The sequence below is a fragment of the Heteronotia binoei genome, chromosome 5, assembly GCF_032191835.1.
Source record: "Heteronotia binoei isolate CCM8104 ecotype False Entrance Well chromosome 5, APGP_CSIRO_Hbin_v1, whole genome shotgun sequence".
NCBI classification, from domain to species: domain Eukaryota; kingdom Metazoa; phylum Chordata; class Lepidosauria; order Squamata; family Gekkonidae; genus Heteronotia; species Heteronotia binoei.
The window spans coordinates 145,713,584-145,834,702 of NC_083227.1; the positions used below are offsets into that span (position 1 = coordinate 145,713,584).

At 43.0% G+C, this 121,119-nt stretch overlaps 2 protein-coding genes across 2 annotated transcripts; both read left to right on the plus strand.

The window, feature by feature from the left end:
* Nucleotides 1-203: 203 nt before the first annotated feature.
* LOC132572062 (uncharacterized) lies at nucleotides 204-73,711 on the plus strand. Its single transcript, XM_060238850.1, has 16 exons — nucleotides 204-364; nucleotides 6,029-6,141; nucleotides 9,463-9,581; nucleotides 10,769-10,987; nucleotides 27,835-27,978; nucleotides 29,444-29,607; nucleotides 33,826-33,941; nucleotides 35,701-35,816; nucleotides 36,000-36,209; nucleotides 40,159-40,302; nucleotides 42,981-43,144; nucleotides 50,003-50,115; nucleotides 51,112-51,224; nucleotides 57,159-57,365; nucleotides 72,615-72,758; nucleotides 73,695-73,711. The coding sequence occupies exons 1-16, from the start codon at nucleotides 293-295 to the stop codon at nucleotides 73,709-73,711; spliced, it is 2,175 nt and encodes a 724-aa protein (XP_060094833.1). The 5' UTR covers nucleotides 204-292.
* Nucleotides 73,712-89,266: 15,555 nt separating this feature from the next.
* LOC132572064 (uncharacterized) lies at nucleotides 89,267-117,035 on the plus strand. The gene is made up of 8 exons (XM_060238851.1): nucleotides 89,267-89,388; nucleotides 94,183-94,398; nucleotides 98,500-98,643; nucleotides 105,785-105,948; nucleotides 106,557-106,663; nucleotides 108,549-108,664; nucleotides 109,406-109,624; nucleotides 116,860-117,035. Exons 1-8 carry the CDS (start codon nucleotides 89,310-89,312, stop codon nucleotides 117,033-117,035), a joined length of 1,221 nt encoding a protein of 406 aa, XP_060094834.1. The 5' UTR covers nucleotides 89,267-89,309.
* The last annotated feature ends 4,084 nt before the right edge of the window (nucleotides 117,036-121,119 follow it).

Below are 121,119 nucleotides of genomic sequence, written 5' to 3' on the forward strand. Positions count from 1 at the left end.
AGCCAGAACCCTATAGGTACAGAAGTAACTATACAAATAATAATTTGAGTCACTTCTTGTTTATTACATTTTGTCCAGGTAAACAAAACCTGGAATATGGAGTGAAATAGCCAAGGCTTGTGCATTCAAGCTGAATAAAAAATGAAAAAATTTGCCTGTCACGTTTTAATAATGTGGGTTTGTTTTTTCCCCCCCTTAAGTCATGTTCAGACTAAATTGTCCTGAAGCCCCTTGCTGGAGATACTGGAATGGAAATTGTTATTGCATAAAGACTAGTCAGAAGAGAACTTGGATGGAAGCACTTAAGTTTTGCAAACAGTTCAGAGATACAGAATTGCTAACATTAACTAGTATTCTGGAAAAGGTAAGTTACGTAGGTCTTTTTATATATGTTACTTCCACCTGAACAGGTATTGCTTTTATATAATTCATTTTGGTAGAACAGTGGGAGCCAGTGTTGTGTAGTGGTAAGAATGTCCAGTGGCGTAAGGAGGGGGGGGGGGCGGGGAGGGCGGGTCGCCCCAGGTCTGGTGGGTCTGGGGGGCCCCTTGGCAATGCCAAGGGGCCCCTCAGAAGCCGGCTGCACTCGCTGCCTTCCCCGCCCGTGCGCGGGGCCCGGCGGCGGTGGCAGAGGCCGGAGAAGCGGCGGCGAGGCGGCGAGGCCGCTGGAGGGCCTCCAGCGACCAGTGCCGGCCTCTCCGACGCTTCCCCGGCTCCGCGACCGCTGCAGGGCCCCGCGCGCGGGCCTCCAGTGCAGGCGGAGGCCGGGGAGGGCGTCGGAGAAGCCGGCGCTGGTCGCTGGAGGCCCTCCAGCGGCCTCGCCGCCGGCCTCGCCGCCGCCGGACTCTCCGCCGCCCTGGAAGCAGGTAAGGAGGGCAGGGAGGGAGGGGGCCGAAAGCGGGGGGGGGGCGGCTGGCGGGAGGGGGCGGCCTTCCTTCCTTCCCTCCCTCCTTCCTTCCTTTCTTCCTTCCCTCCTTCCCTCCTCCCTTCCTTCCTTCCTCCCTCCCTCCCTCCTTCCTTCCTTTCTTCCTTCCTTCCCTGGTGCTCACATAATGAACCCTTGGTTTACCTAATTGAATGCTGGATTCTTAAATGGCCAGTGCTCCTCCCCCACCTTCTGAAAGTTTTCCTGGAGCTTTAGAACTGAAGCAGGTAGTTTACAAAGCCTCTGAAAGGTAGCTTAATATAAGTGCAGGAACCCTTTAAAATTGACTATAAAATATTGTGTGCTTTTTTCTCTGGTGCATTAACTACATGAAACTAAAAAGCTATGTGCAGAAAAAAAAAGCTTATACTGAGAAAGTGGTAAATGGTAAACATGAAATAGGGTTTTTTTATTATAATTTCCAGTTAATGAGTTTCTTAATGTTCCTTGTGTTGTTCTGGTTGTAAAATCAGGAAGTCTTCAAGAACTATTTCTGTGTCACATTCCAGATTTCATGCTGGATCTTCATGCCTTGACCCAGTGCTGGTTAACTGTAAAAGTCTTTTCACAGAGCAGAAGCAAGGTTAAAGTCCTTATGCTTGACTGCACATGATAGATATATGTCTTTTTGTTTGATGCCTAAATGTACATTTTTCAGTTAGTAGGCTATCACATTTTTTCATCATGAATATAATCTACCTTTGGAACAAAGTTTGAGTCCAGTGGCACCTTTAAGATCAGCAAAGTTTAATTCTGGGTGTAAGTTTTCATATGCATGTACACATGAAAACTTATACCAAGAATTAAACTTTGTTTGTCTTAAAGGTGCCACTGGACTCAAACTTCATTCTGTTGTTTCCCACCAACACAGCTGTCAAAGTGAATCGATAATCTATTTTTGTAAGATACCAAAAATTATGTATCCGAAGATAGAGGATTCACTTACACAGTCTGGAAAACCAGTGGTGGTTATTCCAAAACAGCAAGTTTACCGCAGGTTTATTTACATGTTGGGTGAATGCAAGTGGCCTTCCAGCTGTAGTATTTTGCAGGCCTCTTTGGGTCACTGCTAGTGCTTGGTATGAATAGCTTGATCAAACTCCACCCATCTAAGACTGCCATGGCAATGTTTACATAGTCTCATATCCTGATGTGGCCATTCCCTAGTTCATTTAACCTTGAAGTTGTATGAGTGATTGATGCTGGTCTATGGTTGAAAGGCACTTGTGTGGCAAATCAGAATTTTTGAGCTTTTAAAACGATCATTGTGGAATATGTAAACATCACCATATTTCAGTAAAAAGTATTTGAACTAAATAGTACCATTTAAAAAGTAGCATATTTAACAAATTTCTACTTTGGACATAAATATCTTGATCCTGCAAACAAATGTAATAAAAGTAAGTTAAGGCACTGTTATTTCATGATCAGAAAGAAGTCCATGATAGTTTGTGTGTGTATGTATGTATGTGTTAAACGTCTTAAAGGAGTAATTGTGAAAGGAACTACAGCAAAAATATGTAAAGGATGTTCCTATTCAAAATTGTCTATTTTGGCTATGTACAATATTGTTGAATTGTAAGACATATATTTAGGGTGTTCGTAGCACTCCTTTCTTTAAAACTAGATGCAAGACAGTTAATTTAAACAGATCAACTATTCTCAGTTATCCCTTAGAAAGTGAAAATTGTTAAATGAGATTGTTTTCATTTTGTCTTAAAACTTGTAACCTATTTGCTTACCCTGAGCATTTTAAAGAGGGAGAAAAGCAATTTTTAAATATAAAAGTTAAAAATCCATCTTCTGGACTATGCAGGGGCAGCTGCACAGATCCTATTACATTCTTCACAGAGTCAAGTTACAGGCCTATTTCTTTGACTAGTGATAGTGATATACTTATATCTCTGTGTCTCTATGGTAAACACTATGTAAATATGACATTGGCAGTCACAGTGGTAGTGAAATCCGTTTAATACTGAAAAGGGCAATGAGTATAACTCCTTGGTGCCCTCAGAATGAGATTTATCTGGGCCTAGTTACTCACTAGGAAATAATTTTATTATATTTATTTATTTATAACCCACTTTTCTTGCTGACAGTCTAGAATGGCAAAATATAAAAATGCAATCTGACAGCATTCAGTAAATAATGCAATAGGACTATGATTACAAAATTAGAGAGCAGTGCCCGCTGAAGCAGCCTGTCGGTCACTTCCGGGTTCCTGTCCTGCATCTTGACCTGTGTTATTAGTGACAGGCAGCTTCGGTGGGTCGCTGCGCCGCCCCCCTGGGTCCCACAACGATGGGACCGATGCCACAGGGACGGGCTCGAAACACTCTATAACCCCTCAAAAGAACAGCAGTCTAACTCGCTTCCCCCGAGCCCTGCCGCCATAAGCCTCAAGGGGGCTCATTTGATGTCACTTCCTGCTTCCGGCAGGTGGCGCGGGGGAAATGATGTCACAGGAAGTGATGTCACTTCCTGTTTCCGGCGGTGGCATGACGTCACTTCCTGTTTCCGGCGGCATGCACACACGTAGGGGGGCCCACATAAATCTTGGGCCCTGGGCCCCGAAAGCCCTAGCTACGCCCCTGAGAATGTCAGAGCAGAATCTGGGAGACCCAGGATTGAATTCCCACTCTGCCATGGAAGCTCACTGGGTAACCTTGGTCCAGTTACACACTCTCAGCCTAACCTGCCTTACAGGGTTGTTGTGAGGAGAAAATGGAGGTGGGGAGAATAATATAAGTTGCTTTTGGTCTCCACTGGGAAAAAAGGTAGGGTATAAATGAAATCAAATACTTTGGCCACCAAATGAGAAGGGAGCACTCCCTGGAGAAGATCCTGATGCTGGGAAAGACAGAAGGCAAAAGAAGAAGGGGACGGCAAAAGATAAGATGGCTGGACAGTGTTACTGATGTAACAAACATGAATTTAAGCAGACTTTGGAGGATGGTGGTGTGACTTTGTCCATGGGTTGCAGAGAGTCTGACTCGACTGTGCGACTGAACAACAACAAATAAATGAAGTAAAAAAAATTAAAACAAATAAGTTTGACCAGTTAAGATGTAAGTTTTTCAGTATTCCAGTGTCACTTGTCATTGTGCACTTCTTGTGCTATTTCACAGTATTGTGCAAGATTGCACAAATGTGCAATTATAAATTATAAGGCAGGGGATGAGGGCTGGATTTGACATAGGAGGTGGCGGCAGCTATAAGCATAGCCCGCTTTAAGAGGGGGTTAGATAAAAATGTGGAGCAGAGGTCCATCAGTGGCTATTAGCATATATTTGGCCACTGTGTGACACAGAGTGTTGGATTGGATGGGCCATTGGCCTGAGCCAAAATGGCTTCTCTTATGTTCAACATTACAAATGTGGATAGATAAAATCTTGGATTACTTCATACTTACAAAAATGGCTTTCTTGACGTCAAATTGCTCTCCTGAAACATATGGGGGGGAAAGTTATAGGACCATGGTTTACAGTAGTAAGTTATTTGTTACAAAATGAATATATACCAAACAATTCTTTATATGAAAAACTGATTTATTTTTAATGAAACTATGATATGTGTAGGGCTTTCAAAGTTCTACTCTACATTTCAAATAGTATGTATTGTTTATTTAGGTTTTGTTATGTATATGTGAAAAATTTAATAAAAATTTAAATTGAAAAAATGAGTAGACTTGAGTAGATTGCTTTCTCAGGGCCAAACTAGATGTGACGGCATCCTCAGAGCAGCCACGAGGATCCTGCTGCCATTTTAAAGACATTTAAAAATGCCATGTTGATAGGATAGTGGGCTGTGGCATTCATTTTCCCATCAATGCCTGGTCAAGTGCTGAAACAGCCATTGGGTTTGGGGGTGCAGCCATTTCAGCACTTGATAATGAAGGGGGTGGCGGCTAGATCTATATATTTGTCGTTCAGTCACACAGTTGAGTCCGACTCTTTGCAACCCCACCACCATCCTCCGAAGTCTGCTCAAATTTGTGTTAGTTACATCAGTAATGCTGTCCAGCCATCTCATCTTTTGCTGTCCCCTTCTTCTTTTGCCTTCTGTCTTTCCCAGCATCAGGATCTTCTCCAGTGAGCGCTCCCTTCTCATTTGGTGGCCAAAGTATTTGAGCTTCAGCATCTGACCTTCCAGGGAACAGTCAGGGTTGATTTCCCTTAGGACTGACTGGTTTGATCTTGCAGTCCAAGGGACTCTCAAGATTCTTCTCCAGCACTACAGCTCGAAAGCGTCTATTCTTTTGTGCTCGGCTTTCCTCATGGTCCAGCTCTCACAGGCGTACATTACTACTGGGAATACCATCACTTTCACTATATGGACTTTTGTTGGCAGGGTGATGTCTCTACTTTTTATTATACTGCCCAGGTTGTAGGATCTTTAATGTGAACTTGCTGGCATGTGAAATGAGTGCAATTGTGCGATAGTTTGAACATTCCTTGTCATTACCCTTCTTTGGGATTGTAATATAAACTGACCTTTCCCAATCCCGTGGCCATTGTAGCGTTTTCCAAATTTACTGGAAAGGAAGATGACTTAAAAAAGAAGAAACTGTATATAAAAGCAGATGAGCTGAATTTAAGATGACTCCTCCGTAAAAAGCCAGCTAGTCAACATGAGGTGTCCTCATCCCACCAACCTCTATTTTTCCTTCCTCTCTCCACTTCATGTTGGCACAGGGATCTTTGTTATTTGGACCAGAGAGCACTAATCACAATGACCCAGCTAATATGAGAGGCTCCCCCCCTTTTGTGTTTTCTGCCTGAGCCAGAAAACACAGAGGAAGAGTATGCACCCAGCAGCACTTCCAGCCTGTAAGGCCAAGCTGATGGAATCATGCTTTTCTGCCTTGTTCCCAGTTTTCTTGTTTTCTGCTTTGTTTCCAGTCAGCAGACACAGCCAGTAGTAGCATGTACATTGAAGCCCCTTCCCCATAACACCCCCCCCAGTAAAATATCATCTTGTTTTAAATTTAGTAGAGTATATGCAAGAGTAGAAAATATAGTTATATTTTAAAAGCTTTATAGACAGCAGGTCTGGATGATTGTGTGTGTGTAGACACACATAAATTTTTGCTTTCTACTTCAGAGCTGGATCTTAGGTTTAACAGTGGATAATTTTTGGATTGGATTGAATAATTTGGAAAATACAGACACTTTTTCATGGTCAGAAGGCACACCGGCAGATATGAGGTCCTCTTGGTGAGTGAATGTGAAAAACACATGTATTGTTTACTTCAGTATGTTGCTGCTAATGTCTGGCTTAGATGATTGTTAATGGTTGGTCAGCTAAATTACAGATAGAGTGGATTCATATGAAAGTATGTGTTGATGAATAATCTTTGTCTGATAAGTTTTCCTCATAGTTATACCTCAAAAAATTCCCACAAAAAGTTGGAGCTGAAGGGGGATTGTATGGGACCATTCTCAAAGTGTGTTTTTAGCCTCTTATTGTTATAAAGCCTGGCAGCTATGTTAGTCATAAAATCCAGAAGGTTTATCCCAGGAATATGATATGAAAAATCTGATCGGTACATGTCCACAATGGATAGGCAATCCCTAGCCCAAGTGCCAAACGGCAACATGCCACTAATTTGCTTGACACACGAGGTCAGTTCTCTACTCAAGCAATCAAGGTAAGGCTCTGAAGCTCTCACAGTGTCACTGAGGTCAATGGCATGGGAGAAAGTGAAGGTTTAATATAAGAAGATAAGAAGATATTGGATTTATATCCCGCTCTCCACTCTGAATCTCAGAGTCTCAGAGCGGCTCACAACCTCCTTTATCTTCCTCCCCCACAACAGATACCCTGTGAGGTGGGTGGGGCTGAGAGAGCTCTCACTGCAGCTGCCCTTTCAAGGACAACCTCTATGAGAGTTGTGGCTGACCCAAGGCTATTCCAGCAGGTGCAAGGAGGAGTTGGGAATCAAACCCGGTTTTCCCAGATAAGAGTCCACGCACTTAACCACTACACCAAACTGGCTATAGTGGTTAGAATGTTAGCCTGGGATTTGGAAAACCTTGATCCAAATCCCTGCTCTGTCATGAAATGTGAATGAGTCTGTCATATGGTCCAGAGTAAGCTATCTCTCAAGATTCTTGTGACAATAAGAAGGGGAACAGAGAACTGTACACACGGCCATGTATATACTACATTTTGCTTCTTGGAAGAAGGATGAAAATGTGCTAAATAGATGTGGGTATTGCTTATGCCCTCATCATCTCTTGGAGCAATGGAATTGCCAGATAGGCCCAAGGGTAGCCTCTAGGAGCACTTCTGAGGTTCAGCTTACTTCCAGTGTGTATCACCAAGCAAAAAATTGCCTAGCCTAAGACACATACTGTTGAAAGTTCAGAAAAATCAGAGTTTTAGAGGCTTAAAGTATTCATTCAATGTAACTTACTCCTTATATTGCACTCATTGTTTTCCCCATCCAAAGCACAATTACTCTTTTTGTTGGTATAGATTCAGTTAGAAGAATGAAAAATATTTTAAAGAACATGTGTTTTGTGATAATCCTTTATGTTTTCATAAAGATGAAGTTTCATTTAATCAATGAAAACTGGAGTACAGTTAAACCAGAAGGAAGATCCTTTCTAGATCTGGTCACAGTTCCATCTCATCTGTTTTCTACAGTAGCTACCACTGCAATGTTCCCTCTAAGCTGCAGAGTCTTGTGAGCAAAAATTCTACGTTGTGAGTTACTGGCATTAAAGTTGTGAGTTACTGGCATCAGAGTTGTGAGCTACTGCATAAATTAGTGTGCTCTGGGGTCATCCTTCCTGAGCTAAGAAAAAAATGTGTGAGCTGAAGGCTAAAAATCTGTGAGCTAGCTCACATTGACTCAGCTTACAGGGAGCACTGGCCACCAGATATATTTGGGAAACACTCTGGCATTTCATTAAGGCAATTACCTTCCTATGCTCCCCGCTCCCACAGTACCTCTGAACATGAAGGTTTCATTTGGCTTTCAGGCTAAAAGCCTCTGATTGAAAGTAGATAGAAAAGTGTTTTCTCCTGTACCAATACGGTCACCCCATGAGCTGGTGAGTAAATTTAGGCAAGAGAAAAGGAAGCACTACTTAGCCTAGGATAGAATTAAAATACAGAGGATAGTTACGGGCACTAGATTTCATGGGTTTTTTTTTAAAAAAAGACAGATTCATGGATAGGTCAGTCGAGCAGTTCGTAGCCATAATCGGCAAACGAAGCTTTTGTGTTCAGAGGCTCTGTACTTCTAACAGTTAACTTGGCACAACAGCATGGGAACACTGTGGCCTTCATTCTGGAACACTATTCCATGAGGGCAACTTGCTTGCCAAAAATTATGTATGTTTCTTTGTTCACAAAATCATTATTCTTCTTATTTACAGGAAATTGTTAGCTGACTATAGTAAAAATCCTTAGGTCATAATTCGGGGTGTGCAACCCCTCCCTTTTCTCAGTTTGGGTCTATTAGACCCCCCTAAAATGTTGGGATTTCTGAAAAATCCTGGATTCCAATACTGGCAAAGAATTTGGATCTGAGATTTTTTTAAAAAAATCCTGAATTCGGGGGGGGGGGGGTCTAATAGACCTGAGATGGAAAAAATGGTGGTGGTGGTGGGGGACAAAACAAACCCAGGAGTTGCAAAGCTGCAAAACCCAGTTGAGCAGTGGCTCCTACCTCTCAGTTGTTTCTCAATTATTTTTGCAGTCCCTTTAAACCATCCTGGTTTAAAGGGACTACAGAAGAATGGGAGGAACAGCTGATAGGTAGTGAGTAGTCTCCCTGCCTCTCAGCTTTTTTCCTGATCTTCCTTGTTCCCAAAAATATCCAGGATTTTTTTTTTTGGTGGGGGGGGGTCTCCAGTTTTCCTGAAAAATCACAGATACTGTTAGGATGCTAAAATATACCTGAAAAATACCAGTAGTGTTTTTCAGGTATATATTCAGCTAAGGAAGATTGGAATGCACACACCTGGTCATAATGCCACTGTAGTTTTCTACTTTTCCCTTATCCTCTGTCAGTTATGTGTCCTAAGATTCTGTATTCGTGATGCCACTGGTGTAATATGTGTAGGTCCAAAATGATGCTGGTGCTGCTCTAAGATGAAGTAGAACTCTTAATTCTGGCACTTCCAGATAGAACTAAACATTGGAATTGGAAGTACTATTTTCATGCTTCCTTGCTTTGGGATTCTGGACCATGTGGCTGGTTAAATGTCCAGTATAGTATACTTGGATAGCTTTCTGGATTGGACACAAAGTTGTTCTTTGGAACCTATCTAGGAACCTGGGTAGCTTCCATGTGGACATACCCTTACTTACTGGAAGGAAGGGGAACAAAATGGAATCTGAGGATAATACAAGTGTAACAAATTAACTCTGAAATCAGCATTTGAAAGGCTGATGATGTCTCAGTTATATGTTTACCTTACTATCGTAATACTGTCTCCAGAGTTTTCTCTTTCTGTGTTAAAATCAGTATTAAATTAAATTAAATTCTGCATTAAAATTAGTATTAAAATCTAATTTGAAAGGCTTAGGCTGTTGCATCCAGTTCAGCCAAACACTCCATATTGTGTGAAGATTTCCAAACGCAGCTTGATTGCATTATATTGTAATACAGAGGCCCACTGGATCTGCAAACGAGGGGCATGTGAGTATTTATGCTTTGCTTTTAATTTCTTGATGCCTGGTATAGCAGAAATAACATTTTCAAATGCAGTTTACCAACATTGCATGGAAATGGGATATATCTATGGGCTACAGAGTACCTTATTTTGGCATGGCATAGATTTCATTTTCTTAGATAGCATGCAGGACAATATATAGTGTGTTTGATCTGGACAAGAACAACCCGGGGTTTAAATGTCCATTATTCTACAATGCTAAATTGCCATGGCTTGGGTAAACCACTTCCCTTCTGAGCATAAAAGAGGAATAATTCCATGTATACCTATCCTGTGATAGGTAGATATCGGAATGAATAATCCCAGCAATTTTTAAAAGGCATATGTTTTTCTGTAGAATTGCACAAGAGAGAAACTTCTAATATTATTAAACTTCTAACATTATAAAATAATGCTAATGGTCTAATATGCCAAAATTAAAATTAATACAATATTAAAGAAATGTCAAAATGAAAATGAGATTTTTTTTTTGGCTATATGTGATGGTTCCATTGCGATAATATTAGGAAAGCGTAATAAATGAGAAAACCATTTGTTTCTATGTAAATCTGGTACCTTTTTCTAATAATATGAAATATATAGAAGTTAAAGTGTGGAGTTAGTGTCGTGCATGATAACCGCAGGTTGAATTTTTGCGTACAAAGGATTGATGACAGTATTAAAAAAAGGTTATTTAGGAAAAGTTTGGATTTATGTAGAAATGTCAACGTTGATTTATTTTTTGTTAGATACGATGGATGAGTGATCTACAACTTGTGGGTGAGGACCCTCAGGTGGGCAATGGAGCCCCACCTGCTGGACCATCAATTCTTATAGAGCAACCTTTTTGTTGCTTTTTAGCAGTGCATGAACATGGAGATTAAAGGCTATCCCTTGCTTATGGCTTACTTCTTGAACTTTTAATTCTTTTGATAGGTTTGTTTGGTTGAGAACAGTCAGGGAGCTTCATATGTATAGGGCCTTCTTTTTTAATGGAATAAGTAGTTATATGACAAACCCTAGTTGATATTTGCTTGTCGCTAGAAAAATAGATACCTGGAGAAGATAGCTCTGTGCTTTATTTATTCACTGGGAATTAGTACCGGTACAATTGTGGCAGCCTGGGTAGAGCTTTATTTTTCAGCAAGAAACTGGATTATTTTTCCCTTTTCAGTTGTTGACCGATACCAGGAACATAAAGGAAAGGTGCTTCTCTCACCACCAAACTCTATATCACAAGTACATGTAGATCTGATTTCTGCTAAGTCAGCATGCTTAGAACTTAGGGAGCAGTGTACCGGGATCACTACATGGAATAATTCATATGCACTTGCCAGAGGAACTGTATTAATAAAAACTGAACAAAGCCAATCTGTGGCTTTTGTAAAATCAGGTAAGTTGATTCTGTATGTCCCATATCAAACATATAATGTCAGTATGTTAATATGAAACAATGTCATCAAGGCTAATATTTGCTATACTTTTGGCTGTGAACATTCAAAATGTAATTAAATCTATAAGTGATTTGTATCTTGAATAAAAAGTCAAATTCTCTGTAAAAGAGTCATAAATCCAAAACAAAGTCTCTGTGGAATTTGAAACTTTTCTTTAAATATTCTGGTTGTCTGAAGGAAAAAGATTGGGTGTAGTGGAGAGAAAGTGAGGCCAGTAATTTGAGATACAAAGGTTAGGTAGCAGAGGAGGAACAGAAAGCAGCTTCCCTAACTATAGGAATCTTGCTGAGTCCTGACATGGTTTAAATACATATGTGTTCTCTACTGTGGATAGGCAGAGCAAGTCAAGTTTTTTTTTTTTTTTAAAGTTGGAACCTTTGTATGGTGGAGTAACTATCTTATTTAAATCTTTCCTCTTAGTGAGTAGGATCAGGTTTGGAATAGCCCTTTTATTTAGTAGGATAAAATAGCTTATCTGGCATATTTCATTCTCAAGGGAGGAAGCACATAATTTGTTTAACTCTTCAAGGACTGGCCATTATCCCACAGATAACAGAACTCACAGCTATGCATCATTAGTGACTTACAACCTCTAATGGATAATGAAAGTTCTCTTTCACAAGTACTGGGGGCGGGGGGGAGCAAATGTTTTCTTACAATCCGACAACCCCCCAGTCTCAAGCTCACCCACAGTAATACAACATCTAATTTGAACATGGACACTGGTACCACAGCTTGTAATAAACTCAGATGCCAATTTTGCTGCCGCATACACCCAGACAATACCATCACTGGATCTAACAACAATAACTACACCATCTCTGGCTCATTCACTTGTTTCTCTTCTAACATTATATATGCCATTAAATGCCAACAATACCCTTCAGTTCTCTACATAGGGCAAACAGATCAAACCCTACCAGGGGTGTTGAACTCATTTGTTACGAGGGCCAGAAATGACATTAATGTCACTTTGTTGGGCTGGGCCATGTTGTCATCTCTGGGATTATCCTCAATTAAAGAAGGCTTCCAGTGTATTCAGAAAGCTGGCTTTATTATGCACAGTGCATCCCGCCCCCTCCTCCATTTTTAAGATATCCAACATACAGAAATAGAAAAATGGCAAGGCCCCTTGACACATGTGTGCTATAAAATGTAACATGAGGTACCAGAGATAAAATGTTATAACGATGATGTGAGATGCCAAATGGCAGAGAGCACTGAGATCTAGCTCCCAAAATCTCTTAAAAATCCCTGGACCAAAGGAGGCCAAATTGAAAACAACCCAAGAGCAGGCCTTCTCAGTGATGGCTCCCCATTGGTGGAATCAACTACCAGCCGAGGTTCGAGCCCTGCGGGACTATAATCAGTTCTGCAGGGCATGTAAAACTATTCTTTTCCAAATGGCCTACAAGACTGAATCCTGAAATGACATCCAGCCATCTGATATACATCGTTTTGTATTATAGCACCTTATCTGTTGTGGTTTTAATTAATCTATTTATTTAATGTATTTTATTGTATTTTATTGTATAATATATTTACTGTACATCATTGCACTTTCCATGTTTGTGAGCCGCCCTGAGCCTGCCTTGGCGGGGAGGGCGGGATATAAATAAAAATTATTATTATTATTAATAGTAGGTTTGATTAGATTAGGTGTGATACGCAGAGGACTAGTAGTCATGGAGATGGCAGCATTGGTAATGAGACAGGAAACCTAGGTCTCAGTTTGATACAGGAGGATTCAGTCCAGGAGGATACAAAGGATAAAGGGTGGGAAAGGGCAGAACAGAAATCAACTAGCAAATAAATAAATAATGGAAATAAGTCTAAAGAAGCGAGGAGTGACTCGTGAAGAACATACCCTATTACAAATTTTCTTAGTCTTTAAGGTTATTAAATACTGAGTTTGATGCACGAGGAGACTCGTAGTAGGGTGACCACAGCTCTTTATTAGTGATTACAGCATAGTAACTGGAAACTAAGACTGGAGAACTGGGCTAACAGGGCCAACTATATACAGTTCAAGTTCCTGCACTAAAACATCACTGGACCATTTGAACCAGCAGGGAGCTTGCTATTGGTCAGGAGAAGCGAAGGGAACGTCGTTTATGTGTCCCCAAGCTCAGTCCTTAAAGCTCCAATGAGCCAGGCAGGAACTAGCAACCCAGCATCTATGCATTGTATCACATACCTAAAAAGGTGCTCCTAGACACTTGCTCTTTTTACTGCTCTTAGAAACCACAACATTAAAAAACAACAACAGCGGGGGGACATTTTAACCTTCCAGGACATTCAGTTGGTGACCTGAGAGTAGCAGTGCTCTTACAAAGGAATTTCAAAGGGAGATTTGAAAGAGAGACTTCTGAATTGCAATTGAAAATGAAGCTCATGGCAATGCATCCTCCTGAACTGAACTGAAACCTAGGTTTTGTTAGTCATTAAGGTGCTGCTGGACTGAAAATGAAAACAGGGAAAGATCATGCTGAAAGTGTATAAAATTTGGGATGGTGTCAAGATTGAATAGAAAATCTTTGTTTTCTTATGCTAATGCTCAAGATCACCCAGGAGGTATTTTATTCTGACTGTTTTCCTGCCACTCGCAAAATCAAGTCCGCATTGTTTCATATGAGTTTCTTTGTGCTATCTGATATCCATTTCCTGGATAGTCATGACCAGTTTAGATCTGATCTTTATTTATTTATTCTGTGAGGGACGGTTAGGGTCAGCGTGGGGGAAAGGGACCTCTAAGAATTTTTGTCACCCTTACCCAGTACCTCAGAGAACTAAAATAAAATCTTGTCAGAAAATAACGAAGCACCAAACCATTTAAAAGTTCAAAACCAAAATATTAAGTTTATTAATTTACAGAAGGCAAGGAAGGGAGTAATTAATACTTATTGGATGGTTATTTTAATTTTGTTGGCAGGCAGAAGTTCAAATAAAAGATCTCTTAACACTAGAGATGTTGGCAGGCTGAAGTAATCTAAGCAACAGGCAGGCTGTGTTTCCTTAACACTAGAAAACACTCTTATCAGAGAAAGGTTATTAAGTTGTTTCAGGCTTTTCAAAATATAAAATCCACACACTCTTTGTCTGTCACGCTAAATTTGTGACAGAAATGTCCCCACATAGGCACTCTCCACTAGCACACAGGTACACTCCAGATGTTGAGTAATACCTAGGAACTAACACCCTTGAGTGTTATCACACAAGCACCTCAATTCCCTGTGTTAAGTCTCACACAGCTAGTATCCCAGTCTGACTTTTGGGATTTCTTCACATCCACAAGAACCTCAGCCTCTCTCCCAGTGTGTTTGTGTTTTGTATTTGAACCAGGAGACTGCCTTGTAGCACTGACAGAACTCCTCAGCAGAGCCTTCAAGTTTTCCTCTGCTCAAGTGACACAGTGTGCCACAACTCAGAGAGTTTTCCCTCAGAAAGAGCCTGATTTTGCCCTTTCTCACAACAGTACTCACTGTTTTATTTTATTTTATTGGATTTCTATCCCGCCCTCCCTGCTGTGAAAAAGTGATATATTACTATATATCACTATATTTCCCTATATATTACTATAGGGAAAGTGATATATTACTATCAGTTAAAAACAAATTGAAACAAAGCTGTCTTACAAGCCTTGAGGAACTGAATGAGGTCCTGCAAGGCTCTTACTTCTTCTGGAAGTTGGTTCCACCAACAGGGGGCCGCTATAGAGAAGGCTTTTTCACGGGTGGTCTTCAATCTTGCCTCCCTCGGCCCAGGAATTGATAGCAGATTCTGTGTCCCAGGCTGCATGTGCTCCCACGAGGGGAGTTCCAATAACAGCCTAGCTGCAGTATTCTGCACCAGCTGTACTCTGGATTTGAGACAAGGGCAGCCCCATGTAAAGGGTGTTACAGTAGTCCAATCTCAAGGTGACCGTAGCATGGATCACAGTTGCCAGGTTGCTACAGTTAAGGAAAGGGACCAACTGCCTTGCCCGCCTAAGATGGAAAAAGGCGGATTTGGCAGTGGCTGCTATCTGGGCCTCCATTGTCAGTGAAGGTTCCAGTAGCACCCCCAAGCTTCTGACCTTGGGCGCTGCTGCAAGTGGCGCACCATCAAAAGTTGGTAGGGGGTCCGGTTTGTGGCGTGGTGAGGCAGAACGCACTCTTTGAGCCCGTTCTGTTCAGCTAACTTTTGGAGGGGTCCTGATACTGAGGACACCCCCTAAAGAAGTACCAGGGGGTACTTCGTAGACTGGGGAGCTGGCTGGTGTGTCTGGAGAAGAGGCGGCGGCTTCTTTTGCTGGCACCCGGCTTTTTCCTTGTCTGGAGCTAGGTGACACTCTTGCGTTTAAACCAGGTCGCCGGAGAAGAGCTGAGGGGGGGAGAAGCTAACCTCAAAACTGAGTGCCGGTTTGGTGGTAAACGTTTCTTATTACGTACCTGGATGCGGTGGCAGAAGGAGAGAGAGAGACCAAATGAAATAAAAGAAGAAATTAAGTAGAAACAGCGTCCCAAGCAAGACGAGCTGTGCTGGAGAGAATGGCGGCGGGGGTGGTGAGCACTTTCGGTTTGAGGAGCGGGTCTACACGCTGAAGCCGATTTAAAGGTAGCAGCTGAAAGTTTTGACTTTTTGGATAAAAAGAACTTAAGCAGAATTTGTGTCTACCAACATTCCTGCAGGGACGTTGTATTTTCTGAAATGGTGGTCGGGGCAGGAAGAGGCAAGTTAGAAATGGCGCCGGCGGTGAAGAGACAGTGAGTGGGAAAGGCGAGCAAGTCGGAGCAAGTCGGAGCAAGTTGAGGAAGGTCAGAAAAAGTTGGTGAAGAGAGGCTCAACCTAAACAGAAGGAGTAAAGAGGGCGATAAGACTGTTACTGTGCTACAGTGCTTTGGTGTTATTGAAGAGCGCTACTGGAGAGTAGGTAAAGAGCCGAAGAAGCAGTGATGGTGAATGGAAGTAGCGACCAGTGTTCGGAAGAGGAGGAGATTTTTTGAGAAGGTGAAGAAACAGCTTGGAAGGGGAAAGGCGGAAAGAAGACAGAAGGTGCAAGACTTTAAAGCGCTTAAGTGTTTAAAGAAGGAGGGGGTGGTTTTTAGCAGCACTTCTTGTGCTGCGGCTACTCCTTCCTTGAAGATTGGCTGAGACTCCCTCTAGTGGATAATTAAAATAGTGCTGGATAAACTAAGTATTGCCGACCAGGTTGTAGTATTGCTGGACCAAATTGGATTGGCGATTGGAGTCTTAATCAAAGGAAGAAGAAAGAAGGCAAGACAAGGGAAGAAGAGGAGCTGAAGCAAGAAGCAGGAAACAGAAGCAAGAAGAAAGAAGGAAAGGGGACTGAGTTGGTCAAGAGAACAGTATAGGCAAAGACTAAACTTTTGCAAATTAAGAAGCTATTGACAATAATTTTTAGCACATGATGAATTGATGAACCAATGAATTGATTGATTGATTGATTGATTAATAAATTGTTAGATTAATTGATAAATAGATAAATTGGTGAACTGATAGTTGATAAATCCTTGAAGAAGCCATTGACAATAACTGTGGTATATGATTAACTGTTTAACTGCGGTATATGATTAATTGTTGAGCTGATGAACTGACTGACTGATTAATTGATAAACTGAAAAAACTGATTACCTAGTTTAATCTACTGGGGAACCAACCTTAATTAATTGGGGAACTAATTTTGGAAATTAATTTTGGGGTATTAATAATTGAATGAAGATATAAAATAACTGATTAATTGTATTATTTGGTTAAATGAATTAATTGATAAATTGACAAGTGTTGTCAAAATAATAGGGAAATTGTAAGTTTAAGAGGTTTAAGAGGTTCCATTAGGAATTCTTGGATATAGAGCTTTGGTTGATAACAATAATTTGGGCGATCGCCAAGTTCATTTAGGATGGAGACCAAAGGGAAGAAATATGGTCAGTCCACCCCACCAGGGGGAGGTAAACCTGCTGCCCCACCAGTTAGTCAGGAAGCTATTGACAAGCTACAAAGTATCATGTTGACAGGCTTCCAACAGAATAGAGAGACCTTAGAAGAAGTCAAGTGCGATTTAATGGGAGAAATTAAGAAAACTAACCAGCAATTAAGTGAGTTCCAAAGACAACTGTTAGCCAATACTCAGCAAGTTCACGAGCTCTCAGCAAGAGTCGGGAAGTTGGAGGACCAAGAAGAAGCAACGTCTACCATTGCAAAGGAGAATAAAGTAAATGTGGCTGAGATGGAGGATAGAGTTGCCAGACTTGAGATGGAAAAGGTGGCTTACATCTTAAGGTTCCAAAACATCCCAGAGGACAGGGGAGAGAATACAGAGAACAAGATATTGAAGCTGCTGAGGCCCGGAGAGGATGATGCTTTAATAGAGAGCAGATGTGAAATTGAGTGGGTTAAGAGAGTGTCGTCCACCCATACCAGAAAGTTTAATCTCCCTAGGGAGATACATGTTAGATTCACCCGAACCTCAACGTGTGAAAAAATACTGAAATTGGCAAGAGAAGAAGGTTTAACATCTGACGGCAATAATGTCAAAGTTCTGAAAGACATTCCTTGGTCAATACGTCAGAGACGTTTCGGCTACAAAAAAATTACAACATGGTTGACCAAGAATGCAATACAGTTTAGATGGCTGGGTCCAGAAGGGGTCTTCTTTTCATACAAATCTAGGAGATTCAACCTTACCACCCCAGATAAAGTTGAAGAATTTTGGACAAACTTTGTAAAAACGGAAAATCAAGACTTTGAGTCGGGAGAGGAGCAGGAAGAGAGGCCAGAACAGACAGCCCCAGGCTCAAGCGATCCGCAGAAAAAGAAGGATGGAAGGATTAAAACCAGACTGCAAACACAAAAAGAACAGAGTCTTGATAATAATCCAAAAACCCAATGATGGCTACATCGGGGCTACAGATTATCTCTGTCAATGTAAACGGCCTCAATGAACCCAAAAAAAGGAGAAAGATTTTCCTACAATTACAAAAGACCAAATCACAAATAGTATGTCTACAGGAAACCCACATCAAAGAAGGGGACTTAAAATTTTTGCAAAACAAGAAACTTGGTCAACTTTATTACTCCTGTGCCTCCGAAAAAAAAGGGGAGTTGCCATTTATGTACAAAAAAATGTGAAATCCAAGATACTATATAGTGATGAGTCAGGCAGAATTGTACTCATAGAATTAGAAATAAAAGGGGAAAAAATAACCTTTGGCAATATCTATGCACCAAACAACGCTCAGGAAGAATTCTACTCAAAACTGCATTCAAAACTGCTTGAACATGACTCCGGAAAATTTTGCATTGTAGGGGATTACAATGCGGTCTTAGATGCAACCAAAGATAAAAAATATGACAGCACCAAAGTGAAGAAATCTCGAAATTTGTTACCCGCGTCTTTCCTAAAAATTGTGGATGAACTTAACTTAATCGATATCTGGAGAACGAAAAACCCACAAACTAGAGACTTTACTTATTTCTCTCACGTCCATAAATGCTGGTCGCGGATAGACACGTGCTGGATGTCCGCTTCCTTAGGCTTGTCGGTCACCCAAGCACACATATTACCTAAAACCTACGCAGACCACAACCCTGTGCAAATAACTTGAGATGACTTTCGTCCCAAAACTCGGTGGACACTGAATCTTCAAATCTTAAAAGAGGAACCCTTTATAGAAAAAGCAAAGAAAGAAATTAAGATGTTTTTTTGAATATAACCGGAAGCAGGATACGCCGATGCCAACTATCTGGGATGCCTTTAAGGCCTTTTTCAGAGGGATCGCAATTGGCTACCTGGCAAAAAGGAAGAGAGAAAGAATGAAGGCCTATAACAATCTAATATTAGAACTAAGCAAACAAGAAAAACAACAAAAAACAAGGAGCTCAGAAGAAACGAAACTAAGAGTGTATGCCATACAACATGAAATTAACCTGCTACTCACTGATGAATTGGAAAAAAAACTGAAATGGGCGAAACAAAATTACTTCGAGAATGCAAACAAACCTGGTAGATGGTTGGCATACAGGCTGAGAAAGGAAAGAGAAAAGAACCTTATCAGATCACTCAAGAACGAGGCGAATGAGGAGGTCTCTAAAATGTCGCAAATGCAAGTAATCATTCAAAACTTTTACCAGAATCTTTATGATAAACGCGAGACTTCCGAAAAACTCCAGTTGGAATATATTGAAGAAGTTCAAATCCAACAATTAACCAAAGCACAGAAGGAAACATTAGAGGAACCGATCTCCATTCATGAAATTTGCGAAGCAATTAAAAAACAGAAAAGTAACAAAATGCCGGGCCCAGATGGCCTACCAATTGAATTTTTTAAAGTATTTGAAGAATCCTTACTAATTCCATATAAAAAGGTGATTGAGGAAATTCAAGATTCGGCTGTAATCCCAGCATCCTGGAGAGAAGCGGTAATCTCTCTGATACATAAGGAAGGAACAGATCAGCAAGAGATAAAGAATTATCGACCTATTTCTTTATTGAATGCAGACTATAAAATATACGCCACAATCCTGACAAATAGACTCAAAAAAGCTATCTCATCTGTAATACATGATGACCAAACAGGCTTCGTCCCTGGGAGAAAGATGAGCCAGAATATAAGATACCTTCTAAATATACTAGAGTACTACTGTGAACATCCGGATAAACAATTTGCTGGCATTATGTTGGATGCTGAAAAAGCATTCGACAATGTCAATTGGAGTTTTATATTAAAATCCCTAGAAGCCATTGGGTGCGGAAGAAAATTTTGCAAATTAGTTGAAGTGATATATACCAGACAAAACGCAAAAGTAAACCTTAATGGCCAGCTTTCAGATATGATTGAAATCAAGCAGGGTACGAGGCAAGGCTGCCCATTATCCCCTCTATTATTCATTATAACGTTGGAATTTCTCCTTAAAAGCATAAGAGAAGACCATCGAATTAAAGGAACTGGAATTAAAGATGAAAAATATAAAATTCAAGCCTTTGCAGATGATGTTTTATTTATAGTAGAAGATCCTATGAACTCAATTGACCATATTAAGGAGAGACTGGAACAATTCGGGGCAGTATCGGGTTTTAAAGTAAATAGGACTAAAACCCAATTCCTAACACAGAACTTAACAAAGGAACAAATCACATCCTTGGAAAATAAATCAGGTTTCAGATGGGAGAAGAAAGTGAAATGTCTGGGTGACAAGTGATCTGAGAACATTGCAAAAAGATAACTACGATAAAATCCTAAAGGAAATCCAGGCTGATTTGAACAGATGGAAAAATTTGCAAATCTCTTTGCTGGGAAGAATAGCCTCTATCAAAATGAATATATTGCCTAGAATACTCTTTCTATTCCAGATGATTCCTATTTCGCTCCCCCAGGCCTTTTTTCAACAGCTGGACAAGATGATATCGGCCTTCATATGGCAAAACAAAAGGCCAAGAATAAAACTTAAAATCTCGCAAGACAGTAAACTTAGAGGTGGTTTAGCCCTGCTAGAGTGGAGAACTTATTACAAAGCTTGTTGCCTTACTTGGGCGAAGGAATGGTTACTCTTGGAAAATAAAAGACTGCTGGTGCTAGAGGGGGCAGATTTAGTTAGAGGCTGGCATTCATACATATGGTATCAGACCCCCCTGGAGAATAATAACTTCTTTCGCCATGTTATCAGAAAGCTGATCTTTAAGGTATGGAGCGAAATAAGGAAAATGTTTTATACACAAGTCCCTCTTTGGCTCTCCCCTGTGGAGGCATCTCAGTATCCAAATGTTTATTCCTGGGATACCAACTATAATTACAATGTTTTGTTAGACTCCACCCATAATTTGATCCTAGATGATAATATTAAATTGGATTGGTGGACAAAAACACAAATCAACTCCAGATTCCAGGCAGATAAAAAAAATGGGTTTTTATAAAAAACCAAATGATTTGGACACGATAATATATGATGGGCAGAAACTAATATCCAAAATATATAATTGGTTATTAATGAACAAAATGCAAGATGAATTGGTCAAAGAGAGTTGGATTAGATGGCTGAGTGACTTTGGATATAATATTGAATTGAAAGAATGGGAAAATATCTGGAAACATAACCTTCAACTAACTCTAGCTAATGAATTTAAGGAAAACCTGTATAAAATGGCCTATAGATGGTACTTAACCCCAGAGAGATTGGCCAAGATCTACCCAAGCTACTCCAACAAATGTTGGAAATGTGGAAAGGTGAAAGGAACCTTATTTCATATTTGGTGGCAGTGTGCTCACGCCAAAAAATATTGGGCCCAAGTCAATATTTGGTGCCAAAAAAATTTCAAAATAAGAAGAAGAAGAAGAAGATATTGGATTTATATCCCGCCCTCCACTCCGAAGAGTCTCAGAGCGGCTCACAAATCTCCTTTACCTTCCTCCCCCTGTGAGGTGGGTGGGGCTGGAGAGGGCTCTCACAGCAGCTGCCCTTTCAAGGACAACCTCTGCCAGAGCTATGGCTGACCCAAGTCCATGCTAGCAGGTGCAAGTGGAGGAGTGGGGAATCAAACCTGGTTCTCCCAGATAAGAGTCCGCACACTTAACCACTACACCAAACTTGCTCTCCCACATACACCAGAATTTTACCTGTTAAGCATAGTAAAGGAAAATCTCCCCAAATTAGAAAAAAAACGTCTGTTATATATTGTCACTGTGGCTAGAATCCTATATGCCAGGTACTGGAAAGTTGCAGAAATCCCAGAAAGGGATGAGTTTGTGCAAAAGCTATTAGAGGCTGTAGAACTAGATATCTTAACAATGAAATTGAGAGGACAGTCTTACTCGGCTTGTAAAGAGATTTGGAACCCACTGTATCTATGGATAAAAAGTGTAGGAATTGAAATGAGGAATTTGAATTTATGTTTTGGTAACTCCCCTTAAGCTCTTGGTGATGGGGTGGGAATGGTGGTGGGGGTGTTTTGAATGTACCAAATGTACTATATAGCTGAACCAATTTACTTCTACAAGTATTTTGTATTGTAAACAAGTCTCAATAAACTGTTTTATTTGGGGGGGGGGGGAAACCACCAAAGAAGGAGGGCCCACCACCTCCTGAGGAAGCCTATTCCACTGAGGAACTGCTCTAATTATCAATAAATTCTTCATAATGTTTAGCTGGAAAAAAAAAAGTTGGTAGGGGGATTACCCTTCCCGGGCCGCCATGGCTCAGACAAAGGAACTCTGTTTTTGTTGGATTCAGCTTCAGTCGACTCAGCTTAAGCCACCCTGTCACAGCCTTCAACGGCAGATCCAGATTTTCTGGGGTACAGGCAGACCGACCACCCATCAGTAGATAGAACTGGGTGTCATCAGTGTACTGATGGCAACCCAACTCATACCTCCTGGCAGTCTGGGCAAGGAGGCGCATATGTAATGTAATGTAATGTAAAATTTTATTTATACCCCGCCCTCCCCCGCCAGAGCAGGCTCAGGGCGGCTTACAACATTTAAAATGAACAATACAATAATAAAACATTAAGAACACATTAAAACCAATCAGTGATTAAAACATTCCTAGACTAACAGTGGCAGTAAGCATTATTAATTTAGCAGTAAACATTGGTACCATCATTAATGAACGCCTGTTTGAAGAGGGCGGTCTTGCAGGCCCTGCGGAACTGATCTAAGTTCCGCAGGGCCCGCACCTCCTCTGGGAGCTGGTTCCAGAGTTGTGGGGCTGCGGCGGAAAAGGCCCGAGTGCGGGTGCTTTGCAGTTTTACTTCTTTCGGCCCAGGGATATTCAGTTTATTTTTGCCTACTGACCTCAGTGCTCTCTGGGGCTCATATGGGGAGAGACGGTCCCTCAGGTAGGTCGGTCCTTGGCCATATAGGGCTTTAAAGGTTATGACCAGCACTTTGTACTGGATCCGGTATACAATCGGCAGCCAGTGCAGTCCGCGCAGCCCAGGCCGTATATGCCTCCATCTTGGAAGACCAAGTAGTAGCCTGGCTGCTGCATTCTGCACTAGCTGCAGTTCCCGGGTCCGGTATAGAGGCAGCCCCATGTAGAGAGCGTTACAGTAGTCCAGTCTTGAGGTGACCGTCGCATGGATCACCATCGCTAGGTCCTGCCGCTCTAGGAAAGGGGCCAACTGCCTCGCCCGCCTCAGATGAAAGAATGCTGACTTGGCAGTGGCTGTTATCTGGGCCTCCATTGATAATGAAGGCTCCAGTAAAACACCCAGGCTCTTCACCCGTTGCGCCGTCTTCAGTGGCGCCCCGTCAAAGGCCGGGAGAGATATTTCCTTCCCCAGAGTGCCACGACCCACCTGGAGAACCTCTGTCTTCGCTGGGTTCAACTTCAGCCCGCTCAGTCTGAGCCACGTTGCAACAGCCTGCAAAGCCCGGTCCAGGTTCCCCGGGGCGGAGGCGGGCCGGCCGTCCATTAGTAGATAGAGCTGGGTGTCGTCTGCATATTGATGGCAACCCAGCCCAAATCTCCGGGCAATCTGGGCGAGGGGGCGCATATAGATGTTGAATAACATCGGGGAGAGAACTGCTCCCTGGGGCACCCCACAATCTAGTGTGCGCCTCTGGGATCGCTCGCCCCCAATTGCCACCCTCTGTCCCCGACCCATGAGGAAGGAGGAAAGCCATTGTAAGGCCAGCCCCTCTACCCCTATGTCGGCGAGGCGGTGAATCAGCAGCTGATGGTCGACTGTATCAAATGCAGCCGACAGGTCTAGTAACATCAGTATTGCCACACCGCCTCGATCCAGTTGCCGCTGGAGGTCATCCACCAAGGCGACCAGGACCGTCTCCGTCCCATGGCCCGGCCGGAAGCCAGACTGGCACGGGTCTAAGACAGAAGCGTCATCTAGAAATCTCTGTAGCTGCAACGCCACTGCCCTCTCTATGATTTTACCTAAAAATGGTAAATTAGACACCGGTCGGTAGTTTGCCAATTCGGCCGGGTCTGCTGTAGATTTTTTCAAGAGGGGGCGGACCAAGGCCTCTTTCAGAGGCGTTGGAAAATGCCCCTCTAGGAGGGATCTATTTATGATGTCCCGTAAAGGACATCTAAGCTCCCTCTGGCAAGATTTAATCAGCCAAGAGGGGCACGGGTCCAGATCACATGTTGTCGGGCGAGCAGCAGAGAGAATTCCATCAACTTCTTCCAGGCTGAGCGGGTCGAAGTGATCCAGTGTCAAATCTGAAGACAGGCGCGGAGCCTCAGATTCACTTACTGTATCTAATGTGATAGGCAGGTCCTGGCGGAGCGACGAGATTTTATCTGCAAAATATTTCGCAAATGCCTCACAGCCTATCTCTAATTCTCTAATATTTGGTTTGCCTTGTGGCAATGCTATAAGATCTCCAATTGCCCTAAATAATTGTGCCGGGCGCGATTTTGCAGATGCAATCTTGGCTGCAAAGTATTCTTTCTTTGCAGCCTTGACTGCCATCTCATAAGACCTCATAAGCGTTCTATAGGATGTTCTCGTCGCTTCGTCCCGAGTATGCCTCCACCGTCTCTCTAGTCGTCTGAGCCCTTGTTTCAGCTGGCGTAACTCCATGGTATACCATGGAGCCAGCCTCTTACGAGGGCGCAGAGGGCGCCGAGGTGCAATTTCATCGATGGCCCTGGATAGCTGGCCCTGCCAGACCTCCACCAGGTCATCGAGGGAATTGCCAGTGGGCCAGGGATCCCTCAGGGCTGTTTGGAACCGTTCCGGGTCCATCAAGCCCCGGGGGCGAGCCAAAATAGGCTCTCCGCCCATACAGGGTTGGGGCAACGTCTCCATACGGGCCTTAAGGGCTAGGTGATCCGACCATGGAACCGCTTCAGCCGCGATATCGTTCACCAAAATCCCAGATGCAAAGATCAGGTCTAATGTGTGCCCGGCCTGATGCGTGGGAGTTGTGACAAATTGAGAGAGTCCCAGTGTCGCCATGGAAGACACTAGGTCCATCGCCTGAGTGGAGGCCGTGTCATCGGCATGGACATTGAAGTCACCCAGGACCATAAGCCCCGGGAACTCCAATGCCCAGCCCGCCACTGCCTCCAATAGTGATGGTAAGGCGCCGGCCGGTGCGTTGGGTGGACGGTACACCAGCCAGATCGCCAACCCCTCTCCAACATCCCACATCAGGCCGGCACATTCAATGCCATCGATCTTTGGTGCCGGGAGAGCCCGAAAGGTGTAACCCTCCCGTATGAACAACGCTACCCCTCCCCCCCGCCCGTTATTCCGTGACTGGTGAAAGACCGAGTAACCTGGGGGGGTCATCTGGGAGAGAGCTACTGTCTCTCCGTCCCGCACCCAGGTCTCGGTCACGCAAGCCAGGTCCGCATCCTGTTGGAGTAAGAACTCCTTAAGGGTCGAGGTCTTGTTGTTGATGGACCTGGCGTTGCATAACACCAGTGACGGAGACGAGCATTTCCTCTTAGTCCCACTACCTACCACCGTTGGGATGGGAAGTAGACTGGAAGGTGGTCGAGCACCATTTTGTCTCTGTCTCCTTCTCTTATATATCTGTCTATTCCCACCGTCATATCTTCCCCTCCCCAGGAGCACTGGAATCCCTTGGGCAGACATCCGCACTTGTCTGGATAGCTCTCAGTATAACCTCTCACAGTTGATCTCCCAGTTTGTCCCCACCTGTCGTTTAGTTTATCCCCCCCCCTTACCAACCCTTCCTGTTCTTATTCTGTTCTCAGCTGCCAACTCACTAATTATATCTTAGTTTAATTAATTCAATACTCAACTCAGTCTCCCCTCTAATCAATTAATAAAAGGTTTTTATAAATTTAATTGGTTCAGCACAATAAATAAATAAATACATACTCCCTCCCACTGTTCCTAATTAATGTGCTAAAATTTATAAATATAGTTATATATAAATCAACATATAAATATGAATATATATATAAATATATTATACATAATCATTAATTAATTGACCAAAAATTCAAATAAATTAATTAATTAATAACAATTATAATGGGATTAATTAGCGGTTAGCAGACAGTTAGTTCCTAGATTATAAATTCAAGTATTCTATAGTGGGTGGCAGTATATATTGTCTATGGGGTATAGATGTTAAAGTCATAGGTTGATCTTAGGTGCTGATAAAGTGCAAGTGCCAGTGCAGTTGATATGTAAGCACCTTCTTCTTTCTTCTTTTCCAGTCTCTTGTGGCTTGACTCACTCCTGGGCTCCCCTGAGCCCCGTATAGGGCTTCTCTGTCGGGGAGTATCCAGGCCGTTGAGTCAGCCCCTCTAGATAGTGTCCGTAGATGGAGAAAGTGGTGGGAAGTGAAGTGAAGTAAAGTGCAGGTGAAAGTAATGAGAGCCGGGGGCAGGGAGCACGGTACACGACGGAGGAGGGAGGAAGGAGATGGGAAGGAGGTGGAGGGGGCGGCGGAAGGGGGGGCGAGGAGGCAGGGGGTGAGGGGCGGGGTCCAAGACACCCCTAAGATGGTCTATTGCCCGCTCACTATTCGCGCTGCTCCTCTCCACAACGCCGCAGACGCTTCTCATTCTCTACTCGCCGCAACTCCCTGGCCGCCACCCACGACTCGTCCTCGGCGTTCTCGCCGAGTTGTCTGGCTCCTGCCTCCGCACCTTAGCAGCTCTGCGCTTTCCGCAGTCCTCTGCCTCTGCGTCTTCGTAGCTCGTAACTCCACTCCCTCCGTTGTTACTCTCGGCTCACCCCCCGATGTTGAACAACATCGGGGAAAGCACCAGTTCTCAGGTCCAGTTCACTAGGCACCAGTTCTCAGGTCCATTCAGCAGAGACAAGTTGGCTCAAAGCATCAACGCTTTATTTGCAAGGAGACAATTCCAGCAAGCAACAGTTTCAACAGGCCATACAAACACTGGAAAGTGAAACTACTTGAACACCACTTTATTGAAATATATTATAGTAGACAAAGTTGCAAGGAAAATGTGGAATGGATTTTCCATTAAGGTCTCTGGCCCCAGATAAGACTACTCTGGGATGACAACCCCCAGCATGGAATGACAATGTTCTGGGACTGGAGTGTGGGCCCCAAGAGTGAAATTTCATTCCCAGAGTGCTGCTGATACTCACAGGGGCTGTCGTTCTAATCTGCACCTTATCATTCCTGTCCCAGAACACAGATTGCTAGGGACTGTTATTGTATTCTGGGGGCTGTCATTACGGTCTCAGAGCACTGTTTCTACTGCTAGAAACAGTCCCAGAGTAGTCTATCAGGGTGCAGAGACTGAATGAAAAATCCATTATGCATTTTCTTTGCAAGCCCAGAAGAGCTTCCTGTTGAAGCAAGCAAAGACAAGTTGGAAGGAGCTGGGAACTTTGGCAGCCTTGGAGCTTCTAAAGGGTGAGGACAGGAGGGTGAGGAGGGGGAAGAAAAGAGCTGCAGGACTGATTAAAGCGCTGGGTGGACCAGTTCCGGCCCACAGGCTGTAAGTTTGACACCCCGATGTAGTACTAAGGTGGTGTGGCAAATGGAGAGATAGAAAGAAAGGGCAGGCCTCAGTTTCCAACTAATAGAATATTTGCAGAGTAGCTCTGAACAGAGCCACGCTTCTTTCCTTCTGCACTGCTGTACTGTTGGTTGCTACAACAGAGATCTGGCCCTGGGTGCCAAGCAGAATGGTGTGATGTGCCATTGTTGGCCCATGTACTGGGAATCACTGAATTCTTTCAGCCTGCATTTCGCTTTGTGTAAAATGGGATTTAGAGGATAATCATTAAATGATTAAAGTATTGTATAGAAATAGCTAATAATAAAAGTTAATTGTGTTATACTGCTTTTATCCGTTTTCATAGATTGTTCCATGGGTTACTTTGGAAGTGAATGTTCTTTTGTTTGCAGTCAGTGCCTTGATGATGAGCTGTGCAATCCTTACACAGGAGTGTGTGATAATTTCCATTCATGTACTGCACAGCATTCACCGTCTCACTGTGAAAGAGGTACCTGACGAGGACACAGTTGGTTAGATTAGGGAGTGGGGTTGTGAGGGATGGAAAACAGCTATCTAATGCAAAATTAAATATAACCATTGGCATTACTTTCAAACGTAGTAATATAAGTAACTTGATGGAATTATAGAGGTTTGCCAAAGACCGCTCATTGAAAGCCAAACTATACAGTATGTTTTTTAACTAATTGGATCTGAGTTCCTTGGACCCAGCTCGCTTTCTTACGGTCCCACAACAGCTGCAGGGAATGTTGATTTAAAATGGCACAGAAATCCATTTGTATTTCTTCATTTGGCTCAGGATAGTGGCACGGGGGGGGGGGGGGGAGGCAAGGGTCTTCCCTCCCCCAACTCTTTTCTGAGCATAAATGGCTATGGGAGGGGGAGTTATTTGCATAACTTTGGAGCTGCACATGAAGAGGGGAAGGCATGGAGGGAAGCTTTAAAACCAGCGTTCCCTACACTGCTGTGTGTGACTGTGGAGGAGTGAGCTGGGTCCAGGCAATCCAAGCTCAGCTCATTAAAAAGTATCGTGTCGTTTGGCCCTGAGTTCATGAATGAGCTGAAAGCTATGTGCTTGTGAACCAGTGCTATGCTCATGATTGCTTCCCCCACCATCAGTTTCTGTCCTTTAGCTTAGTGTTTCCTATTTGAATTAGTATTGTTGTGGGTATGCCACTGCGCTTAACAGCAAACAAGTATGTTGGGTAACATGCATTTGTTAACAGCTGTGTACACATGACAGCCATCATATAAAGAATGAATTGAATGCCATGACAGTATATGTTAAGTTGTTTTTAGGGGAACTTGCTTGTTTAAAATACCCACCGCAGATATGTTTGTGGTAGCAAAGAGGAGGTATCCTCCGTTCTGTTTGTTCCTGCTCAATATTTTTGCTCCTGTATTCTACTTTGCCCGCCTTCTAGTTTAACTTGGAGAATTTCTTTTTTAAAAAAAATTGGAACTGGCTCATGCCCAGAGTTTCCCACTTGTGACTTTAGTTCTTTCAGGTTATTGGTGCACATCATTGGACAGGCGTGTTGAGACAGGCATGTTGATTACATCCCTGGACAAAAAATAAAAATTGATGTAGTTGTTTCATCACATCAATGTTCATTTTTGTACAGTGTGCATATGTTAACCTGTGAATGGAAAACTGTAGCAAAATCTATAAACAAAAAAAATGGAAGAACGGTGGGATTTCTGTGCCATTTTACTGACAAAATTGTGTAACCTGCATTAATAAAATCTGTGGAGAAATTTGGATATAGAGCATATTGTAGCATTCCCAAATTTTTAATGAACCAGAACCATGTGTTTCTGTATGCCAAAATACAGTCCTTATTGAGTCTGGGTTTAAACTTGCTCACTGAAATACAAAAGTCTCATTAACTGATCTTCTGGTTTGTGTACTGGATTATTTTAAGAAAGTTTTTGCTTGCTTGTGTTTTGGTTAGCTCTGACAAGTAAATGGTGCCCTCGTTTTCCTGGCTGGAAATATTGGGAAGGCAGCTGCTACTACTTCAGTGAAGAGGCCAAGGCCAATTGGTCTGAAGCTCGGAAACAGTGTAGAAGATTTAGAAGTACAGACCTATTGTGGATTGAGAACAAACGAGAAATGGTATTGAATCCACTGCTGTAAGGAAAAAGCAAGCTTTTGTTTTTTTTTTTAGACTGGTGGCAGATATCCAGGGTGCATTCAAATGTCATGCTACACTGACATTTACTACAGTGAACACAAATGAAAATAGCATCTCGTGCTCACCTTCTCCTTCTGTGGAGTATGATTTAAGGATTCTTAGTCTGAAACATACCAGTTCCCTGTGATGTACGAATGCGGGAACCCAGCTTATTCTACACAGGCTTGAATTCTGCAGTTCTAGTTTGTATAAAATAGACCAACTCTGATTTGACTGGATGCATGCATTTGAATGTCAAGGAAACTAAAACTCATTCGAACCAGGAGTCATTAATTAAGCTCTGCGCAGGAAGGAGGGCAAGAGGAGAGAACGGAGCACCAGAGCATGGGAACAATCCCTATTTATGTTCATGCAGGCAAATTGTAGCTCGATATGATGCCTGCATGAACAGCCTCACTGTTTCGTGACAGTTTAATTCCAATGATGCAAAGGAGGCTGAGATGTCATTTAAACCCATTATCTGTTTAAAGATCCTGACCTGCTTGGCCCAGGCAAGCCCAATTGCAGGAGCTAAGCAAGGTTGGCTGTGGTTACTATATAGATGGGAGACCCCAAGGAAGTCCAGGGTTTCTACACAGAGGCATGCAATGGCAACCCACCCTCTCTTGCTTTGAAAACCCCATGAGGGGGTCACCATACGTTGGCTACAAATTGGCACTTTTCAGCACCACTCGCTTACAGACAGGTCAGTGCATCAACTATTTAATTCTTCCCATAGAAACTATATTGCCGCAAGTCTAGAACAGATACACCGCAGAAATGTTTCCAAATAGGTACGATATCATAAAAAAGTCTGCCAAGTTGCAAGCTTCAAGTAAAGTATGCTCCTGGAACTCTGCCAGTTTGGACCTGGGGTTAAATCTCGTTTTGATCCCAAATGTGATCCCCGTCTCTACCTGTCTTACCCTTGTCATTTGGTCTTCGCCATCAAGTCACGACTGACTTATGTGACGCCTTACAGTTTTCTAGGCAAGAGACAATCAGAGGTGGTTTGCCATTGCCTGGGTATTACAACCCAAGGAATTCCATCCAGAACCAACCCTGCTTAACGTTTGAGATGTAATGAGACTGGGCTAGTCTGGGGTGTCCAGGTCAGGGTATCCTTCAAATAGCCTGGTCCTAAACTTCAGGACAGTCACCTGCTTAACTGTGTAGTCATTCATTTGATGGCACTGTAATATGTTAATCTGTTATTGTACGAACCCTTGCATTTTGAAATTTAAAGAGAATACGTATGAGCCGTGGCAGCCATTTTGTGACTGACTTTGCCTCTCGCAGCAGCCGTTTTGTAGCCGTGCCCACCATACTATGTCAGAATTCCAAAGCTCAGAAATCTTGTAGAACCCTCTAAGCAGTTGCCGCTAAACATTTGAAGAATAATGCCCACAGCTTGATTATCAGATTGATCTTTATCATGAACTCTGTGCAGTTCACGTACTTGGGTTTCACGCCAACGCTGAACCCAACATTGGAGTTCCAGACCTTTTTCAAACTTTTGGCCGCTTTTGCACTCACCTGAGCCTGCTTCGGCAGGGAGGCGGGATATAAATGCGAAAATAAATAAAATAAAAAATAAATAAAGCTTCCACCAGACTATGCAAAAAAATGATAAGCTTATGGAATTGGTGTCTATAGCATGACATGCATATCACTGCTGTCCATGTTTCAGGAGTGGAAAACACCCAAGCTGACTCCTTCAGCAGACTGAGCGTCATAGAACACAAACGGAACATTCATGACAAATACCTGCGACTTATATTCCAATGGTTTGGCACTCCTCACATTGACGCTTTTGCCACAGTACATAATGCCAAGTGCCCTGTCTTTTTCACCAGAGCGTGATTGATAACCAACTCGCCAGGGGGTGCCTTTTTCAAACACTGGAAAGACCACCTATACTACATTTCCACTGTACCCACTCATCTCCCAGGTACTCCAAAAAAATAATTCGAGACCAGACATCCTGCATTCTAGCGACTCTATGGGGGCCACAGCAGCCTGGTTCCCATTGCTATTAGAACTATTCAAACTCAATTACTTACCTCTTCCGCCCAGAAAAGATCTCTTGTCACAACAGAATGGCAAAGTATTATACCACAGCCCATCCTTTTACCACCTTATGGCATGGAAGATTACTCTTTAGAATTTTCTGCTGAGGTATAACTTGTACTCCTGAACGCCCATAAACATGGCATAATTATGCTGCAGAATGGAAACACTTTTCAATCTATGCTGCCTCTCACAACTCTGACCCAAAGACAGCATCACTGCCATTCATCTGCTCATACTTGCTGCACCTTCAGCAATCGGGTCTCAGCATCTCCTCTCTTAAGGTCCATCTGGCTTCACTTTCTGCCTAACAGATGGCCAAATCTCTCTTCTCCCATTCCAATTGATGTTTGTAGAGCCTTGGCATTTTACCTTGATAGGACAAAGTCTTTTTGACAAGACCAAAAACTGTTTGTATCTTATGCAGGCCACACTAAAAGGATGTAGGTTTTCCCACACTCAGTGGGTCACTTCTACCATCTCATTGTGCTACCAGTTAACAAAGGTCCCCTTACCTTCCAAACCTCATGGACACTCCACAAGGGCTGTATTGACATCCAAGGGGAGCTGCCACTAGAAGACATCTGCCTTGCAGCCACTTGGTCAACTCTATCTACTTTTGTGGCTCTTTATGAGCTCGACATTAGAGCACAGAAAGATGGCTTCTTTGGTAAGATGGTGCCAAAGGACATCTTCCAGTAATCTTTGCCCTGTGGTTCTTCCCAGATAAGAAAGGGGATGGTTTTGCAACAGGTTAATGGTGTTACTAACATGTCTTTTCTTTTGCCAGCTCCCACCATTCTACTGGATTTCAGCTCACTAAACACCCAAGTGTGTGGTCTGCATAGAGACCACAACAAAGATAAACAGGTTGTTTACATGTAATGATCTTCAAGTGGTCATCTGTGCAGCCACATCCACCCACCCAATCTTCCCCACTGCTGACATCTCTTGATCACTTACCTTTTGTTGATGGGACTTACTGGCAGCAGGCAAAAAGAGCCCAGGGCTGTGAGAAAGCCCACCCAAACACCATTTGAGAAAGCTCCGATGTCGGGCTCGGCTCTAGCTCAAAACCCAAGTGTATGGACTGCACAGATGACCACTCATAGATCGTTAGTTACTGGTATGCTGTTAGTTTTTATAAATTCTAATGGGGTAGGAGCAGGGGCTAGCCATTCCTGTTACCTTTACGTAGGAAGGAAACAGATCTGAAGTACCTAATGAAACTGGAGCCTACAAGGGTCTTTGCTAGAGCTGGTGCTCCAGAAAGCTAGAGTGGTGTTGTGGTTAAGAGTGTTAGATTAGCATCTGGGTGCCCCAGATTTGACTCCTAACTTGTGCCATAGAAACTCAACATGAGACCTTGGGCCAGTCACACTCTCTCAGTCTATCCTATCTCACAGGGTTGTTGTAAAATAAAATTATGGAGAGGAGAATATAAGCCACCTTGGGTCTCTATTAGGGAGAAAGGGAAAGTACAAATGAGGTAAATACATGGCAAATAATACTTTGTAAGGAACTTTACAAAATAATGATTTTACAAGGTAATGCTCCCTATTTATTTCATTTTTATAGTAATAACAATAATGCAGCGCTATAAAGTCTTAGCCTTCGTGAGATTTTCAAAGCAAGGGTTAAACAGAGGTGGTTTGCCATTCCCTTCCTCTGCATAGCAGTCCTGGTCTTTCTTGATGGTCCGATGTCCAAGTACAGATCATGGTCTTCCCTGATAAGTTTATGAGCTCTAATAATCATTCCCTGTAATCCAGTGTAAATAGAAGAAGAGGTGACCCCATCCATGGGGCATCCCAAGTGAGAGACAAAGGTGGTTTGCCATCTCCTTCCTCTGTACAGGAACCCTCATCTTCCTTAGTAGTCTCTCATCAAAGTTCTAATCATGTTCTTCTCTGCTGAGCATCCAAGTCCTGACAAGCTCAGGTTAAGCTGGGCTGTGCAGGTTACTTGCAATAAGTTTGATATCTAGCCCCAGACACTGAGCTTTTAAAATTCCATACAACTACCACTATACCCATCAGTACAGAATGTAGTGCTGCATCTAAAATTATATTACTCTTGTGTTTTGACAGAATTGGCTGATCTTTGCAAGTTCTCTAGAAATATTGTGGACTGGATTGAATAGCCGAAAGCAAAGAAACATATGGGTTTGGTCAAATATGCAATCGGCAGCTAAAGAAATCCGCTGGTAATGTTAATGTTGATGTCAGTATTAGTCATGGAGGAACTATTGAAACTGGCCCGAGCAGGGCCGATGCCAGTCTTGCTGATGCCCTGGGTTGGGAGGGTGGGGGCTGCCCCCTCCCTCCTGGGTGATTTAAATCGCGTGGGAGCATTCCCAGGAGCAGCTGCTGCCCTTCCCACGCCCAGGAAAGGTCCCACTGTCTCCCAATCACGTGGAAGCACCAGTAGAAGCAGCCAGGCTCCCCCTCCATTTAAAGAGCGTCTCTGCAACTTGAAGGCTGCCCCCACCAGTGATTCAAATTGCATGGGAAGAGCAGCAGGACCAGCTGCTGCCCTTCCCATGCAATTTAAAGACCTCACCAACCAGCTGCTCATCAGGCTCTTTAAACGAAGGGGAAGGCCACCTGGCTGCTTCTGCCAACACTACCCATGATTGGGAGAGTGTCCAGGAACAGACCCTGGCCTCTAGGGTGATTTAAAGCCTCTGCTGATCAGCTGATTGGTAGGACTTTTTCCAGGCACAAAAAGGGCAGCGGTCACTCCTAGGCACTCTCCCACGTGATTTAAATCATACAGGAGGGAGGGGGTAGCCCCCACCCTCCCAGGGGGTGCCAAATTTGGCACCCAGGGCTGCACCTAGGTGACCGCCTAAGGTTGCCTAGTGGGCATACTGGCTCTGGGCCCAGGATAATGTTTTTCTAGGAACAGTGGAGATTCTTGGCATTTTCTGTGTATTTCAATTATGCTATTCGTAATCACACTCTTATTTGGAATAATGCTATTTTATTTTCCCTGTTCTGTCACACAATATTTCCCTGTTCCCTACCCTTTATAAGTACCTTTTCCATGGCACTTACGGTGAACAAGATTTGCAGAAATGCAAGCTATACAGTTGAAGTTCTTTGATAGTTCATTCTGTCATGTTTCTCCCGGAGCACTGGTTTTTTTCAAATATTTCCAGAGCAGTTCCTGGTTTCTTCCTCCTTTGGAGATAGAAATAATGAAGCTGGGACCAGGGCTACTTAATCTATTTTCTGGCATCTGAATGACAATACAAAGTGTACAGTAGACTCACCATTCATGACTTGTGATTTCATTTATTAGCAGTTTATGGCCATTAAGTGGTTGGGCAACAAACTGAAGATTTAGGGTGGTTAGACCATGCTGAGTGAGGGAGAGCAAGCACAAGTGAGCTTAGCTTTCACACAATTGCTGTCTTATCAGAATTGTTTCTAATAGGTGGAGGAAGTGTTCAAGTGCACTGGGTGGAATTGCATGGTGGCCATCTCAGTGATTCAGGTGGCAGTGCCCCCCTCATCTACCCAGCCAGGCAACTCATACAGCAGTACCACCTCATCTCTGCAAGGTGACATGTAGCAGCAGTGTTGCATTTTGACCATAGCCCATAGTAAATGGAACTCAACTAAACTGTGGCATTCTCCATGAGGCGCTTGGGCCGTTTCCAAGGCCTTTGGCCTCCCAGTCTGCTCCTGGAGGAAACTGACTTTCTGCTTCCTATTCCTATTGTTCACATACTTCATCATCTACAGTGATCCCGGGTACTGAACACCACTGATTGGTGAGGATCTGCTGTATTTCTAGATACGTCCTTTTCATGTGCTTCTGTGATGCATGATGCTTTATAATTAGGTGTTGAGTGTTTTGCATGAAAATGGCTTCAGTAATACTGTTGATACTAAAGACTTAGAACTGTCAGTCATATATACTTTTCCAGGTTTGCAATTTGTTTTGTTTAAATCTAGGTTACCAGTGGCAGGGATCTCATTAGGAAGATGTGTAGGTCTTCTTTCAGCTAATCAAAGTGCATTCAGATTGAACTGTGATGAAAAGTATAGATGGATTTGTAAGAAGAAGGAAAGTAAGTTACATACTGGGATTTTGTGGTTTTTCTTGTTTTTTATAGGCCGTAATAAATGAATCTGGGCCAATGCAAAATGGTTAGCTCACTGACAGTTGTATCATTTAAAATGTATATGAAAATCATCTGAGGCATACCTATATAAAAGTATATAATACAGTTTAATATTTTTAACTCCTTCAGTGGAAGAAGTTTTTGACATCTATATGGATCGATTTTTGTCGGGACCATTAGAACCAGTTTATTACTCCTCCATTTTCTCTGCTATGGTAGACTGCTTAAGTAATTCCAGCTGTACAGGGATAGTGAAAGATTACCAGTATTTCAGGAGAACAAGAGGCATTGATGAAATTAATACATATGAAGAAACTGCAACTTCATTTGTAAAACGAGGTATGTATGCAGTTCTCTAGATGATGAAAAGCATCAGGCAGTTTTTGTTACTATTATAAAATGAAGGCTTTCAGTTTTTTATAATATGTCTGGAAGCTTAGCAGATACATTCATTTTAACATCATCTAAATATATTCATTCATTTTAAATAATTTTAACCTGCATACTCAATTTAGGACATTACAACTACGTAGTAAAAACGCAAATAATAAAATTCAGACCTTTGCTGTCAACAAAATCATTTCCAGTTAGGGCAATAGGATTCTACAGTGTGTAAAAATCAGAACAGTGCAGCAGTCTTCAACAATTTGGAAGTAACACAACAAGCACAAAAAGCAGGTGCCTGTCAGTGGTTCATGTGCAGAGTGCAAAACAGAGAACTGCCACCAGGTTGACGCTAGGAAAGAAATGGAGCCTCACACCAGCACCTAGTATAAAAGTAGTGTATTTACAACTATATACAAAACAACTTGGTGCGGTGAATAACATATATTAAACTGAGTGACAAAGTGCTACGCCAGGAACCCACTCTCATCAGAGAGGAATACTGTCTGGCACTGTAGTCCATATATACACAGCTCAGCCAATCACGGCAGTCCACACAATTGCTGACTCCAGCAGGTGCTTTCCTCTGGAAACAGTCCAGCCTGAACCGGCTCTCTTCCAAGGTTGATCTGACCTGACCTGTCAGATGCTGTCACTGTAGATCCACCTGCTGCTTCATGCTGCATTCATGCTTTGGACGAAGGACTCATACACTGACATGTTCCATCTTCCAAAGTAATTCAGTATTTTAATTGCTGGGTGTCTACTCTTGATTAGTATTATTGGCTGCTATTTTAATTGATTGTTTTTGTATTGTTCTTACTATATTTCAGGCCTTTGTACCTACTTTTGATTGTGAATCGTTATTGCTCTTATGCCAATAAAGGTTTGAACTGAACTGAACAGTAATTCAAAAAGATTTGTATTGTGAAAATTATTTCAGCTTTGTCTTTTCCCCCCAGTATTGTGTCTTGACCAAAGGCCTAAACTTATAGGTCAGAAGTCCCAAGTAGAAAGTATTGCCTAGCATGCATGACAGTGAGGGAAGGCATTTGCCAGTGTTTCTTTCTTTTTGTAGTCTTTTGTATCACGTTGAGTTGCTGTGGAGAGTCCGCCCTCACCAAGGCTACTGGAGGGAGAGCTGGAAAAACATCAGTGTCTGCATGTGTAATGCTGCATGCTGAACTCTGGATCCCGACCATAAAGTTTGTTTTTTCCTAGGTTTGTTCTGCCTTGATTTATGTGCAGCAATACTGTTGTCACAAGCATCCACATCCGATCATCCTCTATTTGTTTTGTTTCTGTTTACCAACTTTGCTTTGATCTTTCACATTTTGGCCAGCACTTCACATGTTTCATATTTATAATATACTAGCTGAGGCAAAAATGGGTGCTAAGCTTTACAATTTCTCCTTGTAGGAGAGATGTTTTAGGAGGTAAGCATTGCTACAGTTGGACCTTTCACAAACTGTACAGAGAGAAAAGCAATTCATTCTGACTTTGGTGGATCGTGACACGTGTTGTGTTGTTAACCATTTAGTCGTGTTCGACTCTTGGTGGTTCTGTGGCCAGGTTTTTCCATGTTTTCTGATCTTGTACTTTTCTTTGAGTTCTTCCATGCTTAGGCTGATGTTGACTTTTATGGTATCTAGCTACCATGTTCTTTGGCAGCCTGTTTCCTTTTGCCACTAACCAATCCAAGCATAATTGCTTTTTCTAGTGAGTTCTTCTGCATGGCATGGCCAAAATAAGTCAGCTGCAGTTCTGTGATTTTTCTGTCCAATGGCATGTCTGGTTTTATGCTCTCCAATACTTGCTTGTTTGTCACCTTTGCTGTCCAAGGAATGTGCAAGGGCCTTCTTCAGCACCACAGCTCAAATGAGTTGATTTTCTTCCCGTCTCGCTTCTTCATGGTCCAACTTTCACAGCCGTAGGTTGCTATGGGGAACGCAATAGCACAGACTAATCTGCATTTGGTTGCTATGCTGGTGTACTTGCTCTTCCATATTCGATTCATGCTTATCATTGCTGTGTGACCTAGCATGATTCAGTGTTTTATTTCTGGACTGCATGGGCCACTTTGGTTGATCAGTGATCCTAAGAAAGTGAATTCTTCTACACATTCAATTTCTTCATCATCAACTGTTATTTTGATTTTTCTATTCTTCTTGGTTGTCATAATCTTGGTCTTTGTGATGTTTAGGAAGAGGCCAAACTTCTCACTTTCTTATTTGATTTTCTTGATGATATTCGAGACCTCCTTTAGTTTCTGAGAGGAGAGGATTGTCTTGTCAGCATATCGAAGATTGTTGATATTCCTTCCACCAATCTTTACTCCGATTTTTGACTATTTCAGCTCTAACTTCCTCAAGAGTTTTTTTGAGTGTTGAATACAAAAGGAGAAAGAATGCAACCTTGTTGTGCTCTATCTTGAACCAATCAGTATGTCCATATGGAGATGGAGGTGTTTGCACAGTGGCTTCCTGGTTTGTATACAATGATTGTATCAACTTGACCAGATGTTTTGGCACCCTCAGATCTTTTAGGGCTTTCCACAGCTTGTCACAATCGACACAGTTAAAGGCTTTCTTGTAATTAATGAAGCATAAGTAGATGATCTTTTTATATTCATGAGATTTCTCCATGATCCAGTGCAGATTTGCTACAGTATATGGTCACGAGTGCCATGTACCTTCAGAAGCCGGATGAGCATATGCTAGTTCCTTTTAAATGGTTGGTGCCAGGCGTTGTATAATTTTGAGGAGAAGTTTGCTAATGTGAGAAATGAGAATGATGGTGTGATAATTGGAGCAGTCTCTGGAGTCTCCCTTTTTTTGATAGTAGAATGAACACTGAGCATTTCCAGTCCCTTGGCCATGTGTTGGTTTTCCAGTTTTAGCAAGATATCCAGAGGCTATATCGTTAGCTTCAACTGAAGCACTGATAGGATCAGAGGCTTTATTTAAGGTTTTCTGACAGTTACTTTTTCCTAAAGTGATTGTAACAGTGTGTGTAATTTCTTGTCTGAATTGATGGAAGTGCTGTGTTCTCTGGAAGTGTTGTAGAATAAAGTATCTTAAAACAACCACTTACCGCTCCCAGTCAAATTGCTTGATAGAAAAGTTCAATAGAATGTTGGGCCCCAGCAGAAGCCCTAGGCTGCAACAGCTGCCCCACCGTAGTGTATGTTGACACTGGCCTTGACTTTCTCCATACTTATTCAGAATCTTCTCCTCCTTACTACTGGCAATCAGATTTTCATCTAGGTAGTTAGTTACCTCTGGCAGTTTGGATTAAATAAGAACCATTTACATTAGTCTTCAGCTTTCATAGTGTTGTATAATGCCTCAGCTTGCACAGTTCGTACGACTCCTTTGCATACTGTCATATGAAACCACTGGATTGTTATTAAGTTGGCCACGTGGTTGTCAGTAACTGTGTAGCTTAGAAGTTACTGCGGCTTAGATCATCTACTGTCAAAGTGATGAGGTCATGTGACTGTGATCACAGGACAGAATGATGCAATGCCCGGTAATTGCCTGTAGTCACAGTGAGTCAGCATATTTGCTGATTGGTGGGCTGAGCTATAAAAGTGCTAACTAGCAAGGTTACTTTCTCTGAATTGATGATTGTCTGGCGTAGCACTTTGGAGCTCGGGATTGTAATTATACTGCACTTATCTGTAAATATATGTAAATATACTGATAGTTTTAGTAGAACCAGTGTGAAATCTCTTCTTATCTGCGTTACCATTCTTATCAGCCTAATAGCACGCCACTCTGCTACCACGCACTGTCCGTCAGTGGTGATACTGTCATTTAGTTATTTCACTTATTTGCTGTCTCAGATGTAAAGTTTTGTTTATATCTTAATCATGTTAGTTTGTTTGCAATTCTTCACACAGAATGTTCATATGGTTATTATGGTGAGAACTGTGCCTTTGCTTGTAGAAAATGCTATGGAGGATTCCGATGTAACTCTGTAACTGGCCGCTGCCCAGAAAGGACAGAGTGTATTGGTCGATTCAAAGGCGAACTGTGTGAATTAGGTACATATTTATTATGAACAACTTCACTTTTTTCTTCTGCTCTTTCTTTTATATGCAAAGCATCTAGAATATTAATTTTGCAAAGGAATGTGTTCAATTTAAAGCCAGAATAAATCCTCTGGAAATAGCAGCAGATTTTTGCTGACTTCTGTGTATCAAAAAATGTACAATGCATTGCAGGATCAAAGACTACCTGTTTCAATGGTTATTTTTATTTCTCTAAGCATAATCATTTTTTTTCTTGTAATATATCCACCCAAGGTTTTTTTTTTCTCGTAATAACCACCCAAGGTTCAAACCTGTCATAGTCTCTTTATTCTCAAACATACTTCATTCTTTTGCATTATTTCTTGTTTTAAAAGGGAAAGGCTTTTTTTTTTTTTGCTTCTTTAGATTTTTCAGAAATCATGCAGCCTATAGTTTTGCTTGATGAACTTTATTAGTTTGTGTTTTGGAAAATTCAAAAGGTGCATGTGTAGAAGTTGGCACAATATGGTGATATGGATTCAAAATACTTATTTTTTTTTAGAAAGTTATCAAGATGTAGGTAGAACAGGAAGTGTTGAATAATGATTTAAATAAAAACAAAGTAGGAATCTATAGATGCAGATTTGGGCCCAGAAAACTGGGGGCGGGAGGGGGGATCAAATAGAGAGAGGATGGATTCCTAATAGAAGATCATTGGTTAGAGAATGCAACCAGATACAAGTATTTTATTTAGTTTTTCACTCATGTTGCTCTTTTAAAAAGTAAAAATGGGCTCACAAAGCTCATATAACAAATAAAAGAAATAAAAGCTTAAAGGAAAGCAATTTTAATGAGAACTGTGTCAAGGCATGATTTATTTATTTGCAAAATTTATATCTCATCTTTCTGCCCTTACCATTAAAATAACCCCCCTCCCAAATATATCTCATTATAAAACAACTTTTAAAAGTAAAAAACCAGAGCTGAAACACATCTAAAACAGTTAAACAACACACAAAGCATAAAGCATTGGCTAGGAAGGAAGTATAATTGAGGGAATTCTAACAATTCTTCCTGGGGAAAGAGTACCCGAATTTCAGTGCTGTACTAAGACTGAGAAGATCCTCTATTGGGTTGCCACCTACCTAATCGCAGAAGGTGGGGATACCTAAGGTAGGACCTCTGAAGGTGACAGGTGTCATAGATACATCTTGGATGGCTGCTGTTTTTCCTGTGACTGACCTAGCATTTAGCAGCAGAATTTTATATTCTGGTGTGTTGCTGATATAGTTACCATCATCACTTCATCTGGAAGAGGAGCCTGAAGGAGCACCAGCGTGCAGTTTCCTGTTGTCTCTTCCTTAAAATAAAAATAAATTCACACTCACGCTGAATATACAGACCTCTCGCTTGAGTTTTGGAAACATAAAACAAACAAGTGCAACACCCTTGCTTTTCTTTCTCCCCATACAAAAGGCCAAAGAATCCAGTGTTCTCTGATGGAAAATATTGGGCTGCCGCCTCTTCTTTCTCTGGCCTCAGGAATTCCCACTAGCTGTTTTTTATCCAGAGAGTTCTCAACATATATTGAGAAGAGGAAACATATAGAAGCATGCAAGCAGAAAGATGGCTAGGGAATTTCAGCTGGAAAGCTGCATTAGAGGAAGAGTTAGTCATTCCCTCTCTGAAAGTTCTTCACAGTGGCATAACTTTTCAGATATTCCCTATAGGTAGATACATATTCAAATATTCCTTGTTGCATACATTTACATGTGATAGATTTTAACTGATGATTTTTATCTGCCGTTAAAGGATATGGTATCCTATGTAAGACAGCTTTTTTTTTTTAAAAAAAGTTCAGTGTTGCAGATTCTACTGGTAGCTGTTTTATTGTTGTTGGGCTTTATGAGATGTTAATGATTTGATTTGTAGCATTTGTGTATGTATTTTATTCCTGCACCGCACCTTGATATACCAATGAGGGGTTGTACACGGGGTTTTTTTTTTTAGAGCAGGAACGCACAAGGACACAATTCCTGCTGGCTTGGCATCAGGGAGTATGGCCTAATGTTCAAATGTGTTCAGGCTCGGCTTTTTCTACAAAATGAGCTCTGGTTGTACACATGATTTAGAGGTCATAGGGCTTGTTAGCCTTTGCTTGTATATTGAGCCAGTTTGGTGTAGTGGTTAAGTGTGCGGACTCTTATCTGGGAGGACCGGGTTTGATTCCCCACTCCTCTACTTGCACCTGCTAGCATGGCCTTGGGTCAGCCATAGCCCTGGCAGAGGTTGTCCTTGAAAGGGCAGCTGCTGTGAGAGCCCTCTCCAGCCCCACCCACCTCACAGGGTGTCTGTTGTGGGGGAGGAAGGTAAAGGAGATTGTGAGCCGCTCTGAGACTCTTTGGAGTGGAGGGCGGGATAGAAATCCAATATCTTCATCTACCTCACAGAGTGTCTGTTGTGGGGGAGGAAGGGAAAGGAGATTGTGAGCCGCTCTGAGACTCTTCGGAGTGGAGGGCGGGATATAAATCCAATATCTTCATCTACCTCACAGGGTGTCTGTTGTGGGGGAGGAAGGTAAAGGAGATTGTGAGCCGCTCTGAGACTCTTCGGAGTGGAGGGCGGGATATAAATCCAATATCTTCTTCTTCTTCTTCTTCTTCTTCTTCTTGTAGATGATACTCATAAAAGATTTTTTGTTTTGTTTTCAGGCATCAAGAATCCAAAATGTCCTCAAAATACTCCATGGTGGTATTATAATGGCTATTGCTATTATTTTGAAAAAGAACTGAAAGTGCAGCACGCTAGGGCAACTATACGGTGTTCCTACTATAAAGATGGTAACCTTGTCAAGATTGACAGCGAGAAAAAAAAGGTATTATTGAACTGTAAGATATCATGTTTGTTCTGTAACGTTTTTGCTTCAGTTTAAGTTATTTCTTTTTCTGTTTTCATGAGAAGGAGTTGGAAGTATTTCAAAATGAAAAAAAAAAATTGAGAGGGTAGACATATTGGTCTGCAGTACAACAGCTAGATATGTGTCCAGAAGCATCTTAGAAACTAGCAAGATATTTTGGTTATAAGCTTTTGAGAGTCAAAGCTCCCTTTGTCAGATACCATTTGGAATGGAGATTTCTGTGTCCTTATATCTCCAGTCCCTCCTTTTGCATGCACTTACTGTGGTAAGGGGGTTTATGTGTGTCCGTGAAGCTGAAAGCAATACTGTAACATGTCTTAACTCCTAGCAGAGTCGCTCAAGGCAGAATGGTCACACCTGAGACACCAGACTAAGATGCCTTCAACCCCTTTGGGAATCAACAGCCACACCAGCAGAAGAGAACAGACCGTTCAAGTAATGATTGGGGGGTGAAGGAATCCTTGAAGGGTAGCTACTGGGCAGCAGCAGTAGTAGAAGTTGACATTGGCAGAGGATATTTCATAGACAACAGCAGTGGACACTGCATCTAACCCTGGTTAGTATTGTGCAGAAGAAGACAATGGTAGACCATTTCTGAACAACTCTTACCGTGAAAACCCTACGATGAGACAATCCAAAATGAATAAAAGATACAGTGCTATAGATGTAGATGGAATTTCCCGATTGGATAGTACTCGATCAAAGAGCTGAGGACAACTACTGGGGAAGAGCTGAGGAATAGCACTATTCTTAGTGACGCAACTAAACTGAAGCCAAAAGTATGTTCAGTTGTTTACGTGAATGGATACAAAAGAAAAACCCAAAGCTGTTTGACACATAGGAATAGGAATAATAATCACATGGAATGTGAGAAGTATGAATCAATGTAGGCTCAAAATTGTAAAATGAGAAATGGAACATTTAAACCAGGGCTATCCCCCTGGAGGAATGTGGTAGAACAGAGTTCCAGAACCTCTTTGTGATTTCTCAGAGGACTGGTGCAGCTGCAGTGTGGAGTATGGAGTTACCTGAGCCGCAAGTGTGGAGTGTCGGCAGGGACAGCGATGCGCGCTTGCTGTTGGTGCGGGGCACTCTCGCCCTCGGAGAGGGAACTACTGCACAACCCTGGTCCCAGCTGCAAATGCCGTTTTGGTGGTTATCTGGTTTGCTACCCAGTCTGCTGCTATTGCAAATCCTCTACCCGTCCTGGACCTGCCAAGCTTACCTGGTGGAACAGATATCGGTGACCTCTTCTGGGCAGTAGTATATGTGAAAAGGATCCTAGGAGTCTTAGGGGACTATACAATGAACACGTGTCAGCGATGTGGTAGCTAAAAAGGTCGATGCAATTGTGGGCTGTATGAAAAGAGGTATAGTGTCCATATCATGTGAAGTGACGGTTTTGCTTTACTCTGCTCTGATTAGACCTCATCTAGAATATTGTGTTCAGTTTTGGGCACCACAATTTAAGAAGGATTTAGACAAGCTGGAATTTATTCAGAGGAGGGCAACAAAGATACTGAGGAGACAAAGTCCTGTGAGGAAAAGTTGAAGGAGCTGGGTAAATTTAACCTGGAGAGGAAATGACTGAGAGGTGATATGATAACCATCTTCAAGTTGGACCCTAGGGTACTAGCTACCTACCGTCCAGTTTCAAATTTGTCATTCCTGGGTAAGGTAGTTGAAAAAGTGGTAGCGGAGCAACTGCAGGTCTTCCTGGATGTAACATCTGCTCTGGACCCATTGCAGTCCAGCTTCCACCCGGGCCATGGGACGGAGACAGTACTAGTCGCCATCACAGATGACCTAAGAAGGCATCTGGACCAAGGTGGGTCAGCGCTGTTGATTCTTCTGGCTCTATCAGCAGCATTTGACACGGTCAACTATGACCTATTGATCCACCACCTAGCCATTGCTAGGGTGCGGGGGATAGCGTTACAATGGCTTTCTTTCTTCTTCCGGAGATGGGGACAAAGGGTGATGCTTGGCGACCAGACCTCCTGGTGGCATCCACTTATATGTGGAATGCCACAGGGAGCTATTATTTTGCCTATTTTATTCAACATCTATATGCGTCCCCTTGCCTAGATTGCCAGAGGTTTGGGACTGGGTTGCCACCAGTATGCTGATGACACCCAGCTCTGTTGATGGACAGCAGACCGTCCTCCGCCCCTGAACAGCTTTCCGAGGCATTTGGAACGGTGGCTGGATGGCTACAGCAGAGTCGACTAAAGTTAAATCCAACCAAGACGGAGGTCCTGTACCTGAGTTGAGGAGGAGGGGTAGGTTTGTGCATCCAGCTCCCAACCCTGGATGGTGCCACTTTGGTACCGGCCCAGCAGGTGAAGAGCTTGGGAGTGATCCTGGATGCCTCCCTTTCCATGGAGGCCCTAGTCACAGCGGCTGCTAGGTCTGCCTTTTTCCATTTACGGCAGATCAGGCAGTTAGCACCATACCTGTCCCCCCAAGACCTGGCTACAGTGACCCATGCAATGGTTACTTCCAGACTGGACTACTGTAACTTGCTGTATGCTGGCTTGCCCCTGAAGCTGATCCGGAAACTGCAGCGGGTGCAGAATGTGGCAGCTCGCCTGCTAACTGCATCACCTGTACGGGCGAGCATACGGCCGGCGCTCTGCGACCTGCACTGGCTGCCTATAGAGTACTGGATCTGTTTCAGGTTGTTAGTTCTAACCTTCAAAGCCTTGCACAGCCTGGGACCTACATTCCTACGGGACCGTCTCCTCCCATATATGCCCCAGAGGTCGCTTGACCTCCCAGGATTTTCTGATAGTCCTCGGCCTCAGAGATGCCCGTCTTGCCTCTACCAGGGCCAGGACCTTTTCAGTCCTGGCTCCAACCTGGTGGAATCAGCTCCCTAGGGAGATCCGGGCCCTTCCTGGCTTGTTGGCCTTTCATAGGACCTGCAAAATGGAGCTGTTCTGCCAGGTTTTCGGATGAGGCAGCAGGCATCTATCTACTAGATCAATCGTCCTCCCCTTACTGCCTTACTTCACTACTGTGTTGTGATACCATCTTGTACTAAATCATCTGCTGTCATATTATCTTGTTGTGTCATCTTGTTGCATCTTACTGAATGCTGAGATTGATTTCACTATGGTTTTATTATGATTTTATCTTAAACTGATGTACTCTGCTCTGAGTCCCAATGAGGGAATGGGCGGAATATAAATAAACAAATAATAATAATAATAATAATAAAAAGTACTGATTGACTGTTATGTAGGGGATAGTCCTGAGTTGTTTTCTGTGGCTCCAGAAAGTCAAACTAGAACCAACAGATTGAATTTAAATCAGAAGAGTTTTTGACTAAACATTAGGAAGAACTTTCTGACAGATCAATTCCTCAGTTGGACAGGCTTTTTCAGGAGGTGGTGGGCTCTGCTTCTCTGGAGGTTTTTAAACAGAGGCTAGATGGCCATCTGACAGCAATGCTAATCCTGTGAATTTAGGGGCAGGTATTTGTGAATTTCCTGCATTGTGCAGGGGGTTGGATTGTAAGCCGCTCTGAGACTCTGCAACACTTCCCCCCCCCCTCCCCAATCTTCTGATTGGGATACAAGAACACAGAAAGCTTCATGCCAACTTGTATCTGATGAAAGGGGATTTGACTTTCAAAAGGTTATGCCTTGGTCTCTGAGGTGCTACTGGATTGGGTGAACTTGATCTCATCAGATTTCAGAATCTAAGCAATGTTGGCCCTGGTTAGTGTTTGGCTTGGAGACCATCAAGGAAGTCACTACACAAAGGCAGGCAGTGGTAAATGATCTCTGAATGTCTGTTGCCTTGAAAACCCTGTGGGGTTGCCATAAGCTAGCTGCAATTTGATGGCACTTTCAACCACCATCACTAGACTCAAAATGACAAAGCTCACAATCCACCAGCGATCTGAAGGAGCTTAATCTTGTTGGAAACAATAGGCTTAATCACATTTAATCTCACTGGATTGTTGACAAGATACTGTGGCATTAATTTTAACGTGACAGACATTTTCATGGTAAGCAACCAGTTGTGAGAAATTTGAATTATCATGCATACACTAGATTTTTCATGTGGAGCATTCAAAAAGCAACAAGATTTTCAGGGTATAAACTTTCAAAAATCAGAGCTCCCTGTGTCAGATAATCTGACTTTCACTAAATTGTGCTTCTTGGGATGGTTCTTTTTGTAGGTAGTCTGGTCTTTGTATGCCTTGTTTGCACCATTATTAGGAGTGGTTTTACATTTCTCCAGAAAACATTGAGCTTCCAGAGTATCTGTTTTCTTAGGCCGTTTTCCCACTTAGCGTTTGCTCCCCTTATTCCCCGGCGCAATTATCTCCGGATCATTTTTCTCATTTTCCCACTAGTGACTCTTTGCGGAGTCGCCTTCCCTGAAGCCCCGGCTCAAATCGTTTTCCCACTGGCATCGACTTGAGTTCGATGCCCTGTCAATCATTTTTTTTTTTAAGCGCAAGTCTGGTTGCGTAATGACGTACTAACGTAACATCGAGCTGCTCCCTCCCCTTCATTTCGTGGACAAACCGCATCACGTGTGCTGCTGCTGCTCATGGATTGGCTGCAGCTGTAGAATCCTCCACAGTCCTTTATGTATTAACAGAAGCATTCCTAGCACTATATTCCCCCCCCCAATTCTGAAGTTGCGAAATATCGCAATAACGAAGAGAGAGAAATCGAGGGGTTTGTGTGTGTGTGTGTGTGTGTGTGGCAGCTTCTTCCCTTCGCTCCCTCCCGGGTGGCGAAGCTGGGATTTCCTCCGCTCTCTTTCCCCTCTCCGGCTGGCGCTTGCAACGGGGGACCTGACTGATTCCTGCTGCCAGAGCTCCCCCCCCGCCCCATTCTCTCCTTCCCCTTCTGTGGCGGGTATGAAGAGCGAGCTCCGTCTATTTTCTAACCGAGCGGAATGTAGCCAGGGAGAAGAATGCAGGACTCCAACTTCCCATTTTATACATGGCGATTTTGTGCAGGTCCAGAAATCCTGGTGGCACAGCTGAGGGAGGCATTCCGTTTTTAACACACACACATGAACGCTTTGGCCCGCACCGGCACTAGATTCCCCCCCCCCAACAATGGAGAAGCGCCGCCGCCGCCAAATGTCTCTGGGCGGCTGGGCTCCCTTTGCCAAGGCGGCGGCGGCAGCGGGAAGCCGGCGGGGTCAAGCGAGGCGCAAATGGAAGTGAAGTGGGGGGGGTTGAGCTGGGGAGAGTCGAAGCTGCCGGGGCCCCTCCTCCGGCCCGCTGAAACCGCCTCCTTCCCGCTCGCCCTCCCCAAACTAGACCCGAAACGAACTGGCTGGAAAAGGCCTGCTGGGGGGGCTGCCGCGGTCCCCCCACCGGGGCCCCTAAAGGGAGAAGAGGCCGGGGATAACGCAACAGCGAAATAACGCAACTATTCCAGGAGGGGTTTTTTTTTCCCTTTGTTAATTTCGAAATATCGCTATTACGCAAAACTGTGAAGTTTAAAAAAAAAAATGGCCGCGCCGGCACTTCGGGGAAGCGCCGCGAAAGGCTGATGATTGGCCAAGGGGGTGGATGGGGTGGGAGGACGGAAAGGGAGAGGGTGCCGCCCACAAAGCAGTCGATCCGGCGTGGATGGATTTCCCACAACAAACTCCGCTGAGTGGATCCGGAGTGGATCCGGAGGTTTTCGGAAACTCCGGCAACATGCTGAAAAACATACTCCGGCGTAAAATCCCTGTAGCGCCGGAGCAAACCGCAGCGCCGGAGCAACATGTGCGAAATCCAAGAGAAGATCCGGAGGTAAATGGGGCGCTACGACGGAGCAAACGCTAGTGCGAAAACGGCCTTAGTGAAATGGTATTGCTGTATTAGCAACTTGCTGTTTTAACATTCAGATTTGGTTCAGGTTGCTCTACACACTAGTTTTGAAACTGCACAATTACGAAGAAGAGACTGGATTTATACCCCGCCCTTTACTACCCGAAGGAGTCTCAGAGCACCTTACAATCTCTTTTCCCTTCCTCTCCACACAACAGACACTCTCTGAGGTAATTAACTTCAAAATTGCGGATTACTGCCAATTCATGTGACAGATAATTCTTGCTCCAATTTTTGAAGAAGGCACGTAACCTATTTAGTCCTGAACATGGCACACATCTTCTCTAGTCTCCATCAGAATATCCTCCATATATGAGAAGAAGAAGAAGAAGAAGAAGAAGATATTGGATTTATATCCCGCCCTCCACTCCGAAGAGTCTCAGAGCGGCTCACAATCTCCTTTACCTTCCTCCCCCACAACAGACACCCTGTGAGGTGGGTGGGGCTGGAGAGGGCTCTCCCAGCAGCTGCCCTTTCAAGGACAACCTCTGCCAGAGCTATGGCTGACCCAAGGCCATGCTAGCAGGTGTAAGTGGAGGAGTGGGGAATCAAACTCGGTTCTCCCAGATAAGAGTCCGCACACTTAACCACTACACCAAACTGGCTTTGAGTTGTGATACTTCGTGAATTCCAGTACAATTGGATATCTGTCGGTAGTGTGCCACCAAAGGTTTAAGAAAGATCTTGATTGCCGATGATAATCCAAGAAGCAACTCCAAATATTATACAGTAGTGTTTGTTATAGCAGAAGCAATATGTCCCATGGGCCAATACATTGGAAAAAGAGAGATGCATCCTGTCTTAATAGTTTCCCATCCCTGAAGATAAACATAACGCAAGTCTATGAAATCCTAATATTTGTGTCTTGTAATATTTGTGTCCTTATACAGTCAATAATGTGCGATACAGATAAATTAGAAATATTATTAAGATGGTGCTTTCCCCCCTCCCCCCTCCAGACTTGGCTTGGTGATATGTTGGAAACAGATAGCTGGACTGGATTGCTGTATGGAGGGACTACTTGGAAATGGAGTGGTGGCCGGGAAAATGTTAATATATCACAATTCAGCTGGTAAACGTTCAGCTTCGTTTGGTTATAAATAAATGTATCTTGATGAACACAAGCAGACTTATCCCTCTTCATGAATGATCTGGGTAACACTGGTACTTAACTGCAGTTCATTGATAACAGAACGGTTGCTTTTATTTCCCGTATTTTCCCTTCCAAGCCTTTACACTCAAGAGCATTACAGAGCGTACAGGCCACTTTTGAATAGTAACGGATTAATATACTAATAACATAGCAAAATTATTATTTAATTATACTTGATAAAATTACAACGCAAATTGTTGCACGTGAGTATGACATATTTTAATCCCGCACGGAAATATAGATAATACCTGTTCATTTTCATAACTGGAGATGAATGGTTATCCACAATTATAAATATCTGTGGTGCTTTACATGGTATTTTCCCATGTGGACTTTTTTCTGCATGGGATTTTTTCTTTTCTCATGTGAGCTTATTTCCATGTGAGCATTTTTCCATGTGGGCTTTTTTCCTGCAAGCATTTATGACTGGGTTTTTTTCCTGTGTGCTTTTTTCATGGAAACATTATTATAGTTCTGGGAGTTACATGGCTTCTGTACTGCTCTGGAAGATTGAGGGAGAAGCCTCTCCCACTAGGAGTTGGCAAAAAATAATGACCCTGACTGCCTCCAGGGAGGACTTTCTTACTATTGGCAAAATGACTGCCCTTTCATAGGACCACTGCGAAAGGAACTTCATGATAAGTGAACAAACTTTGCCTCTATATCCATTCTAGGAGGTTTTTTGCTTTATATGGAAAATCTGTACTATTCTGGAGATGTACTGTGTTGCCTTCTCCCTCTGATATGAAAATTAGCCTCCGAATTCTCATTCACTAAGATGAACCCACCTAACTCCAGTTTGCTGTTCTGAATAGAAATGCCAACATACTTTTTCTTTCTTAAATTTATAAAGCAGTCTTTGTAAATAGAGTGGCTAACTATAGTGTAAATCAGTGTACTTTATGTTTTGAACAGGTTGAGGGACATTCCTGTGTCAGCAACTGGATGTATTCAGATAATAAGAGGAGGAAGACTTCAGTCATTATCTTGCACTGAAGATCATTCTTATATCTGTGAAAAGCCAATAGGTACTGATCTGAGAATTTGATTCTTACAGCTCCTGTTATGCCTGTCACATGTCTGTTTATCCTCTTGTACAGTCTGGTCTTTCAGTATACCTTCATTTGTCTCAGCATTGTTTTAGCTTCTCCTGGCTGTTTGCCCATGGTGCAGCAGACGACCTTGAAGTGGCGATGGTCTCGCAGGAGTAATGGCAAACATCAGATGTGGACACTTTTTTTCCCCTTTTTGCTGTAGATGGGAACAGGACATAGTATATTTTTGCTCCCATTGTTTAAAGTTCGCCAAACAAACGAAGCCTAATTGATCCACGAGACTTTATGCTTTCCTGTGGGAACACTCTAAGGAGAAAGGCTACAAAATAGTAATAAGAATAAGAATTACAAACAAGATTAAATGGAGGTGACATGGTAAGGGCAATTAACATGTATGGAGTTCCAGTTCTAAGATACACAGCTGGAATTATTGGTCACAAGCAGAATTAGGAAGTGATAGGTCATGGAACTCTCAAGATAACTCTCTGTGATTGGGAACAGAGGGTGGCACTTGGTGAGAGTCTCCTTGCGGTTTCCACAGTGATTCTCTCCGCTGTGTTATTCAACATCTACATGCAACTCCTTGCCCAGCTGGTCCGGGGGCTTGGGCTGGGTTGACATCAGTATACAAATGACACCCAGCTCTACCTACCTACCTACCTTGAGTGCTGTAAATCACTGTATGCAGACTTGCCCTTGCAACTGATTCAGAAACAACTTTACATCTACATGCAACTCCTTGCCCAGCTGGTCCGGGGGCTTGGGCTGGGTTGACATCAGTATACAGATGACACCCAGCTCTACCTATTGATGGGTGACTGCCCGGTCTCTGCCCTAGAGTCTTTGGCTAGGGCTTTAGAGGCCATGGCTTGATGGTTGCAGCAAAGCCAGGTGAAGCTCAATCCAACTAAGATGGAGATCCTATACCTGAGTTGGGGCGGGGGGGGGGGAGTTGGATCAGAAATCAAATTACCCACCCTGGATAGCGCAGTGCTTGTGCCTACCCAGAAGTTGAGAAGCTTGGGGGTGGTCCTGGATGCCTCACTTTCTACGGAGGCCCAGATCGCTGCGGTGGCCAAATCTGCCTTTTATCTTCAACAGGTTAAACAACTGGCACTTCTTCCCTCAGGACATGGCTACAGTGACCCACACAATGGTCACTTCCAGACTTGAGTGCTGTAAATCACTGTATGCAGGCTTGCCCTTGCAACTGATTCAGAAACTCCAGCTGGTGCAGAACGCAGTGTCGCGCCTGTTGATGGTGTTGCCTATGCAACATTTGGCTGGCACTGTGGCTACCAATTGAGTACTGGATCCGTTTCATGGTTTTGGTATTAGGTTTAGGTTTATTCAATTTATATCCCCACCAAAACAAGTTCAGGGTGGCTTTAACCTTTAAAGCTTTGTGCAGCCTGGGACCGGCATACCTGAGAGACTGCCTCTTCCCATATGTGCCCAGGAGGTCCTAATGCCCCCCCCCCAATAGATAAATAATAGGAAGCAGCGAAAGGTAAAATTATGTGGGGGACTAGGAGAAAATACTGTGTGAAGGGAAATGCAAGAGAAAGTGAGGTGGGCCCATAGCTACGGTGGGCCCCATGGGACCCAGCCCCTTTACTCTTAGACTTGTGCAGAGGACCTGGCCTTACCACTTACAACCCTTCCACAACATTCTCTGCTTCCTCTTGTGTGCACTGCTTGCAACCGCCCATTTTATTTTTCTAGCTCTTTCTGCCACCGGCCGCTCCCTGAAGCTCCCAGTCCTGTGACCCTGGCCCGATCCAATCACAGCTATGCTACGCAGGCATGTTGGTGCTGTCTTCCAATCAGATGCCACTGCTCTCTCTCACCTGCTTGTGCCTGCCACTTTTATCTTGCAAGCTGTTTATCCCCAAGCCGGCAAGGCAAATGCCCTCACCTTCAAGTTCCCAGACACCAGGTGGGACTGGTAAGAACATTATAAAGTGGCTTGGCATTTGTGTGCTTTAGATTCCTCCCTCCCTCCCAGGTATTCTCCAGCAGAGTCAGTCTTGCTGTCTAGAGACACTGCTGCCTTCCAAGTGCAGCCATGCCCACCACCACTCTGGACTGCTGGAGAGCAGTGCTGCTTCCAAGCTGGGCATGGGGGGGGGCGGGGTCTCTGGCGTGTATGGCCACAGCTCTCCCCCCTTCCCACCGCCACTCCCCAGATGGCAAGAAGCCCCCCACTTGGGACAAGGCGGATGGTGGGTTGGCAACAGAAAGGCCCACAGAGACTCAGACAGCCCCAATGCCCCGATGAACATGCACTGACAGACAAATGTGGCATCCCCACCCCAATCGGCATGCTGTTCCCCCCATGCTCGGGCTCTCCTGCTGTCCTGTGGTCCATAATTGCATGGTTCTACCTCTCCCATCTGCTGCTTTTGCTGCCATTTGGAGCCACACTTCTATTGGCTGGGACTGCCCATTGCTGCTGAGAGAATGCCCTGAGAGAGACCAGGCAGCCAGGTGCTACAGATGGGGGGACAAGGACATCTAGAGGAGCACCTCAGCGACCTTGGTCCCATTGCGTGAAGGATGCTGCCATAATCAGTCCTGGAAGGAGGATCAGCTTGGTGAGGCCAGCAGACTCAACTGAGGCAGATTGCCTCCCTTATGGAAGTGGTGCAGGGGGGAGGTTTACATTTCCACAGCAAGGTTTATTTATTATTATTTTAAAGTAAGTATAAGCATTGTTGGTGTCCCACAAAAAGCGCCCCACTAAATGAAAATTCCTGTCCACGTGCCCAACTAAATGAAAAATCCTGGCTATGGGCCTGATTAGTGAGGTGCCCCTACAAATCCCTGTAGGTTTCCCGCCATACCTGTTGCTCCACCCCAGCCAGCACTGCACAACTGGGCCAGAGCTTTGCTAGGGAGAGGCTGCTGTGGGGGGAAGCTTAAGTAAGTCAGAGAGCAGATAAGTATAGATTGGCTGGTTTCTAATGTTATATAACTTAATGTTACCTGTCCTGAGCCCATTTGAAAAGGTTGGGGTATAGATTTGATAAATAATAGCAATTATCAACATGCTCACCTGCATCAATGTGTGAATATGTCCATTTGGTGCACCGTTGGACTATATGGCACTCTGGAGTGATGGTGGGGGTTACTTGTTGTAGGCATACAGACTCTAGGCTCCTCACTAGAGATCAGTTCTGGGGAAGCAGTCAGAAAGGTATTTTGGGTGTATACCCTGTTCTTTTTAGGACACAATCTGCAATTTGGGACCATTTAAAGTGAGTTCTTTAGGAGGTGAGAACTCTACCTTCTCTATCCCCTGCATAATCTTGCAAACCTCTATCATGTCACCCCGCAGTCGACGTTTCTCCAAGCTAAAGAGCTCCAAGCGTTTTAACCTTTCTTCATAGGGAAAGTGTTCCAACCCTTTAATCATTCTAGTTGCCCTTTTCTAGACTTTTCCCAATGCTATAGTATTTTTGGGGGGTGCGGTGACCAGAATTGTACACACTATTCCAAATGAGGCCACAGCATCGATTTATACAGGGGCATTATGATATTGGCTGATTTGTTTTCAATTCCCTTCCTAATAATTCCCAGCAAAGCATTGGCCTTTTTTTATTGCAGTTGCACACTGTCTTGACATTTTCAGTGAGTTATCTACAACGACCTTGGTCAGTCTCCTCCAATTCACACCCCATCAACCTGTATTTATAGTTAGGATTTTTGGCCCCAATGTGTATTACTTTGCACTTGGCCATGTTGAACCTCGCCCAGCCTTGACAGATCCCTTTGGAGTGCCCCACAATCCTCTCTGGTTCTTACCACCCTGAACAATTTAGTGTCATCCACAAACATAGCCACTTCACTGCTTACTCCCAACTCCAAATCATTAATGAGCAAGTTAAAAAGCATTGGACCCAGTACTAAGCCCTGCAGTGTCCCACTGCTTACCACTCTCCATTGCGAAAATTGCCTATTTATACTCACTCTCTGTTTCCTATTAATTAGCCAGTTTTTGATCCACAAGAAGACTTGTCCTTTTACCCCATGACTCTTGAGCTTACTTAGGAGCCTTTGATGAGGAACTTTATCAAAAGCTTTCTGGAAATCCAGGTAAACAACATCTATTAGGTCCCCTTTGTCCACATGTTTTTTCACCCTCTCAAAGAACTCTATCAGGTTAGTGAGACAAGATCTTCCTTTACAGAACCCATGCTGAGTCTTCCTCAATGACTTTTGTTCATCAATGTGCTTACTAATTCTCTCTTTAATAATGGTTTCCACCAACGTTCCTGGTATTGAAGTCAAATTTGGAGCAATTCGGAGAACAGATGTGAATGAAATTAGCAGAGATATTTCAGCGTAATGCATTGTGAATGAATGTGAAAGGCAAAATGAATTGAGACATACAGAATATCTGAAGGTGTATCTTGACACTACTTACCTACTGTACAGTACACTGGCAACAGACGGTCCCTGGAAGAAGACCTTTAAACATCGAAACGACTTAAGGACCGGTTTTTATGAGTGTCGGACTTCAGCTAAGACTATCAATTGTTGTGGACGTTGTTCACCAAAGAGTCAGTAGGAATTAGAGTGGTTTGTGGTGGATGGTGATTTTTTTGTATGGTTTCTTATGATTTGTATGGACATATTATTTATATTGAATTTTGAATTTGATACTGAATACAGAGTGTTGACATATACTGGTCTAGTGGCTTTGTAATTTTTGCACGGAGAGAGGTTTTCTGTTGTGCTAGTAATAGTTCCTCTGTGGTCCCAATAGCCCGTCACGTCATCATTTTAAGACTTTGCCAGGCAGTCCATACTGTTTGTCACCGTCTCAGTGCACAACTCTAATCCATTGCCCTGTAGAAAAGTATCAGCTAACCCTTCATCTCTTTGAGATGAGTCATCCAGAACCAGAGACATTTCATCCACTCTGAGCTCCTATGGGGGAATGGATGGAATATGAATAAACAAATAATAATTATAATCTCCTGTCAGCTTTCCTGCAAGATTCAGTTCTACAACTGCTCTGCCACCTTTTTGATTTTAAGCCTGGTTCCTTCTCGGGACAAGTGAAAACCGTCTCTTTTGTACAGCTCCCACTTGTTCCAAAAACCATCCCAGTGCCTAACAAACTTCAACCCTTCCTCCCTACACCATCGTCTCATCCACACCTTGAGACTCCTAATTTGTGCCTGTCTCCCCTGCCCTGCGCATGAAACAGGTAGCACTTCTGAGAAGGCTACATTGGAGGTCCTAGCCTTGACTCTCCTGCCTAGCAGCCTAAATTTTTCCTCCAGGACCTCACAATTGCATTTCCCCACACTGTTGATGCCAACATGTACCACGATCACTGGCTCCTCCCCAGCACTGTATCAGTCTATCTAGAACACACTAATGTCAATTACCTTCAGAAGTGCAGAAAGAAATGTTCAAGGCAATATGTTTTGTAAAGATATTGTTTTGAGTTCAGGAAATGTAGGGTATACATATTTTAATAAATAAATAACCATTTAGAAACTAAAATCAGACACTGAAGTTTAGATTAGTGGTATTTTTGAAGGATTAAAAATGCCTTTACATTTGGGATACCAGCTGGACTCAGCAGTTTCATATTAATCTTAGTATAATCCTCAAGGTTATAACTGCACTATAACCATCAATATAGAATAAGATGATTTTGTTGATCTTATAAAACAAGTTGTATGGCTGTCAAGCACTGGAAACAATTGTAAGCACGTGCCTGAATAGCATGTTTTGCCTGTTTACTTCAGAAGGTGTTATGTTATAGACAGAGTAACTAGCGTGATTAAATTAACTGATCCTTAACTTTGCCTTCCTTTTCTGTTGGTGTATGGTTCATGCTATGTATACTTCTAGTAATATTGTTCCTAAATACCATTTTTTAAACAGATGTTGACCTTTTCATTGATTATCCTGGAAAAATAATTCTGGATATTGCTCCCTTGGCTTCGTATAAAGATCTGGATGAAGCAAGATTCCTTTGTATATTAAATACAAAGTGTACTGGAATAAGTTCCTTAGCAAATGAACACTTCCTTGCTTCAGGAATCGAAATGGTGGAAGGTTTAGCTACTCATATATTTCGCCTGAAAACCAGTAAGGATCTTTTACATACTTTTTGCACCATGAAAATTGCTGTTAATTTCAAGCAAATGCTAAATCTTATTGAAATCAGTGCAACGGAATTTATATATGACTAATTTATGCCATTGATTTAAATTGCTTTTACTTACAACTAACTTGCTGAGCTGTACTCTCTGCTATTTAAAGTTGTGGCTAATTAAAGGGTTCTTCCCCATGTTTATTTCCATATAATGAGTTACAAATACATTTGAATGTATAGATGGTTTTATCTTACTATAGAACCACAGTCTGAGTATGAACTGATTCAAGTTAAGGTTCATGAATTTTAGACTGTGAATTAGACATCTTGGTTTCCATCTGATATCACTTAGCTTACAAGGAGCAGGGATAACTGAAATGCAGCCCTTTAGAAACATAAAAAGAGACATACTGGATGAGACCAATTGTCCTTCTAGTCCAGTACCCTATTTCACACAATGACCAACCAATTGTCCTGAAGGGCCAACAAACAGGGCATAGAGGTCTTCCTTAATGTTGCTTTCTAGACTAGTATTCAGAGGTTACAGCCTCTAAAAACTGGCCCCTACCACACCCAGATCTGTTTCCCTCAGTTTTTGCCAATTCACAACCTATTAGCAAATATTTTTAAATTAACATTTTTTTGTTCCAATGAACATTAACTTAATTACTTAACTGCACTGAATTTTATGTGCCATATTTTTTCCTGCTCACATAATTTAGAGAGAGATCCTCCTGGACCTTACATTTTGCCTTAGTTTTTACGATCCTGAAATTGTTGTGCTTGTGTACTAGATTTTCTGCTCTTTGAGTGTCTGTCTACCTGTAAATTTGTTGGTCTGAATATTTTTAGCATATGGCTTTTCCCCATGGCTCAAGGTAGTTTATAATATGCAGTTTAAAGCATCACATAATAAAATCCCAATTCCCTTTCTACCTATTAAACTGCTCATCATCTCATTAAAAGCCCTGATAAAAGTCTTGCAGTACTTTGTAAAAGTTTCTGGTGGCCTTCATATCTTCTCTGGGAGCCTGTTCTATAAGCTGAAACCAACCACAGAAAGTGCATGGACCTCTGTTGATACTAGGTTGACCAGCTTTCGTAAGGGAATACCCAGAAGATGGCAAACTAAATACCATAGCAAAAGGGCATACTTTTCTTCATAGGTACTCTACCCTGTTCTCTACCGAAAAATGTTCTGCATTGTAGAGTATGCCTTCCGGGGGAAAAAATGGTAATTTGATTTTTTTTTTTCACTCTCTGATTTTAATTTTAAATGTTTTTTATTAATACTTGTAAGGTGCCTTGAGCCAAGAAGAAAGGTGTGTTATAGATTTTTAAATTTTAAAATGGGTGAAGTGAGTCTTGACACCATCCAAAGGAAAATTTTTCACCAACAGGCCCACTTAGGTGGATTCTGATCATACACAGAAAACCTTCCCAGTAGATTTTGCCTTGGAGTGTGCAAGGAGGGGGGGGAGTCGGGGAATATACTTTTTAATTATTTAGAAAACCATGGGAGGGAATAGGTGCGACCTCTTTGGGTGCTTGGGGGTTGCTGGGAGGTAGCTGGCAGGGTTGTGCCACTGGGCTGATCACTGTTAGGTTGGTACAGGGCTCTGCTGCTTGGCACTAGTGCATTCAATGCACTGAGTCTGTGCTGTGGTTCTTGCAGAAAGCACCCTCCCTGAATTTGTAAATTGGAGAGATTCTCAGATTTGAAGTAAGGTCTTGTGTGTGGCAGTGGCACTGCCACAGTGGCATTTGTTCTATGCTTCTTGTAAACAAGCACCCTAACCACAGTTGACTTTCCACGAGAGCGAGAGAGAAAAAAAAAATCCAAGATTCTGTAGGAGAATCTGACTGCTGCCTGTGTTTGCTAGTTTTTCCCATCATAGGAAAGAATGGGAGTTTGGCATTTGGGGGTTCTCTGGGGGAAAGACTCCTGCAGCTACACTGCAAATTTGATCCCTTTCCCTCAACCTCCCCCCACCCCAGCCCACTGTAAGGACTATGGGGAAATTGACACTTTCCCTCTATCATAGGAAACAATGGGGTATGGGGCAAGCTCTTTGGAGGCCCATAGAATTGCACTCCTGGTTTAATCTTTTTGGAACTTGGGGGTCTTTTGGAGAAGAGGCTCCTGAAGGTACAATGCACATTTGGTGCCTCTCCCTCAAACCTGCTCCCCCCCCCCCCAGCTGCCAGATTTTGTCATTGACTGTAATGGCTCATAGGGTATAATGGAGCTGTATATTCAGGATTTCTGACTATCTCCTGAACCAGCTTGCTTTACCAAACCTGATATTAGGGTATATACGGTGACCCTGAATACTTTTAACCATGAATAACCCTGAATCTGAATAGCAGCTTTTTTTTTTTAAGTGCACATCTCCAACACTGAATTTATTTGGCTCTATGATACCTTATGGGGCCATTAATGGCAAATCTAGGGTATATTCAGTGGGCTGGGGGAAGGGGGTTTGACATAGAGGTACCAAATTTAGTGTTGCTGCTGGAGCCTTTCCCCTAAAGAACCCCCAAGTTTTTTTTTTTTTAAATGGCACTAGAATATCAATATACTATTGTAATGATAGGTGTAACTGAATTCCCAGTTTTCATTTTTTAAAAGTATGTTTAGCACCTTTTCCCTTATATCTCTATATGGAAAGGGGCTGGAGACTCACTTTGTTTGAAAGTAAAAGTTAGGAATGTAGAGAACTTGCTATATCTGCTGTTACAATGATATATTGATATTACAATATTCTATTTCTGATTTTTATTTTTTTACAAAAGCACTTCTAATGGTGGGGGAGAAGAAATGACTGTTGTGAGGAGAGCATCAAGGAAAATAGCTGGCATGTGGGGCGGGAAAATCTACATTTTCCCATCTACAGAACAGCCATCCAAGTTTCACTGAGATCTTTTCCAAAACTTTGGAACAAATCAGGTTTCAGAAAGATCAGAGAAAAACCAGGGAAACCCTTGGAGGTGTACAAATGCACCATGGTGCTGTGGGGAAGCAGAAAAAGCCCCAGTATTTCAAATGAGGCCACACCATGCAGCTATGTAAGGGGATTACAATATTGGTTATTTTCAGTCTCTTTCATATTAAACTCCAGATGGTTAGAGATTGGCTAGAAATTGCAAGTATACCCAGTACTTGAGAAAGAGTTGCAAACCATTGCATGCTATGCTGTCACAGCATTTGTAGCTTATTCTTTGCCACCTGAGAGAAAGGAGAAAATTAAAGTCAAAGGTAGAAAATAGATTATGTAATAAAATATAGTGCATTATTAAACAGAATGATGTTCAATCATAATAGGTGGAACAAGCAGCATATTTGGCTATTGTTAAATTTTATAGTATTGGAAGCACTGAATTCTTTAATAACATATTTTCATTAAATGCTTAATAGTATATGAATTGCTGTCCTAAGGACAGGAGAGGGAATTGAAACCAAGAGGACAACATGATTGGAGAAAAACAGGCTACAACTTTCATTGAACATAGCCACAGAAACATTGGCATAACATAGGGCATGGATCTAGCATCGGGCAACCTGCCTATTAGCCATTGAGCCAATTATCCCCCAGCCCACCTACTGAGGGAGCAACATGGGATGGCAAGTCCTGGGGTCCCTCCTGAAAGAGAGCTCCCATGTGAAGGAAATGTCTGGGTGTCTTCTGAAGAAGCCACCTGCTGCTTCCATGAACTGCCTTGCTGAATATTCTCCTAGCTGTGTTGACCTTGCTTGGGGAGATGGCCCTGCACCATTCATGCTGCCCAAGCAGCTTTGACCAGAAGAGCCATTTGGAAGCCAGGATAAATGAATCCAAGGACTGAGACTATGGCTATGGAGAGAGTCATGTCCTTTCTGCTGGTAAGGTGGTTTTCACCTAGTTGGATGATCAAGGTGTATGGAGACTAAAGCGAGCAACATAACAGGCAATGATGGGCATCGGAGTTCTTCAGCACGTCCCCCTGCACCAGATCCGTCTGCACTTCAAAGATCCGGGGATGGGGCCTAAGATGGCCAGATCAGCTTGCATGACACTAGCAAATTGGAATCTGGTGAGGATAAAGAGAGGGCCAGGAGTAGGAGGCCTCAAGCCTAGCTACTTCTTGTCTGCTCGGACTGAACAAGGTTGCCTCCTGGGGGCTATGTGGAAGGATAGGCAAGCCCCTCACCTCCTTTGATAGATTGAGCCCCTACACAGAAATGTGACAACATCTAAGCTATCCTGGTGTGAGAATGTCTTAACATCTAAACTATCCTGGCGGAGCTATCCTGGTGCGAGGCAGAGACCAACTCACTACCATGAAAGGTTCCAAAGAAGGTTAGTGTCAGTGCAGCCCGGAACAGAGCCACCTTGAACCTTGGGCACCTTATTAAAGGTAGCTGATGCAATAGCCTATCAAAGACAGAGATGATAGTGGGCTTGGCAGACATCTGACACTGACAAGGAGCTCCTCCTCCAGCCCTCAATGACTCTCCAGACTATGAAGGAGTTTCAAGGCTCAGCAAAACTGAGGACCTTGCTGTTAAAGGAAATGGCTGACAAGTGAATGCCCATGGTTTGGGAAACTAAGGCCTTTTCCTTTAGGGAAGCAAGATGACACTGGACTGTAGACTGAGGCTGACAGTGAGCCAGAGCCCCCCTCCTCTTCCAAGAATATGAGGAATGCCATCATGACTCAGGAGCATGAGCACTGTGTGGAGGGTGAAATAGAACTGAATACTCCCTATGTCCACAGCTCCTTTGGGAAGGGGTCTAAGTTTGCATTGGGGGTCAGTTCCTGGAATTGCTTCTCCTGAAAGTGAGACGAGGCATCCATTATGTGCCCATCTGTGCCCATAATGTACGGATTTGAAAAGGAGATGTTAGCAGAGAGAAAGTTAAGAATGAACTTGCAAACCAGCCACATGACATGCTCAGAGTGTGAGGTCTAATGGTTAATGACCCGGACCACATCCTGGTTATCACGCTAAAAGGGCACCTGCCTATCCTTAAAAACATCCTGCCAAATTATGACTACTGCTAGGATGGAGAAGAACTTCATAAAAGTAAGGTCCCTTAAGATGCTTAACTTATCTTTAATGGGAAGAATAGCTTTGATAAAAATGAATGTCTTACCAAGACTATTTTTTTTTTCAAACTATTCCAATATTTTTAAACAGTGGATTTTTTTCAAGAGTTAAATAAGATGATTGTTAAATATGTGTGGCAAGGCAAAAAATCCAGAATTAAATTAAAGACCTTACAGGATTCCAAATTAAGAGCAGGTATGGGTCTCCTAGACTGGCAATTGTACTCCAAAGCATCTGTATTGGTGTGGACAAGAGATCGGATGTTGTTGAAAGATAAGAGACAATTGTTACTGAAGGACACGATTTGACTATGGGTTGAAGGCCACTCTTATTTTAAGGATCACTGGTTCAGGAAATCTCTATATCATACCTGGTCATGGTTGAAGCCTAAAATTTACTCAAAAGTTCCAAGATGGGTCTCGCCAGTAGAAGCATTTACTCACCCAAATCTTTTAAAAGCAAACCAGAACTACAGGTATGAGGATTTGTTGGGAAAAGAAAATCAACTGAAAACTATAGAGGAACTAGAAAGCATGGATATTAAAATGAATTGGTGGATGAGAATGCAAGTTGAATCTAGATATGTCAAAGACAAGGCGATAGGCTTCACTAGTGAACAATATTTATTTGATAAAATTCTTTTGGGACAACAAGAAAAGTTAATTTCTAAATTGTATGCATATCTACTCCAAATGACACAAGATGAAGTTGTAAAGGATTGTATGGTCCAATGGGCGAAAAACTTTGGTTACAACATTACACTAGAACAGTGGGAAAGATTGTGGAAACTTAATGTTAAACTAACTAGGTCGGTGACTTTCAAAGAAAACCTCTATAAAATGTTTTATAGATGGTACTTGACTCCACAGAATGTGCAAGATTTATACTAACATGTCTAATAAATGTTGGAAGTGCACCAAACAAATTGGTACTTTTTACCATATGTGGTGGATGTGTGAGATGGTGAAAGGCTACTGGAAAATGGTATACGAAATGTTACAGAAGATCATGAAAACTCAGATACATTCCAAACCAGAACTTTTTTTATTGAATATATGTCCAGAGGATTATTCTAAAGAAATGAGACACAGGTTGGCACACTTCAACACTGCAGCTAGAATCCTTTTGGCGCAGAGATGGAAATGTCAGGAAATCCCTTCGAAAATGGACTTGGTGGGGAACGTTTTGGAGACTGCAGAACTCGACGTTCTATCCCAACTGACAGCTGGAAAATCTAAAGAAGATGCAAGAAAAAATTGGATGAAATTTTATGTTTGGTTGGACACTCAAGACTCTTAAGATTCTCTGGTGTGATTTGATTTCTTTTTTCCCCCCTGTGTTTATAATATAATATTTATCCTTAAGCAAACTTTTAAATCCATTTTGGGAAAAACTGGCAAGTTATCAGAATACAGCTAAAGATTTATATTATACAACTTTAAAATGGAAAATATATATATATTGTTTAGATTAAAATAATAAGAGAGAACATTTTTTAAGAAAAAATGGTAGAAATATCCCTTTGATTTGGAAAGTACTTATAAAAACAAGAACAGAATGTATGGTGCTTTTACCCTTCCCTTTCTGTTCCTCTTTCCTAAACTTTTCTGAAACTAATAACAACTTTTGAAAACTGATAAGCTGTTTTTGAACTGTTGCACTGCTGTTCTGGTTTTTTTAGAGCATCCCTGACAAGTGTCTGTCCAGCCGCTGCTTAAAAACTGCCATTGAGGGGATCGATTGCATTGTTGAACAACTCTTAAGAACATAAGAGAAGCCATGTTAGATCAGGCCAATGGCCCATCCAGTCCAACATTCTGTGTCACACAGCGGCCAAATATATATATATATATATATACACACACACACACACTGTGGCTAATAGCCACTGATGGACCTCTGCTCCATATTTTTATCTAACCCCTTCTTGAAGGTGGCTATGCTTGTGGACGCCACCACCTCCTGTGGCAGTGAATTCCACATGTTAATCACCCTTTGGGTGAAGAAGTACTTCCTTTTATCCGTTTTAACTTGTCTTCTCAGCAATTTCATCGAATGCCCACGAGTCCTTGTATTGTGAGAAAGGGAGAAAAGTACTTCTTTCTCTACTTTCTCCATCCCATGCATTATCTTGTAAACTTCTATCATGTCACCCCTCAGTCGACGTTTCTCCAAGCTAAAGAGCCCTAAGCGTTTCAACCTTTCTTCATAGGGAAGGTGTTCCAGCCCTTTAATCATTTTAGTTGCCCTTTTCTGAACTTTCTCCAATGCTATAATATCCTTTTTGAGGTGCGGTGACCAGAACTGCACACAGTACTCCAAATGAGACCGCACCATCGATTTATACAGAGGCATTATGATACTGGCTGATTTGTTTTCAATTCCCTTCCTAATAATTCCCAGCATGGCGTTGGCCTTTTTTATTGCAAACGCACACTGTCTTGACATTTTCAGTGAATTATCTACCATGACCCCAAGATCTCTCTCTTGGTCTGTCTCTGCCAGTTCACACCCCATCAACTTGTATTTGTAGCTGGGATTCTTGGCCCCAATGTGCATTACTTTGCACTTGGCCACATTGAACCGCATCTGCCACGTTGACGCCCACTCACCCAGCCTCAACAGATCCCTTTGGAGTTCCTCACAATCCTCTCTGGTTCTCACCACCCTGAACAATTTAGTGTCATCCGCAAATTTGGCCACTTCACTGCTCACTCCCAACTCTAAATCATTTATGAACAAGTTAAAGAGGATGGGACCCAGTACCGAGCCCTGCGGCACCCCACTGCTTACCGTCCTCCACTGCGAAGACTGCCCATTTATACTCACTCTCTGCTTCCTATTACTCAGCCAGTTTTTGATCCACAAGAGGACCTGTCCTTTTACTCCATGACTCTCAAGCTTTCTAAGGAGCCTTTGATGAGGAACTTTATCAAAAGCTTTCTGGAAGTCAAGGTAAACAACATCTATCGGGTCTCCTTTGTCCACATGTTTGTTCACCCCCTCAAAGAAATGTAACAGGTTAGTGAGGCAAGATCTTCCCTTGCAGAACCCATGCTGAGTCTTCCTCAATAACCCGTGTTCATCAATGTGCCTACTCATTCTGTCCTTGATAATGGTTTCTACCAACTTTCCCGGTATTGAAGTCAGACTGACTGGCCTGTAATTTCCCGGATCTCCTCTGGAACCCTTTTTAAAGATGGGGGTGACATTTGCTACCTTCCAGTCCTCAGGAACGGAGGCAGATTTCAATGAAAGATTACAGATTTTTGTTAGAAGATCCACAAGTTCAACTTTGAGTTCTTTCAGAACTCTCGGATGTATGCCATCCGGACCCGGTGACTTATTAGTTTTTAATTTGTCTATCAGTTGTAGGACCTCCTCTTTTGTCACCTCAATCTGACTCAGGTCTTTCAACACCCCTTCCAATATTAGTGGTTCTGGGGCGGGCAAACACTTCTCATCTTCCACGGTGAAGACGGAGGCAAAAAATGCATTCAGCTTCTCAGCCATTTCCCCATCCTCCTTCAGTAATCCTTTTACCCCATGGTCATCCAAGGGCCCCACTGCTTCCCTGGCTGGTTTCCTACTTCTAATATATTTGAAGAAATTTTTATTGTTGGTCTTTATGTTTTTTGCAATATGCTCCTCATAGTCCCTTTTTGCCTGCCTGATCACAGTCTTGCATTTGATTTGCCACTGCCTGTGTTCCCTTTTATTAATCTCACTTGGACTGGTTTTCCACCGCTTAAAGGAGTCCTTCTTACCTTTTACAGCTTCCATTACTTTGTTTGTTAACCATGCTGGCCTCTTCTTATACCTGTTTGTGCCTTTCCTAACTTGTGGTATGTATTTTATCTGAGCTTCTAGGATTATAGTTTTAAATAGTCTCCAAGCTTCCCCAAGGGTTTTGACCGTATTTACCTTTCCTTTCAGTTTCCTCCTCACATGCCTCCTCATCTCAGAGAATTTACCCCTTTTAAAGTTAAATGTGGTTGTGGCGGTCTTTTTGGGCAACTCCCTATTTATACAAATGGTGAAATCAATAACATTATGGTCACTGTTCCCAAGCGGCGCAATCATTTTTACGTCTCTCACCAAGTCTTGGGCATTACTTAGGACCAGATCCAGGATCGCCCCACCCCTGGTAGGTTCTGAGACCATCTGCTCCATAGCACAGTCATTGAGAGCATCAAGAAACTCAATCTCTTTCTCTCGACCAGAACACATATTGACCCAATCAATCTGCGGGTAGTTAAAATCACCTATTACGACACAGTTTTTACGTTTAGCCGCTATCTTTAATCCCTCCATCATATTATAATCGTCCTCTCTCTTTTGATTTGGTGGGCGATAACAAACTCCCATAGTTAAATTTCCTTTTGGGCCCTCTATTTCAACCCAAAGCATTTCTAAAAGGGAATCTAATTCTCTGACCTCAGTCTTACTGGACCGTATATCCTCTCTGACATACAGAGCCACCCCACCTCCAACCCTTCCCTCCCTATCCTTCCGATATAACTTATATCCAGGAATCACCGTGTCCCACTGATTCTCCTCATTCCACCAAGTTTCTGAAATTCCCACAATGTCTATGTTTTCTCCCAACACTAAACATTCCAATTCACCAATTTTACTTCGGACACTTCTAGCATTTGCATACAAACATTTATAATTTCCCAAGCAAGCTAGGCCCGCCACCTCTCTCCTGCCGCCTCGAGACTCTAGCAGACAGTCCATACTGTTTGTCACCATCACAGTGGACAACTCTGATCCGTTACTCGGTAGAAAAATAGAAGCCAACCCTTCATCTCTTTGAGACGAGTCCTCCCGAACCAGAGACATTCCATCTCCTGTCGGCTTTCCCCCAAGATTTAGTTTAAAAACTGCTCTGCCACCTTTTTGATTTTAAGCACCAGCAGCCTGGTTCCATCCGGAGACAAGTGGAGACCGTCTCTTTTGTACAGCTCCGGCTTGTTCCAGAAAGCATCCCAGTGCCTAACAAACTTAAACCCTTCCTCCTTACACCATCGTCTCATCCACACATTGAGACTTCTAATTTGCGCCTGTCTCTCCTGCCCTGCACGTGGAACAGGTAGCACTTCCGAGAAGGCCACCTTGGAGGTCCTGGCCTTAAGTCTCCCACCTAGCAGCCTAAATTTCTCCTCCAGGACCTCACGACTGCATTTCCCCACATCGTTGGTGCCAACATGCACCATGACCACAGGCTCCTCCCCAGCACTGTCTATCAGCCTATCTACTACACGCGTAATGTCCGCTACCTTCGCACCAGGCAGGCAAGTCACCATACGGTCAATACGCGGTTTCGCCACCCAGCTGTCTACTTGCCTAAGGATCGAATCACCAACTACCAAGACCCCCCCTCTCTCCCTGCCCAGGGATGGTTCCTTGGCGCGAAAGGATACCCGCTCACCAACCGAAGAAGAGGTCCCTTCTGAGGGCGCATTCCCCTTATCCTCAGCAAGGTGCCCTGTTCCCTCTAGACCCTCACGCTCTCTGGCAGCAACGGGGCTGCCACATTCAGAGTGGGGCTCATCTAATACGCCCCCAAGAGTCTTCCCCAATTGCCTAACTGACCGTCTCTGCTTCTCCAGGGCAGTCACCTCGGCCTCAAGGGTACGAACTCGTTCCCTGAGGACCAGGAGCTCCTTGCATCGAGCACCCACCCAAGACTTCTGTCCTGTGGGCAGATAGTCATACATGTGACACTCAGTGCAAAACACTGGAAAGCCCCCACCCCCCTGCTGGCATTCTACCTTCATGATATATATATTAAATATACAGTCCTCTTTAAATGCTGTTGTTTACGTGGCTCCCCTTCTGGAAGGTCAACTTACCTTATTGGGAGAACAAGAAAATCAGGGATCTGGGTTCCTGGTCCTTAGGAAGCCCCCAGGCAAAGAGCCACAGGCCAAGAGCCCTTTAGCTCTCGCCCTTTGGCAAGGCGCAGCTTAAAATGCAAAGAGGGTGGAGCAGACCACTCCTAAGCAATCATCAACAATTACTCTCAATCAATCAATCAATCACTTTCACCTTTAGCCCACTCACCCAAACGTACAGCAGTTCCCCAGCTATCACAACTCAGCCTTTTCAGCAGTCACCCAAGCCTCAGAATGAAGTCTTTCAAAACGCAGAAATTCTTAGCAACTTCTCCAGCTGTCTCAGCTTATCAGAGCTGCTCTGCTCTGTTCCTCTCAGGCCTCTCTGAGATGTGCTCAGCCTTTGGCAAGGCGCAGCTTAAAATGCAAAGAGGTTGGAGCAGACCACTCCTAAGCAATCATCAACAATTACTCTCAATCAATCAATCAATCACTTTCACCTTTAGCCCACTCACCCAAACGTACAGCAGTTCCCCAGCTATCACAACTCAGCCTTTTCAGCAGTCACCCAAGCCTCAGAATGAAGTCTTTCAAAACGCAGAAATTCTTAGCAACTTCTCCAGCTGTCTCAGCTTATCAGAGCTGCTCTGCTCTGTTCCTCTCAGGCCTCTCTGAGATGTGCTCAGCCTTTGGCAAGGCGCAGCTTAAAATGCAAAGAGGGTGGAGCAGACCACTCCTAAGCAATCATCAACAATTACTCTCAATCAATCAATCAATCAATCAATCACTTTCACCTTTAGCTCTTACTGTTAAAAAGTTTTTCCTGTGCCAGTCCTCTCCTCTGCTGCCAGCAGGAACAGCTCCCTGCCCTCCTCTAAGTGGCAGCTCTTCTAATACTTCAAAAGAACAATGTCTCCCCCCTCAGCCTCCTCTTCTCCAGACTGAATATCCCCAAGCCCCTTAGCGTTTCCTCATTGGGCTTGCTCTCCATAGTTACTCGGAAGTTATCTACAGTGAGCACTGTGGCACCTACTCTCTACACATGCACAGGATTGCAGTTTTAGTTTAAAGAAAGAAGAAGATATTAGATTTATATACCACCCTTCACTCTGAATCTCAGGGTCTCAGAGCAGCTCAATCTCCTTTATCTTCCTCCCTTACCCTGTGAGGTAGGTGGGGCTGAGAGAAGCTCTTCCAGAAGCTGCCCTTTCAAGGACAGCTCTGTGATAGCTATGGCTGACCCAAGGCCATTCCAGCAGCTGAAAGTGGAGGAGTGGGGAATCAAACCTGGTTCTCCCAGATAAGAGTCCACACACTTAACCTCTACACCAAACTGGCTCTCCTTTCTCACATCAGACTTTCTAGTTAATACAATTCAGACTATCCCTGAAGTTTCCAAGGGTAGCCATGCTGGTCCATAGTAGAACAACTGGATTCAAGCCCAGGAGCACCTTAGAAACCAACAAGATTTGGGGGAGGGGACAGATGCTTTCCAGCATTAGAGCTCTCTCGATGAGATAAAAGGAGCTTTGATTCTCAAAAATCTTGTTCTCTAAGGTGCTGCTGGACTCAGATTTAGCCATATAAATCAGTGGACTCCTTTAATCAACTTAATTTATTGTCTAACATCATGTATCCCCTGCCTTCCTCCCCCAAAAGGACATTGAAGTGGTTTGACACACTCTCCCCTTCTCTTTTATCCTCACAATGAACCTATGAGGTGGGTTAACTCAGAGTATATTACTGGTCCAAGGTTTCCCAGCAAGCTGCCAGGGCAGAGTGGGCATATGAATCAGGATCTCCCAGATCTGATTTGGATACCCTAACCACCAGCTCCTACTAAACGCACTTTATTTTAATGTAGTCTTTTTTCCTAATGGCAAACTAGAATGATGTTTATAATGTATGTTACATGTTCAAAAGCAAATTAGGTGGACAGGAACACCTCTGGGAAAGGCATGTTCTCAGTTTAACCCAGACTTGCAAGCAACAGAGCAATGAACAGCCTTCATTTATTGCCTTATGACACTCTCACCATCATTCTCCCATTCTGACATGTTACTATTTTGTTGGTTTCCTAAGCAAATGCTATCCAGAGCAAATGTTCTTTCAGTTTGTTAATTTCACTATGAGTTGTTTTTTCTAAACTTAAAACCTCAAGTATTCAGGTTAAATTGCCATGTTGGCACTTTTGCAATAAATAAGTGGGTTTTGAGTTGCAGTTTGGACACTCGGTCTCTAAAAGGTTCGCCATCACTGGCTTAGGGTCTGAAAGGCTGCTCAGTGGCTCATGAGTATGGCTTTGTCCATGTACCATTTGCCCTTGAACTTGAAGCCCAGCAGGCAACAACTGCTAGGGTGTATTGGCAGCATCTGGAAGGCTGATTGCACATCCCATTTGTGCATAAGAGTCCCAGGGCTGCAGGACCATACCAAGCCAATGGCACAGTTGAAAAATGCATAATGGATTGAACAAATCTAGATGGATAGCCTTGGTGACAGATGACTCTTTAGGGTAGGATAGGTGGTAGATTAGTTTCAGTTCCTCACGGGCCTTTCTAGGAACTATTCCAGCAGGGATACTATTTGGTTTGGAAGAATTGCTGGAGCAGCCCGTGACTCTACTGGCAGTGCATCCTTTGGCAACATTAGCTGCAGCTACCTTGGGCATTTGACAGGTTAATTTTAAATTTCCTGAATCAATAGGAATCCTAGGGCCCATAAATGCGATCTGAAAGCCCTGGCTGAACTCATCTTAGGGGAACTGAGCAGCTTGCAGTTAAGGTAACAGTCTTGCAGAGAGTAACAGGCAGTGAGGCAGAGGGGAATGTGAGTGGGCCCTAGGCCCACCTTGCAGAAGTCCTGGATATTACTTTGAAGGTGGGAGTAGGGAGATGGATGGTCTCAGCTATTAAGCAAGGACCCAGGCTTCCTCTGCAGCATTTGTGGGGAATGGCCTGCTGGTAGGCTTCCCAATCCCCAGGTCCCAGTGGGGGATCCCCCGGTTTTACAGGCTTCCCCCACAGCCACCATGTACCTCTAGATCTCGGGCAGGAACTGCAAACAGGTCCGTTTTTAAAATGTGTGTGTTCCTTTAAATTGGAGAAGGAAGTACTTCATGGGGAAGGGTTAGCAACAGCAGACCACATCAGAGTGCAGCCCCTCCATTTGTTTTGCTTTCGTTTCAGACAAGTGAGTGTGTGTGCAAAAGAGAGCAGCGTAGCCTTGTACTTTCCAGACCTCATTGTGGAGGCACCAGAGACAGTTAAGCACGTGTGTGAGTGAGAGAGAGAAAGCGGGGGGAGGGAAGGGAACTCTATTATTCCCTATGGAGACTTATTCTCATAGAAAATAATGGAGAATTGATCTGCGGATATCTGGGGCTCTGGGGGGGCCTGTTTTTTTAGGTAGAGGCACCACATTTGCAGCATAGCATCCAGTACCTCTCCCCAAAATACCCCCCAAGTTTCAAAAAGATTGGACCGGGGGGTCCAATTCTATGAGCCCCCAAAGGTGCCCCTATCCTTCATTATTTCCTATGGAGGAAAGGGATTTAAAAGATGTGTGGTCCCTTTAAATGTGATGGCCAGAACTCCCTTGAATTTCAATTATGCTTGTCACACCCTTGCTCCTGGCTCCGCCCCCAATGTCTCCTGGCTCCACCCCCAAAGTCCCCAGATATTTCTTGAATTGGACTTGGCAACCCTACCTGCTGGTGAACATCTGTAAAGTGGCTAAGTTGTTTTTGGCCTTGACATTTATGAAACACTATGCTGTTGATGTTGACACCAGGAGTGATGTGGCTGTGGGGAAAACAGCATTGCAGTCATTGTGTTGCTAAGGTCCCCACACTCTCCCCCTGGAATAAATGAGCTTACTATTCTTCCATGTGGAACTGCACAGAAGCCATGAAAATGAAAACATGGTTGCACTTACCTGTAACTGTTGTTCACCAAGTGGTGTTCTGGGCAGACATACATCCTTCCCCACTGTGGGATCCTCCACTAGGAGGGTCCTTCTCCATGGTAGTTAAGGGAGGACTGAGGGAGGAGCATTCTCCCCACCTCTGTCACATACCGGTTTGGGCAGAAAAATGCCAATGCATACCAGAGGGGAGGGGGAGTGCTCCAGCAACATTAGAAAGAGCTAAATAACTTGAGAAATTTTACTTCTGTGGCTGAATTGCACATAAATGATCCCATGTGTACCTGCACAGAAGATCGCTTGATGAGTAACGGTTAACAGGTAAGTGCAACCATGTTATGTCCAAGCCTATTTGGATGCTAATAAGTTTCTTTTATGCACTCTAGGTTGCAAGCCAGGACGTCATGGATATGCATGTGCAGAAGAGTGCCCAGAATGTAGCGAAAGTGCCCGTTGCAACATGTTGACTGGCTTCTGTGATGAAAAATCCTCCTGCTTTCTGCCATACACTGTAGAGCTTTGTGCAAAAAGTAAGTTTTAGAAAATAACTTGCGAAGTTTAATTTATGTTAAGGATTTGCTGCCTTTTGTCCTTTGCTGACAATACTCTAAAGCACTGCTTAATGTTCAGGGTATTTCTAATAGCAATGTAGGACACTCCTCTCAGCTTGATCTGGAATTGGACTCAGGAACTTAGCACTTTTCAGGAGTATAAAGTGCTTTCTCTTTGTACTCCATCTGTCCCTTCTCTGATGATCTCCCAAGCCCTGCTATCAGGTTGTTGATCATAATACCAGGGAGGGATGTGTAACATATAAGGCAGTACTAAGAAGAACTAGATTTCACTATGTTTCACTGTTACACAACAGTTTTGATACATCCAGTATGTTTATTCCATGGTACTACTAAGCACGCCAGGTACCCTGTCTTACCTTTGAGGCTTCTACCATTATTTATAAAATCTATACACATGTCCCCTTAGTGTTTAATTTTTCTGTGACCCTTTTAAAATGACTGCCATTTATTTATGTACACTTGTCACAGTTTGTACAATATTTCCAGTTGAAGGACCTAAAACATCTAAGGGATCAGTCTCCCAAACCTGAAACTCCTGCTATGTTTCCCCCAGAAAGTAGTTTTAAAAACCGTATGAAACCTTTGTGATTTTAAGCACTGTATGTGTGTTAAGTGCTGTCAAGTTACTTCCAACTTACGGCAACCCTATGAATTAACATTCTCCAAAATGTCCTACTGTTAGCAGTCATTCTCAGGTCTTGATTGTTAGGTTTGTATAGGTGACAAGAAGTATGATTCCCCAGACTTGAAGATGCCTCTGAAGAAATAATTTGTGCTCTCAGTTTGCTCACCCCCACTGCAGGAACGGATTTTATTTTGGTCCATTCATTTTGATACAGGTCTCCACATCTTTGTTTACAACAACCTGATTTCTCCTGACTTCTTTCTCAGGCTTGGAACTGTTTTAGAGATTGGTACCATACCAAGATTCTCAGTACCAAGGCAGGGATCTAATTAATGGAATATTGGGAGCTCCTTGTTACTATACCATGTCTGTCCACAATATCATTGTTCATCTTTCTGGTCCACAAGCCATCCCTGACAGTTGCTGGGATTGTTCTTTGATACAAGAATATAAGAGAAGCCATGTTGGATCAGGCCAATGACCCATTCAGTGTGTCACACAGTGGCCAAAAAAAAAAAGGAGGTTCACAAGTGGGGCTAGAAACCCTTCCACTTTGCCCCCCTCCCCAAGCGCCAAGAATACAGAGCATCACTGCCCCAGACAATTCCAATAATATGCTGTGGCTAATAGCCACTGATGGACCTCTGCTCCATATTTTTATCCAAACCACTCTTGAAGCTGCCTATGCTTGTAGCCTCCACCACGTCCTGTGGCAGTGAATTCCACATGTTAATCACCCTTTGGGTGAAGAAGTACTTCCTTTTATCAGTTCTAACCCTACTGCTCAGCAATTTCATTGAATGCCCACGAGTTCTTGTATTGTGAGAAAGGGAGAAAAGTACTTCTTTCTCTACTTTCTCCATCCCATGCATAATCTTATAAACCTCTATCATGTCACCCCGCAGTCGACGTTTCTCCAAAATAAAGAGCCCCAAGTATTTTAAACTTTGTTCATAGGGAAAGTGTTCCAAACCTTTAATCATTCTAGTTGCCCTTTTCTGGACTTTTCCAATGCTATAATATCCTTTTTGAGGTGCAGTGACTAGAATTGTACACAGTATTCCAAATGAGACCGCAGCATCGATTTATACAGGGGCATTATGATACTGGCTGATTTGTTTTCAGTTCCCTTCCTAATAATTCCCAGCATGGCGTTGGCCTTTTTTATTGCAAACGCACACTGTCTTGACTTTTTCAGTGAGTTATCTACAACGATCCCAAGATCTCTCTTGGTCAGTCTCTGCCAGTTCACACCCCATCAACTTGTATTTGTAGCTGGGATTCTTGGCCCCAATGTGCATTACTTTGCACTTGTCCACATTGGACCTCATCTGCCATGTTGACGCCCACTCACCCAGCCTCAGCAGATCCCTTTGGAGTGCCTCACAATCCTCTCTGGTTCTCACCACCCTGAACAATTTAGTGTCAGCTGCAAAATTAACCACTTCACTGCCTACTCTCAACTCCAAATCATTAATGAACAAGTTAAAGACCCAGTACTGAGCCCTGTGGCACCCCACTGCTTACTATCTTCCACTGTGAAGATTGCCTATTTATACTCACTCTCTGTTCCCTATTGATTAGCCAGTTTTTGATCCACAAGAGGGCTTGTCCTTTTACTCCATGACTCTCCAGCTTACTAAGGAGCCTTTGATGAGGAACTTTATCAAAAGCTTTCTGGAAGTCAAGGTAAACAACATCTATTGGGACCCCTTTGTCCACATGCTTGTTCACCCCTTCAAAGAACTGTAACAGGTTAGTGAGGCAAGATCTTCCCTTTCAGAACCCATGCTGAGTCTTCCTCAATAATTTGTGTTCATCAATGTGCCTATTCATTCTGTCCTTGATAATGGTTTCTACCAACTCTCCCGGTATTGAAGTCAGACTGACTGGCCTGTAATTTTCCAGATCTCCTCTGGAACCCTTTTTAAAGATGGAGGTGACATTTGCTACCTTCCAGTCCTCAGAAACAGAGGCAGATTTCAATGAAAGATTATATATTTTTGTCAGGAGATCCACAAGTTCACCTTTGAGTTCTTTCAGAACTCTTGGATGTATGCCATCTGGACCTGGCGACTTGTTAATTTTTAATTCGTCTATCAATTGTAGGACCTCCTTGCTTGTCATCTCAATCCGACTCAGATTTAAGTCTTGCTACAGCTACCAGGTCTTGCTACAGCTACCTTTCTGAACCTTAGAGTCATCCTCCATCAACCAAACACTCTGGTTCTGAAGCCAAAAAATACCAGTCCTCGAGAACCCCAACAATCATCTCAGCAACTGTTGTAACCTGAAACTCAGTCCAGTCAACAGTATTCCAAGTTCTGGGGCTCAAGGGGTGCATTATACCACCCATCCTTGCCAATCCCTCAGGAATCATGTGACCACAGGTTGCTGCATCTCCAGGATAACCAATTATTTACAGAAGGTTGCGGTTACATCAAGAGGACAGAACTGGCTCCCTTCTCTTTGTAGGGACAGGAGTTCATAGATCTGCTCTCTGCAGTTATTTAGGTTCCTAATTACAGAGCTGGAAAGTGCAGTGAATGGTCACTGGGAACCAAGGTGGTGCAGTCCTATTGCAGTTATGGCAATTATTTTAAATATAAAATTAAACTAGTTTTCTGATATTGTTCAAAGCAAATGATTGCAGCATAGAGATAGAGAATTACCACTCTATGTATAAACAATAACAGTCAATAATAAGTTTCAGTTGAATCCCAGAAGTTCAGGTTTTTTTAGGGAGTTGTGCTAGAGCTCCGCCGGCAGTTTTCTGTTTGAGCTGCTTCATGGCAGAAGTGATTGCAAGGAAAGAGAGGTCATGTGTGTTCATCCAGCAGTGTCTGTTATTATTCACACTGTACTTGTGTTTCATTCTTCCCCATATGCATGTTGGGTTAATATGGCATCATACAGCAACTGCTGTAGTATGTTCTTGTAATGGATTTTTGGGTTCAAACAGACTTTGGTTCTGCAGTCTGACTCTAACTTTGGTCAAGAGGCTTCCTTTAAGATTCTTAGCTAGGCCTCTTGACTGCAAAAACAGCTGTCTGTATTCACAAAGCTAATTGGATTGGAATGTGTCCTTGTGATAATGGTTGCACCTGTGAGAGGTGGTACCCAGCAACCATCTAGTCTTCCTCATTTCTTAAGTGATTCCTTCAGCTGAACTTAGTTCTCTGAGGATGTGGGAACCCAGGCTATTTCTAGTCATGTGATCTTTGTGTTCCCCTAGCAACTAAGGAAGAGATTTCATCAGCTAAACTTTTAAAAATGGCAGGGAACTTTATTACCTTTTATGGCTATCCAGACCAAATGGCCAAGCCACACTGTTTTACCGTGTGACCATAGCCAGTTTGCATTCTTAAACAACAAACTGCATGTATTTCAGCCCCAAAATACCTGATCCCCTCGTCTGATGAAGTGTGCTTAGAGAGCACACAAAAGCTTGCGTTCTGAATAAAACTTGGTTGGTCTTAAAGGTGATTGGTTTCTAAGGGCCCAGAGGCTAATCAGACCCTTGCATAAATTTAGCTATGCTGTGACCATTGAGAGGCTGGTCTTGTCCAGAGGCTAAGTTTGTCCATAGACCATTGCTCTCTGACACTCCATCATGTCAATGGTAGCTAGTCATCAAGAACCTGTGCCTAGCTTTGGACCCCTTTATGAACTGTCATTCTGCCTGCCTGCTCAAACTCTTGGTAACTATGCAGTATTGTGTTATCTAGTCTGGTAAAGAATAGGTGTTTTGTTTTCTGTCTCCTCACAAGTCTTGTCTTTTATTATATTTTGCACACAAATCATTTATTTTATTAATCTCTGTTTTCAATAATATTTATTGGTTCATAAATGGGTACAAGGGGGAAAAGGGAAAAAGAGAAAAGGAAATAAGGAAAAAGCTTGAATTCACTAACAAACATTTCTACTGTCTCAATTTCTACAATAAATTCTCATTGGCAATCATAATGCCTGTGAATCTGTTATCACAGTTCCTTTTTTAACAATATATTACCATAATATGATTATTAATTGTAACTACAATCAAGTTGCTCCAGAAGTCCAAGACATAGCATAATACAAAAGCTTCTATATTCGGTAGTTGAACAAAACAAGAGTCAAGTTGCACCTTTAAGACCAACCAAGTTTTATTCAGAATGTAAGCTTTCGTGTGCTCTCTAAGCACACTTCATCAGACGAGGGGATTAGATATTGTGGGCTGAAATACATGCAGTTTGTTGTTTAAGAGTGCAAACTGGCTGTGGTCACACGGGGAGACAAATGGGGCATCGTAAAGGAATCTCTGTTAACTTCCCACAATTAGAAAAGATTATCTTACACAGTTATCTCCTTTTTTGACGTATTTATTGCTTCATTCGTTGTTCCCCCTTAACTGGATCCATGGCTTCTTGTTTCAGTTTTGTCTCAAAATGTCTTTATCATGTTATATACTAATTTGCTTTTCAACCCTGTCTATGTTTGAATGATTTTATTCCATTTCATTTTATCTGAATAAGTGTGCATACATACGAAAAATCATACCTTGAATAAAACTTTGTTGGTTTTAAAGGTATACAATCTTTGTCAGTTAAAGTGATTATCCTCATTTTCTCCATAAGCATCTGTTAGTGTTCTCCCCCTGTCTTGACCATTGTAGACTTGTTGTGCATTTTGAGATCAAATTTATTTAAAATATTTCTATGCTGTCCTTTCAATGTGATCAGGGGGGTTGACAGATTTAGACACTAGATAATAAACTCACAAAACTAAATCAGTGATTGAAGAACAGAGTATATGTGACTGCAGAGAGTACATTGGTTCAATATTAGTGATGAATGGTTAATAGTTCCTTGCTTTTAAAGGTGCTGTTAGCAAGAGATGCCCAGATAAGGATAAATGGATTTATTGGAACAGGCACTGTTACTATTTTTCAGAAGATTCTAAAAAATCCTGGGAAGATGCAAATTCTACCTGCAGTCGATTTAGGGCTGCTGAAATTCTGTGGTTTGAAAGTCGGAAAGAAGTGGTATGATTTTTTAAGACAATTGATTTTTCCTCCTGTTAAATTTGTTAGCTTAACTGATAATATTTCCAGGACTTTAGTGGCAATGTATATTACATTTCAGAAGACCTTGTACTTAATTTTTCATATGCACTGTAAGTGTTATGCAGTAGAAAGTGAGGTGCAAGAAAATTGTGAGGAAATTTTGCTTCAGCTGCCAGAAGGGAAGAAGGAAGGTATCTCGGAGAGGCACTAAATGCTGGCAGTGATTAGACTGGGAGGGAGTCTAGGTAGTCATGGCCTCTATCCCAGTGCTCAGCTACCCTAGTATCAATTTGCGGTGTGGGTGGGAGGTGACTACTGGAACATGGAGCTGTCCACAGATGCCTGCACTCCCTCCTAGCTCAAACACTGGTGGTGCTGAGTGCCTGTGAAAGATGGGCAAAGGCCCCGCATTTTTGTCTCAGTCACCATTACATCTGACTTGCGCCTGTTGTTCCCGACTCAGACTCGCAAACATTCAGAAACTTGATAAATTCTTAGTTTGAGTAGGGTGCTTGAGCACATTCACATTTACAAAGTCCCTTCGGCTGCCATGAGGACTTGCAGTCAGATAGCACTTGAAGTTTCCTACTGGTTCCCAGATAAGGGACCCCAGTTCAGTTCTAGACCACAGTGTGTGGGGTGGGGTGCTGGATTAAGCCTTCCCTCTGTACCAAAATGGCCTAGGCATTTCAGCACGGGAAAATGGTTTAACACAGAGGTGTCAAACATACAGTCCATGGGCCAGATCCAGCCTCAAGAGGCTGCAATCAGGCCCTCCAGTAATTGGCTGTTGTCTGCTTCGTTCTTCCTTGCCAGTTTTCTTCAGTCGCCATTTTGTATTTCTCCCCCAATAAGGCAGCCAACAAAGCAGCCTCTCCCTGCTCTTTTCCTCTGCCCCCTCCCTTTTCCCAAAAGGAGGAGGAGGGAGGAGGAACTTCAGCCAATGAAGGAGTTTGGCTCTATAGCTCTGCTAAGTGATTAAGTTTGCCAGGCTCAATCAATCACACTGCAGAGCTACTGAGCAAAGCCTCTCTTCCTTCTAGTGGTTGAAGCTTCTCCCTTTCTTTGTCCCCCAGGGAAGGAAGGAAAGAGTTAGAGCTTCTTTTGCCAGTTCCCACCATTGGGAGAGATACTATGCTTGTGGTCATCACTATGTTCTCTGGTAGTTGATTTCCCTGTAATTACTTGCTGAATTCAAAAGTAATTTTCTCTCTCTCTCGAATGTGTTGCTCATCAATTTCATCGGATGCCCCCCAAATTCTAGTATTATGGGAGAGTGAGAAAAAATTCTATTTAGTCTCTCCATACCTTTATCATGCCCCCTTCCATATTCTTAACTCTTTCCTCATAGGTAAGGTGCTCCAACCTCTTAAATCATCTTGGTTGCCAGTTTCTGCATTTCTTCTTGCTCCGTGATATTCTTTTTGAGATATAGCACCAGAACAGTAGAAAAGAGTAAGAACCAGTAGCAACTTAAAGACCAGATATCTGAAGAATGACTCATGAAAGCTCATACCCTACCACAGATTTTGTTAGTCTTTTATGTGCTACTGGATTCTTATTCTTTTCTGCTGCTACAGACAGATTAACATGGCTACCCATCTTGATTTAGCACCAGAACAGTACACAATGCCAGTTTGGTGTAGTGGTTAAGTGTGCAGGCTCTAATCTGGGAGAACCAGGTTTGAATCCCCGCTCCTACACATGCAGCTGCTATGTGATCTTGTGTCAGCCACAGTTCTTGCAGAGCTGTTCTCTCAAGAGCAGTTGTCTGAAAGCTCTCTCAGCCCCACCTACCTCATAGGGTGTCTTTTGTGGCGAGAGGAAGCGAAGGAGATTGTAAGCCACTCTGAGATTTCAATTGAAGGGCAGGGTATAACTCCAGTCCCCCCCACCTCCTCTTCTGTTGACTCTCAGAGAGTTATAATATCAGCCATTTTATTTTCAATTCCTTTCCTAATAATCCCAAAACTTTTTCACTTTTATTACATACTTGACTTTCCATTTTCTTCAATATATAATACAATCCCCAGATGCTGATGGAAGCATCCCCTTGTACTTACCTACACTGAATTTAATACACACACATGAAATGTATATTCTTCTGGACCTCTTTGCAATCTTTTAGTTTTCACCCTTCTGAATAATTTGGTATCATCTGCAAATTTGGCCACAGTACTGCTCACCTCAGTTCCAAATTATTTATGAACAAATTAAACAGACCTGGACCCAATAATGTTCCCTCTAGAATTTCACTGTTCACTTCCTTCCATTGCAAGAACTGTCCATTTGCTCTTTTTCTTTGATTCATATCACTGAATAAGTTTTTAATTCATAAGAGGGACTGTCCTCTTCAGAGGAACTGTTTTTTTATCCCATGACTGCTAAGCTTATTCAGGAGACTTTGGTACAGTACCTTGTGAAAAGCTTTTGGAAGTGTATAGTATCTACTAGATCACCCTTATCCTCATACTTGTTAACCCTGTCAAAGAACTTCAGAGGTTGGTGAGGTAGGCTTTCCTTTTGTTTTCTTCCTCTATTTGTGTAATAATTCTGCTTTTAGTAAGTTTCTACTAATATACCTGGAAGACATGTTAAGCCAAATGGTCTGTAATTTCCTGGATCCTTTCTAGATCCTTTTAAAAGATGATCCACAGTCCCAAAACATGTATCCACATGGACTTTTTAATGTGTGAATGGCCATCTTCAGTTTATAAGAAATATGGAAAGTTTGTGTCCAGTTTTGGCCTCCGCATTTTAAGGAGGATATAAAGCTGAAACGGGTCCAGAGGAGGGCAACAGAGATGGTGAGGGGTCTGGAGACCAAGTCCTACGAAGAAAGATTGAAGGAGCTGGGCATGTTTAACCTGGAGAGGAAGTGGCTGAGAGGTGATATGATCACCATCTTCAAGTACTTGAAGGGCTGTCATATAGAGGAGGGTGCAGAATTGTTTTCTGTGGGCCCAGAAGGTAGGACCAGAACCAATGGGTTGAAATTAAATCAGATGAGTTTCCGGCTCAACATTAGGAAGAACTTCCTGACAGTTAGAGCAGTTCCTCAGTGGAACAGGCTTCCTTGGAAGGTGGTGGGCACTCCTTCTTTGGAGGTTTTTAAACAGAGGCTGGATGGCCATCTGACAGCAATGCGGATCTTGTGAATTTAGGGAGGGGATGGTATTTGTGAATTTCCTGCATTGTGCAGGGAGTTAGACTAGATGACCCTGGGGGTCCCTTCCAACTCTATGATTCCATGAAGTTAGTAGGGTTGCCAAGTCTAATTCAGAAAATATCTGGGGACTTTGGGAGTGGAGCCAGGAGACTTTGGGGCAGAGCCAGACTTTCCCATTTCCAAAATAAATGCATAAAAATACAGTAGTGCAGTTCACCTGAATAGTTATTATTTCCTCATCCCCCAATAGCTGCAATTCTAGTAAATGAAAGTGTAAACACACAAAAAGCAGCCAAAATGTAGAGTTTGCAAGCTCACATTTTTGTGATCTCCCTGGGGCTTTACTCACAGGAACTGCTGTTCTTCAGGCTAACACAGGCAAATAAAAAGAGAGAGAGGTGGAGTTTTCCTCTATCCCATAAACAGGCTCCTATACAAAGACCCTGAAAACAATGTAAAACAAGCACACACACACACACACACACTATTACTACCTCCCCTACAAAGACTTCTGTAAAGTACACACTCTCTCTCCCTCTCTCTCTGGGTCTGGTTCCTCCGCAACAACATCTAAAAATTACAGAGGCTATGCTGCTCTCTCTCTCTCATACACATACACACACATACTCTCTTACTTGCTCTGAAACAAAAGCAAAACAAACGAAGTGACTGTGTTCCCAGAGGCTGCTGCTGACCCTTCCCCATGAAGTACTTCCTGCTTCCTGCTTAACTTTAAAGGCGCACGCACACACACACTTTAAAACCAGACTTGTTTCTTAACCTGTGAGAGATCTAGAGGTACTGGTGGCTGTGGGAGCGGGGCTTCTTCCCTCCGGCCAGCTGGCTGGGGGCAGGGGGAAGCCTGTAAAACCAGGGGATCCCCCACTGGGACCTGGGGATTGGGAAGCCTAGAAGTTAGCACTGTCTGAAAAATCCTGCTTTAAATCCTGCTGTCCCTAATGTTTTAAATGGTTTAAATGTCTTAAAATTTTAAATGTATTAATTATTTTAACTGTTTTTATGCTTAAATTCTGTTTATGTGAAACTTTGTGTTGTGAGCCGCCCTGAGCCACTTGTTGGGAAGGGCGGGATATAAATCATAAAATAAATAAATAAATCTTTTAAAATGTTATAACAATGTTATTTTAATTGTAGGAATGGATAAAAACGTTTTTAATTGATTCCACATGGACAGGACTGCAAAATATAGACCAAAAGGGCGTGTGGGTTTGGTCACATGGAGACAACGCTTCAAGTACATTGGAAGAGTATGTATAATAATTGAGTAATTTTCTTAGATGTCTGGATTGGACTCTAGTAGGAGCAGCAGTAGATCTCTGTCTTGAATTCAGCGGCATTTTCTGTTATATAATTGAATATAAAACAGATCCGGGGAGAAAGTGGGAAGGAGGCAGCGGTGGCGGGCGCTTTTTTAGCGCTTGGCCTCGGCGCCACTTTTCCCGCCAATCAGTGGGGGGTGCTACTTGACTATTTTGTTCTCCTGCTTCAGACCAACACGGCTGCCCACCTGAACATAAGAACATAAGAGAAGCCATGTTGAATCAGGCCAGTGGCTCATCCAGTGCAACACTCTGTATCACACAGTGGCCTATACACATACACACACACACACACACACACACTGTGGCTAATAGCCACTGATGGACCTCTGCTCCATATTTTTATCCAATCCCCTCTTGAAGCTGGCTATGCTTGTAGCCGCCACCTCCTGTGGCAGTGAATTCCACATGTTAATCACCCTTTGAGTGAAGAAGTACTTCCTTTTATCCGTTTTAACCTGACTACTCAGCAATTTCATTGAATGCCCATGAGTTCTTGTATTGTGAGAAAGGGAGAAAAGGACTTTCTCCATCCCATGCATAATCTTGTAAACCTCTATCGTGTCACCCCGCAGTTGACGTTTCTCCAAGCTAAAGAGCCCAAGCATTTTAAACTTTCTTCATAGGGAAAGTGTTCCAAACCTTTAAACATTCTAGTTGCCCTTTTCTGGACTTTTTCCAATGCTATAATATCCTTGTTGAGGTGCGGTGACCAGAATTGCACACAGTACTCCAAATGAGATCGCACCATCGATTTATACAGGGGCATTATGATACTGGCTGATTTGTTTTCAGTTCCCTTCCTAATAATTCCCAGCATGGCATTGGCCTTTTTTATTGCAATCACACTCTGTCTTGACATTTTCAATGAGTTATCTACCACGACCCCAAGATCTCTCTCTTGCTCAGTCTCTGCCAGTTCACATCCCATCAACTTGTATTTGTAGATGGGATTCTTGGCCCCAATGTGCATTACTTTGCACTTGGCCACATTGAACCTCATCTGCCACGTTGACGCCCAATCACCCAGCCTCAACAGATCCCTTTGGAGTGCCTCACAATCCTCTCTGGTTCTCACCACCCTGAACAATTTAGTGTCATCTGCAAACTTGGCCACTTCACTGCTTACTCCCAACTCCAGATCATTAATGAACAAGTTAAAGAGCATGGGACCCAGTACTGAGCCCTGCGGCACCCCACTGCTTACCGTCTTCCACTGCGAAGACTGCCCATTTATACTCACTCTCTGCTTCCTATTGATTAGCCAGTTTTTGATCCACAAGAGGACCTGTCCTTTTACTCCATGACTCTCGAGCTTACTAAGGAGCCTTTGATGAGGAACTTTATCAAAAGCTTTCTGGAAGTCAAGGTAAACGACATCTATTGGGTCCCCTTTGTCCACATGCTTGTTCACCCCCTCAAAGAACTGTAACAGGTTAGTGAGGCAAGATCTTCCCTTACAGAACCCATGCTGAGTTTTCCTCAATAACTTGTGTTCATCAATGTGCCTACTCATTCTGTCCTTGATAATGGTTTCTACCAACTTTCCTGGTATTGAAGTCAGACTGACTGGCCTGTAATTTCCCGGATCTCCTCTGGAACCCTTTTTAAAGATGGAGGTGACATTTGCTACCTTCCAGTCCTCAGGAACGGAGGCAGATTTCAATGAAAGATTACATATTTGTTACCTGGTTCTTCTTTCCCCTCTGTCTCTTAGATTTTCTAGTGTGTCTGTTGGCTCTGTTTGATTCTGCACATTGGCTGTGGGTAACTCCACCATGTAGGCTTTCATTACCTACATGATGATGAAACCCAGCTCTACCCCTGAATTTTCTCCCTCCCTCCAGTCTTGAATCTCTGATTACTTGTTTGATATTTCTACCTGGATACCTTATCACTGTTTCAAACATATGTCCAAGACTGAACTTCTCAACCTTCTTCCCAGTCTTTTCCCTTGTCATTTGTTTGCTATATCCATAGACACCATGCCTACGATAATGGGCCCTGCTTATGTGAGAGAGATATGGAGGTATGGAGAAGGTTTAGAGTTTGGAACTACAAAACAGCACTTAGGGCACTTCAAGAAGGCCCTCCTCCACTATTCATTAAAGAGAGCATCTTCCCTCAGAAGACAGCCCTGCTCCCCCCCCCACCCATTTGTGAATTAAAAACTCACTCCCCGGAATCATCTGTGCTCTAGAGGCCTTTTTTTATTGCAAAAATCCCAAGATAGATAGTAGCAACACAGCCCCATAACAGCACTTGTGTCCATAAGCACAGCCTCTATGATTTCCAGTCATTTGTTCCACCTTAAATCCTTCAATCACCCTCCAGCTTCTGTTGGAACAATATCTTAAGTTCCTTGTTTGCCTATATCTGGTCCAAGTGATCTTGGCACCATCCTCTTAGTCTGAGGATATTTGCATTTAGCTTTCCCTTGTTTTTTGTAGCTTCGATCAAGTTTGTTTTCCCTTGCTGGTCCAGCCTATGATCTTTAGTCTAGATAGAACATGGCCTAAGGCATTACCTCTAACTCTTGTCCCTATATTCAATCTGGTGCTCAAATCAAGTTGCCTCTCCCTTTATCACATTGCAAAATTTGGGCCTTTGCTTTCTTGCCCCCTTGCTTGATATCTTGATTCCTGCTGTGATCATCTCTTACCTTGAGCCTGCAACCTCCTCCCCCTTCTGTCTGTGTTCAGTTGTTGTGCATTGCCTCCATCCAGCACTATGCTGTTAAAATCACTCACCATTTGTTGTTTTTATTAGGTGACATATTTCCTTAAACCCCTTCTTTAGCACCCTGTCTTAGCACAAACTCCTTGTTTTTATATTCAGTGCTCTTATAGCCTTGCCCCCCTCCCTCCTTTTCTCCAGTAGCTTCAGAGATGGCAGATTTGACTCTTAGGAAAACTTCTCTTGGTAGCAGGAGGTTCCTTGGTTGCTTATCTGTCTGGCTGACACATTTTTATCTCGCCATCCCTCCAAAAGTAGTATACGCAGTTCTTCTTTTTCTTATAAAAACCTGTTCTGACTGGCCCAGCACCCAACTGCCCGTGGTGGTAAGTGGAAATTTGAGCCAGTGCCTCCTAGATCTTAATCCAACACCTGAACCTGCAGGTCAGCAGCCTTTTATAATTAGAGACAGAAACTACATTAAAATTCAGAGCAAGAGACCAAGAGAAAACAAGTTTACAAGAGCCCTGTTGCATGGTTGAAAGTAAACAGCTTCATGGATTTGGCATGTTGATTAATAACAGCATAAATTTATGCAATAATAACTTTGTATTGACATGCTTTTCAGTATGGTTTCTGCTGCTGCATTGTTTTGCTGATTTCTTTCGTGTTTACGTTGTAAGTAGTCATGCTCAGATTCATGCATACATTCATGCTGTCTTCTGTCTTCCTCAGTCACTAACTAGAACCTCATAAGACACTGACAACTCACTCCTTCTCTTCCTCCTTTAACCCCTCTTCCTCCTTTAAGCTCCCTTCCAGTCCTCTGATATCACTTCTTCCTCCCATTTATAGCTTTTGGGGCTTAAAAAGATCCCTTGCAAGCAGTCACCATCTTAGGAGTAGCCAGGGAAGGTGAGGACACAGCATGGCCACATTCCATGCGAAAAGCAGCTTCTATCATTTCCCAGTCTCACCATTTCCCATGCAGAGCTCCTGTAGTTTCCTGAGATTGTACTCTGCTTTGCTTCTGCAATGTGTCAGTCAGGATGGGAGGAGCATGTTAATCAGGGAGGTGAATATCTCATGTGCTCACAGAACTAGCCATATTTGGCTACGTACCAAGGTATAAACTGCTGAGCCTGCTTTAATGTATAACAACACATTTGGTCTCACCATGCTGCTGCTAAAGACACCAATGTTCAGCTGAAGAGAAGAGAACAAAGTATGAGTCCAGTGGCACCATCAGTACCACCAAAGTTTAATTTTGGTATAAGCTTTTGTGAGCATGCACAGGGAAACTTATACCCAGAATTAAACTTTGTTGGTCTTAAAAGATCCACTGGACTCAAACTTTGGTCGTTTTCCCACTGAGCTTACCTCGGAGCGACGTCCCTCTTCACCGCGCAGCGTCTGCGCGGATTTCCCACCAACTGCTCCGAGGCTGCTCCGAGGAACCAGGAAGTTCCCGACCTTTTGCGTCGCAGATGTAAACCGCTAAAAACCAGTTTACATCTGCGCCGCAAAAGCCGTGGCACTTCCTGGTTCCTCGGAGCAGCCTTGGAGCAGTTGGTGGGAAATCTGCGCAGATGCTGCGCGGTGAAGAGGGACGTCGCTCCGAGGTAAGCTCAGTGGGAAAACGGCCTTTGTTCTGTTGATTAAGTCCAGCATGGCTTCCCACCTGAATCTATGGTCGTTTTCCCACTGAGCTTACCTCGGAGCGACATCCCTCTTCATCGCGCAGCGTCTGCACGGATTTCCCACCAACTGCTCCGAGGCTGCTCCGTGGAACCAGGAAGTTCCCGACCTTTTGCGTCGCAGATGTAAACTGGGTTTTAGCAGTTTACATCTGCGACGCAAGAGCCGTGGCACTTCCTGGTTCCTCAGAGCAGCCTCGGAGCAGTTGGTGGGAAATCCGCGCAGACATGCGGTGAAGAGGGACGTCGCTCCGAGGTAAGCTCAGTGGGAAAACGGCCTTTGTTCTGTTGATTAAGTCCAGCATGGCTTCCCACCTGAATCTATGGTCGTTTTCTCACTGAGCTTACCTCGGAGCGACGTCCCTCTTCACCGCGCAGCGTCTGCATGGATTTCCCACCAACTGCTCCGAGGCTGCTCCGAGGAACCAGGAAGTGCCGCAGCTTTTGCGTCGCAGATGTAAACTGGTTTTCAGCGGTTTACATCTGCCACGCAAAAGGTTGGGAACTTCCTGGTTCCTCGGAGCAGCCTCAGAGCAGTTGGTGGAAAATCCGCGCAGACGCGTGGTGAAGAGGGACGTCGCTCCGAGGTAAGCTCAGTGGGAAAACGGCCTATAATTAACTGAAGGATTCAGGGAGTCTGCTTCTTTAAGAGACCAAAACACAATCTCCTAATAACCAGCTTAGTTGAAATCTAGGTGGGTGCCTCTCTTTTCTGTTTTCTTTTTGTGAATGTGCTCATTTACCTTTGGCTTATGGATACGGTTGGATTTCTTTTTACTGCTGTTGATTTATTTCCATAGTCTGGGAGGGAGTGCTTTTCCATATTTTGTCTAGGAGGTTATGAATAAGCTCTTTGTTTTAGGAACTTTAGTATAAGACTCTCACCTATTACCAGGAGGGTTCATCCTCCCTAAGAATCAAAATTGTCCCACCTTTGACCCACTTTGAACAGATATCCACAGTAAATGTAATTTTTCTATCTTTCCACTTTCACATCCCAATACATCCTTGTTTGAGACCTTTAGCTCCACTGCCTTGGCTATCCAAATATCTGTTGTTCCCTACAATAACAATACCTGTTGTTGCTACTTATGCCAAGAACAGCTTCCCCAAACACCTCTCTCACTTCTTTTAAATCTTGTATCAAAATCCACTTTCCCCATGAAGTCACTGATAGGGCCCCTAGTTCTTCCCCTACTAAAACTAAAGCTAAGCACATTGTTGATGGATCCTGGTGCCCAGGGAAGCACCCAGGACACCCCAAAATCCCACCAGAGTTCAACGGGCCAGAGTGAGACTGGCTAGAGACTGGATCCATTACCTCAGCTATCCAAATATTCCTTGCCTCAGCATATCCAAATCTTTTGTTCCCTACAATAACAATACCTGTTGTTGCTCCTTATGCTGAGAACTGCCTCCCCAAATGGAATGCTGAACCAAGGAACAGAACTTACTAGGCCCCATTTGCTACAACAGAAAAGGCCTAGGCTCACTCAGGCCTAAATTCTGCAACACATGTATATTTGGAATGAATGCATACTCTTCCCCTGCTTTGGCCTCTTTCCCATTTCTGTGTTGTCTTCAAGCCAAGCTTTTGATTGCAAGTTCATTAGTACAGAAACCTTTTTGTGTACCCTCATAAAGTACCATGTATGTCGAAGATGCACCATAAAGAAAGCTTTCTAGTGAACATTATTATAGCTTGTGCGCTTTATGTATCTAACTTTTTTTAAAAGTCAAATGAATCAAGAAAATTTCTACATGTACTCCTGTTTATCTGAGCTTATGCTTTCTATGCTTTTGTTATTATCCATTCCATTTCTTTCTTCAGAATTCAGAAGTTAAATGGATATATGCAGATGAAAGCTGGGGTTTTTTTTCTGATAAACTATTTTTATCTTGTTAGTCTTGGTCTCAATCTACCACATTGGCACAGATGGAGAAGATGTGCTGCTATGTCATCTGGAGGTTTTATTGAGGCAACTGCTTGTTATTACCTCAAAAACTGGGTGTGCAAGAAACCAGCAGAACCAGGTTTGGAGTTTGCTGACCTAAACTGTCATGTATAAGTTACTTATTGAGTGGGCTGGGGGAAAATTGAATGGGCCTTATAACTGCTAACATTTTCAGGATGAGTTGCCTAGCTACCACTACTGAATTATATAGCTGCAGAGCTGAGTTATCCTCTTTTGGAACTGAATTAGAGACATGTCCCAGGACACCCCAGGATCCCACCAGAGTTCAGTGGGCTTCTGTTGTTTTTTTTTTATCCAGATTTCAGGGAGGACATAACTTATCAGTATTCCATATTAGTTGAGTATCTAATACCAGTTCAGAATCCTGATTTGGGTTTTTTTGCAGGGAGAGGGAGTTGATTCTGAAATTATTTGGGTCCATTATTTCCTGTGGGAAATATTTCTGAGAGGCTGAAGGGACTGAATTTTAAGCAAGTGACCGCAAAATTTCAGTGGTTAGTGATGTCTGTCCACTAAAGACACCCCCCTTCCAAGTATCAAGTGGCCCCTGAACAAGGTCGCCCCTAGCCATCCTCCAAGATTTCCTATGGAGAAAAAAATTCTGTGCCAAGCACACAAGAGCAAGCAAGCACTGGCCAAACCTTCTCAATGCAGTAGAACCAACAAACCCAACAGAATCAACATCAAACTAGAGAATTCCAACAGAACAACTGGCCAGTGTGGCAAATCAACACAAACCAGAGAATCCACCCAATCAATGAAGCAAAGGAAGGAACAGTTTTCAACCCAAGAAAACTAATGTCAAACCACAGAATCCAAGCAGAATACAGGGCCAATACAAGTCAATACAACTGAACCAATATCAAGCTAGAGAATCCCAGCAGAACCAACCTTGCAAACTCCCCCATAGGTGATTGCTTCTGAGTGCTGCTTCCCTCCCTCCTTTTGCTACAGAACAAGAGGTAGAGGGACTCAGTAATATTGTATGGGGTTACTTAGCAACTCCGGAATAGTGGCTGCCATCTCATGGTGTCTTGAGATCTTGGGTGTCATTGAGGACTTTACTTTATGAGACACAATGTGGTGTAGTGGTTAGAGTGCCAAATTAGGTTTGAATTCCTGCTCTGCCATAAAACTTCCTGGGTAACCTTATTGTCAGAACTTGTAACTTTCCTATGTGCATTTAGCCAAACTGACTCCATGCTGTAACCCGATACTAACACACTGTGCCCAGCTTCAGGCCACTAACACAAATTCCTCAGCATTTCAAACAAACTGTGATCAGTGAAGGATGGCAGATAACCCCTAGTCAACATATGCAGGTGTCCTTTGAAGCTAGGCCGACCAGGCCTTCTCAGCAGGGTTCCATCCTCCCTACTGATAACAGACTCTGGGAAATGGACAGTTGTCTTCAGCCGTGTGAAAGATCGTTTTATTATGGTTGCTACAACCGTATAAAATGTAACTAATGCTAGTCCTTGGCATCAGTGTTATCCTGTAGCTTCAGCTCTGTAGTTCTCAATAAACGCCTATACTTTTGAAACAAAGTCTTGCGCCTCGTTTGGAGTTCTTCCAGTTCTGACACTTATGCCTTCCTAACAGGGTTGTTGTGGGGATAAAATGGAGAACAATATGAGCTATATGGGTCTCCTTTGGGCTGAAAGGCACTGTATAAATAAATAATACATTACTGTACATTATTTTAGTTTTGAATTAGAATGTAAGAACATAAGAGAAGCCATGTTGGATTGGGCCAATGGCCCATCCAGTCCAACACTCTGTGTCACACAGTGGCCAAAAAAACCCCAGGAGGTCCATCAGTGGGGCTAGGACACTAGAAGCCCTCCCACTGTTGCCCCCCAAGCACCAAGAATACAGAGCATCACTGCCGCAGACAGAGAGTTCCATCAATACGCTGTGACTAATAGCCACTGGTAGACCTCTGCTCCATATGTTTATCCAATCCCCTCTTGAAGCTGACTATGCTTGTAGCCACCACCACCTCCTGTGGCAGTGAATTCCATGTGTTAATCGCCCTTTGGGTGAAGAAGTACTTCCTTTTATCAGTTCTAACCTGACTGCTCAGCAATTTCATTGATTGTCCACAAGTTCTTGTATTGTGAGAAAGGGAGAAAAGTACTTCTTTCTCTACCTTCTCTATCCCATGCACAATCTTGTAAACCTCTATAATATCACCTGTCAGTTGGAGTTTCTCCAAGCTAAAGAGCCCCAAGTGTTTTAACCTTTCTTCATAGGGAAAGTGTTCCAACCCTTTAATCATTCTAGTTTCCCTTTTATAGACTTTTTCCAATGCTATAATATCTATTTTGAGGTGTGGTGACCAGAATTGTACACAGTACTCCAAATGAGGCCGCACCATCAATTTATATAGGGGCATTATGATACTAGCTGATTTGTTTTCAATTCCCTTCCTAATAATTTCCGGCATAGCATTGGTCTTTTTTATTGCAGTCGCACACTGTCTTGACATTTTCAGTGAATTATCTACCATGACCCTGGTCAGTCTCCGCCAGTTCACACTCCATCAACTTGTATTTATAGTTAGCATTTTTGGCCCCAATGTGTATTACTTTGCACTTGGCCATGTTGAACCTCATTTGCCACGTTGATGCCCACTTGCCCAGCCTCGACAGATCCCTTTGGAGTGTCTCACAATCTTCTCTGGTTCTTATCACCCTGAACAATTTTGTGTCATCCACAAACTTAGCTAGTTCACTGCTTACTCCCAACTCCAAATCATTAATGAGCAAGTTAAAAAGCATTGGACGCAGTACTAAGCCCTGCGGCACCCCACTGCTTACCACCCTCCACTGAAAAAATTGCCTATTTATACTCACTCTCTGTTTCCTATTGATTAGCCAGTTTTTGATCCACAAAAAGACTTGTCCTTTTACCCCATGACTCTTGAGCTTACTTAGAAGCCTTTGATGAGGAACTTTATCAAAAGCTTTCTGGAAGTCCAGGTAAACAACATCTATTGGGTCCTCTTTGTCCACATGTTTGTTCACCCCCTCAAAGAACTGTAACAGGTTAGTGAGGCATGCTGAGTCTTCCTCAATAACTTGTTTCATCAGTGTGCTGACTAATGTCCTGACTTGCAATATATTTTTATCTGACCTTCAAGGATTGTAGTTTTAGATAGTCTCCAAGCTACCCCAAGGATTTTTACCTTTCCTTTCAGTTTCCTCTTCACATGTCTCGTCATCTCAGAGAAGTTACCCTTTTAAAGTCAAAAGTGGTTGTGTTGGTCTTTTTGGGCAACTCACAAATGGTGACATCAACATCATTATGGTCACTGCTCCCAAGTGGTGCAGTCACTTTTACATCTCTCACCAGGTCTTGGACATTACTTGGGACCAAGTCCAGGATTGCATCTCCCCTGGTAGGTAGTGACCATCTGCTCCATAGCACAGTCATTGACAGTGTCTAGAAACTCAATCTTTTTCTCCCAACCAGAACACATATTAACCCAATCAGTGTGTGATTAGTTAAAATCACCTATTATGACACAGTTGTTATGTCTAGCCACTATCTTTTAATTCTTTCATCATTTTATAATCATCCTCTGTCTTTTGATGTGGTGGGCTCCCAGAGTTAAGCTTCCTTTTGGGTCCACTATTAAGACCCAAAGCATTTCTAGAAGGGAATCTAATTCTCTTACTTTCTCAGTCTTACTGGACTGTATACCCTCTCTGACATACACAGCCACTCCACCTCCTACCCTTTCCCCTCTCTCTTTCCAATATAATTTATATTCAGGAATCACCGTGTCCCACTGATTCTCCTCATTCCACCAAGTTTCTGAAATACCCACAATGTTTATATTTCCCCCCAACACTAAGCATTCCAACTCCCTGATTTTACCCTGGACACTTCTAGCATTTGTATATAAACATCTATAATTTCCCAGGCAAGTTAGGCCTGCAACATTCCTCCTGCTGCCTTCACTCTTTGCCAGGCAGTCCACACTATTTGTCACCATCTCAGTGGACAACTTAATCCATTGCCTTGTAGAAAAGTAACAGCTAACCCGTCATCTCTTTGAGATGAGCCAGAGACATTTAATCTCTTGTCAGCTTTCCCCCAAAATTCAGTTTAAAAACTGCTCTGCCACCTGTATGATTTTAAGCACCAGCAGCCTGGTTCCTTCTTGGGACAAACGGAGACCATCCCTTTTGCGCAGCTCCCACTTGTTCCAAAAAGCATCCCACTGCATTCTTCCACAAATCTGGGATTTCTGACATGTATGTAGAAATGTCTTCCTTAACTGGGCAGTTTTATTGTGTGGGGTTTTTTTTTATCTGCATGGTGAGGTCATCACGGGAATCTGATATATGATAGCAGTAAAACAAAACAACATAACAAATGTAGCGAGTACATTGACAATCTTTTCCTTTGTAAATATCCTGAATTGATGATAAAGCACTGGAAACTGACATGAAATAGTATTTTTAGAGTAAAAATCAGGTGGACTATATTGCTTTTTATTATCTATTGGCACTACAGCTAAAATCATTCATGATATTTTTGAGCATATAATTGGCAGCAGTAAAAATGTCAAAAACTTGACTTTTTTCCCCAGTAAGCTTACGTTTTTATGTTTTTAAGAATCATACTTGGACATGAATCTTTAAATTGTTAGTTAAACATACAAACTGAGCATTCCTCTCCAACTATATGTAGCAGCGGGTATCACATATATTGTTAGAGCACAAAACAAGGGATTGTTAAAAACCTCATGGGCATGATGTACAAGCCTTGTATTAGTTTCTTATATTAGAAGTCAGATTTAAATACACTCCAGTGACCCCTTCATCCTCCTTTCTTTCAGACCTTGATGTATATACAGGTTTCTGGGATTCAGTAGTGATTTCAGAGAAATCAAGTTTGGCAACCAATTCTACTTACAATAAATCAAAAGAGGAATGTATTAATGAACAGTCTGGTTGCATTGGCTTTGTACTGTGGCAATATGGATATTACAAGATACATGAGGCAACTTTAGTTGGTGGAGGCTTTGGCCCAAGTGTAACATTTTTAAAATCAGGTAATTATCATAGCCTGCATTGCTTCATTCCTAAAGCATTCCTCCATTTAAAATATGTTTCAATAACAGCATATAGCATGATATTTTAAATGTTTTGTTTTCAAAACTGGTAGTATGTATTTGGATATTTCTGTTGCTTGCTAAAGGTTTCAAATTTCAGGCAGCTTGTTTTGAACAACTTGTTTCTTGTAAGGTATTGAATTGGTAGACCTGCAAAAAGACATGGAACTTTTTCTGCTGTGGAGTTAGCTCTCCTTCCCCCCATCTTCATTCCTCAAATGACAGACACAGGTCGTTTTCCCACTGACCTTACTCCGGAGCGACGTCCCTCTTCGCCGCGCAGCGTCTGCGCGGATTTCCCACCAACTGCTGCGCACAACCAGGAAGAGCCGCGGCTTTTGCATCGCAGATGTAAACTGGTTTTTAGCGGTTTACATCTGCGACGCAAAAGCCACAGCACTTCCTGGTTGTGCGCAGCAGTTGGTGGGAAATCCGCACAGACGCTGCGCGGTGAAGAGGGACGTCGCTCCGGAGTAAGGTCAGTGGGAAAACGGCCATACTGTCTCCAAATGAACACATATTTCTGGCTCTACTTTAATCTTCCCTTGTGTAGTTAGGCTGTGCACTTTTTAATTTTTTCCAACTTACCTTGCAAACTTTCTAGCTTAAATGTTGGTTTGACACCTTATTTTCTCTCTCTGTGTTAAAAAATAGGTGGTCTAATTAGTCTTTGGCAGCTGTTCCACAGAAATGGAAACATGGTTCTGCAACCCTCAGTCAATGAAATGCTGAGCATTCCTGCTTCTGTTAGAAACTAGCAGAACCAGTTTCTTCTTAGTTTGATGCTGCTAAGAAATACCTGTTATTTGATGAAAGAAAGGGTGAATGTGATGTGTAGTTCTACACTGGCATAATTGCTGTAATGATATAGGCCAGTACAAAGGTTAAAATTTGTTTTTAGTGTCTGATTTTTAGTGGATAAGAGACTAAGATTGATTCTGCACTCACATTGGTCTGGGGCAGGCTTCTGTTTCTGCGCAAGCAAGCTGGCAATTTCGCACCAGTTGCTCCACGCCGCCATTTTGCGCAGGGCAAACCCGCGATTTGCCCCATTGCAGTGTAAACCTGGGGGTTTTTTTAGGTTTACACTGCGGTGGGGCAAATTGCGGGTTTGTCCTGCGCAAAATGGCGGCGCGGAGCAACTGCTGCGAAATCGCCAGCTTGTTCCGAGCAGAAACAGAAGCCTGCTCCGGACCAAGGTGAGTGTGGAATCAGCCTAAGTTATAAATCACCAAATCAGGTTATAAATCACCAAATCAGGTTATACCTCTGCCACAAACTTATTAAGCACAACACACTTTATTACTTTTTGCATTGTACCTCTGCATCCTGACTCTTTTCTTTTCAACACCCCTCTAACCTTCAGACAGGGATAGAAGAACTTAAGGATCATCTTTGTGGCTTCTGTGCCGTTCCACATGGGACTGCGTTTCCACAGGCCAGCCACTGGGAGGAGCTATTAAGCTCATAACAACCCAAGAGTGCTGGCTCCCCCAAGTCACAGTGATTTTCCCACCCCAAAGTCATGTAACCTGGGAGGAGCCAGCACTCTCCCCTCAGTTCTCTTTTTGCCACCACAGAGAGAGGATAGACTACAGTGAGCTGTGTTTACTTTTTCCTGGCAGGAATTTCCCTTCAGGACAGGTTTGATTATGGCCCCTTTTAAAAAGTGTTCAGAGTGTAGGCAAAGATGCCCCAATTAGACAGTCATTCCACTTGCCTTCCGTGCCTTGGTGATAGCCACATCACTTCATTGCGTCAGGCCTGTAAGAAGCTAACTCCCCATGCAAGCAGTGACAGAGCAGTGTGCCTGAAGGCCGCTCTTTGGGAATGTGCACTTGCTGCATCGGAGGAAGGCATCACTGAGGGAAAGAAGTCTGATCCTCCAGCCATGAGTTCAGCTCCTCCTTTTGTACCAGCCCCTAAGAGGCCCAAAGTGTCTGCTTCCCATGCAGACTCTGAGGGCGTTTTCGCACTCACCTTAATCAGCAGCGACGCCCCTCTTCACCGTGCAGGATCTGCGCGGATTTCGCACTAATTGCCGCGGAGCACCCGGAAGAGCCGGAAAGTCCCGGCGCTTTTGCGGCGCAAACGGAAACTGGTTTTTGGCGGTTTCCGTTTGCGCCGCAAAAGCGCTGGGACTTTCTGGCTCTTCCGGGTGCTCCGCGGCAATTAGTGCGAAATCCGCGCAGATCCTGCACAGTGAAGAGGGGGTCGCTGCTGATTAAGGTGAGTGCGAAAACGCCCTGAGCCTCCTCCAAAGAGACTGAAAAAGAAAGATAAGAAGCATAACTGAGAACAGCGTTCTCCTCTGTCTGCCCTGCAGCGTGCCTGCGTGCAGCCCTCAGCTTCTGCTCTGACTCAGCGCTATGAATCCCTGTCTCCTCAGCACCAAGATACACCAAGCTCTGGTTCCAACCACTGCATGGTGCAGAGAGGAAGACCCAGGTCTTGGTGCCCATCCATCTCAACATCAGCTCAACACCAGTCCCCTTCAGTACTATCCATCTTAAAGGGATGGGCCAGACGTATAGTTCGTTCACCTTCACTTGGACATATTTCAAGGTCTTCAGATGACAGATCACGACGTGAATATACGTGCATCTTGTTGATTCATTCTTGCATTCTGACATGTTACTGTTTTATGGTTTCCCACGCTAATTCAACCCAGATCAAAGGTTTTCTGAATTTGTTAATTTTACTGTTCTGCTGTTGGTTTTTAACTTTGTACCACTTGGCATTCTAAACCCCACCAGCTGCATGTGTCTCTGCTTACTGTACCTCGTTCCTCTTCTGAAGAAGTGTGCATTCAGAAAGCTTATATTCTGAATAAAACTAAGTTGGTCTTAAAGGTGCAATTGACTCCTATTTTGTTCTACTACTTTAGACCAACACGGCTGCCTATTTGGATCTATCTTTATGAGGCTGTGTTATTTATCCTTATTTAGACAACTGGTTGTTTGTAGCAGATACCCCAGAGTAACTGCAGCACAGCCTGCAGTTTTCTTTAAAGACTTTAGAGTCCTTGGGTTTAATAGTGAACCATTCAAAATCAATTTTGCAACCTACCCAGTCTATTGAGTCAGTTTCAGTTTCAGTTTGCTTTATTACGGTCCATGACCAAATACACAGCACAATGCAGGCCAACAACAGCCACATAAAAATTGTAAAAATCAAGATGGACCTAAATAGGTGAAACGTAAGATATTTAAAAAATAAATGTGAAAATAAAATATAGGACATTAGTATGAATAATGAGATATGACAAATAATACAGTAGTGGTCAAACATCTTCTAGCTTAATAAATATAGTACATACAACAAAAAAATTTAAAAATTATACAGCTCCAGAAAAAATATTAACTAGAATACACTGGTTAAAATTACAATCTGTTACCTCGACATTAACTTGTAAGAACCATAAAATGCAATTTGATTGCATGGGAACAAAATTTGGCAACTTTATGCATGGTCTCTGTATTTATATCAGTTTCAGTAGCATTTGTGATGGTATACAGAGTACTCAGGCATTTAAGAAAAGATAAAATACAAGCTTGGAAATATTCAAAAAGCAGTCAGTTCAAGACCCCTTCTTTACATAATCCTCACGAATTCTCCTAGCTGCCGCCATAAATTTGGCACAATTAATTGTGAATTGGGGGTTAAAATCTGATAGCAGCATATTTTTGATTTTGAAATCAGAAAACCCGAGACATCCCTCCAACAAAGAATAAATGTACCTGGCTCGTATGCCAGGTTATAGACCACACCCAAACAAAACCCCAGCTCACTCTCTTGTTGGCAGCCCCAGAATGTTAAAATAAGGCAACAGGCAGAGTAGCAATCTCGTGGGGACTTGAGCATCACATGACAAAGGGGAACTTGGAAAAAGAGAGAGGGCAGAAAATTCCCCCCTCCATGATTCCAAAGCATCCATTTGTCAGGATAATACTGTGTACTTTGTAGGGCTGTTTTAAGACTATGACAAAGTAATATATGCAAGCTGTTTCACTCTAAAACACTATATATTATTATTTTTAGCGTGTGATTATGGGTACTATGGGATGGAATGTGAAGCACAGTGTCCACGCTGCTATTGGGACAAGCCCTGCCATCCTTTGACTGGAATGTGTGAAGGTTCTGTAGTGTGCACTGCACCTCAAAGCATAGGCAAATGCGATTTGGGTGAGTGGGTTTCTGCATTCTTTAAACTTTTTTTTTTGCAGAAGTATTTGAAAATATTAATGTAATTATCATACTTCATCTATAGATCATCTTAATAATGATTTTAAGAAGACAAAAGCTTTTGGTCCTGACTCCTGAGTAATAAATGCTTGAATTTTACAGGAAAATCACTTCATGAAGCAAGACAAGTAAAATTTATGTTCTTTCCGAAAAGACCATAGTTGTGATGTTTGACACTGTGGGTGGTGTTCTAAACATATACTACTCGAAGAGGCAGCACTGGAATACTTATTTTTTCCCAATGCCCAGAATTTCAGTGAAACCATAGGCAATTCACTGAAAACTCATCAATGTCTTTTGAAAAGTTATTTAAGGTGATCCATTCTTGTCTTTGAGGAAATGCTACATTAGGAGCTACTTAAACAAACGAGATACACAGGGGGCTTGGTTTTCTGCCTACTGCTGCAGATCTCTGACTCCTCCTGCTGTTGCTAGGTATACCCTGTAGCATTTTGGGAGCATTTGGGGTTGGTGTAGCTTAGGGGAAGTGACAGAAATTTTACTCCACTGGCAGAATTCCTTTTCATCGCTGTACACGTACCACGGAATCCAAGCAGCACCCTAGTTGTCACTGTTCGTGAATAAAAGATTATCAGCTTGACGGTGCCTGGAGACCATTAGAGAATTATTTGAAGCATGGAACATGCAATTATACATGAGCAGTAGTACTTCCAGTGTTATAGGATAATGTGTTTTTCATTGGTGACATGATGGTGAGAGAGGGAAAACTTACTAGATGGTAGGTTAAAGGATGGGCTACAGTAGTACTATACCCTTCAAATGACGGTGTGGACAGTGGCCTAGGGGAAGGGAGATGTCTTTCCAGATGAGAGACATAAATGAATGGAGGAGCAAGTACAAGATGCATCTGAATCAGAATTGTCGAGGCTGATAACAAGAGGGGAGAAATTGCTCCACCTAGCATGAGATAGAGAAACATGTGAAAGGATAGGCGAACTGCACTTGGTAAAAAGGAAAGGCTAGAATTAGAAATTTCTGCATGGGATTTTTTTTTCTTATTTCACTGTTCTTTGTAAAAACACAACAATACTTTTTTTTTCTCTTGGGATTTTGTTGCTTTAAGCATTTGGGATAGTGCTGGGTAAAAAGCATGAGTATGGGTGCGGTCACATGTACCATTAGTGACGACACAGCTCCGTCTGGCTGACGGATTAAATGTGTTCGTTCAGACAGCCACATCTAGCAATCGAGCCTCATCCGGGCTCATCCAGGCTTGCTACGCATGAATTTGACAGCACATAAAGTCCCGCCCTTTTTCAAAACAGCGGCACAGGATCGGCTTTTTGTTGTTTGGACAGCTCACGTGCGATACTGCCTCTCACCTTTTTTTTTTCAAAGACAGCCCCAGCAGACATGCGCATTGCCAGATCATCTGGGAATCTGAGGTGACGCTTCTGCTTCTCCAATCAACACAGGATCGGAGGGGGGGGGGAATCGTTATCCCACTATTCAGAACAGGAAAAAATTCTTTTTTTTCAATGTGGAGGATTTCAAGATATCATTGTCACTGCCAATTTCTAGGAAAATAATTCCTGGCAGTTCCGTGGTTTGGATCGGCAACGTTAATTCTGGAAACTTTCGCCCTTCCCCGCTGCCTCTGAAGACAGTTTTGATTTCCCAGCTCCAAACAGTTGGGCGCATGTTCAATGGACCCCCTCCCCTCCCAGAAATCACCATCTGATTACGCATGCTCCAAGAAAGGAGCGTGATAGTATTGGATGTCTGATTGCGCACAACAGAATGAATCGCATTCTTGGATGCTCGTCTGAACTGCCCTAAATCGAATCAATATTCAGCCGTTCAGATTTGAGCGCTACACAACCGCTTTTAATGGTAGGTGTGACAGCACCCTATAAGTTGCTCACAGATGCTTTCTCCACTTTTGAATTACAATTGCATTGGCAAGACTATCACCACAGGGACAAAACTTTTTATGGAATTATCTCAGAATAGGTAACTCACTTGCATACCTTTTATAAATATCAGTATTCGCAGTTATATATTTATTTTTATGTAATAAACTTTTATGTAATAAACTATTAATAAGGCCCATTGTGAAGAAAAATACAATGGGCTCTAGAACGAGGCTCTGGGTGAGTGCTTCCCCCACCCTTGCTGTCTTCCACCCACCCAAATGAAGGTATGCACACCCCCCCCCACCGAAGGGGAGCTGACGTCTGTCATCTGGAGCGCAGTTGTAATTCTGAATTATCTTCAGTCTCCTCTCCTGGAGATTGACAACAGTGGTTCCCCAGGAGGAAATGTCTAAAGTCTCATCCCTCCTCAAACCCCACCCCTTAAATCTTCAGGAATTTCCTAACCTAGAATTGACAACTATACCTCCTTCCCTTTATCTGTCCCTTTTTCAGCTTTCCATTCCCTTCGCCCTCCCTGCAGCTTCCTATATAGGAAGAGGACAATCTTTCTTCACACTGGTGGGGAGGAAGACCAAAGCAGCTTACATCATTCTTTTCTCTCCACTTTGATCTGCACAACCTTAGGCTGAAACCCTGTTACTGGCCTGAAATCACCCAGTCAGCTTCCACAGCAAAAGCCTGGGTCTGGCAGACCCTGCTCTGAAGCCGCCCCCCCCAAACTTGGCTTTCACTCACCTCCCTCCCTGCAGCTGAAACAGACAGCAGCTTTCCATCCCTCCCCTCGCCGCATATGTGTGTGTGTGTGTCCCTGTGTCTGTGGTGGCTCAGTTTCTGTGGGGGCTAGCATGGTTGTGTTATAGAGTATGCACCTCAAGCAGGTATTTTCAGAAGAGTATAATGACACAGCCCTCACCTGGAGATTGGCAACAATGATTTTCCAGGCAGAAATGGCTAATTTTGAGAATGGATTCTATGCCATGGCACCTGGCTGAGGTCCCACCCTTTCTTAAACTCACCTTCATCCACCAAATCTCAAGGAATTTCCCAACATGGAGTTGGCAACTGCTGATTCACATTGGCTATCATAGAGGAACTGCTGCTGAACAGGACCAAGCAGCCGGGCCTAGTTAAGTCATGCCAGCCGGGTAGGCTTCCCAAATCCCCCGCCTGGGCGGGGGACCCCCGATTTGGAGCCTCCTCCCCCCACTCGGCAAAAATCCAGAAAGCGGGGGGAATGGCGGCCCTTCCCACGCAGCCTAGATCCCAGCAGCTTCTCCTCTCCCCTTCCCACCAATCCCTGATGCTTCTCCTCCTCCCTTCCCTTCCCTTCCCACCTCCAATCGGAGCAGCTTCTCCTTGCCCCTCCCCTTCCCACCCAGCTCCATTGCAGCAGCCGGAGCTTTCCCAAGCTGCTTCCTGCCCCGCCCCAAAGGACCATGTGCCTTTGCACCTCCGGAGGTGGTGAAAGGCTTCAACTTTCTGTGTCTGTGTCTTTGTTACTGTGAAGAAGCTGGCTGGTGAGTAGAGAGCCAATCCCCTACATCAGATTTGCGAGAAGGGGTGTGTGTGTGGAGGAGAGGGAAACATCATTATTCCCTATGTGAAATATTTCTCATAGGGTATAATGGGGAATTGATCTGGAGGTTTCGGGGGCTCTGGGGGAGCTATTTTTTGAGGTAGAGGCACCAAATTTTCAGTATAGTATCTAGTGCCTCTCCCCAAAATACCCTCCAAGTTTCAAAAAGATTGGACCAGGGGGTCCAGTTCTATGAGCCCCAAAAGAAGGTGCCCCTATCCTTCATTATTTCCTATGGAAGAAAGACATTTAAAAAGGTGTGCTGTCCCTTTAAATGTGATGACCAGAACTCTCTTGGAGTTCAATTATGCTTGTCACACCCTTGTTCCTGGCTCCACCCCCAATGTCTCCTGGCTCCACCCCCAAAGTCTCCTGGCTCCACCCCCAAAGCCCCGATATTTCTTGAATTGGACTTGGCAACCCTACAGCCGGGTGGCATCAAGTCACCCAGAGGTTGCTGCCAGGCCAAGGGTAGCCAATCTCCAGGTGGAACCTGAAGATCTCCTGGGATCAGAACTGATTTCCAGGCAACAGATTTCTCTCCCCATCCTGGAGAAAATAACTGCTTTGGAGGGTGGACTGTATGCTATTCTATTCACCTGAGGCCTTTCCCTTTACTGAGAAAAGCAGCCTGGGTTGCCTAGCAACAGCCTCTGGCTAGCACTTCCCAGGATGAAAATAAGCGGGGCCTTGCCTCTGTGGCAGAACAGGCACCTGCCCCTCAGTCCTTGCAACTGTGCAGCCATCTGAGGCTTGCAAGTCCTGCTGCCGCCCTACCCCACCACCTGGTGGGTGTAACCTTTCCTTAGTTTGCTGCCACCACCCACTGAGTTTGTCACTGCCGTATTAGAGGGACAGTGAGACCCCTCTGGCTGAATCTCCTTGTTTGAAGGTGAAATCTCCAATCTTTGGGGTGGCCCTGGAGAGTTGGCAACCCAAAAAACCCAGGCCTCTCCTTTCTCTTTTCAGGGTTTCCTTTTCTTTCTTGGTAACTTGCAGGGCTGGGGAGACTAAGTGGTCAGATCACGGCTCCATTAGTCAACTACAAAAATATATATATTTATTCAAACTATTTACACTATAAACAGGGAACACTTATATTGCTTGGACAAGGCACACTACAAGGGAAAACTTATACTGTGGACCAACAGGGCACAAACAAAACAGAAGAAAACCGCAGTCCTCTATCCCTGCCCACTTCCCTAACTTCTCTGCCTGGGAGGTTGCAGTGCAGGACAGGGTCTCTTTTCCAACAGGCCTCCAGATCACCTTCACCTCTCCCTCTCTTTCTCTAGAGAAGGCAGAGAAACTTCCAGTCCACCCCAGACTGGTTGCAGCTGAATCCCTTGGGTTTCCAATTCTGACTTGCAGGGGTCTCCATCTCTGTGGCCTGTTCACCCTGCACAGCCCTTTCACAGGAGTCTCTCCTACTCTTCAGTAGATCAAAGACTGTCTGCTTCCTGGTTGGATAAAAGTATAAAAAGAGGTTGCCCCGCCCTTGGGGAAGTTCTCCTTCCCCTTGGCTCTTTTTAGGCCCAAGGGCTACTGGACTTTATAGGTCAGAGGAGGACATTTTAAAATCAAAAACTACAAACAGGCATTTTAAAACCAGCCAACTGCCAGTACTTTAACCATTTAGTTACAGCCTCCCTGGCTATTTGTGTGGCCTTTGGAGGCTGTGTGTGCTGGGAGGCCTTTCGTGAAGCCACAGTAGCTCTGCAGCCCTTTCTAAGGCTAGTTGACAGGATACAGAGAAGAGTTGGCTGTCTCTGAGGTAAGACGGTTAACATTCCTGGGGCTGAGTAGGTGGGGGCAGAAGAACATGTCTCTCACAGTTTACTGTTTGCTTCAGTGTTTGCTTTGCAACAGCGTTGTTTGTGTATGTGTGTGTGTGGGGGGGGGGGGACATACTGTCCCAGACTTCTTACAACAGGCCCTGAGGAGAGGCAGTAGTAATCAGTAAGGCTCCAGAAGAACCTCTCTCAGCAGAGAACTGTCTCGCTCAAGGGTCAGTGGCCTTCTGATGGGGTTCTGGCCTGACAGGACCGGCAGTGGGCAGGTCACAGCGAGGCTACCCATTGACGGGGGGAGTGGTGACAGACAGATTGCAAGGCCACTCCTGTGGCTGCCACAACTTCCAATAAAAATTGAGGGAAGAGCCAACACATTGAGCTTTTATTATATCTATGATGCCTGTTAAATATAGTTAACTTCAGGTGACCGTTCCTAAACAGAACCCCCAGATGCAAAATGATCAAGCTTTTTCAGTCTTGCGTGAATTTCAGCATATCACCACCTGACAGAAAAAATACGAAACTCTGAAATAATTTTTTTAATTAACAATTTTTGTATTAAATTTTAAATTGCATACAAACACATTTCTTACCAGAAATTTTCGTTAACAGTTATTCACAAAACTTCCAGCGTTGTTCTTTAACTGACATTGAACACAAACTTAATTTATCCTAAGACTACATTAATAAGGTATCTATCTAAACTATACCTAAAACTAAATATTACATTTAACACAAAACTTTAAAAATAAATCATCGATTGATACAGTGCATTATCTGATAGAATTTGTTTCTGCATTAGAAATGAAACCACTGGAAATCAAGGTTGTATGATTTTTTTTTTCATATAGGTGTGGTGAAGTAGGATAATTGCTTGAGTAGGCTAATTTACTATAAATAAAATATTCCCAAATCTTGTTCAGCCAACTGTTGCGCATTGGAGGTTTTTCCTCCTTCAATTTTTTTGCAATTAGGTTTTTTTGCTATTGCTATTAATGTAGATACCATATCTCTTTTACGTTTCACCAAATTTTCTGAAAAACATAGATCATGAAATAAATAAATGATCTATTGTTCTCTCCATCCTCAAAGATGTTCATTTTCCAAAAGGTACAGTGGGTATTTGAATACACATAGCAAAATGAAAATATACACAAATTGTGAGAGGTTACGTTTTACGCGCTAAAATTTTATATTACCACTACATGCAGCCATAACATTTCATATTACTGCCACAAGTAGCTGATAGTAGGCTACCTGGAGATATTAGGTGGCTAGACGAATCAGTAGAACCTAACATGATGGTGGATTTCAGCCTTGAAGGTCAAAACCTGAGGTGAGTTAGGTCCATGTCTAGGCAAAATCCTTATGCAAGGCATGGGTCCCAGGTTATACCACTGGGACTAGCTCTGTTTCCCCATACTCCTATGCAGCTTTCCCCTCCTATTCCTCTTTTATTAAGGCTCTCCTCTTGAAACGTTTGTTTCTATTTAAGTGGCTCTTTTTCTTGCTTAGTTTCAGGGACCTTAGAATCATAGAGTTGGAAGGGACCTCCAGGCTCATCTAGTCCAATCCCCTGCACAATGCAGGAAATTCGCAAACACCTTCCCCAGAATCCACAAGACCCTTCTTGGCTTGTCTTTTTGTCCTACACGCTATCTCTGCAGCTTCCCTCCTTTCTCTGGAGTTTTCCAGGCCACACACAGATAAGGAGCTGCTTGCCAGGGTTAGGGCAGCCGTAGTTGCCACACCATCTCAATACATTTGAAATAAATGTTTATTTTCTGCTTTGTCTTCTTCTTTGACGACGTCAGGCTTGTACAGTTTAAAATGTCCCTTTGGCGTTGGTTGGTGGTTCTGGAAAGGAAATTGCTACTTGATAGAAAAAACTAGAAAAGTAAAATGGAAGGAAGCTGTGGAGTTGTGCAAACGTTTTAAAGACACAGGTCTACTTCAGCTGGATAGTCCTAATGAAAAGGTTAGATTTTTTATAAAAAAAAAATGTGAATAGTTAATTTGGATATTTCATGGCAAAGTAAAGAAGAGCATTTGTTTACTGAGAAATAATGCCTTGGAACCTTTATAAAGGATGGGGGGGGGGGGGGTTGCAGGGGGAATGGTTGTGACATTTCACCCTTTAAGAACATAAGAGAAGCCATGTTGGATCAGGCCAATGGCCCATCCAGTCCAACATTGCAGATAAGAGAATACTATGAGATTTAAAAATAGATAGGAGCGTTGCATGTATAAGGCATGAATGAGCCTGCTGCTTCTACTTCTTCCATAGTTACTGCTTTTGGCATGAGTATCTGAGGAGATGGACGATAGATGGATTGGGATTGCACAGTGACCTACTTTTCAAAGAGTGTTTGCCTCAATATAATCAACATGCGACTGGGGAGGAAGTGAAGGGGTGCTAGTTTTTACTGTATGTGAAGAACGATAAGCATTGGGCTCTGCACTGGCGCTAATCTCCTCTATGGCTGTAGTTGCATTTATGGGATTTCTGTGTTGCAAATTTCCTCCTGGGGTTTTAACCATGCTAATTTTGCACTGTTTGTAACGCTGCATATGCTTTCTTTATAGTCGTGGCTGAGAGAAATGATAACTTCACAAATGTGGATAGGAATGTCATGGAACAAGAGAGAGTGGCAATGGGAAAATGGATTGAAAGTAAACACTAAGGCAATGTGGTAAAAATTTAAAACTTAACTGCCTTTTATGAATGAAATAGTAAACACTGCGTATATAGTCATTTTGGAGTGTCTGAATTATAGTTAAATGTTAATCATGTCAATGCTATTTTTAATTAGTTAAATTATTGGGATGTGGAGTAAGCAACATCTTACCTGGACTGAAAAGTCACTGGAGTTCTGTTAATGAAACTCTTGATATGGTATATGGCCCTAAGCAGCAGTGGTTGAGCTTGGTCCATTCTGCTGATTTTTACTGCAGTCGAGCCAGTTGGGGTTTACTTTGAATGCTGTGCCTGCATTCTGCATCTTTTTCTCTCCAATTTCTATTGAGAATTGCGGCGTATATATTCTGCATACCATTGAGAAAACCTGGGGTTGGTTTCTCCTGGTTGGTTAGTTTCACACTGGGCATGCCTTTTGAAATAGGAGATTCTTCCAGTTGAATTTACTGTGGGGTCACCATTAGTGTCCCCCTCCCCTTTTTCAGTAGTCAAGGAGTTTGCTGGAAGAAAAAAAAAACACTGGCAGGCACTGCTCTAAACATTTAGTAAGAGTCAATGCTAACAACATGGCTGAAGAGGAGGCAGTTAATGAGGGGGAGACATCAGTGCTTTGCAGCCTGAGTCTCCCCCCATTGTTATTTAGAAATGAGATGACAAAAGTGGAATTACGAGATGTTGAAATGGACCAGCCTTTAAAAAATAAACAGGCTGCTGCTGCCACAAAGTAGGTTCCACAGCATTATTCTCACGTTTGAAATGTTTGTGGTCAGAATTAATTTAAAATGAAACCTTTTTAAAAAAAATACAAAATTGCCTGAAAGAGGAATTGAACTCCAAAACATCACACTAAATAGCTCAGCATTTTAACCAACCAAGCTAACTTGATGTTCCTACAAACAAGTCAGACAAAGGCAATTACTTTCCTAATCTCCTATTTCAAAAAGACATGCATAGTATGAAACTGACCAATAAGAACAGACCAATTAGCCTGTCAGGGGAGGGGAGGGGAAAAATCCAAGGAAATGTTTCCGCTTTTAAAGGCTTGGAAGCAAATTAAGAGGAGGAGGGGGAAATACTCCTCTGAAAAACCACTCTTGGAAACTACGAATATACAGTGGAGTGACAGCAGAATGCTGGGAAAAGGATGTGGAAGGAATTTAAGAATCTGATGGGAGAGTGAGTTGAGTGTGCAAGTGAATATGGAAGCAGGTTTTTGAAGCAACGGAGGAGGGAGGCGAGAGCAATAGTAAACACAAAAGCAGAAAGGGCCCTTGTGGCGCTAGTGAAAGGTGGCTTTAACTCCCATTCAGCACTGTTTCCCAAGTTAACAACCCTCCCTGCCCCATTTCATAGTTGAACATATGAACATATGAAGCTGCCGCTGCCAGTCTGAGAAGACAATAGTGGCTTTGATGGACTGAAGGTCTGATTCAGTATAAGGCAGCTTCATATGTTCATATGTTGAAAGCATATTACAAAGTTAGATGTCAGTGCAGTAAAAGTGGGGTGATACATAGAATAAACATTGCAACAGACTACAATCCTGTTCCTTTATAAGCTCCTCTAGTTTTTTACAAACTCTAAAATCGTGAAAGTATTGCACAAATATATCTGCGCTGTTTAGCAGTGAAACAAAATATATAGTTTCAAGGGCAGCAGTAGGAGAGCCCTTTGCCAAATATGAAACCCTGCAGGGTGCTAGCCTACCAGCTGTCTAGCTAGCAATGAAAGTCTGTGGCAAGCAAAGATTACATTAGTTACTATGTTCTCAAGGCAGCCTTCCAGAAAATTGATTGCTGACTTGGGTTGGTGTATATTTTAAAATATTATTTGAGCATTTCCCCCTCCCGAGGCATTTCAAATTTTGTCTCTTCCTTCAGGTTAGACATTGAGGGGGAAGCTCATGAAAGCTGTGGGACTCTTCACCACACAAAAAGCGCACTGCAGTCAGCAAAGTGCTCCCAAGAATTCCATTTCATATGTAAAAAACATGAAAGTAAGTAACAACTTATTTTTTGAATCTGTGATCTCTGTTCCATTTGGTACTGTTCTCTCCCCCGTATGCAAGTGAGGGCTTTCTAGTACACCCAACACTCTATTTTAGGTCCCTGCTGCAGCCTGTTTGTTCTCCTTAGGAGAGAGCATCTCTTGGAAGCAATGAGATATTTCTCCTCAGCTAGGTGTTCTGAATAATGACTAGTGAAGATAGAGCACACATGTTATAGGGTGCATTGCTACGAGCATCCTGTAAGAATTTGTGCTGCAGTAACATGGCCCAGCGTGACAAGGTCTCATTTATGTCAGATCCAGCCTTTGTAATAAGTGAGTTTGACACCCCTGGAACAAATGTTAAATGTTTGAAAGAAGGAGGGAAGGAAGGAAGACAGGGAAGGAGAGGTAGAAAGAAAGCAACTTTAACTTTAAATGCATTCTCCAAGCCATGGCTGACTTGGCTTGGAGAAAAGATTTAAAGAGACAAATGACTTGTCCAAGGCTGCCAATGTGGTGGTGGTGGGGCTTTGAGACCCACACAATATGTGTGAAAGAGCCACATGTGGTTCCTAAGCTGCAGTTTGGCTACCCCAGCATAGCACAAGAGCTTGCAGGTACCTGTATGGTGCTTCCCAAATTGCTATCTAAGAGAAAGCTCTCAAGCAGCTCAAGCGTCTTAAATGCTGTTTTTTTATATTGTGATGAAAAAATTATTGCCTATGATTCTTTTCTTTTCTTTGTACAGACATGAACATATTTCAGCTCTATGGGGGTCATATAATAATACACAGACAGAATGTATTGCCAAAAGTGTTCGATGCTCTCAGATCTGCTCAAGAAGATTGCATTTTTGAGAAAACCACCTGTACTGGTATAATGTTTTCCATGGGTTTGTACTATATGGTTAGTGGAATTGAAGTATTTAAAAGTACCAGTGCTGCTGACTTACTGTATGTAAAAACTGGTAAGTTAATAAAAGCATCTAATTTGTACACATTGTCCCCCCCCCAAGTTTTTATTTATATATCTTTCAGTAACAAGATTACAACAACATCATATAGTGAGGTACAGCGCATAGCCTTAATGTGAAGGTTTATATTTGTAGATTCTTAAGTTACAGTAGTATTGTACATATTGTTAAAATTTACATAGCGTATGTGCCTTTTGTTTGATGGTCAAACTGTAGGAGAAGCTAGAAAATCCATGGTCAGAAATCCAGTACATTTTAACTGCTAAGTAGCAGTGTTGAGATCCCCACCTCATTTGGATAGTAGAGGAGTTAGCCCTTTCCCATACTTCATCTTCTTGATCTCACCCATCATCTTAGCATTGCTATTTGCCTCACTGGGAGAGATCTGCCAGTTGTACGCAGAGCTGGCTTGCCCACTAGGCAAACTAGGCATTTGGCTAGGGCACCGGAAGGGGGATGCCGAATTGGGCTCCCCCCCCATGCCCAAGACAAATGTCTAAGTTTGTCTTTCCCCATCACCACCACAACTGCCCAACCCTCCCTTCCCTTCCCTTCCACAGCACAGCACTGTGCTCCGCACACACACACACCCCAGCGCGATCAGAGGAGCACCGCAACGAGGTTCAGCCCCACCTGCTTTGACAGGGCCCAGGCTTCTTCTAAGTTCTGTAATTTATTTTGATATTCTGCCTTCTCTTTTCTGTGCTTCTGAGGAGTTTGTTTCTTGTATTTTATTGTGGTTCGATTTTTTGTTAGCTTTTCTGTTTTTCCTCTGTTAGTGGGCTGCTGTCATGGGTCAGCCAGGGTTCGATGAGGATTCCTCTGGAGAAGAGGATCCACATGTAGCCAGCTCTGGGGCAGCAGAAACTGGCAAGCAGGAAGATGGACTACAGGCTGGTCAGGATTCACAGCCAACAGCTAGTACAGAGCCACCGACAATGAACTCTGAGCCACCAACAATGAGCTCTGAGTCAATAGGTGAAACTAAAGTTGATTGTTCCCAGCCCTCCAGTATCACCCACGCCCTTTGAGCGCTTCAGACAGAGACTATGAACATAACTACAGGAGAGATGACAGAGTGCTCGCCTTGTGGCCTGACACCAGCTGCTTGAGTAGTTGTAGAACTACTCCTGAGCAGCTGGCTGCAAATTTGACCCTTAGGCACATGCCTATAAAAACCAGCCAAGGGAGGCTGTTATGTGTGTTAGGGAATTCTGTTTGAAATTCTATTTCTTTATCTCAAACAGTGCGATGGATCACTGGATCAAATAATCACTGAGGCATTTAACATGAAAAAGCAAAAACATATTTATTTCTACAAGGAAAGGGTACTGGGAGGTAAAAATAACAAACACTATAGAACTACATGCTTACACTAGAAGATCATGTGCTTAATGGAGATTACTTCCTCCTTCTTCTAGACCTCTCTGCCTGAACAAAGGAAGTCACCTGACTAACTGACCAAACAAAGAAAACAGGTTTTCCCGCTTCTAGACCTTGATTGACGGCAGTCAGTATCTTCTTCCCAGGTCATGCAGACAATAGGGAATCAAGCACAGTGTTAACCCTATAATGACTGGAACTTTAGAACATTGCAAAGGACATACAGAACAGATACATATTTCCAATGTGTGGAAGCAACAAGCCATTCTACCATGACTCTGTGACTGGATCCTGCCTCACTTGCGCTAGCTTCTGTCTATGGCCTTTGGTTTTGCTAGATTCATGAGTAACCTTTGGACTGCTTCACTATACCTCTCAGACAGCCAGGGGTGGAATTCTAGCTCCTTTGTATATTGGGCCACACACCCCTGATGTAGCCAATCATCCAAGAAGTTACAAAAAAGAGTGTTGTAAGCTCTTGGAGGATTGGCTACATCACGTGGCCTAATATGCAAAGGAACTCCTGCTAGAATTCCACCCATGCGGACAGCCCCTTGGTAACAGCTCATATGGCTCTGAACTCTTGGACTGGACTTCTGACTTGGTTTCTCCTGCTTGGACTTTGACTGCCTCCCAGGATCTCACCCTTGGCTTTGCCTGACCCACAACAGCTGCCTGTTTTCCACCTTTTAGAAGATTAGCAATTATTGGTAATGTATATTTTTTATTGCTTAGAGTTGGATAGGTAGGCTCCCAGTGAACCCCTTGAAATGTGACATGACCTTACCTCAGTAAAAAACACTCCTATTTCTGTGCAACGTGATTGGTGGGGCAAGTCAGCAGCTCGTTAGATGGACACACTGGATTGACTACTTTTATTCAAAGTTACTAAATCTGTTTTTTTTTAAAAACTCTAGACACTTCTTCAGAAACAGCCATTTTCTCATTTTCCAGTATGAAAAGAGGATGGCTGAAGGGCACCTTATTCAAGGGTTTGAAAAATTGGACCCCCTGTCCAATTCACTTTAAACTTGGGGAGTCTTTAGAAGAGAGAGAGAGAACTAAAAAAATATTTTTCTACAGCTTACCCCTACTATTTTTAGTAACAACAAGCATGAGATCTTGTCATGGATCTTCCATTATTTAATCTAGCTTGATCTTAAGAAATGCCTTGCAGAGTGAACTGATATCAGATATAAGAACCCACAATTCAACAGTCAAGCTCAGTACCATACAGAACTATGTGGCATCAAAACATTAAATAGAAAATTTTCTTTTTCAACGTTTATATAAGAAATGATCCCATAATAAACAACAGTTACACAGAACAAACTGACTTGTGTTTGTCTAGTATTTTCCTAAGTACAAAACAGCATATAATTATTGTGACCAGAGTTCAAAAATCCTTTAGTAAAGTCCACAAGTCAGAGGCAGTTCACTGCTGGGAGCCATCTGATGTGTGCATGGAAATGCTGATGCAAGAGGAACCGGTTTCAGTCCTAAGGCCTTCTTCAGCTATGGCTTCAAAGCTATAACAAGAAATACATTCAGCCATCCACATACATATTTATACAGAAACCGGTGCAATACAATGCAATCATCAATTGGCACACGAGACTCACCTCAAATTTTGTAGTAGTATTCTTGGAAGCACCAATCCAAATCACAGTCTGCCAGTGTTCTGAAACTCTCCTGCCTGGTATAGCTTCTCCTTATTCAATACTACAGTAACATTTTATTTGTTTGTTTGTTTATTTATTTAATGACTTCTATCGCGCCCTTCCCAACAAGTGGCTCAGGGCGGCTTACAACACAGGAATCTAACATAAATAGGAGTTAAGCATAAAGCATTTAAATTTAAGCATTAAACCATTTAAAACCTTGAACCATTTAGAACATTTAAAACATTTAAAACATTGGGGGCAGCAGACATCCAGTATAGCTACGCTCAGTTTCTTGTACCAGCTAGTCATAGGCCAGCCGGAAGAGGGTTGTCTTACAGGCCCTGCGGAACTGGGCGAGGTCCCACAGGGCCCTCACCTCTTCCGGCAGCTGGTTCCACCAGGAGGGGGCCATAATAGAAAAGGCCCGGTCCCTTGTAGATTTTAAGCGGGCTTCCTTTGGCCCGGGGATAACTAGGAGATTTTGAGTTCCTGATCTCGGTACTCTCTGGGGAACATGCGGGGAGAGACGATCCTTCAGGTAGGCAGGTCCTAGGCCATATAGGGCTTTAAAGGTAATAACCAGCACCTTGTACCTTGCACTAATCAGTAGGACCTGCATGATCCCATTCACAAAATTAAACACTACAGTCTAGAGGAAGGATGAACTCCATGTTCTGATTAAGTCCCATAGGGGCCAAAGTTTTCAAGGTGTGTATTCAATAACACCTTTGTCGCAATAAACGTTCATGAACATCAATCTGTACATATGGATGTGGATCAAATTTTTCTAACACAAGAAACGTGAAATTATTGGGAGAAAGTTTGGCCATCACAAAATGCTGTGAAAGTGGAGCCTCATGATTTAGCGTTCTAATGTGGGACCTATGTTCACATTTCTGAACCCTCACTGCTCTCATGGGTGAACCTACATATAATTTGGAACAAGCATATTTTATCAGATAAATAATCCTTTTAGTTATACAATAAGTCCAGGTTGTTAATTTCCACCTTTAAGAAGGTAAATTGATCTCATCTGTTTTCCAGGCCAATTCACATACAGAATAGGAGCCCCAAAGAAAATGAGATCAATTTACCTTTTTTTTAAAGGAGAAAATTAACAACCTGGACTTCTTGTGCAACTAAAAGGATTATTTATCTGATAAAATATGCTTGTTCCAAATTATATATGTGTCATTTGAGGACTGCACTGTATTTTTTTTTAATAAATGTTTGTGGATGGCTGAATGTATTTCTTGTAATAGCTGGAAGTCATAGCTGAAGGTCTTTGGACTGAAACCAGTTCCTCTTGCATTGGCATTTCCATGCACACATCAGAAGGCTAAAGGATTTTTGAACTTTGGTCACAATAATTATATGGTGTTTTCTACTTATGAAAATACTAGACAAACACAAATCAGTTTGTTCTGTGTAACTGTTGTTTATTATGGGATCATTTTTTATATAATCATAGAATCATAGACTTGGAAGGGACCTCCAGGGTCATCTAGTCCAACCCCCTGCACAATGCAGGAAACTCACAAACACCTCCCCCTAAATTCACAGGATCATCATTGCTGTCAGATGCCCATCTAGCCTCTGTTTAAAAACCTCCAAGGAAGGAGAGCCCACCACCTTCTGAGGAAGCCTGTTCCACTGAGGAATCACTCTAACAGTCAGGAAGTTCTTCCTAATGTTGAGCTGGAAACTGTTTTGATTTAATTTCAGCCCATTGGTTCTGGTCCTGCCTTCTGGGGCCACAGAAAACAATTCTACACCATCCTCTATATGACAGCCCTTCAAGTACTTGAAGATGGTGATCATATCACCTCTCAGCCACCTCCTCTCCAGGCTAAACATCCCCAGCTCTGAGGGTTGTTTCCTCATAGGACTTGGTCTCCAGACCCCTCACCATCTTCGTTGCCCTCCTCTGGACTCGTTCCAGCTTGTCTATATCCTTCTTAAAATGTGGTGCCCAAAACCGAACACAGTACTCCAGATGAGGTCTTACCAGAGCAGAGTAAAGCGATACCATCACTTCACGTGTTCTGGACACTATACTTCTGTTGATACAGGCCAAAATTGCATTTGCCTTTTTAGCCACCGCATCACACTGCTGACTCATGTTCAGTGTATTATCCATTAAGACCCCGAGATCCTTTTCGCACATAGTACTGCTAAGACAAGTCTCCCCCATCCTATAACCATGCATTGGATTTTTCCTACCTAAATGCAGAACTTTACATTTATCCCTGTTAAAATTCATTTTATTGGTTTTAGTCCAGTTTTCCAGCCTGTCATGGTTATCCTGTATCCTGTTTCTGTCTTCCACTGTATTTGCAGACCCTCCCAATTTAGTATCATTGGCAAACCTAATAATAATAATAATATGATATTGGATTTATATCCCGCCCTCCACTCCGAAGAGTCTCAGAGCGGCTCACAATCTCCTTTACCTTCCTCCCCCACAACAGACACCCTGTGAGGTGGGTGGGGCTGGAGAGGGCTCTCCCAGCAGCTGCCCTTTCAAGGACAACCTCTGCCAGAGCTATGGCTGACCCAAGGCCTTGCTAGCAGGTGCAAGTGGAGGAGCGGGGAATCAAACCCGGTTCTCCCAGATAAGAGTCCGCACACTTAACCACTACACCAAACTGGCTCTCCCAGAATTCCCTCTATTCCTTCATCCAAATCATTTATAAGGATGTTGAACAAAACAGGTCCCAGGACAGATCCTTGAGGCATTCCACTTGTCACTCCTCTCCAAGAGGATGAGGAACCATTCACAAGCACTCTTTGGGTGTGATCTGTCTACCAGTTACAGATCCACCTAACGGTAACAAGATCCAAACCACATTTTACCAACTTGTCAACAAGGATAGTATGTGGAACCTTATCAAAAGCCTTACTGAAATCAAGATAAACGATGTCTACAGCATTCCCCTGATCCAGTAAGATAATCACTTTCTCAAAAAAAGAGATCAGGTTAGTTTGACATGACTTGTTCTTGAGAAACGCATTCTGGCTCTTAGTAATCACATCCATTCTTTCTAAATGTTCCAGGACCAACTGTTTGATGATTTGATGATTTGTTCTAAAACTTTTCCAGATATAGATGTTAAGCTGACGAGTCAGTAGTTACCCGGATCCTCTTTTTTCCCCTTCTTGAAGATGGGGACAACATTTGCCCGCCTCCAATCTTCCGGCACCTCTCCTGTTCTCCAAGAATTTTCAAAAATAATAGCCAGAGGCTTGGAAATTACATCCGCAAAGCTCTTTTAGAACCCTTGGATGCAGTTCATCTGGCCCTGAGGACTTAGTTTTATTAGTTTTAAAACTAATTAGGACTTAGTTTTATTTAACTAATTAGGACTTATTAGGACTTAGTTTTATTTAAAGAAACTAGGTGTTTATGTACTTCCAGAGATGGTGCGAGCCCTGCAGGACCTGAACCAGTTCCGCAGGGCTTGCAAAACCTCTCTGTTTCAGCTTGCTTTTGGGACAGAACCTGGTTAAACGGATCTGTAGCCATCCAGCCATCTTGTGCATGATTGTGATCTATAGCACTTTATAGCACTGTTTTATCTATTTAATTAACTATGTAATTGAATTGTAACTGAATTGTATTTTAAAATTGTTTGTTTTATATTGTATTTTATTTATATCACGGTGTTCCGTGTCTGTGAGCCGCCCTGAGCCCGCCATCGGCGGGGGAGGGCGGGATATAAAAATAATCTTATCTTATCTTATCTTATCTTATCTTATCTTATCTTATCTTATCTTATCTTATCTTATCTATCTTACTACCCCTATGCTGATTCTAGGTTGGAACTTCATAACATCCTTATATGTTCTGTTTTTGCCATGTTGAGCACCGTTTCCCTCAGAAGAGAAGACTGAGGAAAAGTAGGAATTTAGCAATTCCGCCCTTTCTACATTACCTGTTACAATTTCACTTTCCTGCCCTCGCAATGGGCCTACCATGTCTTTGCTCTTTTTCTTACTCTGAACATAAGAAAATAACCCTTTTTTGTTGGTTTTAGCATCTTTGGCCAGCCTAAGCTCATACTGAGCTTTAGCTTTCCTAACTTTTTCTCTACAAGCCCTGGGATAGGAGGAAAATATTTTAAAGTATTTGATAATAAATTTTTACTTAATTCTGATGGGGTTTTGACTCTCAAATTTCAGGTTGTAATCCTGGATTCTATGGCACAAATTGTCAATTCAAATGTAAACAGTGTCCCAATGGACTTCCTTGTCATGGTATTAATGGAGAATGTGTAGGCACCAGTGCCACCATGTGTAGCTTAGACTCCCAGGATCCGAAGTGCCAAGATGGAGGTAAAAAATCATGCATTTTATAGACATCTGTTTCCAACTTTACTCTCCTATTTTTAGTTTTTCTGCTAATTTTCTTAGCTTCTATAGTATTTTTTTTTTAGTTTTATAGTTTTTTTTATTAAACTCCAGAGTGTGATCTCAAATAGAAATAAAAAGATATCATAGTACAACAATATAGGAATCACATAATACATCCATCCATCATCCTCGAGGAGGTTGCTTGTGGATTAATCCAGTAGTTAAAGAAGAAGAGGTATAACAAAAAAAAGGATAGCTGATCTTCCCTTTCAATTATAATATAACAATATAGTGTAAATAATACCCTGTTTTTTGTGCAGTTCTTATAATACTTTATTTTCCCCAAACCATTTATAAAGTTTCCCCCATTTTCTGCTGCTTCTATAGTATTAATGGAACCTTCCCATTCTGTCCTGTTCACTCCTGGCTGGGACTCATGCCACACACACCCACTCTCTGACAGGACCAAATGACCTCAAATGCCCACCAGAGCAGGCCACCGAGGTACCCACCTGTGGGACAGCGCCCGGGAAAGGAGACAGGTCGACAGGCAGGCCAGGGCCCGGCTTCATGACGACAGTCAGGTGTCTGGGGAGGCAATGCAGCCCCAACATGGGGCAAGAGTTGCAGCCACTCTAAAAAGCTTCCAAGCCAGACCCCAAGTGTGGGCCAAGCAGCGCCCCATCACCACATCACTACAGGAAGCCAGGAGAGTCCTACCTCCTCGTAGACAGACACAGTAGCCATGGCACGAGGTGAAGTGGCACCTCCCAAACTAAAGAAGAAGACTGCTGCCCTGACAGCCAAAGACAGGCCCAGCAGGTGTGACCAGGTCTGGAACTTTGGCTGGGTGTTGGGGCTTATCAAGGGAGGTGGAGTCAAGGGAAAGAGTGAATGTGGAAGGGCTAGGGAGCTGGGAGCAGCCGAGGCAGGGGTCAAGGAGGAGTTGGAGCTGGAGATTGGAGAGACACAGAGATGCACAAAGAGAGAGAGAAACCAATCAGAATCCAGCAAAGGGGAAAGGCCAAGAAGGTGAATATAACCTAGCCTTCCACCCATTTTGAGGCCCCTCGTCGCATCCTGAACAGGTCCTCTGCGGGGCAGGGCAACAGCCATCAGTGGGAATACTATGGTTAGGGAGGCGGGGTGCGACACCTTCAAATTTTGTTAAGTTTTATAATAATAATAATAATAATAATAATAATAATAATAATAATAATAATATTTTATTTTTATCCCGCCCTCCCCACCTCGGCAGGCTCAGGGCGGCTGACAACATTTCATAAAAACATACAATAATAATCAAAACAGTTAAATTTAACAATATAAAACATTGAACTTAACAATTTTAAAAACCAGTCAATACAATTGATACAGTTAATAACTTCACCTGCCAGTACTGATGGAAATTGACGCTAGTTCTGCTAGTACCAGCAGTGCGGTATAGATCTTTAAACCGCATTTGGCGGATCCTTGATTTACGGTCCTCTCTAGCAGTCCGAATGTGCAAGTCTAAAAAGGGAGGTCTTGCAGGCCCTGCGGAACTGGTCAAGGTTCCTTCCTTCCTTCCTTCCTTCCTTCCTTCCTTCCTTCCTTCCTTCCTTCCTTCCTTCCTTCCTTCCTTCCTTCCTTCCTTCCTTCCTTCCTTCCTTCCTTCCTTCCTTCCTTCCTTCTCTTTCTTTCTTTCTTTCTTTCTTTCTTTCTTTCTTTCTTTCTTTCTTTCTTTCTTTCTTTCTTTCTTTCTTTCTTTCTCCCTTTTAAGTGTATGTAATTTAGCATTACAGATATATATAAATGAAATAAATAACATGGGGAACTGGTGAAAATGTTAGTAGTTAATAGACTGGCCTGTGAATCATGAAGTCCTGCGTTTAAATTTTACCTCTGCCATACAGTCACATACAGTGCCATCCTAAGCAGAGGACTTCAGTTGATTAAAAGGGTTCAGCTGTATGTAAAATGACATTGTTGGTGGTTTTAAGCATGGTTATCTCTTTCTCAAGTGTTCTTTTGCTTTAATGTACAAAATATAGTGCTGACTCTATCTTACAGGGACTTCTTACACAACAGGGTGATTTTCTGTGGTAGTCTGATTGCTAATATAATTCTATGTAAAATCACCTTTGTAATGGAGATTCCATACAGCACAGCAGGGCTGTAGCCAGTGGTGGGGCATTAAGGGCAGTGTCCCCTCTCAAATTAGGGGTGCCCAAACCTCCAGCCTGCTAGTTCCCCTCTCCCCAGAGGGTGAGGGAGCCTGGGTTGGCCATTATCAACCATATTTTTCCTCTCTGGCACTGGCTCCCTCTGTACCTCCCTTCTCTTCCCCCCGCCTGCCAACTAAACCCCCTCTCTGGAGTCATGCTACAGCAGCAGGACAAGTCCTCCATTGGATACAATGGGGAAATTGTGCTGTATGTGCGGCCTGACTCCAGAGAGGGGATTTTAAATGCCCCTCTGCTCAGCTGGCAGGCAAGGGGGAGAGAGGGGTAGCCACATGGCTTCCTTGTCCATGGAATCTTCTTCCTGCTAGTAAGCAGGAAGGAGACTCCACTTGCAAGAAGCTGCACCTCCCTTCTCTTCCCCCACTTGCCAGCTGAGCTAATAGGGTAAAAAAAAACCCCTCTCCACTCAGCTGGCTGGTGGGGGAAGAGAAGGGATGGATGTGTGGGCTCACTGCTGGCTGCCAAGTCTTCCTGCTAGCAAGCAGGTAGAAGACTTAGCCAGCAACGAGGCTGGCCAGCCATCTCACTCCCCTTGCCAGGTCTTCTGAAGACCTGATGTGGGGAGGCACAGGGTGCTGGTGCTGGCTGTGTGGCCTCCTTGTTGCAGGCCACTGAGTCTCATCTCAGCTAGCAGTGAGGTGCAGCCACCTCTCCCTCCCCTCACCAGGTCTTTTCAGGAAGACCCAGAGAGAGGAAGGATGGCGGCCACCCAGCTTCCTCACTGCTGGAGCTGCTAAGGCATCTGGAGGAGACCCAAGGCTTTTTCTCCTTAGCAGCTCTTGGCTATGGACCTGCGGCACAGGGTAATCCATTTTCTCCCCATTTATAGTGATGGTTTCCCTTTCACACCTGCTGTAAATTGAACCCCTTCTCCCACTTTGTTCTCATGTGACCCACCGGATTCTCTAACCCTTGGGTGATTGTCTGTTTTCATATTTCAAATTTATCAATGTTACAGCCCATAGCCAATATGAATACATTCAAAGAAGCACGATCTGTATGTAATACAGATAATTACATAAAATAGTGTTCTAATTTTAAAAAGAACTAATGTCAAGCCAACAACAAAAGGCTAACCAAGTCCTTTGCACCTCAGGATTGCTCTTTTAGATAATCTTTGCAGATTCTAGACGCTGTGAGTAGAAATCTAGAACATGCAAGAGTGACTTGTGGATTGGAATCTACCAGGAGTACGGTATATTCCAAGTTTCAGATTTCGAGAGGCCCTTAAGTTTTGCCAATATGAATTGTAGGTTTTTGGTGCTTATTTCGTTATAAAGGCTACACCCAAACAGAGTATATTTAATCATTTCCACCTTACCTGCACCACATGGGCAGACAGAGTCAGCCAAAGGCACCTTTTTATATTGACCCTCAGTTACCCACAGATGGAAAGATGTTACATTGGGTCATAGAAAAGGCCCTTCTATATGATGGAATTATCAGACTCATAAGAGTCTGATTGTCTGTTTTTATTTTGTTTTTATTTTTTAAAAGCACAATTTACACTTGGTAGGAATAAAGCAATATCCTTAACAACCCTTTAAAAAACCCTCATATTTGCAGAGCTTCTGATGATCTCTTCCCCTCTGTCCAAAAAGCAAGCAATTCTTTTCTGTTTTACTAATTGTTGTCAGAGACTGGCTGCTTGCTGTCATCAACAAATGGAAAGAGAAAGCACGAACTGACTAGCTCTTCACCAGAGTCCTGCAACTACACTGTGTTTCCCCTTCAGACACACGAAATTGCTTGTGCTTATAGTGTCCTGCCTGGGAAACGCCAAGTTTTTAAAAACGGGTTTAAAATAAATCATTTGTGTGTGTGTGTTTCGAAAGAATGGGCTGTTAATAGTCTGTACACAAAT

Coding starts and splice junctions, on each gene's coding strand:
- LOC132572062 (XM_060238850.1), top strand. CDS start 293: ATGGAAGCACTTAAGTTTTGCAAACAGTTCAGAGATACAGAATTGCTA. Junction 10,988..27,834: donor TGTGGCTTTTGTAAAATCAG/GTAAGTTGATTC, acceptor CCGTTTTCATAG/ATTGTTCCATGGGTTACTTT. Junction 40,303..42,980: donor AGGCGAACTGTGTGAATTAG/GTACATATTTAT, acceptor TTTTGTTTTCAG/GCATCAAGAATCCAAAATGT.
- LOC132572064 (XM_060238851.1), top strand. CDS start 89,310: ATGTCATCTGGAGGTTTTATTGAGGCAACTGCTTGTTATTACCTCAAA. Junction 106,664..108,548: donor GTAAACACTAAGGCAATGTG/GTAAAAATTTAA, acceptor CTCTTCCTTCAG/GTTAGACATTGAGGGGGAAG. Junction 108,665..109,405: donor CATATGTAAAAAACATGAAA/GTAAGTAACAAC, acceptor TTCTTTGTACAG/ACATGAACATATTTCAGCTC.